Source organism: Argiope bruennichi, chromosome 5 (genome assembly GCF_947563725.1).
Source record: "Argiope bruennichi chromosome 5, qqArgBrue1.1, whole genome shotgun sequence".
Classification (NCBI taxonomy): domain Eukaryota; kingdom Metazoa; phylum Arthropoda; class Arachnida; order Araneae; family Araneidae; genus Argiope; species Argiope bruennichi.
The window spans coordinates 101,607,069-101,751,247 of NC_079155.1; the positions used below are offsets into that span (position 1 = coordinate 101,607,069).

The 144,179-nt window shown below is 27.9% G+C and overlaps 5 protein-coding genes across 9 annotated transcripts; 3 read left to right on the top strand and 2 right to left on the bottom strand.

Annotated features, from left to right (window-relative positions):
• Positions 1-447: 447 nt before the first annotated feature.
• On the top strand, positions 448-2,715 carry LOC129969511 (2,3-bisphosphoglycerate-independent phosphoglycerate mutase-like). The gene has a single exon (XM_056084116.1). The coding sequence runs from the start codon at positions 591-593 to the stop codon at positions 2,112-2,114; it is 1,524 nt and encodes a 507-aa protein (XP_055940091.1). The 5' UTR covers positions 448-590; the 3' UTR covers positions 2,115-2,715.
• Positions 2,716-15,757: 13,042 nt separating this feature from the next.
• Positions 15,758-32,129, bottom strand: LOC129968513 (serine palmitoyltransferase 1-like). The gene is made up of 14 exons (XM_056082482.1): positions 31,944-32,129; positions 30,256-30,360; positions 29,735-29,829; positions 28,091-28,184; positions 26,557-26,629; positions 25,804-25,936; positions 22,603-22,732; positions 22,429-22,518; positions 21,014-21,121; positions 20,822-20,917; positions 20,557-20,653; positions 19,485-19,539; positions 19,279-19,393; positions 15,758-16,606 (listed from the first exon to the last, which is right to left on the bottom strand). The coding sequence occupies exons 1-14, from the start codon at positions 32,019-32,021 to the stop codon at positions 16,436-16,438; spliced, it is 1,440 nt and encodes a 479-aa protein (XP_055938457.1). The 5' UTR covers positions 32,022-32,129; the 3' UTR covers positions 15,758-16,435.
• A 12,602-nt stretch (positions 32,130-44,731) lies between these two features.
• On the top strand, positions 44,732-46,812 carry LOC129968514 (uncharacterized). The gene is made up of 2 exons (XM_056082483.1): positions 44,732-46,263; positions 46,358-46,812. Exon 1 carries the CDS (start codon positions 44,892-44,894, stop codon positions 46,239-46,241), a length of 1,350 nt encoding a protein of 449 aa, XP_055938458.1. The 5' UTR covers positions 44,732-44,891; the 3' UTR covers positions 46,242-46,263; positions 46,358-46,812.
• A 5,089-nt stretch (positions 46,813-51,901) lies between these two features.
• On the bottom strand, positions 51,902-108,058 carry LOC129968828 (leucine-rich repeat-containing protein 49-like). Of its 5 annotated transcripts, none has more exons than XM_056083103.1 (19): positions 107,883-108,058; positions 76,527-76,636; positions 75,691-75,765; positions 72,584-72,656; positions 69,435-69,701; positions 68,423-68,525; positions 67,705-67,908; positions 66,322-66,388; positions 64,952-65,095; positions 64,800-64,861; positions 64,454-64,601; positions 63,057-63,140; positions 62,564-62,754; positions 61,576-61,701; positions 58,935-59,178; positions 58,257-58,439; positions 56,533-56,642; positions 55,688-55,808; positions 51,903-52,313 (listed from the first exon to the last, which is right to left on the bottom strand). In XM_056083103.1, the coding sequence occupies exons 2-19, from the start codon at positions 76,572-76,574 to the stop codon at positions 52,083-52,085; spliced, it is 2,481 nt and encodes an 826-aa protein (XP_055939078.1). In that variant the 5' UTR covers positions 76,575-76,636; positions 107,883-108,058; the 3' UTR covers positions 51,903-52,082. The 5 variants fall into 5 exon arrangements, with proteins under 5 accessions (XP_055939080.1, XP_055939079.1, XP_055939078.1 ...); XM_056083102.1 differs by lacking the exon at positions 107,883-108,058 and adding an exon at positions 79,254-79,326; XM_056083101.1 differs by lacking the exon at positions 107,883-108,058 and adding an exon at positions 79,141-79,296 and having other exon boundaries at positions 51,904-52,313.
• Positions 79,886-96,994, top strand: LOC129968830 (protein disulfide-isomerase A3-like). Its single transcript, XM_056083106.1, has 13 exons — positions 79,886-80,151; positions 80,596-80,683; positions 84,390-84,513; positions 84,601-84,705; positions 85,041-85,167; positions 86,088-86,201; positions 89,480-89,580; positions 91,644-91,836; positions 92,769-92,871; positions 92,999-93,127; positions 94,175-94,251; positions 94,531-94,588; positions 96,698-96,994. The coding sequence occupies exons 1-13, from the start codon at positions 80,009-80,011 to the stop codon at positions 96,803-96,805; spliced, it is 1,470 nt and encodes a 489-aa protein (XP_055939081.1). The 5' UTR covers positions 79,886-80,008; the 3' UTR covers positions 96,806-96,994.
• Positions 108,059-144,179: the final 36,121 nt, after the last annotated feature.

Here is a 144,179-nt window from a genome sequence, read left to right on the forward strand (position 1 = left end):
GAACCATAATGCAAAAATTTGCTTTTCATTTAAATGTTACAAATGTTCCAGCCACACTATCAGTCACTGATAATAATTACTAGAGATGGATCTCATCATTTTTTTAAAAATTGAAATTTAAAATTCCAGTATTTGATGCATACAGAAATGTTTATTTTGGTGAGATTGTGAGATGTAAATATAATAGAAATTTTCCATCCACTCACCAGGAAAAGAGTAGTGTCGTGCTACATCTAGACAAAAAAAAAATGATAGTAGCTCACTTCATGCTCTTTGATAAACATTACAAAATAGTTATTCTATAATGCTTAAAATTTTATCTACATGTTTTAAATTTCATCTTTTTAACATTATTCACCGTTATACTTTATTATTTTCTCACATTATTTTTTTATTCTATTATTCTTTATTTCAAAATAGTATGGCAACGTCTACTTTAGTTTCTCTTTCTCTCCTTCAGTTCAATTTTCGGATTTGATGTGTGACCGGTGAGACGTTCTGTTCCGTGCAGCAAGGTTATTCAAGGACTTTTAAATTACTGTTCTGCATCTAAGTACTTCTTAGAACTTGTCATTTTTTAAAATTCCAAGATGAATGTCTGCTTAGTTGTTATCGATGGTTGGGGTATTTCTGATATTAAGGAAGGAAATGCCATTGCAAATGCAAATACTCCGGTGATGGACGAACTTGCAAAATCTCCGGGCCAATATGTCACTTTGGATGCATCCGGTTTGTCTGTCGGTTTACCCGAAGGATTAATGGGAAACAGTGAAGTAGGCCACATGAATATTGGTTGTGGCCGAGTAATGTATCAAGATATTGTGAGAATAAACATGGATGTTAAAAACAAGAAGCTCGTCGAAAATCCAAATTTTGTGGAATGCTGTAATAATGCTAAGTCCGGCACGGGGCGATTGCATTTGCTTGGATTGGTAAGTGACGGAGGAGTTCATGCTCATATTGAACATCTTTTCTCACTTCTAGAGTCTGCAAAACAACTTGGAGTACCTAACACATTTATTCATTTCTTTGGAGATGGACGTGACACAAGTCCTACTAGTGGCGTTAAATATGTCCAACAAGTTTTGGATAAAGTAAAGAGCTTAGGATATGGCACCTTATCCACCATCTGTGGTCGATATTATGCTATGGATCGAGATAATAGGCATGAGAGAATTAAGCTTGCTTTTGAAGGACTAGTTCAAGGGATTGGCGAGGCGACTACACCAGATCAAGTCGTTTCTCTTATCCAGAAGCGTTATGAAGACCCAACTGATGCACAAACTGATGAATTTTTAAAACCAATAATTGTTGATAAAAACGGTCTGATTCAGGATAACGATACCTTGGTTTTTATCAATTACCGAGCTGACAGAGTTCGACAGATTTCTGAAGCTTTTGGCATTCAAAGGCAGTTTGAAACTGCCAAAGTCCCTAAAAACCTGAAGATATGTACCATGACCCAGTATAAGAAAGAATTTCCATTCAGTATTTTATATCCTCCAGTGGTACCTGTGAATGTCTTATCAGAGTGGATTTCCAAGAAAGGTTTACCTCAGTTCCACTGCGCTGAGACTGAGAAGTATGCCCATGTTACCTTCTTCTTCAATGGAGGACAGGAAAAAGCTTTTGATAAAGAAGACAGATTGATGGTTCCATCTCCTAAAGTTCCAACATATGATTTGAAACCTGAAATGAGTGCTATTGGTGTTGCAGAAGAAATGGTAAAGGTTATTAATGAAAAGAAATACCCATTTGCAATGTGTAACTTTGCCCCACCTGACATGGTTGGCCATACTGGTAAATATGAGCCTGCAATAAAAGGAGTTGAAACAACTGACAAGGCTATAGGAATGTTAGTTGAAGCTTGCAAGAAGAATGACTATGTCCTGTTAGTTACTGCTGATCACGGTAATGCAGAAAAAATGATTGGAGAAGGTGGTGGTCCTCACACAGCTCACACTACAAATCGTGTACCATTCTGCATGACGGGTCCAAAGAAATTCAAGGAAATCAAGCATAATGCTGCTCTCTGTGATGTTGCTCCTACAGTTTTAGGTTTAATGGGCCTTGATCAACCTTCAGAAATGTCGGGCCAGAATCTTCTAGCTTAATTTGTCCAATTATATTTAATGTTTGCTGTACTTTATATATTTATTTGAGTTTTATATAAATATATATATCCTTTAATCTAGTTTGGAAGGATGTTGCTTAAATATTGAAACTATGCACAAAACTCCTTCATGAAGAATTCTCATTTAAAAATTTTTCCATCTAAACCATTAAATATCCAGAATATTTGTTATGTTGTGTTTATAAAAATATTTATGAAAAAAAAATATTGGAAATTGTTTACCATTTTTGAGTTTTTGTAGGATTGTTGTTAGTATTATAGTATGTTAGTTATTAGCAGTTCATGTAAAAAATGTTGAATATTAGAAATGATTATGTTCAAACTTGATGAAAAGAAGTTATATATTTCAATGGAGAAATCATTTTTGTGTAATATTCCAGTTCACATCTAAATGTACATCTGTAAATATTACATATCTATTATAAAAAGAAATATTATTGTTTAGATAAAATTCTATTTGTAGCAATATAGTTTAGTTGTTATATTATTTTGTGGAATTATTACTATTATCAAAAAGAAGTTTTGTATTTTATGAAATTACAGTTTTGGTATATGAAAGCTTTTTGTAAAATTCTAATTGAAGCAGTAGAATATATCCTGTTAAAATTAATATTTGATGTTAACTAATAAAATGGTTTTTGAATGGCTGTTTAGTGAGTTTTTATTTTTGCACATATTTTTAAATATATTAGATTATTTCTGTGATAAAATTTTCAACATAAATTCTAGTCAAAAATATGAATATGTAGTTTCTTTCATCGAAGAAAAAACAATACCTTTAGTTATCTATTTCTTGCATTTATATATTTATTTATATTATTTGCATAGATTTTTAATTTACATAATCTTCTCAATTGGGAATTTCAATTTTGTTAAATAATGAGAGATAATTTTATAGTATGTGGTTTCTATTTCCAAACCATTATTGAAAGTAATTAGTGTTCACAAGGTGTATTTAATAAATTATTTACTGTTTAAATTTGTTGCGTGTTAATATAATGATTATTAAATTTAAATTACTTATTGATAGTAAAAAAAGTATAATACTAATTATATTAGTACTTCATATTTTATTTTTTTCTAAATTGAAAATTTTCTAAAAACAATTACTATTTTTTCTGATAAAATTTTACTGCAATATGTAAAAGAATAATTGAATTAGTATTCAATTTAAAATAACAAGTAGTTTAATTCAAAGTTGTTTTAACAATACATATTTTAATTAAATCAAATCTTGTTAAACATTAAAATGAACTTAAATGCATTAACATTTTGTTTAATTTAGATCCTAAGAATTAAAGGAAAAAATACATTATTTTAATAGTTTGTATTTCAGTTTTTGCTTTTTTGGAATTTGAGAAAGGTATCTTCTGAAATGTTTGTTAATTTAGACTATTTGCTATAATAGTTAAAATGTTAGATTATAATATTTCTATCTAAAAGGAACTGTGAAATAAAATATAATAGCATACAGTTTATTTTTGGAATATAATAGAAAAGTACTGAAATACATGACAGCAAAACAAAATTAAAAATATTTTTTATATATAATTTTGAAAACGATACATTCTTAATAATAGTATGAAATTTTTAAATTTTCAGAACTCAGATATCTGTAAATTGATTAATTAAATTTTCATACTGCATTAGTTGTAGTGCCTCCTGGTTTTGAAATCTGAGCAGCATTCGATTTCAAAATTTCTTTGTGATTAAATTAAGGAAGTATTAAATCCAAAACTAAAAAGTGCAAAGCAATTTGAATGAAAAATTAAATAAAAGTATGAAATATTTTCAAGTATAACAATAAGACAAATGGAAATCTTTTTGTCAAAATTTTATTGGGGCATTCTCTTACATAAAATTATTTTAGTTGGATTTTATTATCAATGACATTTGAAGGTCACAGTCTTGTTTTAGTAATTTACCTTAATTATTTTCTGATAAATAAATTTTTTAAGTTAATTGTTGAATACTTTCTGTACTTTTAAAAGGTAGTGTATATTGATGCTCTAAAAGACAGATCATTAGTCCTAGAGCTATCAAATTCGAAAATATTCTTTATAAAGGGAGAATATGTATGATTTTTTGAAATTTTAATCAATTCAAAATTAAGTGAGATTCTGACATTTTTCTACTTTTGAAAATATCGTATAAATTTTATTTTTACAATTTAAAAAGTCCTTCTCAACAATTTAATTGCTATGTAATTTTTTATTGAATTTTGACAATTTTTAAAAAAATATTTGCATAATTCTCAACAATAGATTTCATTATTGAAATGAAATTAAACGATTTTCATTATTTCATAAAATATTTAATCGTGTGGTTTTCTACCATTATTGAAGGCTAAGGAAGATGGATTCTGCTAATAATTTGTGCAATTTGCTCACCAATTCGGAAAATAAATTACATTATCGTAAAAGACAACATGCAATGTAAAATAAAATTACTCAAATACTTTAATATTTAATGACACTATAATATTAAAGAATTTCGTTAAGCATTTTTTTCTTTCATTGACGGAATTTTGATTGTCAACTTGTACATAGAAGATTTTCTTTAAATTAAACATAACCAATATTCCCGGCGAACTAGCTGGTCAACAAAGATAGCTAGTTTTTCTTGTAATAGCTGTAACAACGGGAAAGGGGGATAGTAAAAAGTGTATTCCTATCTCCCTCCACTTTTTTCCCCCCAAAAAATGAACGAAAAGAATATGTATTGCAAATAGAATAAATGAATTAGAATTGCTCATTAGTGATAATTTTCTTTCTTATAATGTTTATTGTTTTTGTTAGGTGAGCTTATTTCTTAAAAATTATGAATATTTTGGAAATGGTCTTCCCAAAATAAAAGTGAAACTGTGTGTTTATAGAAAGAGAATCAACTCTACAAATAATAAATATGTATGCATCTGCCTGAAGGTCAGACCATTTGACCTATAGCTAACAGTTTGGCATATATATATACCTTGGAAGACAAGAATGTGTACCTCTAAGCGATTTTTTTAAATTTTAATTAATTAAAAACACTGAATTTTGGCATTTTTTCGCAATAACCTTCGAAAACATTACCACAAAAATGAATAAAAATTAATTTCATTCATTCATTCACCTGTTCAAAGCTGAAAAAAAAAAAAAAGTTTTTTAATGATACCTATTTTGAAATTGTTCAAATATTTTCTGAATTTTGACAGTTATTTAAAAAAATATTTTTACCCAATTTCCAACATTAGATTAAATTGTAGTTCTGAAAATCAAACCGTTTTCATTGTTTCACCAGATACATAATAGATTATCTTTTATTGTTGAAAGCTAAAGAAAAAGGATGCTGTTTAAATCTTGATGTAGTTTACTTGAAAACAAGTCGAATTACCAATACTGCGCATTTAAAAGACAAATGAACCGCACATTTACGTTTTTAATAGCGCCACAATATCATATGATCGCTCGCTATTAGAAAAGTCCATGTACACAATGAACAGAACTTAAGTACGACTATTAAAATGGTACGATTATAACAACTAGGGCAATTTTTTGTTTTAAAATTATTTGTTGTGTTGATAGAATGTTAACATGTTATATCTAAGAGATTTAAATGAAATTGAATACAACCAATACTCCCGGCAAAACAGTTGGTCGACGGAGGCAGTTAGTATATCTATTTAATTGAGTTATTTGTTTATTTGAAGCTTATACAATTGCACATCTCTTGACGCATTCGAATGAAATTTAATGCACATGCTTTTTAATACATGAAAAAAAAACCTGCGCTATTCAAAAATTTCTAAATTCCTCTAAAGGGGGGGGGGCGATAAAAAACATTTCCATCTTGCCACCATATCTTCGGAACATATCGGCACACAAACATTTATTTACCTCATTTTAAAATGGAAAGAATAAGCAATTTAATGACATCAATTCCATTTTCATACAGTTTTTATTTAATTTTTTTAGTTAAATTAATCAAAATTGTTTCAATTTCATTATTATTTTTTGTATACATAGAGTTAATATTGTAATCATCGAAAAAAATATGAACACGAGATTTTAACAAATCGTTACGTTTCTTACCTCTTTGTTATGAAACGAAAAAATATATTTTTAGAGTCTGTCTGTGAGCATGATAACTCAAAATAACGTTGAGCTAGATGAATGAAATGTGGCGTTTCGTTTAAATTAAATTTTTAATTCCTTTTAAAATCTGGATGGCATCCGTTTTAAGGGAAGTCTACCTGTCTGTCCGAGCACAAGTGAACATAATAACGTAATGAGCGACATAGATGAAATTCGGTATATAGATTTACTATTAAAATTGTGTATGTGCATCAAATTTAGAGCCGAATCATGCAATGAGTTGATCTGTCAGTCTGCATGTTTGTAAGCGTGCAGTGACTTAGATAAATAAAATTTCTTTCATTATAATTTTCAAAAATAATATACATATTACGAAAGACTATTAAAAGAACAGAATCAGGAAATAATAATGCATTTATTTTTATTATACTTTAAAAAGTGGTCTAGCAGTACATTAAGTGCTTAAGAACTTGTTCAGAATGAACACCTTCAACATCTATACAAAGCTAATTTCTTTTAATAATACTAGCGTATATGTGATCGGCAAAGACCTACAGAGTGTGTATTGCCAAAATCAATTCATCCCTTAATTCAGAAATAATGCCAGTCAAAACTAACAGGCAATATATCGGTCACTATTCAACAAACCGTTGTATAAAATGAAACCACAATTGAAGAGTTTCTAATAAATGCCACCTCACACGTTTATAGAAAATTGTCACTGATGATGGATCTGTTGTATCACGACAGGGATTCCAGGAATGCAAGTTATTATGTTGAAATATTCTTTATATTGTCGATTTTGCAATGTTGAGTTGTTATTATGAGAGTAATTTGAAAAATAAGCCGGAAAACATCAATTTCTGCATTGCATGTATAAGCCCTCTGAACGGCATTATGATTACAAACAGCCTAAATCATCAGCATATTTAAATGTTTTTATACTAAAATAAGTAATTCTTTTTTAAAAAGAACCCAAATGCTGTCTTTTTTTTTTGTTTGTTTCAAATCTCCTAGATATCTTACACGTTCAGTTTCTCAAGATTTTTTTTTTTTTAAATGAAAAAAGAAACTTGAAATTTTATGAAGTTGATGTTGCAATTCTCACCCAATCGAATTATGCTTTATTAAAAAATTAAAAATTTCCTTCAACTCGTGGTAATTGGATGATGTACAAGTAGATAGACAAATATTTACAGATAGAGTTCTTCCATAATGAATAAATTTGCATTTCTAAAATAAATGTTTTCATCTAGAGTTGTGAATAGCCCCCCTAAACAAATGCAGATTTTGTGAATGGAAATGCAAAATTTTGTGTGCAAAGATGAATGTAAGAAAAATATTTTATTAATTGATACTTTTTCACTATGGGGAAGTTATAAAGATTTATTTTTAACTTTTTAATAACAACTTCCATAGAAACCAAAGTGTTTCCATACAACTGCTTACCAATTTGATAAAACATTGTAACTGGAAGTTATGTCTAGGTGCAATATTTAATGAAATAAAAGCTTGTTCCATTTCTGTGAGGCATCCTGTATAAGCTAATTAAAATGCACTTCGGCATTTCAGAGAATGATTGTTGCATTTTGCTTTGTAACTATTATGCATTTGTACAGTATCTCATATTACACAACACATTCAGCGTTACAACTGTTTAATGATTTTAAATGAAACTGAATTCTGTATACAATATAAAGTAATTGTTTATTGTTTGGGATGAATGCATAGTTTCCAGATAAAAGGCTTTTGATACTTGGATCAAATTATGCGTCATTTTCGAAATGAAAGAAATATGAAAAAAAAAAGATGTTGTCCAATTATCATGTGAATTTCGTAGAATCCTACCAATAATTTCAAAGACAACATTAGCAAATGAATTTAAAAGCATGCCAGAAAACCTCAAAGCTTTGGTAATATTCCAAATTAAAACGTTTAAGAGTAATTTGCGAATATTATGCATTCAGCGAAATCTTTCTTGAAAACTTAACAAAGCAAATGCTTACACAAAGTGATGGAAATTGTCTAGAAAAAAAACCCCTCACAAAATTAAATTTTTATTTCATCTGAATTTTGTTTGTCAGTATTTCTGTGAAAGATTTAAAGCAAAATGTTTCTCCAGCAATTTTAAATGAATTTCAAATGAAAATATTTAGCAATAGAGATTAATACAACTGAAAGACAATCTCAAATCAACCTACAAATTTCATTTTCTTTCAAGGTCATTTATAAGTAGCATAATCTAAAGTGAGAACTTTTAGTACTCATTACATACATCTGCTAAATGGAGAAACTAAAAATCACTTCTTTCTGAAGCATTAATCAACTAATTAATCAGGTATTAGAGTAGACAACTATAAAACTTTTGAAGGGACTGAAAATAAGAACTATATGCATTGTTGATCATGAAAAAGTGTTTTGCTTTTCTTATCATACATATAGAACTGATAAATGTGGTCGAAGAAGTGGGTACAACATCTAGTTTTCTAATAATCTTAATAATAATAGAAATATTTGATATTTACAAATTTAAAGGATCTGAAATGAATTTGATATTTGGGTCATTTTCAAAATTCGGTGCCATTTGTTGTCCATGTGAAACACATTTTTTTTACAAGATGTTATAAAGTTTAAATGATTTTTCTTTTTACCATGCTTTTTAGCAGGCAATTTCCAGTGGAGAAACAATAAAATTAAAATAATTCATCTGATTTTTTATTTTTTTTTCTAATAAAGAAGTTGAGAGGAAACAAAAATTCAGCTGTCCAAATCATAAAACTCAAAATGTTTTTTGCTGCATTACTTTCCAAAAATTAAAATTTTTATTCTGACATATTTTTTTATTGTGAAATATACTTTTAATTATGTTATAAAGAAGGTTTTAATAACCTTTTAAGAAGAATAGATGATTTTTACCAATTAAATACAACTGTCCAGACATTAAGTCATGTCTGTTACCATACAATATTTTCAACATTTTAAGCAACAAGATTGAAATTTTGAAATGACAACACTTGTATACCAGTGAAACATGTTCTAATAAAGAAATGCAAGCAGCCATCTTGAATGTTTGATTGAAGAAGCTGAAGCCTTTTTGTGTTAAGTATTTTTATTGCATGTCATGTCTGTTACCTTAATATTTTGTATAAAATATATTTATTTATTAATTTATTCAACTGATTAATTTAGATTTTTAATTTTAATTAAAATTTATTTTCATGTTTTTATGGAATTATTTAGTTTCCTTAATTTTTGCACTTTGAAATGTCATGTCTGTTACTGGTCATGTCTGTTACTCTATATAGTAACAGACATGACAATCTTGGTAACAGACTTGACATGTTTCAAGATTTGAAATATGGTTCAATTTTTGGGTTTGTTTTGTTTAAATTTTAGTTAATATTTTAGGAAGAATTTTTTAAGGGTGGGGGGGGGGGGAATAAATGTCAGTTCTTACTTTTTAAAAGCGCATGTTTGTTTTTCATTTTTTCTCTTATCTTCTTTGTTTTTTATTATCACATTGTATTTACTGAATTGATTAATGTTAGCAATGTTATCAAATCATTTGCTTTATTAAACTTTATTTCCGAAAATTACGTGTGCAAACATGCTACAGAAGTGCAGGCATTTCATTTCGGGGAATCGAGAAAGCAGGCAACTCTGCATACTGGCGTTTTATATCTAAGAAACCAGCATGAACCAATTTCGTTCTGCACAGTTTCCGAATGTTACGACCATGGTCCTGCAGCAATTTGGGCTCACCTTCAGCCAATATTCAACGAGCTTAAGAGAATTTCCCCCGAAGTTGAAATTATCCACTTTTTTTCTGATGGCCCTACCACGCAATATCGGCAGAAGAAAAATTTCTTCCTTTTGAATGAGCATATAGCAAATAATGGTTAAAGTATGGATCATGGTCTTTTTTTGAGGCTGGTCACGGCAAGGGTGCTGCTGATGGAATAGGGGTAGCCATTAAGAGAGCTGCTGACAAAATAGTTGCACAGGGGACAGATATACCCGATGCAAAAACTCTGTTTAATGTTTTAATAAATAAAACAAACATTCAGCTTCATTATATCTGTGAAACAGATGTAGAAATGTTTAGAAAAATAATTCCATCTGATATTCCGGTTTTAAAAGGAACGATGAGCGTACATCAAATTTTTTCTTTTGGGAATGACTCAATGTTTTTTAGGGATTTAAGCTGTTTCTGCAGACAGAAAAATGTCTGTGACTGTTTTACAGTTAATGTATTTACATTAAAAGAAAATGAACAAGAAAGCACAGCCATGACAATAAATAACGCAGAAAATAATTGTAAATCTTTTTCTTCTCCTTTATCCAACAATTTTCAACAAGATATTCAAGAAGGAAGATTTGTACTTGTAAAATTGGAGGGTAAACGGTCGATAAAATATTTCATGTCAGAAATAATCGACATCCAGGACAACAATTTTACAGTTAAGTATTTAAAAAAAGTCAGGAATCATGCAAAGTTCTTTTGAGAGGATGATAAAGAATATAATATTGAAGCAAAGGATATTGTAATGAAACTTCCAAATCTAACTGGATGCTCTTTTTGCCAATTATAATATTTGATGTGGATCTCTCCAAATATGATGTTGAATAAATAACATTGTAACTCAAGAAAATACTAAAAAATAAAATGTGTACACATGTTCCAATTCTGTATCTGTGAATTTCAAATAATATATACATATATTTTTTTTTATTTTATAGTAAAAAGTTATGTACTAAAAGAGAAACACATTTTAGCTTAATTCTATCTTTCAAGCTTTACATCAAAATTTGGCTCCTGAATTGATGTCATGTCTGTTACTCAGTGTCACGTCTGTTACTTTGTGTCATGTCTGTTACCATTTCAAAATTTTCCTTAAAAAGTTTAAATTGACATAATATTGCTACAATTAGAGTTACATATTAATTGACTCGGCCTAGTATATATAAGAAAGACAAAAATTTTGCATTAATTGTTTTTTATAGTATTTTATATTAAAAAAATCCTTGTAAGAATTCTATATTAGTAACAGACATGACAAACAAAAGTATAAAAATACCATAAGAAATATTTTTTTATTCGAAAGTCTTTATTATATGGGTAAAATGACTCTATACTTATATTAAATATAGCTTTACATTATTGTACACTGAACTTAAATACTAAAATTACAAGAAAAATGTCCGGTAACAGACATGACAATTTTAATCATATCTGACCAAAAAAACATCAATTAAAAATATACAAAAGAAAAAAATGTATAAAAAATATTCAAGTAATATACAGAAATAATGTCTGTTTAATAATATTAAAAAAAATTTACTAATTAAAATTTTTTTTATTTTTGTCTTTTCAATTTCCAAATGGCACCGAATTTTGAAAATGACCCATTTACAAATTTAAAGGATCTGAAATGAATTTGATTTTTCTAAAATATAAATACCAACACGAAATTTTAGAGTGGTACCACAGCAACTTATTTACAAAGATCTCTATTATTATTGAGGCTTCTCATTTAATTGCTATGCTGAACATTTTCTGAGAGATAACTTAAATTCATAATTTAAAAATTTTGGAAGCAAACTTCTGTCTTCACACACACACAATCTTAAAGAGAACTAGACAGTTAAAACCATATAGTTTTATTATAAAATTTTGAATTAAATCAATTTATGGATAGACTGTCTACTAACTAGTTTTCTCATACATATGTGAACAAGTATTAGATGGATGAATTTTAATATTTGGTTTTTAAACCAAAATATTTTTTATTGGATTTTAATTGAATTTAGCAAAAATACATATTTACTACATGTTGTGCATAATGATTCTAATACATTTATTCACCTTTTTCACTATAATGGTATGTCATTCTTACTAAAATAGAATACTGCATATAATCAATGATATTATATGAATGTATATAACATTTTAAGGAATAAACAAGGTTGTGGTTGAATTCAAAATTACATTTATTAGCATACTAGAAGATACAAAAATAAATATATTCAAAAGTGAAAAAACATTTAAAATTTCATTTCAATTTATAAGCCCATTAATATACAGCACTAATAAATATGAAAATGATGGCAGCATCATTCCAAAATATTTGAACTTAAAATGCAGTTTTTAGTAAATATTCAACAAAATTTCTGTGGCAAAACACATAAACTGCTTTGAGGCTTTTAAATAAATAATATTGTTTACAGTATTTTTCTAAAAAGCGAGTTAAAAGTTGTTAAATAATTTCAATGAAAACAAAATTATTAAGTCTTGAAATATTAACATATAATATATAATTAAAACACATCAAATTTAATCTTTTGTTTTTTTAAAAAAAAACTTTAATCCCAGCAAAAAGAGTTAAAATGGCATACAAAAAGGATATAAAACAATGCCATGGAAACATGGAAAACATAACATCTTTAGTTCAAAAAACTGATGTTTGAATCCAATTGCCAATTTTTTTGTATGGTGCTTTTAAACATTGAGAAATGAACTTTTAAATTGGAAAAGCAGTATTTTTTAATTGAATTACTGCAATCTAAAGAATATGTTATTTACTTTTAACTTAATATTAATAAGCAAAAATACTAGTTCAAATACATGGAGATATGCATTAATCCTTTCACACATGAGTTTATAAAAATGGTAAATCATGAAAATAAGATTTTTCCTTTCATAGCTAATTTCCTCTTAAAGATGACCACCAATTTTTAGTTCATTACAATCTATACTATGCAAGAAGAGATAAAACAAAATATTAATTACCAAAAGTGCTATGTAAATTTCTTTCTTAAAATGTAACTAAATGAAAAAAGAAAATAAAAAGCTATAAATATTCCACTCATTTTCATTATATATTTTTGCAAGATTGTGCCACATTTACAACCCTTCCCTGGATGAAACATAAGAGTAAATTTTAAATGAATGTGTCCTAAAATAACATTAATGATCAGAAAATGTTTAGAAACAATTCCAACACTTTTTAAAAATACATTTGGTGATTTACCCTCTAGATTCAACAATTGGTGATTTACCCTCTAGATTCAACAACTTGATTATTTAAAGCATTCCAATTCATCGCAAAAAGTTTTATAAACCAATCAGTCTGGTTATCATTATATTAATAAAGAGTATATTTAAACGATGCTTATTTCGATTTTTTTAAACAACTATTCATATAGACAGATCCATTACACAAATACCAATCAATTCATATATTTTGATCTTTAATGCAATTGAAGGTGTTATTCATTCATTTCTAATAGGAATCACTGCAAAATGCAGTTTCTTATTAGTTTGATTGGGAAAAATATTTTCAATGCATATAAAGTTGAATAATTTTTATGCAACTGACAAATAAAAATATTGGCAAATAAAAAAAAAATGTTATCCAACAAAAATTACTAACACTAAATTAGACACCTCAGCGTTACAATATTAGTTAACAATTATAATACATGGTATTTCAAAGAAGAATATAAACTAGCAATGAACACAACTCAAGGATAATAATTCAGAAATTGAATCTTAAACTAATGAGAGAAAAGATCATTTGGAAATCAATTTATTAAAATGTTCCTATTATTAAACAATATAAAAAAGAAATAATTCTTGCCTTTTAAATAAGAATAAAAGCATATTTTGCATAAATATTACTGTGAGAAATAACAAGTACCTTAATTTTTAGATATAATATCTACAAATTTAGATAAAATAATGATGACTAGATGAATTATAAAAATAAAAATTAAATAATCCATTTATAAAAATTAATTTCCACAGTAATGAATAGATTCTGTACACATTTAGCACACAGGTAACATGACACATTCAAAATACAGGAAACTAATCATAGGAAAAAGATTTCCAAACAATATTTGGCATCCTAGATATCAGGACTAGCAACTTATAACAATGGCTATGTTTCAGTATAAACAATCCAATTTTATAATACAGACTGCAGGTACTTAATACAACAGAAAAAAAAATATGAATTGAAATAAAAAAAATAGTGCATTAAGTTGGGAAATCGTTATTAATAAAGCCAATAACAATTTAAGTTGAAAATATGGATTAAGAAAATTCCATGTGATGTAATAAACAATACTAGTAAACAGTCCTAAATATGATTCTAAAATATTTAAAAGTGAAATAAAATTTAGGAACATCATCATGGTATATTCATACAAATGTAAACCATGTAACTGATATTTGAAACAGAAAATTGCTAAAATCATTGGAGGGGAAAAGAGGAACATTTGCTAAATTTTACATTCATAGCCATAAGAAATAAAACTGATATCATTCACATATCAGACTTGTAGCTTTCAATGTTAAGTCAATATGAGCTGCCATTGGCAGTAGTATTATACATAATCCATCATTTTATTTCATCATTATATATATAAAAAAAATTCTTACATTACAGCCAGCAACCAAAGCTGTACTAATGTACCCACAGGTGGATTTTTCAAATCCCATAACAAATATAACGTAATATTCCAGGTTTCCCTAAAATTTCCTAATTTAAAGTAATTTTTCATACATTTTACTTCTGGGGAATCTTAAACATATATATATTATATAATATGAAATTTAAATAGATATATCATTGATTATAAATATAATTATTATGTTTAGATATTTAGCATATTCCTACTATTAATTAAGCAAAAAAAAAAATTTTTTCATTAAATATTTTTAAATTGTGAATTATAGGATAAATTTTATAAAAAAAATGGGGGAGGGGGAGATTAAAAGGTGCAAATAACAATGAGAAGTGCAATAGGGAAATTCTTTTTTCATAATATGTGATTTTTAAGGTATCTGAATTTCATTAAGCAAAATAGTTTCAATAATCATTTCTTCACTGAACTTTGAAAAACGTCCCACAAACGTGAATAATAGTTTATCATAATCTCAAACTGTGTTATAATTCTATATAAGTTCTGAATTAAGTTCAAAAAGACTAACTCTAGAAATATATCTCAACAAATTTGAATTAAATGTGTTTTCAATGAATAACTTTGTTTTTGAATCTTTTATAGGTAAATATAATATTTTCAAATTCAAAGTTAAAATAACAGTATTGCTATTTATATCTATTTTACTGAAAAGATTAAAAAAGGAAACCGAAACAAGCGAGAATGAAACAATTTTTAATACTTGCAATAAAGAAGAGTGGAGGTAAAATTTAAGTTATAGAAGAAAAGGGAATTTTAAACATATAGTATCCATTATTTCATTTATAATATCAAAAATTTTTTTTCAGCAGTCTAATTCAAATCAAACTTTCATTTCTTTTTGGCAACAGCAAACTCAGCATATTAACTCTTTTTGGATTATTGATCATTGGTAATTTTTCATACACATTTTAAGCACCAACTTCATGAAATAATCAAAGAATAATACTAATGACTAATGTTTTGATGAAATATATATATATAAACTAAGTAGATTTCAGAAAATAAAAATAGTAATTCAACATGAATGCAATTACTTTGAATAGAATAATTTAAAAAAAAAAAGTGCAAAAGGAAGATGGTAATAAAAAAGCACCTGTTTCACATATACTTATACCTTTATAGCTACCTATTTTAATAAATTAACTCAGGTAATGAATCAATGGCTGATATTTGTGGCAAATGGCATCTACACACCAGAATGTAAAAACAAAATGATAATGTTTCATTTGTTCAATAAAAATAAAATATGAAACATCAAAATGTCATGAAGTAATGCTCATTTTTTAAATAAATACTTAATTTATAAGCGTTTTATCAGCACCAAAGCAATTTAACAGTTTACAAATATCTTTTACTTTAATTTCATAGACATTTTCATGATTTCATGATTTAAAAATATTCTATTCATTAGCTACAGCTACAAGGAGATCATATTTAAACAAAAATATCAAGTCATTAATTACTGAGCATTTAAAAATAAAAAAAAAAAAAAACTATTATGGAACCATAAAATTTTGTGCAACAAAAAAATAAATCGTTAAAACATAACGATTTTGATAAACCAAGAGTATGGCCAGCAAATTAATACTACTAATAATAAATGCAATACAGTGCAATCATATATGCTTAATTTGGAATGTATTTCCTAACTCAACATTTGTATTGATTGAAATATTTTATGTAAAAATGCTTAAAATATGGACCCAATGTATAAATACATTAGCTTTAGAAATCCCTAGGAGTCTGTCACATTCTTGGAAGCTTCCTTGAGCACTGTGAAAATACGATCCATGTCTTCAGTAGTCATTGCAGCAGTTACCACAAGACGTATACTTGGAGGTGGAAGTTTGTGCTCTTCATTATTTAAGTACTGAGCAATTGCAATTGCTACACCTTCTTTCATGGCCTAAAAAGTTTAAAATAATATAAAATATCTTATCTTAAATGCACTTAATGTGATGATTTTGGGACTAAAGAATTTTGATAACATTAACCGAATAGCAACAATTACCATTGTGGATGAAATCAACTATATTTTATTATCATATCAAAAGAAAAGGGAAAAAAAAAAAACCCCACTTATATCCAGGGTATCAACATAATTTTCAAAAATAACAATTAAAAATTTTCTATAATTACTGCTTATTGAAAATTATACCATTAATTATTAATGGTTCAATTATATATTGTTGTAACTAAAACTTAAAAAAAAAATTATTGAAATATGTTGTATGCCAGGTTTTAAAATATAAAGTGACTGCTACATTTTGATGTTTGTTGGAGGGTTTTCAATAACTAATATTTATATTTTAATCTTGCTTACAAAAAGATAATGATTTTTCAAAATTTTACAAAGAACAGTTCATGATTTTCAGCTGTGCTGCATTAAAAAAAAAAAAAAAAAAATCCATTTTGCTACTGTCTGCTTAACATATTGCAAGCCAGCGGTAGTACAATACACCATTTAACCAATTTAAAAATCTTTAACCAAATAAAAGAATGCTAATCATATTGTATGTGAAAAAAAACCCTTCCAGATGTTTCTTTACTAAAGTAGCAAGAAATTCCACAAACATCAATTATTAATGTAAGTTGAAAATGATGAATTGGTTAATTAACTTCAAAAGTAATAACATTAAGCAATGTAATAATCAAATTCAATGAAATAATTGATGATAATTGATAATTCAATGAAAAGTTTTTGCTTGCACTTTAATATGTTAATTAGGAACAGAGGATTTTGATTACATAAACAAATCATAATATTAACCTCAATCGCATTAAGCAGTACTTTTAAAATCTACAGCACTCTTCATAGTTCCAAGATCTCTAATAATAAAATTTAAAAGTGGTTAAAACTTGACGATATATTTTAAATGTCCAGCAATTTGATCTATTATGTATTTTTATACAAGCAAAAAGCAGAGACAAGTATCTATACAGAATAAAATGTCATCATTACAAATTTGATTTACTCAAATCATGCATTTACACTTAGGTCTTGGCAGCAACTTATAAGTTTGCAGAAAATGCTGCTATTTGTATGTTCTAACATCATAAATTTTCTGCAGTCAAAAAGTAATTTCCTTAACAAAGATAAGTGTTAAGTTATAGTGAAATATATAGATAAGAACAGTACGAAAATCTATTCATTTTTATTCAATGGATGGGTTTCAAAGATTGGGAATATAAAAATTGAAGAAATAAATTATTATTGCTAAATGGCTAAAAATTTGATTCACCATGCTTAAATTTACATTCATCAAGAACTTTTTAATCTTATAATCAAATTTGAATAATATAAATCTAACTTTTTATATTATTCAGGAAAATGATGTACAAGAACTTTTTGTTATATAATGTAGAATACCTTTCATTCTGAAATTTCTTCGATAAACATTAACCTTGAAATACAGTATGCGCCAAAATACACAGTACTGAGACTCGTGCATCTCGAACACATGGTCGCATTTTTCGACGAAGCATAGATCTAGCCACATGTATTCACAGTAGTGAAAAGGAAGTTATGTTGCGTAGTTGTTGTTGGAAATGGGTCTCTCGATGGTGGAAAAAGAATTTGTAGTGTATTATTTTCACTCATGAGGAAGTGGCTGTGAAGGTGGACTGAGTTTAAAAAAGGTGGCAGAACAATTCCAAGAGAAGTATAATAAGACGGTTTAATAAGTGATCAAGCCATTTCTTCAGGATTTGAGAAGGTTCTGTCATGCAAGGAACATTCAGATGAATAGACAGTGATATCAACAGGACAGGGCAACCAGCCATACCACTTGAGCATCTCTAGAAATGTTGCAGGAAAACTTTCCAGGATGAATCATTTCATGTGGTACTAACTTCCCATCCCCATCCCATTCCTCCAATATTAACCATCTGATGCCTGCTTATGGGGAATGTTAATAGAGAGTGTGTTCAACTGTGAAAATCCACCAAGAATTGTGCCTGCATTACATGAAAAAATAATCTATATTGCAGGAGTCTGCAGCAACCTTTGTTTCAGGATATGTTTGAGAATCTGAGTGAATGATATGAACATTTACACTATGCATACATACCGTGGTAAATCAACACACTAATAATGTGTATGTATGTATGTTAATTTCTTTTGAGGAAAAATAAACTCACAGATGACAAAGTAATTTTGTTCATCTTTTCATAAGAGTACTGTATATTTTTGCACATACTGTATTACTGAAGTTCCTATTTTAAATTTAAATGTTTAATCAGAGCCAGATCAATTCAACCCTCATTTCATTTTCAAGACACATGAAGGTTATTCAGGGATGGGTCTCACATTTTTTATCTAAGATCAGATAACAACATTTGAGCCATCACTACCAACTCCAATTATTGTATTACACAAAAACACTAAGAAAGCAACTAATTTTTATGAACAATATGCTTCATATTTAGGGAACATCATATTTAGTAACTTAGAATTAAATGGTAAAAGCAATAACAAGCCCTAAATAATTAAAATTTAATATCTTTTATAAAGATTATAGCATAATTTAAAAAAAGAAATATTAAAAATATAAGAAAAACGATTACAAAGATACTTACATAGGCAACTATTCCATTTAATCTATTTAAAGCTTGTGCTCTTGACATCGGTTCAGCAACATACAGATGTTTAATAGGAGACAAATTATCTGAAAGTGTTATGAGATCAGACATCCTGAAAATAAAGAAATAAGAAAATTTAAATCTCATCTCAAAAAATATTTTCTCCTAAACATTTTTAAATGAAAAGTATTAATAAAAATTACTTGACTAGGAGTTCATGCATGTAGACACAATTTTCTTTTAATGTTGTGACAAGGCCTGAAAAAAAAATTTGTTAAAAAATAATATACTTATGTTATAACAATGCATATGATTATATAATAAGAGAAAGAGTGGTTTATTATTAGTTTGAAAAGAAGGCACTAATGTTTTTAAAGTGAGGTAATATATTTAAAATGCCAGTATTCTTTAAAAAATCATAGCACAAAACTTATATATGCATTGTAATAAATGCACATTTCAATAGCAGAATAGATAAAGAAAATTTTTCAGATAAGTTTGGACATTCACTTTTTTTCTTCTTTTTTTCCCAAATTTAAGAATCAATATTTTATTTTAAGTTTAAATAAAATGGCAATAGACAGAAATTGAAAATTTTACCTTTAAAAGTTGGAATCAATATTGATGAAATTACTTTTAAATGTGCCCATTTTTAAAAACTGTTGCTCTTTTCTATGATATAAATCATGTATAAATATATAGACATAAAATTAGAGAAATACATATTACAATGAAGTGAAGAGCTTAAAGATTATATAATATTATCAGTTATATGTCTGTCAAATTTTGAAGTTCAAAAATTTTGCTAGGGAAGTCTTTAAAATCAAGTTACACGAAATTTTTAACAATCATTAAACTTGGTAAACAAAGGGTCATCTAAGGCACCTAGTATATATTATATGTTAATTAAAAAAAATTGCAACATTAATAATTAATTTAAGTATTTATCTTTAGGATTTCAAAAAAACCACATAAGTAATTTTTGAAGATTATTTTTCTTCTTTTTAATACTGAAACACAATTTGTCTTTAAAGACAAATCCTGTACAAATTGTAGGATGAATACATGAAAAGTACTCTCTTATAATTTATCTTCTATAATTTTTTCCTATAATCTGGAATATTTTTATTTATTCAACAACATCAATTCTTGTTTATGACAGATAATTGAATTGCAGTTCATTTAAGTGCATGCAAGATTCATTGTCTTTTCTTCTTCCACATTGTAAATTATAATTATCAAAAATAATAGATATTATAACAACAGTTTTCTTACTTGGATTGGATTCCAAAATTTCTAAAGCAGCTATGGCAACTCCAGCTTGAAATGGTGGAAGGGAAGCAGAGAAACAATAACCAAGCCCAGACAATCGCTTAAAATGAAAATGAATAAATAAATAAGCATTTAATTTTGACAGAGCAATAACTTTAGTCACTTGTAATATGGAAAAAATAATAAAAGGAGTGAAATGCTAATTTTTCAAAATAATATTATTGACAAAATATCTGGCAAAATATAAGACATGCTTTTAGATACTCACTTGGTGATCAACAATAAAAGATGTACCAACACAAAAACCTCCATATCCTGGAATAGCAGCTTCCAGTGTAGAAGTGATAAGATCAACTTCTTCCATCTATAAATTAAAATAAAAAAAAAAGAAACAGTGGATAAAAATAAAGAATATTATAGAAATATTTAATATTAAAAACGAACATTTGCAGATCCTTACAGGAATATTAAAATGCTCAGTGATTCCACGACCCGTTTCTCCTAGAACACCAAATGAACAGGCTTCATCAATAAACAAACGTACTTTATACTTGTTTTTCAGCTCAACCTATAAAAATAGTTCCAAAAGTACAATGGTTATATATATAAATTAAAATCACATTAAAAACAAAATTTTAAATTATAATAACATAAAAAAGGTTAGCAAAAACTAATATTTCATTAAAATTTTCAATTAAGCAATTAAAGATATTTTTCAAAAAAAGCTAAAATGTCTATTTTACAATTTACTAAGAAATTTGTTTTCATAGATTATTACCATTTTTTAGTCTGAAATACTAATATGCTTTGTCCAGACAAAAATAAGAAAGAATTAAAGGCTAAATCAATAATATCAAAACTTATAAGGGTTGTAAGCAACTGATTAAAAAAACAAACAAAGGCATATATACTTTTTTAAAATTTAGCATTTTTCTTTTTATGTTTATCAATATTTCATTGTACAAGCAAATAATAATAATTTCCACTTAGCAATCCAAATGGAATATCAATAATTTAGGATTTTGCTTTAAACTATAAAAATATTGCAATATCTTCACTATCAGTCAACAAACATTAAAAAAATTTTGGTATTATAGCTTCAGTGAAATTTCAAAAAATTATTTTCTCAAATATGTACTTGATTATTTTCATTTGCATGCCATTTAGTAATAACTTTAATTCATAAAGACAACAGAGAAAATTTCTTTTTCTGACTGAAAATCTGTAAGCCTTGCTTCAAAGTTAGATCTAAAACAATTTTTTTTCCAATATATTTTCCAATGCAATATTATTTCAATTCAGGGTGATTTATTTTTGCTGCATGCAATTAAAAATGGATTGAATAATTTTTAGGTTAATATTCGTAAAGACTGTGACAACTGAATGTTTTAATTTGGTAACACAAGCTCATGACTATCTCATTATAAGTTAGTACTGGGTAATTTTTTTAAAATTTAAAACTATGAAGCATAATAACATGTTTTCTTGATGATATAAGATAGAAAATACTCTCTTTTAAAAACTTTTTTGAATTAAATCTTAAAGGAAAATAAATCAGATACCATGATTTCTATATTTAATAATGTGGATTAAAAAACAACCTTTCGTTGCATTGTTAAAGTTGCAAATTTGAGATATATAATTCATGCAATCAGTTATCCTTAAATTCATATTAACTTTTTACAGAAGACAATTTATTTTCTAAAACTTCTAATAAATAGTGCATATAAATTTTAGATTTCTTTTAAAATCCAAAGAAATAATAAAAATTATTAAAATTTAGCACACATAAGATTACTGAATGCAACAATTTGAAACAAATGGAAAGCATATGGGAAAAAAAAGTAAACATAATAAAATTAAAAACAAACTGACCATTCTAGGCAGAGGGCATATATCACCAAAATTCATATAAATACCCTCCACAACAAGAAATCTTCTGGTCACTTTGGCTTTCTTAGGGTTCTGCAAACATATAAATAATCATCTGTTAATTTCTCGCAAAAAACTGTGCATGATTGAAAACTTAATATAAAAATCATTACATACTAGTTTATCACGTTCCTCTTGTTGTTTTAGAAGTCTTTCCAAATCATCTACATTATTATGTTTGAAAAAGAAAATTTGACTACGAGAAGCCACTAATCCTTTTTGAATGGCAAAATTCACTCCTTCATCACTAAAATGGAAAAATTATTATTATTATTTATTTAAAATTTTTCAAAAGAAAATAAAGTGTTTATAATCTACAACTTTTTCATAATTTACTACAATACACAGATTTACCAGTTTATTAAATTTAATTATTTAAAAGATCAGTTTCTTCTAAAACTTAGGATATAATTTAATATACTGGACTATGAAATATATTAAATTGAAGAGGAGGTTAATCAAGAAGGAGGGCAAAATGTTCCTAAGTTTAGATGTTTTACATTTCATCTTTTCAGCAAGAATGTCGAATATCTTTCATGCATCAATTCCTATCTAACAGATACAGATATTGCATGTGAGCTTTGTGATCCTCAAAACTTAAAATGCTCTATTTGTAATACAATGCATAGAACTTCAAGCAGCTGGATTGAATGGAAGACACATAGATGATATCTATGAAAAACTGCAAGGCATGAATGGTACAGGTAAAGACACACAGGGACTGGTACAAGATAGAGTGGGAAGATTTCTTTAGGAGTGATGAGAGTAAACACATGTTGTTTGGTACAGATGGTATATAGTAGATCTGTGGTTCCCAAGACATTCATTTTGACTTCAAATACCAGATTCCAGCAATGAAGCATGTGGTTAGAAATGTCAAAGTGAGGGAATGTACCCCTCTGAAGTGGATGCAGGGAATTATAAATAAGATTCAGTATGAAAACATCTTTCAGAAAAACATGCATATGTATGCATGCTATTCTCTTGGTCATGGGTTCATTTTCCAACAGGATAATGATCCGAAACACTAATCCAAACACATTCAGAACTGGTTCTCCTACTGTCATGTGATCGCCCTTGACTGTTAAACCAATATCCTCAAATCTTAACATATCAAGAGGATATGGTATAAGCTGAAGCATTATAGAAAAAAATACAATGAATGCTGATGAAAAGTTCACCCAACTTGGAGAAGAATAGAAGATGCCTATCTCCTTCATTCAAATTCTTCTTGACTCTATGCTTTGCAGGAGCAAAACGTTTATCAATGTCAAGGATTTGCCACCAAGTATTAATATGCAATTATTCATATTTTCTTCAAGCATGGTAATATTTTGTATACTTTTAACAAATGTCAATTTATTGTTAAAGTTTGCTCGTTTTGAATGAAATAATAAATTTGCTTTTAAAATTATCATTGGTTTATGTACCAAGCAAAAACTTAAATATATACATTGTATGTTAATTTCAGTAAAAAAGTTCCTCTATCAGATGAATGAGAGACAAAAAAATGAATTTGATGCTATTTTGACAGGTACTGCACATATATATGGCAAGACTTACAAAAAGAAGTTACAATTTGGAAAAATTGAGTTTGGGATGGGATTTAAAATACTGTTAGTATAGTTTTGGGAACTCCATTCATTAAAATTTTTAGGACACAATAGCTAAACTATTCCAAGAAAATGATCCTCAAACGTTCAGCATAGCCTATATGCTAGTAGTTTGTGAGCATCCTGACAACAATTTCAGTAAAGAATAAGCTTTGTATTCGCAAGACCAGGCTTCTATCTTGTACGCCCTCACCCCTCCAAAATTATATCAAATTGACATTTTATAGCTTTCTAAGCAAAAATAAATGCTCATTCTCCTAAATCTTGAATTATAATTTAATTTTTAAAAGAAAAATAATTATCAAGTTAGATGTGGCTTAAAAATTTTTTTTTTTTTAAATTAACAACTATATTTTAATTAATATGTTACTAATTTTTTTAATGTAAAATTATGTTCATTCGCATGGCACTTGAAAAATAAATAATTTAAATAACAATTATCATCCTAAAATATCAAAAATTTAAAATTTTTGGATTTTAATAAAATTGTGTGACATGTGATCCTCATTGACTGCCAAGCCAACATCCCCAGACAACACGTTGGGGGGGGGGGGGGTATGGATTGAGCTATGTATTTGTCAATGTATTAGTTTTAGAAATTGAAAAGTGCAGCTGATAATTTATTAAATATGTCAGTAAATCTTCCTGATATTAATAATATAATCATTGAAAAAAAAAAAAAAAACAGAAAGCAGGTTTTAAGTTGTTGAATGCACAGATAGATTATCCAAAATTTTTAATAGCATGATACAGTAAGTTGTTTGATAAGCTGCCCAACTTTATGAAGAAAGACAAATATTTTTTAAATATAAATGAAGCTTATTTTCCAACAGATCTATTAAATGCTGTTCAGTGAAAAATCATTATTTAACATTACTAAAAATTAAATTATAATTCAAGAATTATGAGAACTTATAGTGGGACATTTATGAGAAACATTTATTTTTAAATAAAAAAGGAAGACATATTAATTAAAACTATTTGCAAATTAATAAATTAATTTATAATAATTTTAAAAGAAAAAATAAGTATTAAAAATGCTGGCTCAGGACCAAACTCGTGTTTCGTAAATACTGAGCTAATGCCTCACCAATTGCACTGCTCAGACGTTAAGAGAACCAAACACATTTTTAGTATATAAGCTATAGTGAAAGTTTGAAGGTCATTTTCTTGAAATTGGCAGGTTATTGTACTTTAATATTTTAATGAATGATCATCCTAAAAACATACTACCATTATTCTAAATCTCATCTCGAATTCAATTTTCCAATACGTTGTAATTGTAGTAAAGAGAGACATTTAAAAGGATAGATGGTTAGATAATATGAACCACAGGCAAGGCATGTGGTCATCAGTTAATTTAAATTTATTTCAAATTTCTATGTGCAGTTTTTGTCTCAATATCCCAAGAAATCTGCCAGGTTTAGTTTGCATTGAAAACCCCTTCAAAAAATATTGAATCAGTAAAGTAGATGCCATATTCCTTCAGATAATGGACTTTCCCCACCAGAAAGCACATAAGTGTTTCAATTCTTCCTATTATGGTTATAAGTGTATATTGTAAGCAACTTGATGAACAAAAGAAAGTACAGGTACTTTGCAAATTATTTTTTTCAAAAACTAAGAAATGCCATTACACACAATAAAAATGAAACATTTCTATTTGAAAATATGTAAGTTATAATAAAATTGTTTTCAAAAATACCAGAAAATAACATCTCCATGCTTGGCATAAGCAGGAATAGCACTAGAGATGGTAGAGAAGCCATATGAGTATAACACAGCCTCTTGCTGTTTCATAAATTTTGCAAGTTTTGCCTCCAGTTCCAGGTGAATATCTAAACAAATTTTGTAAATCAGCAAAATTAATTTCAGTCTAACTTCTTTAATATTTAACAATTTCATTCAGCATCACATTAAGAGATAAAGAAAAAGAATAATTTACTATTTTATTATGAATCAAATTATTAGCACACTTTCCATTTCAAGTTACATCTTTTTAATTTACTAAAAACAGTTATTTTGTACAAATTAAGAGTAATATTTTCAAACAGAATTAAAATTTTGCATCTCCTATCAATAAAACACATATAGAACAGAAAAAAAGAAAAAGAAATGATTTTTAAGTGTTTTTTCCCATTTCTAAAAACTAATACGAAATTCCTCCCATATGATAATGTTTTAAAATGAAACAATTTAGTCAATTATAAATGCACATGCAGAACTTGTTACCAACATTTTTGGTTCCATTATAATCCTATTTATTATTTTATTTACAAATTAATTGATCCTGGAAGTTACCTTAATATTGAAAATTTTATACTGATATTATAAAGAAAAATAATTTAATTATTAATTATGTTTAAATTAAGTATTACTTTTCATCGAAAAAAAAAACAATTATAACAAGCTGTACTATTAATAAAAAATTTCAGGAGAAAAAAAAATAGAATATTACCAACAGTTCCATAAAAGCCTCTAGGCCCACAAGAGCCAACTCCATATTTTCTCAAGCATTGTAAAGCTGCTTCCTGAATAGTTAAACAAAAATGAATGATTTATTAGACTTAAAAAGATTAAAATGTAATAAAAAATATTAAGTATAAATAACAATTATAAAAACTAGTTTTTGCTAATAAAATTTATAATAATTATTCAATTTATAGATTAAAAAAATTAATATCACCAAGAAATACGAGAAACAAAATTTAATGGCCATAAAATAATAAATCCAAATGCAGTTTTAAAGAATAAAAAAATATTATTTATGTGCAATATTGAATATCACACTCATTTAATTAGAATTAAACACAACCAATATTCACAATGAACTAATTCACCAACAAAGGAACTAGTAATAAACATATGACATTACTTTTTAAAGTAAAATTAAATAAAATGTTAAATAATTTAATTTAAAATCTAAATTTTTCAAAAGATGAGCTAAAATTTTAGGACCAATGAGTTAAGAGTTTACTTGCCAAAGGAATAAAATTTTCTCAGCGCAGATATAGAGAAAAAGAATTGTTCAGGTATTTTTTAAGAAAGAAGTAACAATTGTATGCTGTAAATGGCTAATAGATAATTATCTATAATCAGCAATCATAATTTATGTTAATAAAAAATATTTATGGACTCAAGTAAGAAGAGCTTAAAAGTATCTTATTATATAACAGTTACATGCTTACATCCTTGAAGGTCGCAGCTGTCGACAAACATCTAACAATATGGATAGAAATAAAAGCTTATTCAATTTAGAAATTTCAGTTTTAAAACTGATAATAAATTCTGTAACTTAGTAACTGCACATGAAACAAATATTTATTCAAATATATATTCTTCATAATAAATATAAAAATATACATTCTTTATATTTGAGCCAAATTGAAGTTCATTATCTTGGAAAACCAACTGAAAACAAATATAATAAAACATGTATTTATGATACTAATATTGGTGATGTTTTTCTGGAAATTGTTTTCTAAAATTCGTTTGAACAATAGTGATGGAAAATATAATAATAATCTTAATAACAAAAAATTTAAAATAAATGACACTTTTAAATAAGAACATTTGAGAAATTTCATTCCTGCATATAAAACACATAATGTTACAAGTAAACTTTGAGCTATTTTTGAGATTAGCACAGGTAGATCATAAATATTTCTAGATGTTTAAATAGATCCCTGTCTTTTTTTCCCTTAAAGGATTAGAAAAGATATTAGATCATCTGTGAACTAAAAACTGTTTATTAATTAAAACTAATTGCCCTCTATAAATGTAACTACTAACTGAGGCTAATTAGTTTCTCAAGAAATTTGTTCTCTATATAATAAGTAATCCAAATTAAATTATTACTCTATTTAAACTAAAGTATTATTTATATATACCACACAAATCAAAATTAAAATGTCAGCAAAGGGAATACAAAAGGATATACAACATTCAAATACCACATAAAAGCATAAATTACTATTCAGTATAAAACTTACTTCTAACTTTTCATGTTCAACTAAGCCTAGGTAATTATGTGTGGCTGCATTCAAACATTGTTTCCCATCCACCATCACAATCTTACCAACTTTGCTATAACAGGAATGTGAAATGCATCAAATTTTATCAAACAAACAAATTTAAAAAAAAAAAAAATTCAAAATAGCAAAACATATTGGACATTAAAATAAATAGTCAAACTATTAATTATACTTGTTCTTTATACAAAATTCATTGTCTAAGCATTTAAATAATTCTTTATTATACAGTAAATAAGACAATGTTAGAAACTATAGTCTTTAAGAATTAGGTGGAAGTAAACAGAAAAACAATAACTGGTAGGAAAAGAAAAATTTCAATTTAGTTAAATTTGCAAATCAGAAAGCAAATAAATTTATAAAAAATGAAAAACATTAAAAACCTTCCTACTTGAAAATTATTTTAAAATATACATTTTAATTGAATTGACAAAACTGATTTACATAATACTGATAAAGAAGTAAATTCAGTAAAAACACAGGTAGTGGATTTATTATTAGGAAGAAGGTTTGCAAATTTAAAATACACTTAAAATTTTGCTATTCTTATTTATTTTATGTCAAATTCTTTTAATATTTATGATTTTAATTTGCAAAAGAATAAACTAATTTTTAAAATGTAATCTTAGCAGCATATAATAGATTCAGCAGTAAATACATACCAGAATTTATTACATTACATATTCTACTATCATTACATCATTCTTCCACACATAGAAGTTTTGAAAAGCAATGATAAGATTTTAAAATTTATATTTTAACTGTCAACTAACTTGAAAGTGTGTCAACATTTTAAAGAGCATGAATTCAATGGGACACATCATCAGGATATTAATTAATACATTGGAATCTCGCTTAACAAGCATAATTCGTTCCTGAATCTTATTCACAATGGAAAACAATTTTTTCCATAAAAATCCATGTAAAAAAACAATGTGTTCCATACATCTCAATCAAATTTACAATAATGAAATTTATTATTTATAATGCATGTTTTTTTACAAGAAAATTGTCTAAAGATATTCATTCATCTTTGACTAAGCTTCAAAATTTGGCGAAAATGAGACACAACATTATCTTTAAATGAATCAGTAGCAGGCCTAGCTACTGTTTTATCAGGGCTAAAGTTTTTTTTTAAAATCTTTTAATTATGATACAAAATGCAGTTTCATAAACTCTTTGGGAAAACATAATCAATATTTTGCATATCGATGTTGCTATATCTACCTTTAGCTTTATAATCTTGGCCAAATACAAAAACATTGATTAAGGACCCACAAGTACTAGCTCAAAGCCTTCGGAGTCATGTTTGACAACGCTATTTGGCTAAAACTCCTTAATAAGGGTTGTTTATATAAAGTCTATATAAAGTATTGTTTATAAATATAAGGGTTGTTTTTAAGCAACATTCAACATGGACAGATGCAAGCGAATCCTGTATGTGATGTCATGGTGTCTCTTTGCTCATTCTGCAAAACATTGTTCATTAAGCAAGTCACTTTACATTTTTTTTTTTTTTTTTGGGCTAGTTACGCAAGGTTTGACTGTATTATTAAGATAATAAAAAAAAAGTATATATTTTCTTCAATTGAACATTAAATATACCCAGTTATAGTTCTTGGCTTTAGACACGGGTTATTTTCATCTGATGGTGGCACTAATGGTTCTGGTGTCCACTCTGCAATTAATTGCTCCTTTTCCTGAAATGACATTTTAAAATTATTCAATAAATACTCAACCATAAAAAAAATGAACAAGTTTACAATGCTATATTTATTTTCCTATTTCATGCATAATAAAAAGTTAGTAACATTAAAATGATGAACAATTTAAAATAAACCATATTTTTTAATTTCATAAAAATATATAAGACATTTAAAATATTTTTAATTCAAAAATTAGCAATACAGGTAAAAATGAAAGTTATTTTTGAAACAAATGTTTACACTAATATTTAGAGTAATAAAATCATTTCATAAATATAATAATGATGCTGAGTAACATTGCTAAAAAATTTTTATACTGTTACATTTTAAAAAAATAATTTTCTAGATTCCTTTATATTATCTTTTAATTTTTCTCTCTTTGTTTTGTGGATGTAGAAAGTAAAATGAAATATGACTTACCTGTTCAGTTAATTCTTGCCGTTGGGGTTTATAGCTTTTATGCACAAGCAACCAAAATACCCATACTACTAAAACAGCTTCCAAAGCCAAATGATATGTAGGGGCCTAATGAAATAATAATAAAAAAAATAAGAAGCTTATTTGAAAGACTAAAATATTGTTGTGAAAAATATTTTTTATAAGCGTATTTAGATATACAGATATATATTTTATATATATATTTGATATATATATAAATATATATATAATAATATATAATGCTCAAATATATATTTTAGATATATATTTGAGCATTATTATTAGTAGAATAACATAGTGATATACTCATAGTGATGTTACAATTATCATGTTTAATCATTTTGAGCAAAATTACAATAAGTATTATTTGTTAAATGTTCTAAAATGCTTCTCAAATTTTGGTTATTTAGCTTATTCCTTTTTGGCTTAAAGGTTTTATTTTCTACCAATGTAATAGAGAAACACATGACCCAATCATAACAGTTGGGCTTTGTCAGATACTTTCCAATCTATAGTAACTATCACTTGTTTCTGAGAATTTCAATAATTAATATAATTTTAGTATATTCTCGTAAAACAATGTAATATTTCAGTTATTCATGAAATAGTGTTATACTTACTATATATTATATTTATTACCAACATTACAGTTTAGCTGTTTTTACATCTCATTTTGAGGCAAACCAAATATTAATACAATGAGGAAACCAAATATTAATGAATCTTTTCTTAAGACCAAACTTTGATAAACGACAATTTCATCTTGAACACCAGTAAGAAACATTTCAATGAAGGAATTTCATTTAAATTATCTACAGTTAAAATTAAAAATAAAGTATTTACATCCAAATAATATTAAAGAATAGTTAACACTGAAAAATTGCATTTAAAATAAATAAAATTAATAAACAAGATAAAGTAAACAGCAATGCTCTAAAATATTAGAAGATTTAACATTTCCTTACTATAGCAGATCATATGAATACTTACAATGATAACTATCTATGATTTGATTTTGGTGAGATTTTGTCACCATCTGGGCAGTTTTGCAAATCAATGTCAGGAACCTCTTTCATAAGAATGTAGTCAAGAATTTTAATTTAATATAAGAATAATAATTTTTAAATATAAAAACATATTCTCAGCAAAATACATTTTATGCACATACACCATATCAATTGCTTAAATAAATATTTAATTAAATAAATATATATCTCTCTCTATATATATTGAATACATTTATTATATTTTTTTACCTTTATGAAAGAATTTTATATCAGATTTTCAATAAAAGATTATCATAAGACAGAAAATTACTCCTTTTTATTTTCATGGGACCCCACCCATCAAATGTCATGTCTAGCAATAGTTGTTCACGTTTTCTACATTTATAAAAACAAAAACAAATCTATTTGAAACACAGTAAAGAGAATTCGACGAAATAAAGAAAATTCAAGCAAAATAGTCATATTTCACATATGAATGAGCAAACACCCGGCCTTTAAATGTTACGAATATGAAGTATTGGTTGAACACGGCAAGGAATTCTCATTCATTAAAGATGTCGATAAAAATGTTCAATTTGTTTTAAAAATATGCAAATTCACATCTAAACTGAGTTTGACTGTTAATTCAACAAAATATTCTTAATTTTAGAAATATTATTCTACCTGTAAAAAAGCTAAGAACATTTCATACAACTCAAAAGTTGTTTCAGGTCGAGGATTTTCAATTCCTGTAGTAGACATTATTTGATTTTAAGATTTTATAAAATTTTGATTAACAAAAATATAATTTGGTATATAATTTAAGTAGCTCACTGTTTGTTTAGAAATATTTTTTTGCACTCATGCAAGTTTAGCATTGCCATTTTGATCTATAATAAATGTCAGTTAATAAAACTTTTTTTTTTTTTTGATGACTTGTTGTGGTTGCTGCATCAAAAAACATTATTTTTTCTCCCCCATTTACAGATAAATTTTATAACTTTACAAATAACTTGAACAGAAAAAAATAACGTTTGGTAAATTAGCAGCCACTACAGGTTTATTGATCGATCATCAAAGACCTGAACTTACAGGCGAACAGGTGTCGGGAAACACTAAACAAATATATAAAACACGATATACTTTCAAAAATTTATTCTTTCTTTTAGAATTATAGAACTATGCATGATTTTGGTACTTTGCTCATAAACAAATATTTAAAAATACATTGTATTCAACAGATGAAGTGAAAAAATGAATTTAGAGATTAATAAAAGCTAATTTTGTGTTCTGAATTTATTAAATCAAAGCACTTGAAATTGAAAATGGAAAAATAGGAAAGAGAACTAAATTTAAAAAAAAAAAGTATTTTCTTTGTTTTCCAACTGGATCACCAAAATGACGTCAGAATAGGACGCTATTTGCGCCATTTTCAAACCCATCATTTTAATTGTCTGTTCTTTCCAAGTGAATAGAAGGCGAATAGACTTGTAAGTTCGAAAAACATACTTTTATGACGAATATCATTTCTAGAAAATTCTGAAGCATTATATATCCTTACAGATGTAGGAAAAATAAATTCAAAATTTTTATGTTCGATAGTAAGTTTACACTGAATTTGTTATGAAAAAATTTCATTTCATAGATGTTAATTATATAAAAAAGAAATGAGTTTATATATTTATTTTAAATTCATTAGTATATAAATTTTTACGAAAATTAACTTATGTATAATTATTTGATATATAGCTTTCACTTTTTTAGTTCCCACATTGGTTATTGTACCAATTTCATGCGCCTAAGGTTAAAAATTGTGTAGACAAGAAACAGTAGTATAATATTATTTATAGGTATAATGTAAGAGTTCTTTTCTTTTAGAGCCCAACATTATCAAATTATAACAATTTGCAGCAAAAGTATTGAAAGTTAAGGATTTAAAACCATTCATGTTTTTACCTTATGTGATTAATAAATTTTTTAATTTATTTAAGAGATATAAGCAATGTTTACTTTCTCGTTACCAAGTATAGAAGAGTTACAGTAATCGTCGAAATTCTAACTCGAGATTTGGGCAAATTTCCTGACCTATCTGAGTTTAATCTATATATTAAAATTTAAGAATATAAAAGAAAAAATCGTCGGGTAGAATTTTTTTCAACAGAATCTTTTTTTGAATCTGTTTTAAAATAATCATCACTTGTATTAAAAGATATAAAAAATTTTTGGGGGAAGGCTAGGCAAAAATCTTAAAAATCTATCAGGCACTCCGAAATACTTTTGTTACTCATTTATCCATTAATTCTTTATTATCATTTGGGTTAATTGTGATTAAAATAGTGGTCTAATATGTTCTGATCACTGTGGTTGATTGCAATTTAATGTATGTAAAAAAAATTCTCAAATTTAATACTGTCATTTATTTGTTGTAATAAGAAAAAGTTTCCAAGTTTATTGGATTATTTCTACCATTTGGATCTTTATATATTTTGGTAACTCATCTGTTGATCAGTTTAAAAATTCAAAGATCAGATACTTAAATTTATTCTTCATAGTGAATTTTCAAAATAGAAACTTTTTTTTTTTTTCCACAAATTGTAATTTAGTGATCATATTCAGAGGGTGATGCGTGAAGATACGTATGAAAGTGAAGATACAGTGTCTCACAAAAGGATGGGACACTTGTGCTTTACAAAAGGAAACTGTAATAAAATAAATAAATAAACATGTACAAAAAATTTTTGGGTGTGTTTCATATTTAAAGTTAGTAACAATTATTAAATAACATACATTTTGCCAAAATATTAATTTAATAAAAATACAATTGTTTAGAACGGAGCAAAAAATGGCTCACGTAAGTGATGGGACACTTACTTTTCCCATCAAATATTTATCCAAAAATTTTACTTTTTAGAAGGTTTTAATATTTTGTTGGATTTCCTTTTACTTTTAAAACATGATTTAATCTTCTTGGGATGGATTCGACTAATTTTTTTGTGATTTCTGGAGTGATTTTACCCCATTCTTCTTGAAGCACCGATTTTAATTGTTGTTTTGAAGAGATGGTGTGTTTGCGAATTCTTGATTCCAATTCTTGCCAAATATTCTCTATGGGATTTAAGTCTGGAGATTGTGGTGGTGTTTTTATTATTTCAGGACAGTTATACAGCAGCCAGAGTCTAACGTTCAAAGCAGTGTGCTTGGGGTCACTGTCCTGGTAGAATTTAAAATCGTTATGAAGGTTCAATTTTCGTGCTGAAGATTTCAAATTTTGCTTTAAAATGTCAATATACTTGTACTGATCCATTATACTGTCAATAAAAACAAGATTACCAACTCCAGCGGACGACATACACCCCCATACCATAACTCCTCCACCACCATGTTTTACTGTTGGCACCAAGTTCTGTTTGCGAAATTCTTCCCTGTGTTTTCTCCACACCAAGATTCTACCGTCAGAACCAAATACATTAAATTTATTCTCATCAGCAAATATAACTTTATTCCAGTAATCAGAATTCTTATTTATGTTGGATTTTGCGAAAGCTAGTCTGAGCATTTTATTTTTTTCATTTACGAAGAATTTTTACCGGGCTACTCTACCGTGATATCCAGCAAATCGAATTACCCTTCTAATAGTCTCAGGATTAACAATTATTCCATATAATGCTTGTAAATCAGCAGAAACTACAGGAGCACACTTTCTTGGATTTTTTTTTAATATTTCGAACGATAATTCGCTTTATTCCATTGGATAGCTTTGATGGTCAGCCAGGTCTTCTTTTATCCTGAATAATATGATTCTTTTTATATCGTTTAATGATATTGAAAACTGTTGAATGACTTGACTCAAGTTAACTGTTTCAACAGTTTTTCTAATAGATTTTCTACGTTCAATATGCAAATTAATAACTAATTTTCGAATTTCAGGCGAAGTTTCTTTTCGTTTAGCATTTATGGCTGCACAGAGCTAAAAAACACAAAAATTCCAAAAGAAACTGCAGAGAAATATGAGACGATTTTACAAATTATTACTTTTGAGTAAAAATAAAACCACCAAAAATATTTTTATTGCTTATTTGAAACGATTTTTGTTGCATATCTAATGGTGTCCCATCACTTATGTGAGCTATTTTTTGCTCCGTTCAAAACAATTGTATTTTTATTAAATTAATATTTTAATATTTTGACAAAATGTGTGTTATGGAATAATTGTTACTAAATTTAAGTATGAAACACACCCACAAAAAATGTGTACATGTTTTTTTAATTTATTTTATTACAGTTTCCTTTTGTAAAGCACAAGTGTCCCATCACTTTCGTGAGACACTGTATGTATTTTAACCACATGCTACTGATTAATCATGAAGAATATTGTCTTATATTTTTATCATAAAAAATAGTTAAATTTGAAGATAATTTTAAGTGGTACCTTAAAAGAACATAATCAAAAAAAAAAAAAAAAAAGAGAGAGAATTTTAAGAAGTGCTTAGTTTTTTCTAGAAAACATTACTTTTTTCTTTATTTCCTCAAACATTAAATACGATAAATCAAATACATATTGTAAGGCTTCCTTTACCTGCTGTATCAAGAAAGAAAACTTTAAAAAAATTTTTAAAAAATTAATTCAGGAAAGGATTCCAAAGTGAAATAAATATGAGTATCAATGCATGCTAAATTGGTGTTTAATGACCTACTTGTTCTTTTTTCCTCTCACTCTCTCTTCGTCAATGCAATCACCATAAGCTGAAATACTGGAAGGGTCATTTTGAAGGAGCCATATAATTTACTGACTGTGACAAACTTATTATGACTCAAAACCTGTTTGAATTTTAATTGTTAGTGTTTTAGATGAAGATACATTTATTTTGATTATAACTAGCGAGTGTATGCTTAAGTTATTATAGACAAATGTGATGTTAGGGGTATGATCTGCTTGAGGGAGGGAAAGGGTGTATTGATGATCCTCTTAAATTTTTGCCAAATCTAAATTTGTAATTTAATAGCCTGTTATGTAAACATAATATAAAAATGTTGTCAAAATTCTTAGAGAAATTTTTCGATGCACCTCTACAAATAAAAAACCTCTACAAACACCTCTACAAATAAAAAAAGTTAATCTCAAATCATGTTAGTTTGTTTCCTTATCTAAAAGTACCTTAAGTTAACTGAGACTCAAACAAAAGATAGAAATAGGATCTGACAGTCAAGTTATAAATTTTTGTATTCAATTATAATAACATGCATTATTTGTATATCTCCAACTTTCTTTAAATATCATTTTCTTATACATTCATTTCAAATGTTTTGTATGCAAGATTATTCAAAAATATGCAGTATATTTACAGGCACAGGTTTGTCTCATTTCTCAAATATCTGATACTGCATTTCACATTGTGAAAAAATGATTTTAAAAATACAATAAATATATTATAAAACAGATATAACTACAGATTGACAAATTATGCTTTTTTGAAAAAATGTGATCTACATTTATAGTGATAATAAATCCTGATGATATTAATGCTGCTGAATTTGGCTTTTTTTGGCAGTTGAATTTTGGCATTTTATCCATGTGATGCAAATGTAATTTTCTTGGCTTGCTGCTAAACTCTTCAAAGATGACAAGGCTTTGAAGACTATTGTGAACCATTGCAGTGCAAGTATAATTATTAATATTTCAAAATTTCTTTTTTTCCCATGCACATTTGTCATTAGAAGATTATGTGCAATCTTGTTTTCTATCGAATCATTTCAAAATATGCTTTGGCAATTTAAAATACAGTATTGCAATTGTAGTAATGTTCTTGGTTGGAGAGCATCTTGATTATTTGCAAAAACATGACATACATTCTCCAGATTCATCTTGGAAATTTGATTTTTTTGCAGTACTATTGAATGAAAAAAAAAATTCTTTCATCAAAAATGTTAGTGGCTGTGATATCAAGGCTTTTATATTTAACAGAATCCATGACTCAGCTATGCAAGTATAAACAGTAAAGTCTTTAAGGTTTCTGAGGAGTAAACAAAAGTTGCCAATAGGAAGATTATGAAAGATAAATCCAAACACAAAATATTTTTTGGTCTGACAGGATGGGTAGCAGAGCATGATATTAAAGATATAAGTGAAATCAGGTTCATTAGTCTTCAAAATTTAAAAATATGAACACAAAAATTATGTGATTTTATTTTTTGCTCTTTCTTTTCAAGTAGGGGTTTTTTGTGTGTGTGTGTCAAACATTATTTCAAATTACGAATTAAATTAATTTATTTGAATCCATTACTATCCATATATCATATTTATTGACATATAATTTTTTATTTTATTAACATTGATTTTTTTATATTGAATACATTATTTTATTTCATTAATATTGCAATTTTTTTAATGAAGGATAAAATATTGATTGATCTCTTTTAAATATAAATTCTATTTTTTTTTTTTTTTTCATTTTGCTATAATTATGATAAAAAATTTTTTGTTTCCAATTTTTAAAATTTTTTGTTATGCTGTGTTTCTACATCAGTGTCAACATTTTCAAAATAAAACATCCATAAAAATTACTGGCAATTTGTTAATTTTTAGAAACATTGAAAAATATCAAATGTTTTTGTTATAAAAAAATGACTTTTTGTTAATAATAATTTGCATTATCTTTATTTTTTTCAAGTAAAAAAACCCAGTTATTTTATAATAGAAAACATTTAGAAAAACAGAAATAACAATTAAAATTTAATAAATATAAGTGCAAAAAAATTATGCATTATTAAAAAGCAGAAAACATTCTATGTGTAAGAAATGCATGGGTCTGCACATGCATGCATGTGTAAAGGCTAGGTCTTTTTTGCTAAAATGATTAAAAGTACCCAATTTTTTTCCCAGCAATTTCTTATTATGCACCCTTTTTAAGTACGAGTTAAGGTAAAGAGGTGAGGGGAGGCTGAAAGGGAAAACATGTTTCACTTAAATAAGGGGGAATGTTTTTTTTAAACCTTATTTCTGTTCTCTTAAATCTAGTTTTTTTCATACTACCTTCATTATTCAAATGGAGTCACTACATTATTTTTCTAGTTTAATTCTATGTGATTTTTTTTAGATGCAATCATTCAAGGAAAGTTCAGTGGAGAAATATTATTATTAATATCTTAAGTCTTGGAATGAAAGAATTATGATGATAAACTTTTTCTGTAAGTTTTGGAGATCTGTGTGAAGAGTAAATTCAAAGCTTTTGTCATATTAATAATTATCAACTAAAAATCATAAAGTTATGTGATTAAATGATTAAATTTATATAATTTTTTAAATATTTCATTTAAAATGTCAAAATTTTGATATGCAATTGCTATAAGTTTATAAATAACTTATAGCAATTGCATAGATTCTTTTCATGAACATAGTCTTATTAGAAATTTGATCATTAATTAGAATAAATGATAAAAGAAACTAATGGCAAAAATATTTACTCAATTTTTGAAATTCCTTTAAAATGCCATTTCCCCAAATTTTTTAAGTGACTTTGACAAATTCTACATAAAACACCGCTTCTAAATTTGATGTAAGATTCTTCACCAAACAGAAATGGTCCATATATTTTAATTTTAAAAACTTTTGTAAAAAGAAATTAGAGGCAAGTCTGTTTAAATAATAAAACTGGCAAGTACTGAAATTGTAAGAATAATATGCTATGTAATAATAAGAATTCATTAATAAATAAATGCAATAATCAGAATATATGTAAGAACAATTTATTATTATTAATGTTAATTAAATACTCACAACTGCAATTTTATACACACTCAAAAAAAATCTTCTTCAAAATATTAGATAAGAAGTTAAAATCGCGAGAAAAATTTTAACTTACTAGATCTAATATTATTATTATCAAGGGGAGAAAAAAAGAAACCAGCTTTAAAAAATTAAATTTTGTAATGCATGTAATAAGCTACCATCTATTGTCTATTTTGAATTTTATCTTATGAACTAAATAGGATTTATTTTCTCAAAATATTCTAACATTATTTGTTCTTATATAGAAAATTATATAATATATCTGAATAGTAAATAAACAATAACAGAGCTATTGAACAATAAAATAATACAATAAATACAACAATTAAATTAATACAACAGAACCATTTGCCTTCCAATTTGCAAAAGTAGAAATTTCAATGAACTCCTTTTATAACCTAAGAAATGTATTTAACATCCCATTAACTTACTAAAAAAGACCTCATTACCTATTGCTTTTCAATGGAGAAAATATTTTTTACTAAATAAAATGAACTAGCTGCTTATTTCTACAGGCAGAAATATTTCTGCACTTCCTTGAAATGACTTTTATTTTAAATCTTATTGAATATATTTATGGGTTCATTATATTTACATTAAAAATTCCAATTTTATTAGCAAAACTATTTATTCAGAGCTCAAATTAATCATATTCAGAAAATATCAAGATAATTTAAAAAAAAAATTAATTACTGAAGGAGAAATTAATTTTATGACAGAAGAAATTAATTTAAATGTAATGTTAAGCAATATTTTAAAAACTTTTAATATTGCATGACATTTACGGAAATGCTTACAAATCAATTTATTAGAATTAATAAAACATTCAATAATACAAATTCTATTAAAAACATAAATATTTAAATATATTATTAATATCCTTGCTGCACTTTATATATTTTAAGTTAAAAGTAAATGATTACTTATAAGAGAGATGTGCACATTACTGTGCATATTACTGCAGAAGGGTTCACTCAAGCAAAAAAAGTTTAGTATGAACTTTAAAACCATCTTTTAGCCAGATTTTATTGGCTCCAAAAAATAGAATATTTTTCTATATAAATGTTTTATACAGCCTCTTTTAAAATTTTTATAATTCACTTTTAAAATTTTTCTTTCTAAACATAATAAATATTTCCCCTAATTCTTAACCTTATCCTTGAAGTTCATATTTAATTATTTTACCAGCATTCTTTTTGCAGTTATACAGATAGGTATCAAAATTTGTAGCTTGATATACTGTAAATATCCAGTCAACATATATCTGTCCAATCAGTAAACAGATATGTCTTTTTAGCTTTTGTATTACTTTGTTCCTCTCTTAGTGATGTACACTTTAAAAAAAAAAAAAAAAAATCAAGCATTCACTTGGATTTATGGTTATATTAAAGAATTTGAGGGGAAGACAGCCGTTTTTTCACATTATTGGCTAATACTAACTATTGAAGGTTACAATATTGCTTTTATTTAAATGGCATTGATTTCATCGCTTGATGAAAGGTTTCTTCACGTTTAATGTTATATATTTGCTAAAATATTGAAGATTTGGGAGAGCCACATAGAAAACTGCATCTACAGACTGTAATTTTAGTTTTTAAAAAATGCACAGCCTGTTAACTAAATTTAGAATAAAAAATTTTATTGTCTTTTAATTTAAGAAATTAATTTTAAAGCATAATGAATTTGTATTCTTTAATGTAGGATAAAGAACAGGGCATGAAAAATTTATTAATTATGTAAAATACTGTATTTCTAAAGCAACTATATAAAGAGAATGAGGTTCTTTTGCAAGTTATATAGAGTAGAAATAAAGTCTAGAAAGATTGTACCACTTCTCTGGAGTAGGGCAAGATAAAATTATGTGACTTGCAGTTAAAATCTGCATTTGCTATAACTTAATTCGTGGCCTAGTGGTAGTGCCTTGCTCTCCCAACGCACAGGTCCAAGGTTCAATCCTCAGGCTATGCAAGGTCGACTCAGCCTTTCATCCCTTCACTGGGTCAATAAACTGAGGACCAAACATGCTTGGGAACTAAATACTGGGGGTACCGCGTTAGGCTGACCACCTAACTGGACAACATCTCGAATGCGATGCATGTGTTTGGCTCTATTTTTTTATCGCTAACACAAGTATATGTATAAACATTTTTGACTGATTTATACTTAACTATTTTTATTGCAACATTTCCAATTTGTAGTTCCTTTTTTACCATAAATATTTTAATATTAACGTGTGAATGAAACAGTGAAATTGAAACATATGCTTTGTGCATGTTGTTATAAATGTCAATTAAAATATTTAAAAAAAACAAAAAAACTAATGAATATTGTAAAGACTTAAAAGAAAGCACTAAAGAAAAAAAAATCTATCTTTACAGGTAAAATTTTTGTCTGGGTATCAAATTTTATACTTATGGTGTGCATATCCCCAAAATCAATGTTTTTATAAAATAAATTTCAAATTTCTTTATAGTTTTGTTTTAAAGTCAATGCATTTGAGATCCCCCCCCCCCAAAAAAAAAGGTTAACTTTTGTTTCTATGGTAATTAGAAGCAAAGTATTGGCAATGTTATAAACCAGAAGTGAAATTTTTGAAAATGAAACCAACAAAGGGGAGGCATTTGTTGGAGAATTAAATTTGTGAAAATATTTAATATAATTTTAGTATACCTTTAGCATGTTCATTAAGATATTAAAGTGCAATAGCCAGCAAATATTGAGAAAATGACCCTCAAATCTTTAGTATAACTTATATGCAAATAATGTGTTACTGGCATTGACTTAGTATTCATGAAATCAAGGATTGGTCCTTGAGTTTTTTTTTTTTTAATTTTTTGTTTTCTTTCAAAATTATTTAAAATTAATAATTTATAAGTAGTTTTAATTTATATGTTTTTCATTTTTTTAAGCAAAAATAAACGTTTATTCTTCTAATTCTTGAATTATAATTTATTATTATTCTTTTTCGAAGAATAATAATTATAAATTTACATGCACATGCAAAAATATTCAAAATTACTTAACGATTTAAGGATGTTTTTATTAAAATATTATTGAATTTTTGTATGCAAAGATAAATGTTTTGTCCTTTAATACTTGAATTATAATTTAATTATAAAAGAAAAATAATTATAAATACTGATGCATTAAAAAAACATTTAAATCAACAACTTACAGATATTTGAAATTAATATGTTGCTAATTTTTTAATGTAAAAATAGATCATTTTATAATCTATTTTTATAAATGGTATTTGAAATAATGATAGAAAATTTTGAACATTGTAAAATTAAAAGGTTTTTTTTAGGTAAATGAAAGAATTAAAATATTTACTAATAGAAGAAAAAGAATCATTTTTAATTAATGTAAGAAAAACAAAGTAAAAAAGTAAACCTGATTTAAATCGGCAAACTGGACTATTGATGTTATGAAAAAAAAAAAAAAACTATTGTTTTTTAAACTAGTGTGCTTGATTCTTAAAAAATGATGATTTAGAAGGAAAATTTTTTTTCCAGGATATGCTATGCCAAACCAATGTTGAAAAGAAGTTGTGGAACAGTTATGTCAGAGTATGTCAAAATTCATGATATGTTGCCAAAAAGGGTCTTTTTTCTCCAAGATTTGCCACTTTCATCATTACTTTCATATGTAGTTTTTTTTTTTTAAGAACATATTATTTGCATTTATAAAATCTTCAAAAATAATTTTGGTACCAATCACTACCAATTATATGTATTGATTTTAGAAGACTGATTCTAAGATGTTAGGCATGAAATCTATTTTATATGTTGATATTGCTACTTGCAAGTAAAAAGAAAATCATTTTTTTAAACTCAAGACAATTTTGAGCAAATAATAATCTATTCAGTTTCAAAGTTATTTTTGATTGAATATTGTTATTTGAATTTAATGTTAAACTTGAAAAATACTCTAAATTATTACCATTATGATGTAAAATAAACATTCTCTATATTAATAAAAGAAATTCAAATAAAAATTTAAACATAGAATTGAATAGCAGTATTATACTTTTGATTAATGTAATTTAATATTATTTAAAAATTAAAAGTTAAATTTAGCTCAACGTTTCTACTTAATTCTTAAGTAAAATGCTTTATTTCATTTCACCAGCTTGTAAATGTTTTGAAATTTTTTTTCATATTCTTTGGATTACATTTTTTTCTTCTTTTGTGCATTCTGTAATTTTGTGAGTTTTGTCTATTGTTTATATACTTTTATCCATATTTTTAATATAAACTTTTATCCATAAACCATTAACTCTATCCTCACAATTTTTATTCATTCATATTTGAATTTTATCAAATCATTAAGTTCATTGGATGCTTCAACCAGTATTTTTTATTCTCGTGCTTATTTAAGTCATAGTTCCTATTGTAATAATTATAATAATAAATTTTTATTAATATATATTTATTTCCATCATTCCATATTTATAAATTGTGTATCCGAAGAGAAATGGATGTTTTAATCTTATGGAATTTGTTACAAATTGCTTTATCGTTCATTATTTTGTAGATGGAAACTGGCTACAGAATTTTGCAAATTCTTATGACAAAACAATTGATTTATCAATCATTTACTGGCAGAATGGGCTTTTTATCATTATATTTTGTTACAGTTCTGTCTTTCTATAGCACTGTATGTAACTGTACTGAGTGTGGTTCAGCATTATACATGTGAAAATATATATATTCTTTACATTTTGTTGTCAAGGCTATAACGGCTGAAACAAAAATGAAAATATGTATTGCCTTAAAAATCTTAATGGTTATAATTCAGATTGAGTATAACAAACTAGAAGTAAATATAGTACATCCATTTTTGGTCAGGAGTTATTATTTTAATAATTGGAGATATTTGAATAAATACTGTAAAAAAAGAAATTTTTATCAAAAGTTAATTTTAAACTTGATTTAGAGAGCACTCATTATTATCTTCCTATTTTGATAATTAAATATTAGATAAAACCATCTTAATGTGCATAATATAAATCAAAATTATATCTTATATTCAGTATGCATTAAACAGGGAGAGATAAAGAAATGTAATTCTAGCATTTTATATATAAAGTATTTTCGAATTTCGGAAGAAAAACAAGCTTCCCACTTTTGTTGTTTCATGTTATGTTAGATTATTATTCATTACAATTCCAATGGGAGGATTTTTGCAAATATTATACTTAATTTTATTCATTTTTTTAGGCATGAAAAGTCTTGACCAAAAATGGATATACTATATTTAATTCTAAAATGTTATACTCGAATTGAAAAGGAAATGTTTTTATTTTTTTATAAAATTAATATTGAATATGATCTAAAGTTTGTACTCATAATTAATACTGTTTGCCTTACCAAGAAGTTTCAAATTTGCTTTTTGTATTCCATTTTAATCCAAACTGAACTTTTGAAAAATGCGACCAAAGATGGCCATATGATGTTGTTTGGTTTTTCGAATCTTACACGTTGCATAAATGAGTTGCACACTGCACTCCTCTTTTGTGCACGTCACCCTCGTTTTTGCACATTGCACTCCTCTTTTGTGCACGTCACTCTCGTTTTTGCACACTGCACTCCTCTTTTGTGCACGTCACCCTCGTTTTTGCACACGGTTTCTGACCTAGTTTTTCACACTGTTTATAAGGCGTGCTCACAGAAGTTGCACTTATTGTACGGTACGTAATGTACCTGGCATTTATGAAGAGCTAGGCTACATTACATTAAATTTCCGCCGCTACAGGAGATAGCTTATGGCTGAAGCGGGATTTCCTTAACATCACTTCTAAGTTGCACATATTGTGGTCTTTTTGTCGAGTTGAGTTGATCAAAATGATCTACTCAAAAATCGTGTTTGGATTGAAGCATCATCAAAAGCTCTACGATTGCCAAGGCTTTATGGAGCTCGTCGACTCGCTACGCATTATTATTTCCGAACATGACGGCTCCATTGATGACTGTGAAAGACCTGGATTGCATTACCACGGTATTATTGAACATGAAATAAATACTAATGGGGACCATAGTGATGCTATATTAGTGTTGAAAACATACTGTGCATATTTTAAAATAGAGAAATGTAGTTTTCCCAAGCAGTATATAGCATATTTGGCAGAATCGCCCAAAAAAGTGATGATAGACGGAAGAAACTCTGTTAATTTAAGAACTTTCTACTCTGAAGCACCTGTTCAAAAAATTCGATTAGAAACTAACCATTATCAGAAGGAAGAATCCGAAAGAAAAAATTTTCAGTTAATTTTAAGTAAGTGTGAATGGAACAGAATTTTTGATCCTGCAGAAATGTGGAAGCAAATCGAAAAAGACTATTATTGGTTGTCACCCGACCAACTGAAAAGATTAGTGACTGATACAATACCTCTTGTGCAACAAAAGATATTGGATCAGTCAGTGTTAGAATTATGCTGCAAGATTTCAAAAGCTTCCGAATTTTATCATACAGTTGAAGAAAGCATTGATCTGATTCTGGAATGGTGTAGGCATCAAAACATAGATGTGAAAGCATTTACTACGGACTTAGTAAAATGCTTAGACAAACGGATTGCTCGCAAAAACTCTTTCTATGTACAAGGTTCGGCTGAATCTGGAATATTTTCCATAATTTATTCAATTACAGAAGCTTGCAGTTTTATTGGAAAAATTGAGGAGGAAACTACAGGATACACTTACGTCTGGGAAGATTGTTTGGATAAGCGTTGCATAATTATGCGAGATCCCATTTTTGACAAAAATATGTTTGAAGAGTTGGAGCGAATTTTAAAAGGCATTGGAACTTTTGTTCCTTGTAGACAGAATATTCTAAAATATCTCCGGCCTACACCTGTCATTATCATATGTTGCAGAGATAATAGGGAAAACGACTTGTATCTGCAACGCCTTCAGAATAGTTTCCTCCAAAGTTATGTGAATTTGAAGCCTTTTTTAAAATTACATAGTGATCCTCGGCGGCTGCATCCATTGTGGCTATATACAATGTATATGAATTTCAATGGTTATATATTTGATACTACTGTTAATTATTTTGAAGATATTGTAAGAAAACCTATGGACTATGATTCATCTTGTGAATCAAGCTATGAAGATGAATTAAATAATCTTGATGCTTCCGAATCCAGTTCGTCTTTGTTATGTTCCGTCAAATCGAAGAAGGAAGCTAATTTTTAGCTCCATTTGGCGAACTGCACAGGTAAGGAAAGTGTAATTGTTCTGTAATGTTTGTTATTAATGGTAACTTTTATTAATGATCTTTAATGAAAATTTGTTTTCTTGCATGCATTCAGCTGAAGATATAATCACTTGGACCAGAAATAAGAAAAGTCAAGTCACCTGTGAACTTCAAAGAAAATCGATGGTCTTGAACATTTATATTATGAAAGAAGTCAAGTCACCTGTGAACTTCAAAGAAAATCGATGGTCTTGAACATTTATATTATGAAAGAAGTCAAGTCACCTGTGAACTTCAAAGAAAATCGATGGTCTTGAACATTTATATTATGAAAGAAGTCAAGTCACCTGTGAACTTCAAAGAAAATCGATGGTCTTGAACATTTATATTATGAAAGAATGTGGATTTCTATGTGTATAACTAAATTGTATGTGAAGTATCGAAATGTCGGTGCTGTTGTAATAACATGTAAAAGGAATAAAAGAATTATTTGAAAATATGTGATTATTTTTCATGCTGGTACTGGTACAAATTTCTTTTAAATACTGAAATAAAAGATTTTGAAAAACACTCTTTGTTTGTTTGTTAGTTGATAAAATAAAACTTATTTTAAAAACAAGTTTTTGTTCATTGAAAAGCTTGTAAAAAAGGGGGGGGCTTTTTTTTTTTCCTTCTTCCCTCCTCTTACTTTCCCGGCGTCGCCGCAAGGCTTGTACAAAGTCGCATTTTTCAACCTAAGACTCCGGCTGTTACCATCTGTGTGACATACGGTACGTGAACTCTATTGTGGGTAATGATTTAGAAATGTATATAAAAAGGATACTTTGCATTTTCGGGATATGCAATTCTGTTCGATTTTTAACATGCGAATTATTAGTTAAAAAATTCAAACGCTTTTAAAACGGTAAACGGTTTTTACACCAGATTTGCAGATCTCTATCAAAGTTTGAGTAAAATCTGTTCAGAAGTCCATCTGCCCTATTATAATTTAACACGATAACTACAAAACGAAAGAACTAGATAGATGAAATGGTAAACAGGTTTAACATTTTCAGTATAGAGGCCTACCAAATTTTGAGCGAAATTCAAAAACGGGTTGACACATGTAAATGCAATAATTAAAAAACGCAGTGATTTAAATATATCAAATTTGGTACGCGCTTTTGTGACTTTAAATGTCGTTTTATATCACATTTTTGTTTTAGTTGGTGGGAAGGATGCGTTTGAAACCCAAATTCGAATTTTTTTAGGCACTTCTGACCGCATGCCAGGGATTAATCGCTACGGTTCACATGACAAGATTCATCACACCAAAGGTTAATATTTCGTAACGATTGTACGCAAATGCCATGCAAGGCGTTCACTGGGATAACATCCTTATTGAACTGGGCCGGGATAGCCTGGTTGGTAGAGCTTCGGATTCGCGTCCCTCAGGTTGCGAGTTCGAACCCCGCCGGCCGCAGATTCCCCACGTGCTTGGTGGCTGACGCGCGTTAAATCTGTCTTGGACACAAAGTACTCCATGTCGAGAGTAATACCACCTGGGGTACTGGATCAGGGGTGATCGTTCTCTGATTCAGGTCTAAATTACGATCTGTGGTTGAGTGTGTGACGTAAAAAGGGTTGTGACGTGTGTGTAGCTAAGTCGTTCTCTTGGCCCTAGATGGCGCTACTATAGAAACAAGAGGCGTTCCCCCTCAGGCTTAAATCTGCTGTCTTCGAACAACGGGCTTATCAATGGCAAGTGCCATTAGAAATAAACAACAACATCCTTATTGAAGAGTACGCGATAAAGTTTTTTTTTGGGGGGGAGGGGGATGAAACTTGGAATATAATGACTTGAATCAACACGAATACTTTGGACGAGAAAAGTAAGCACAGGATCCATTTTGCCGCTTAATGTGAAATTCAGGTGTTTAATATAATATACACTTTAAAAATAAATTTTGAGGGGCACAGGAGTTTAAAAATTTAGCTCTACATTATTGTGATATTGCATCTCAAAGATACTTGTAGTCGTAAGAAATGGTCTTAGATTACCATATTTATTCCACAATTCAAGGTCAAACATGTTATTAAAAATTGTTAAATTGAAGCTGTGGAATATTAATTTTGAAACGCAATGAGATGGATGGATGGACGCTTATCTTTACTTTTGTCTCAGTGACTAAGTAGCTTTAATAATAATTGAAACTACTCAAAATTAAATGCGGGAGTGTAATCGATACCTTCAATATTGTCAAATTCTTTATTAGATAGTCCTTTACTGTGTAGATCCTATTACATCTTCAGATATTTTTCATAATTTGTTCTCAAGCCAAAATATTGTCCAGTATAACGTTACCTCCGATAGAGAGCTTCCTAAAGTCAACCATGTTATCTGCTAATTAAAACCAATTTAGGCTATTGAAATTCTGCTTTGTTAGTATCTTTAGTCATTATCGGATTATACGCCTAGAATTTGGCGGTAGTAGTTTCTTATGCTAGTCGTTTGATGTTCGTCACTTCTTCCTTGGTGTTTACTGAGAATGGTCGTGATACAAAGCATGTCATTTTGTAAATTTCTTCGAAATTTATTAAATTTAAAAAATGGTGTTTGAGTACTCAGTTCCATTTTGCAAAGAAAATTGCAGTAAAGTTCTCAAAGTTTTGGCATACAGCCTTTCAAAAGACTGGGAAAAAAAATGTTAGATTGTAGCTCCATGAGGAGACATACCATCTGACAAAGAATTTCAGTTTTTCTTTTTGAAGAATCAAAATATTCATTTAATACTTATTTTATTTTCTAATTGATTTTAAGCGCCTTATAATATTTTACTTCTTAAAACTAGTATCTTAATAGTTTTCATTTTGAGACTGGTATTATTTGAAATATTCTATTTGTCTATTGTTATTTCTTTATGATAATTTATTTGTGTATTAAGATGTTAAGGTGTAAAGAGACTTATGTAACTGGAAAGTTAATTTTTTTATGTATACGAACCATCTTTAAATAACCTGATTTTGAGAGAAATTTTGAACTTACAATGTATATATGTTCCCTTCAGTTAATTTCTCACATTTCTATATATCCTTCCAAAATGTACACCTCAAAATTTACTTCTAAGCATGCCACTCACAGTACTATATCAGATGTTTCCTGAAAATTCTTAAAAAAAAAAAAAAGATTCAAAACGTAAATAGGAAATATAAATGCTTTAAATTTTGAAATATGAAATACTGGGAAGAATTACAGAAATTTAAAACATTAATATAATGATTTTAGAATTCAAATAGCAATAAAAGAATTCGAAATTTAGTACAGTGGTCACAGCAAAGAAAATTTGTTAGGATATTTGCCAAAAAAGAATTGTAGTAAAGCAATATTTTTATTATTCCTCTTAAAAAATGAGAGCCGCGAGAAACAATAATTTCACGATAAAATTTTGATACGAGTTAGAATTTTTTTTAAAGAATAACTTTTCATTTTGAGGTGATAAGACTAGGGAAGAGTCTTTTAATTCTGAGTTATGGATAGATGATGAGGGTGATACGAAAACCAGTACTACATTTACCATAATTCCACATCACCTTAAAAATATATGATCCTTGATAACAAATTTAATGTACAGCAGACTTGCAAGCTCACTTTTTCAAAAAACACATTTTTACTACTAGACTATTACGGCCCTAGAGAGATTCCAATGTTCAATTCAATATACATAAACACAAATAAGCTCAATTAATTACTGTACGAATATGCATTATGTATATGATCTTCAATAACAAAAATATCTGAGGTCATTCGAATTGCAACCAATGCAGTTTAGTTATATTAATGTCTCATTTTAAAGCAACACTAGGGCTATTTTGAGACGGATCTCGTAATTTTGAACCGTGGTCAGATGACGAGGACGATACCTGAGCTGGTATCCCCTCTCCAAACGTCCACAACACACCAGCAGGAGGACGTTTGTCCCTGACGGACTTAGCGTGCACCAGATACGCTTACACGATGGTTCTTCGGTGGAATCGGGTCTCGAGCATAAAACTCCCCAGTATCATAGCCGAGACCTTACCACGCGGCCCTGCAAACAATGCAATCTCAAAATTCTTTCTCTAAGTTCAGATGAAAGCCAAAAGAAACACGTTGTTGCTGTGTTACTTCAGAGGTTTTAAATTCATTTATGGGACTACTTCTATTCTCATGTATTTAGTGCATTCACTTTTAAAATAAAACTTATATATTCTGTGTACTCATAACTCGGATAAGAAAAGTTTCACATAGGTCGGAGTTTAAAAATTTCATATAATTTTTTTTTTCACTATTAAGAACATAATTTTGATGACATAAGCAATTTTTTTTAGATGAGAATATTGCAATAATGCACTAGGTCTAATTTAGAAATGAGCATGATTCCAGTTCCTCATATTACACACATATATATATATAGCTTCAAGGCAATCCTACCACTTAGTTGCAATAAATTAGTCTAATTTTTATTGGAAATTCACTACATTTTGAAGAAAATATTCACCTCAAAACCAGTTAAAAATAAAAGATGATGGATAAATTTGCTTTATGAAGATTTCTTTTATCCAGGCTTTATTTGCTTATTGGACAACCAATCAAGATAATTTGGCTGGAAGAAAATTTATTAGTTACTTCATGACATACTATTATTATACATCATATTGAAACTGATTCAATTTTCAGTTGATTTTAGAGAATGTTTCAAATACCTTCGCTCTATATTTACAAAAGTATCCAAAAGTTAACTAAAAGAGAGAATATTTATAGTATCTTACATAAGGATACTTTAAATTGTTGCATTATTTACAAGCCTTATGAATGAAATTGAAAGGAATCAAGGAAAAAAAGTTCAGAAAGTTTGGAAAATTCAAAGAATTTGCTTTACAAAAACATATAGTTGGATACTGACAGCTTTTAATGAACAAGAGGAGCTAGAAAGTTAATTTTCATGAAGTGTATTTTTCAGAACATAGGAGTCTTTAAACAGAAGCTAAGAGGAAGAATTTTAGTAGAAAATAAGACATTGTTAAACATAAAAAGAGATGAAAATATACTAGAAGCATAAAAGAGAGAAGAAAAACAGGCCAGAGGCAGTGAATACAGATCATCAACTGAAATGAAGATTTGAGATATAATGTTTAAGTTTTTGCATTTGTTAATTTTTCATCAAAATAAAACCACAATTTTTTTTTTTTTACTGTTACATTATTTACAAAATAACTGAATTTAAATTTGCTGGAAAAGTGTAAATGGTGGATGAGAAAAATGAGGCCATTTCTTTTTAAAGCATATCATGAAACTAAAATCATCTAAATAAAACCAGGAAGAATTTTTAAAAATTTCAAACCTCTGTTATTACTAGTAATTATAAGTTAAGAATTTAAGGCCCCATTTATTTTTCAACACACACTGAAAGTTTTTTCAATTCTTAAATGCTTAACATTAAAAAGAAATAAACATTATTGTTTTCTTATTTTATTCTGAACACTGCCATAAACTGGTCCTCCCTTACATTTTTTATAAATATTAAACCTGAAAAGACATTGATTCAGAGAACTGAGAATTTCAAAATGCTTTGTAATAAAACCAAACATCTGCAAGTCAATAAAACAAAACTGGGATAAATAGATAAGCTTTATTTAGAACAAAATTCATATTTAACAAGATTTAAAGTGATACCCGAAATAGTAGAAGTCAGTGTTTATCTAGATAGAACTTTGATTGTCTAAAAAAAATTCAAATTGAAAATTTTTCTTATATGAAAAGGTAAACAAATTGAATCGGATGATTCGCAAAACATTGTTTTAGCAAAAAGATTAATTAAAACTTAATCAAGATTTTCTTCTAGAGATTTGCACTTTTTAAGCAAGCTTTGCATGGACAGTTTCATATGGCGATTAAGATCAATATAATCTTCTAAAGCATCATTGACTATTCCTAAAAACATGGACGGCCAAAGCCGCTGAAAGACTAAACGTTTCTTCATGATTTCTTGAACACAATCGATGTTTTTCTCAATGATTTTTGTCGCCGTTGTTTTGCATCCAGGTAGAGAGAACTGAAATTAATAAAAATTCAATTGATATAAAAGGTATGCTCTAGTATATAAAAGGATCAATGAACAACATTTGAAATTAAAATATAATACAAACTGAAAAAAAAACTCATTAATTTATATTTGTTTTTGAAACTCATTTTAGAACAAAAAATATGATTATTAACTTGATTTCAAGAAATCTTATTTGAAATTTTAAGTAACTAATTATAGCTGGGAAAGACAGAAAGCAATTTTATCAAAGTAAGAAAAATTAAATTTTATGAATAACATACTATCTATATCCAAATCCTATATAGCAGTAGAAAAGAAAAGAAAAAAAAAAAAAAAAAAAAAATCTTATATAGATGTTATATTGTATTTAAGTTTTCAGCAAGTAGCCCTGGCATAACTTTAGGTAAGAACAAATGATATATTATAAAGCTTACAGAAAGTAATCTCATTATTCCTTTATAAGTGATCTTCTGAGATCTTAATATGAAATATTTTATTTTTATGGAAAAACATCAATAAGTCATTTTGCAGTGAACTAATGGTAAAAATGAAATGATTTCTTGCATCTAAAATTACACACAAGTTTTTAAAATTTGTAAAAATAAATAAAAAAAAAAAACCCTTTATTGCTATAGAAAATTTGTAATCAGCAATGCTTGAGGAATGATACAATAAAAATTTAAGGTGATTGACTGTCTACGTCAAAAATCATTTTTCTATCATGTAGGGTAAACATTTTTTTTTCTTTGCAAAAATATTTTTATTCAAACATTTTTCTGTCCAAAATGGTTTTTCTTTTCATATTATGTCATCTAAAAGGTGAAATATGATGATTAAAAATTGCTGCTTACTGCTAAATTAACTGGATGTCTCAGTCTACAGCTGAAAATCGCAGTAAAATGCAGTTTTTAATTTATTTATTACCATTTTTTAAAATTTTAATCCACAAATAATATTTTTTAATGTTTTTAATATGCTTTTTGAATATGTTTTTTTTTTTCTTCCCATTTCTGAATATTAATTGACAATATCTTCATTCTTTAGAGCATATGTTCACTTTGTATTTTTCATTTCATGTAAATTTCTTTCAAAAATTAAAATAAAAGAAACTGGGAAGAAAAGACAAGTTAAAAAAATTTCAACAACAAATCACAAAACTACGATGAGGTTATAATTCATAGTAATGCTGATAACCTTAAAAGTATACAGTCAGGAGTCTTTTCAACTTTTTATCACTGCTTTTCAAGCACTAAACATTTTATGCATGGGCAATGTTTATCAACAGCCAACAGATGGTGCAAATATCAAAAGACAAGGCATAAAAGAAAGCATTTATTGGAAAAAAAAAACAAAAAACACTGGACTTGTACAAAATATTATAAAACCAGTATACATGAAAGTGTGATCAAAAGTTGCTAAAGCGTCTCTTATATAGAATGATGTAAAATGCCAAGTGTTTAATCATATTAGTGTCCTATTATAGAACAGAAAGGATATTGGGATGAACTGCACAATTTTGAACTTTGGTCAGATGATAAGGACGGCATATGAACTGATGTCTAATTTTTTAAACTGTCCCACTACACCAATAGGAGGGGATTTCCCTAGACAGTTTTAGTTTGGATTGGACCTGTTTACAGTAAAATCAGGTTTAGAACTTGTAACTCTCCTGTCCTGCAGCCAAAAATCTAACCCCCAGTCCACTACAAGTAGATGAAAGTTTTAATTGCATTTACTTTGAAATATAGTTCAGGAACAACATTTCTTTTAGCTATTTTTCAGTTTAAATGAGTGTTCTAAATAAGTTGCAAGTGAATATTAGCAGTTATATGCAAATAAGTCTAGAGCGTAAGCATCTTGATTATGAATGCATCAGCAATTCAAAAAGACACTTAGATTATTTTCTAAAGAAGAAATACTTTTTAACAGTAACTATAAACTTTAAATGCATTTTTCTCAAAATAATTTTTTTGAAATTAATTATCAACCATTAATATGATATCTCCAACACTAATTAAAATTTGTTAATGAAATTTTCAAAAGAATTTTCATATATCATTTTAAATGAATAGAATTAAAATTTTTGATGTACAGTGCAAACTTTATTTATAGCCTTTTTTATAAGAATATAAGAGGAAAATTTGAAAAAAAATGTCTATATTATAACATATAAACCTTTATAACATTTTTGCATTTTAGTCCATCTCTTAGATTGTAGTTCATTTTTTAAAAAAAATGTGCTATGTACTTAGTGTGTAAAGAAGTTTATGATTATCCTATTAGAATTTTATATAAAATGTTAGCCATTTCAGCCAAATTTTGTTCAAATTTGCCAATAAAAAAAAAAAAAAAAAAGATTTTGTACAGAATTAAAAAAAAAAAAAAAAAAAAAGATTTTCATTATTTTTATGTACTATTTAATTAAAAAGACCTAACAAAACAAAGAAAAAAAATGCCTTAGTATATAAGCAATCACCTTAAAGCAGACTTTGCCAACTTTTGAATTAGAAGATAAAAGAGAAATAAAGGAAATATACAGAAGATGCCAAACTTTTGTAACCCAATTATGTGTATATTTTACAAAAATGCAATAATCATCTTACAACAATTTTGCAGGTATACTTCTTAGCAATTAAACTAATGCAGTCATATTGCTGTGTATAGAACTTCTATATATTAAAAATTTCTACACAAAGAATTCTTTTTAGAAATCTTGGATTTGTAACAGAAAAACAGTTTCTTATTATCGATAAACATTTTTTTTTTATATATAACTATTGTAGACAAATTTCATGATTGATTTCAGTTACGAGAAGGAAATGTAAATTTCAATTTAAAACATTGTTTCATTGATTCAGGTTGCAATAAACAGCAACATGAATTATCCTGCAGACCTGGAAGACATCTATTTGCATTGAGTTGTAAATTAACTTCTATTCTACAAATCTCTTTCCTACAAGGTTCTTACTTTAAATTCAATCTGACTTTAGATTATTTAAAAGTGAGATTGGCTCAGAATCTTGGAAAGAAAATCTTCAAGTATAACAAATAACAGAAAAGGGATTAAAAAAAATGGCAAAAAAAAGTATGAAATTTACCAATACTAATATCAGCAATTTTGAAAAATCACTGTTATTCACACACTAATAAAAATATGATGCTAATTAAAGCCAAATTAATTATGCAATTTTTTTAAAGGAAAAAAAAAACAATGAACATTTTTTTAATAAATAATTACTGAAATTTTTATATAACATAAGTATTTTCAAGGAATCTTCAAGTTTGATATATTGAGGACTAATTGTATATAAAGGCCTCAGAATTTTGTTAAATATAAGAAATAAAAATAAATTAAAGCTTAATACAATGGAATGAATATATACCTCAAAATCTGGGTTATAAGTAAATGTTGCTTTCATCACTTCAATTGCCACTTGAGAGTCTGGTTGCCTCTGTAAACTGTTCGGCGAATAACCTTTTTCTTTCAAAAACATTTGTTTTACTCTATTCAAGTAAAAACAATAAACAATTTTAAAATTTTTTTAGACAGAATTAGAACTTTAGACACTCAACCATAAAGAATATCCTTTTATATTATAATTTTAATAGAAAAATTCTCTAGCTATGAACATTTTTGTATAGAATTTCAATTCTGTTCATATAAAATTAATTTTCAAGTACACATTCATGTGAATTTTAATCATGGAAAAATGATCTGAAATATATGAAACTCAAGAGTAGGCCATTCTCTTATATTAAATAGATGACAAGATATTATTGATATCTTTTCTCACATAATTTGCTTTATTATATAGAAAAAGTATGCATTTAAATTAAAAAAAAATATTAAATTACTTTAATATAATATAAATAAAAGTGTATTCTAATTTTGTAGAATTTTAAGCTTATATTTTATATATTAGCATATTATTTTCATTTCTCAGAGGAAAAAATTTTTTTGTTTCAATAAAACGCTTTTGTTACACTTTTTTTTTTTAAAAAAAAAGATAATGTTAGAAAATCCAAGTTTTATATCTTCTATACATTAAACAAGAAATATAGATGTACTAGTAAAGTAAATAACAGTTGAACATTCAAAATTTGTTTATATGATTGAATAGCAAAAGAAAATCCATAGAAATTTCTATAAATGTTACAGGATTAACTTTGAAAATAATACCAAATCTCATAACCCTATACCCTGAACAGAACTACATAAAGAACTTACCTTGGACTATTTAATAAAGAAGATAATCTATACTTGGGCAGTAATAAAGATGCAGCAAAGCCAAGACCACCAAATACATCTTCTGCCTTATTTCGCTCCAATTCAGTCACCTAAAAAGTAAAAATTTTATATTAATCTGTAATTAAAGAAATTATGATATGATAAAGGAAAATATTTCATTTTCTATGCATATACAATAATTAAATCTTGAGTACAATATATAAATATATCGAAAACAAATTATTTTCAAAATCTGAACTTTTTAAATTTAAATAATTTTTATGGTACTTTTTTTCTATTAGTAAATCACTAAGTTTTTACTAAATTTATTACTATTTGTGTAAATAAAACGATCAACTATATTTTTTAAAATTAATTATGATAAATATTTTGCATTAAGTTTGCAATGTAAGGAATACTGCCCCTCTTAACAAAAAGTTATTTTTTATCTTTGACCAAAACAGCATTTTTTTTTTTTTTCATAATAAATAAATCTGCTTCTCTAGTTTAAGCGTTCAACAGATTTAACAGAATAATAATAATGAAAAAAGTAACTGTCAATAATTGATGATGGAAAATAATTATAAGAAGTTTAGGTGAAATCGCATCATAAAATAGGAACACATTCTTGAATTGCACTGTTATTAGAAGTGCAGACGAAATCAGAATAAAAGAAGAATCAGAAATAAACATTCTAAAATTCACCTTATTAAGTTAAAGATTGTTAACAAGTAAAATTATACCATAAAGAATTTAGGGTGAAAAAGCATTTAATTGGCTTCTTGAGATTAACAAGATATTAAAGTTTATGAACTCTTACATATATACAAATATATATATGACATATATACAAATCTGCTCATTAAAATTAAATTTAAAATATATTCACAATTAAGATCAAAATCTGTTCACTAAATATTAAAATCAGTTCAATGAAGCTCAGTGTAAAGACTGAATGGTATTTTTGGCTAGTCAAGGAATCTATAATTTCATTTTTAAAATTAGAGCCTAAACTTAATTCAGGTTCCTTTATACTTTATTTTGCAGGAGAATATAGGAAATAATTAATCATGAGAAATACAGAAGAATCAACATATGTAAAAATATTAAAAATGTTTAGTAATTTATTTAATATTTAGATTCTCTCTCTCCCAATACTCATACAATTTTGTAAAATATTTGAAATTCAAAACTGAATTCTAAATTAAGAATAAATTTTATTCTTTCAATTTGTTCCAAATTAAACATATATTAGAAATTTAGATATCTACAATTGTTACTAATATCACCAGTATTGAAAGTTACAATTGTTTTCAAAACTGTGAATCTTTATTTACAAGACTGTATGATCTCATAGAAATAACTCGATAATTTAGAATTGCTAATTTACAAAATACTGGGGAAAAAACAAAAACATTAAATATACAAAAAGCAAACCATACCTCCATATTTTACATTTTTCTTAACAAGCAATGAAACAAATGGAAACATAAGACCTTTAATATACATTCAATGTTCATTACATTCATTAAATCTTTATAAAGCAATAGCCTATACACGAATAAGTATTTCAGATTCTCTTATTTATTCAATAAAGGATAGGATTAAGATAGCATTTCAAATTAGCAACTGAGTTTAGAAATTATAAACATGAAATTTTATATATAATAGTGACAAGTTGGTTAAAGTAATGGATAAATAAATAAGCAGCGAGTATTACTTGCCATTGATCCATTTATTTGTTCAATGGTAGGGCTAAGCCTATAGACTGCATACATTCGCCAAAGTGATAATTGCAATATAGGATTACCTTCAGTCTCGATTGTTAAGTTTTTGAGACCTGGGATTTGTCCTAAGGCATTCAGCTGTGCTAGAGATTCCAAACAAGCACATTCAAATGATGCTGCCTATATAAATATATAAATGATAAAAACATCAGCATTTTATTCATATATTAGCATCACACATATTTTGAATGAATTAAACTTAAAAAATATTTATTTTATTATTGTTATATCACAATAATTACATTGATTTGCAAAATTATTGTAAAAAAAATGCATTTTTGTTTAAAATACAACTAAGCACTTATTTTCATGCAACAATTTTAGAATTAACTGTAAAATTAACTTGCAGTATTTCATTAAATAATTACATCTTTTAAAATAATCATATTTAATTTTCAGTTAAAATGTTTTAAACTATGGAATATTTGGGCATTTTTGACTTTGCTTTCTATAATACTTGTAATATTAGAGCTAATAAGCTAATAATCAATGGCAACATAAATAATAAATACAACTTGTGAGTTGTTTCTGAAACAGAGTTATTAAGAGATAATATCAAAAAATTAGTAATTTATAAAAATAAAATTTTAGAATTAATAAAATAATAATACATACTTCAATATTTGGGAATTGAGTCTTTAATTTTCCTAGCAGATAAACAATATCATCAAAAACAACAAAATGGAAGGACACTGTGTGTATAAGAGAAACAGTTTGGGGGGCCCAAGCATGACTTATAGTAGCTGCAACAGCCCCAGGACCATACAGTTGCAAATTCCCAAATTCAACTTCTGCCAAGTATGTCAATTTGGAATCTGCAATTTCCAGATCCAAGGATAAAGAAGGTCGTATTTTTTTACTGAAAATAAATAAACTGCAGCTTAACACAATTACAGATTATGCTAAATTTTAATACATTAAAAAAATATCAATGATACAAGGAATAAATTGGACTAGAGTAATATTATTATTGGTAATACATTGGCTGCCAAATGTTAAGATACAACCTGTCTTGTGTTTAATTTAAGAATGTATGAAACAAAAACAAGAAATCTGGAGGAAATGTGTACTAACCATTCTTTAAAGAAAGAAACATAGAAATTTTCTTAAATTTCAATACAAACAAGATAACAACAACAACAACAACAAAAAGAAGCACAATTGATAGAAAACTCCATTCTTGAAGCAGACATCATAGTTTTATGCGGAAAAATGACATGGAAACATTGCAAAAATGGATTCTAATATGGAATGGGTCCACCTCTAGCTGCAATGCATTGATGGTATCGAGTTTCTATGCTAAGAATTTAGTTGTTAGACAGTAAAATGGGAAGTGAAGAACAGACATGGAATAGTCCATATACCAACTTATCTAATAATTTTAGAGGAAGACTTAAAGCAGTAATTTGCTTCCCAAGGTAGTACAAAAGATGCTCTATTGGACTCAAGTCTGAGGATCAAACTGGCTATTCCATTTCCACTCTGAAGATAGTCCTCAATAAGCCTACCAATAACAGTGGCATATTGAGTAGACTTATGAATCAAGGATTTCATCTTAACATCTAACACTGTTCAAAGTTCCTCCATGGAACACATGCAGATCAGTCTGATGACCAAGAGAGATCCCTACCAAATCATACATCACACATCTCTGTAACTGAGGCTTTCAACATTGTTGAATTGGTTGTATCTGGAGCACTGTTTCCTTCAGATCACCTGACAACACTGAATTACTCTACTATGTGAACTTGGACTAATCTGTGAAGAGTACAGAAGCCCATTTCTGACTGGTCCAGAAGACATGTTCTCTTGCTCAATGTAAACGGGGAAATCTAAGTCCTGACTTTAAGGGACAACTGAACATTTTGTAAACAGACCTGTATTGTGAAGGTGCCTTTGCACTGTAGTAGTGGAGATACTTGTTCCTGGTGATACAAAATGATCTGCCATGAGCTGAGGCACAGTAGCATTCCTCTTCCTTTGGGTCGAAAGAGCTAAATAACAGTTTCCCATACATGTTGCAACATGGCTTGCCTGAAGCATGTCTTCTAGACAAAAAATCCTCAGAATGAAACTGATCCCATAATCACTTGACCATAATATGAAATACAAAGACATCTTGCAACATCAGCATGTGACAACCTCATTTCCATCCATCCAATTGACTACCACCTCAATAAATTGGGCAAGCAACTTCTCTTATACATTAGTAAATTCTCCTGAATATTGCAAAAAAAAAAAAAAAAAAAAAACTTTTAATAATGATTGATAATTAATAAACATGCAAACTTACACATGAAATTACAAGTTAGGTTTTTACATATTTTCTCAAACTTCTATATATATGTATTCAATTCTTTAAAATAAAAACGGTAGCTGTTGTTTTTGCATAAATTTTACAAAAGTTCGTTATTATCATGCATATAAACCGTAAAATTTAATGTTACTGTTTTTTTTGGAGGGGGGGGGGCAGTATATTATAAAATACAGGATTAATAGGACATTAAAATATTTATGTAGGAATGTACAATATCAAGTCCGATAAATGAAGTCTTGCATTAGAAATTCTTTAAAATAAGACTAAAAACATCAAAAATTTCAATAAACAAATTTAATAAAAAAAAATAATTTTATTGTTATCTTGGCAACTCCTTCATAGTTATATAGTCAAACAATCATAAAATGAATGTATAGCAACCAATTCTGGAAGAAGAAACATAAAACGTTTAGTGAAAAACTTTTTTTCCTAACAATTCAAACCAAAAGAAAAAATTTTTATATGCTTTTCACACTACAGAGTATCAAACAAATATATATAAATTCTGTTATTTAATATTAATTATGAAGTTAATTATAACATTAATTACATAATTTGCTTTACCATTAAAAGGTTCTTAATTAAAAACATTTATTTTATTTAAGTAATTACAATCATTAAGTTATTGATCAAATACAGAATAGTACTCATGAAAAATATTTCAATATATTTCTATTTCAATGTACCGATAATTAACCAATGAAGATAAGTCAAGACATATTATTCTTAAAAGAAATTATTAGAATTGAAAGAAAAGGCAAGCAAAAATGATAAAAATAGAACTACAATAAATTACAGAAATTTTTTAATATGTATTGTACATAACCAGCATATTCTAATTGATAAATATAATTATTTTATTTTGCATTTGGGTAATATTATAATAAAATATTTATTCCAGATGAATGAGTTGAATAGCAGAAAAAAAATCATACATACTTTTTCATATCTTGGCTTCGTTTCTGAGACCTTGATTTTGGTTTCTTTGATTTTTGCATAATTCCATTTGAAATAATTCTAGTTTTCCCACTATCACACTCACTGCAGTCAATACCTTGACCACCACTGATAAAATAAATAAATATTTTCTAAAAGCTGAAAGGAGGTGAGCAACAGGCTTTTATAGAATTGTTGGTATAAAAAGACTAATAAAATATAAAAAAATTCAAAAATGACTGCTCTGGTACATGCGAAAGATATTTTCAGAAATTATTTTATTAACATACATTAAAATAAAATAAAATTAAAAATTAAATAAATTAAGAATTAAGTTAATTAAAAATTGAATTTTTTAAAGAGACATTTTAAATTACACACTAATCAAATAAATGAAACCATTACACAAATGCCTCAAAAATTAACAGTGAAACTATTCAACAATTAAATATTTACTGTTATAATTGGATGAGTTCATAGATTGAATGGACTTCAAGATGGCAGAAGTAGAAATTTATTTACGAATATTTATAGCTGATAAAAGCAAAAACAATCTTGTCTTCGTGAGACTACTATAGCTCAAACTCATAGAGCAAAGGGAAAATGTAAAAGGCTATGCCACAAATTAAATAAATAACAAGATTCAGTAATTTTGTCTTTAACCAAACACTGATGATTTCAAGTCGCACAAACTCAAAAAAAACTAAATAGTTGCTGGCTGATTGGCAATCACAACAATGCTTTTATACACTCTCAGAAGATGTCAAATTTTCTAAAAGAGAGGTGAAATGTCATAGTAAAAAGTATATTGCTAACTCTGTCACCAAACATAAAGTCAAAAACCTTGTTAGAAGCTAAAATGCAACAGAAGCATGTTCAATGCAACATAGTATGTTGTAATAAATGCTTTTACACACATGTAATATTTCTTCTAACAAACAAAACAGAATACAACTTCATGTTCATTTCAATTCATAAAGACAATACTTACCAACATGAACAAAACATATCCTCTTCTTCCTCACTAAATGAACGGCTATATCTTGAGGCAAGTAAGTGCAAAGGAACTGCAGAAGCAATAGATGAAACTGTAGATGTTTCTTGGGGTGTCTGAGAAGATGGCTCTTTGCACGAAGTTTCCCACAACTGTCGAGCTGTGGCTATAGCTTTCACTTTGGCCTCCTAAAATACAATTTGTAGAAATAGGTTATAGTGGGAAGACTTTATGTGAAAATTGTTAAAACTTTGGGTTACCACTTGAGTTGATGCAAAATACATTATTAAATATAGTAAGAGAGATTTATTATTAATATTTTACAAAATTTCAGGACAAAAATGACACAAGATATCCTGGTAGATTGGAATCAACCCAGAGTTAGCTATTCTTAGTTTCTTTAAGTATTAGGCATAATATTTTAAAATTTATTTATTTTTTAAGAATCTTTAAATAAAGCAGAAAAAAGAATTTTAAAATCAAACCCTACTTTGACTTTTGCCAATCGAATGCCCTCTTGTCTCTTTTGCTCTTCCTTCCTCATTAAGGAATGTGCTGTGCGTCGTTCTTCATCCTTTAAATGATAAAAATTTTTAATTGAAAACTTTCTTACTTTAATAATCATACTGACCTTACAAAAGAAAAGCTTAAGTTAATAATTAAGTTAACTTTTATTAAAAGTTACATTTATTTTCAACCACAGCCTTCATAATGATAAATATGTATTTGTATACATGACCAAACAAATACATTCAGAAGTTTTATCAAGTAAAATGCATTTTTAGTAAAACTTACTAACATAAAACAAACAGCCTGTTGGTTTTATGTTAATAGGAAGTGCTTTAGAAAAATCTCATTTCTTTACAATATAATTAACTGGTTGGTTTAATCACAATACTAAGTTTTATATACCATAATATTAGAACTAAATAAAAAAAATGATAAATCATCAATAAATACAGGTAATAAAATTATGAGGCGATAGTCATGGTGCAGTATAAATGAACTTCAAGTTAAATGTGCAATCTAGTGCAAGTTAATACATTAATGGTAAATAAATTATTAATCAAAGCAGAAAAATCATTTATATAACATGCGATGCAGAATTATCATGCATTTAGGCTATCATTATTTAGAAAGGTTAATATTTTATTTATTAAAAAAATATTATAAAAGTTATATATATATATATAAAATATATATAAATATAAATATATATAAATATATAAAAAGTTATTTTATTTATTAATAAAATAACTTTTCAAGTTTTCTCAAATGCAAAAGAAATAACTGTCATGATTTTGGAAGTTTTAAATTTCATCAAAGTCCACTTCATCAAACAGTGTCAAAAAGATTAGCAAATATGGATAAAATATGAAGTTATTATATTAATAATAAATTTATATCATATTTAAAATTTTTACTTGTATCAACTATTATTTTTATTACAATAACCTATTAACTAGAAATTTCAATATCTATTGCTAATTACAAGAATGAAATCTTACAATTAGCAATGTAAAATGAAAATTATTATGAAGAAAAAGATTTTATCTATATAAAGGAAATAAAATGAAAAGGAAATTACAAAAAAATCCCCCAAACAGAAGCTTTTCATGATTTAACAGATTTTTTAATCTTCATTATTTCATATAAAAAATAATAAAAACTATATAGTTTATTAATTTGTGCCATCAAAAAAAAAATTATATAAAAAACTTTTTAGTTGGTGTGCAAAAATTCTTCAATATATATATCTGTTGATAGAAAAAAGCAAAATACCTGAATTTAGAATTTGACTTATCAACAGTTATTATAATCTTTTCATTCATGATAATTCTGCATGAGGTTAAAATAGCAAAATATTAGTAAGTGAGGGTGTTATACCAAAGCTCGTCTTGAATCCAGCACTTTCAATTGGGGTATATTATACAAGATGAGATGTCGATAATTTGGAAATGCAGTTAAAGGACAGCCTTCTAAAGTTAAATCACAAAGTAACGGAATGTTGCTCACACAATACATATCTTCGAACCTAAAAGCAGTTCACACACATGACATTTTATTTGTTTTTAGAAGGTAACAGTATAAACCTCCTTTATTATACAAAGCAAAAATTTTCGTCAAAGAAAACCACACAATTTTAATTTAAATAGAATATAAAATATTTATAATTAATATTTGACTTTTCCCCCATTAACATAAGATTTCCCCATTAACATAAGATACTTACCTTTCAATAGAATTTTGAGAAAGAAAGAGCCTTTGTAACCGAGGTAAAACATCAACCTCACTCTGTAAAATTTCATGAAATCACACTTTAATATTTTTTTATAAAAGAGAATAAATAGTAATAAATTATCATTTAAAAAATTTATCACTCACTACTTCTGTAATGAAATTCTTGGATATATTTAATTCTACTAATGATTTTAATCCTCGCATTCCAGTTATATGAGTTATTTGGTTTGATGACAAATTCAACATTCTCAGTTCGCAGAGATGATTAATATTACAAATTTCTTTAATCTAGAAAAAGAAGAATTAAATATGCTTAACAAAGATATTTTTTCTGCACAGAAATAACTAAAATAAAATATAACAAGACATTAAAAACATAGCAGGATTATATCTGCTTTTAAACTACAACATTTATATATATTAGAATAAAAATAAAATACTTATCAGAGTTATTTCATATAAGTTTTATGAATAGTGCTTTAGGACACAATATTATTTTCATTTAATTAATTTCTTAAGATTGCGAAAATGTTGCATACAATTTGCTTGTTACACTTGAAGCTTACGCTTTTATAATCCTAATAATGATGAAAGGAGAATTATTAGCACATTAGTATAGTTGTGGTTTGATATAAAATATGATACTATATGCAAAATTGTAATAACCAGAAACCATCAATTTGGTTCTGAGGTACAAATAATAATTAACTACAAAGTGAATTCCGAGAAACCAAACTATTCCTTTTTAAAGTAATTCAGCCTTGAATCAATATTAGAGACTTTATTTTTAAACTGTACATGTGTACCAAATTATTAAACAGATAAAAAAAATTCCAGCTAATTTATGTAAATATAAAATAGGACTCGTATCATAATAAAAATAAATACTTATTAAACTTGAAATTAGAATGTTCTTTATATGATGATTGACAAAATAATTAATTGTTATGAAAAGGCAGTACTTTTTCTTCATATGAAATCAAAAATAAGAAAATTCAAAAGCTTATGTGTCAGTACAATTCCCCCCCCCCACCTTGAACTCAAGTGTTTCAATAATGAAAAACTAACCATCATTAAGTTGGCATTTCTTCTCTACACAGATGAATTAGTTTAGTTCTATTAACATCCCTTTTAAAGCAACACTAAGTCCATTTTGAGATGAACCTCATACTACTATCTTGAACTATGACTAGATGACAAGGATTATATACGAGGTGGCAGGGCTCTCTTGAAACCTCTGCACCACATGCATACACATGAATTTAGAAGCTAATTTTAATAAAGTAATTTAATATGCTTGAATGAGATGATGAAAACAGTAGTTGAATCTGGATTATAAAAGCAATTTTGCATAATACTACAAATAAAAATGATAATACAGAATTTTGTTACAAATCATTTTTAGAGTATTTCAATTTCAGATTTTATTTACTTTATTAACAAGCTTAAAATGTAATCAGTAAATAAAAACAATAATAATAAAAGATAACAAAAAAGTATAAGTCTCAAAATACCTCATTTCCACTTAAATCAAGAACATCCAGATGTTGCAAATTCTGCAACCCATCAATACTACCTAGTCTTAAATAAAAAGATGAATTATTTCTAGTTGAAATACCACTTCTTTTTATTATATAAATATAATTCAATATATAAATATTAGCATCCAATTGTATTAAAATGATGCATTTTTATAAAAATATATGGCAATCTCAGTTACTTCATACAAATAAAAGGATGATTTTAATATAACAAGAAATATCTGAGCTTCATTGAAAAAAATCTGGTAATCCAAATGTAACCAAATTTATGCCTGCATATTCTAATAAAGTTACCATTTCTACAAAAAAAAAAAAAAAAAAAAAAGCATAATTAATTACACTGTACCAATGCATCAAAGACTTAGTCAATTAAGCGAAAATTTATAATTAAAATTTCTATTAGAAATCTTATTTTAGCATAATGTATGCATTTCAATAGGTAAATTCTTCAAATAATCTGAATTGCCTCTTTTATTTGTAGACTGATTCTATCATATAAAATTGCTGATCTGATAAGTCTGCGATAGAAAATGCAATTCAAATATTGTATATTTTAGAATAATTAAAATTAATTCAATGAATTATGAAATAAAATTTGGAGCAGAAAGTGGTATTTCATTAAATCTTTCAACTAATTGATTAAATCACAAGCACAAGCCATATTGCAACTGTTAGGAAAAACTTTTTTATACATAGATTAAAAATTCATGGATTGGAAAAGAATGTAATTCAATTTTTGCTTACGTTTAGAAGAACAGATCTTTTACAATCAAAATCCATATTCATTATAATATTTCATGTCAATTTTGTATTTTAAAACATTCACAAATCAAACCTATTTTTCCTGATTATGGTGACAGAATATAATTTATACTACTTAGATAAAATCAAGATGAATTAAAAATTAAAATTTTAATAAGCAAATTTTAGATACAGTAGTATACTATCTGTTAGGTAAAATGTCATTCTCCTAATATCATTTTAAAATAGAAAAATCAATGGTAATAGTTGGAAATTTTTTCACAATAAATAGCTTTAAGAAAATAATGCCATTAATGATATTATTAGTAATGTTGAGGAGGATTTCACAACTCAGAAAAAATAATGGAGAAAATCGCAATATTTTTCAGGGATTTATGAGTAATATTTTATAAAGATTCATATAATAATATTCATATGTTTTATATTAATAATAGCACTTTCACCTCAAATCTTAATCTGCATTGCAATTTGAAGGTCTCCACATGGTTAGTGGAGGTTTCATGATGGATAAACATCACTGCACTAACATTATTCCACATACAGACATTCTTATCTAAAGATTTAATGGTGTATCAAAGTGGATATGATACTCACCTATTCCTTGCAATTATAAGCATTCTGAGAGAAGATAAAGAGTCTAAACCACTGATATGCTCTATTAAGTTGTCTGATAAATCAAGGAACTTAAGATTTGAAAACACGTCCAAGTTTTCAATAACAGGTATTTGATTTTGCTGCAAATTAAGTAGATGGAGAAATTCTTCTCCTTCAATAATTGGACAATGTGTTAAATTACATCTGTAAAAATATGGGATAAAAAAACATTTATTGTAAGAAAATACCAAAAGAAAATCAAATTATAAACACATTTGAATTTTTTTAATCATAAAGAGAAAGAAAATATTGTTTCTACAAATAATTGAAATAATTATTTTATGTATCCTAATTTCATGGAGAGATAATATTCAATAATAATATTCTTTATGGAAAATAATAAACTTTTCAAAAATATTCTAGTAATTTTAAAGAAATCTAATAAAAAAAGATTAGAAAGTTATCACAATTTCAGAAATTGAATACACTTATTAACTAATAATATGCATATTTGAGTCATCCTTTTTCAGCTGCATATATCAAACAGGATAACACAAAGAACTCTGATTTTATGTTATTAAGAATATGTAAAGTATAATTTTTTAAAAAGAAAATGAGGCTTTATTATGAAAAGAATAATTATTATATTCATTTGTCCAGAAAAATTTATGAAAGCTAAGAAAGATAATTAGGTTTTAAAAAAACTAAATACTTTTACCTGTCCAATAAAAGGCGGTCAGGATCCAGGTTCCTCTCCTCTGAAGACCTTTTAATATAGATTTTGCCATCATCTGCAACTCTTACAGCTACCTTTGATTTACCTTAAGAAAAATAAATTTTTGCCAATTTATTAAAATACTTTCTATTAAAGCTATGAGAAACTCCAAGTCACAGAACATTAGGGAAAGTGTATTTAATTACACAGGAAAATAAAAAAAAGGCCTTATTTAAAATAAAACAGCAAAGATAGAATATAAATTTTTAAAGAAATCAATAAAGATATTCCCATTTATGAATAAAAGTAATAATTATATATTTTATTGTGACAAATCCTATAAAAATGGAGCTTGAATTTCACTTTTCAATTAAAAAAAGTTTCCTAGATATACTATGTTTGAAATAAGTTCTATATATACAGTTTAATGATTTCAGTGAATGAAAGATTTTATTTAATTAATTTTAATGACATTAAATAATAATATATTATTTTCAATTGAGCTAATTTTTTTTCTCAAATTGATAATTTTTTTATTTGTAACCTATATTGCAAAATTCTCTTATTACTATGGTTGTACAAATTTTTATAAATGTGTAAGGAATATAGAATAAATAAGACATCACATTTCTATTTTAAACTTTACGAAAATAAATGAATTTACCATCAATAAACTAATCAAAATTATGAAAAAAAAAAGACAAAATATGAAACAAATACAATATATGCCTAAATTTACAGTAAAAGATTAAGAATACTTATTACACTTTTTATTTCATCTAACAAGTCACCATTAATTACAATAGTAATTATGCCCAAATGATAAAAGTTAAGCAAGGCTTTTCTAACCATATATATATATATATTTCTTTCTCATTAATTGCTCATCATTATTGTTAGAAATTTTTTATATAATCAATTTCTTTTAAATGTATGCAACAGCAAGTAAATTAAAATAATCACAAATTACCTAGCTATAATTACCACTCCTGCAATAAATTTAAGCAATTTGTACCTTGTAATTCATTAAATCGGGATCTTCCTGATAACTTTCTGGATAGCACCCACTGGGCTCTGTATGAGGACGGCCCCGCATTGACAGGAGATGAAGATATAGATGTCGATGTAGCGGTGGTTGGATCTTCGACTTTAGATAGCGATGTGCAGGCATCTGAGATGTACGATGTTGAGGACACAGGACTGGATGATGCTCGACTGGAGCCTCTGGATGGAGATGGGGACTGGTTTCTGTGCAGTGTGCTTTGCACATTTTTTATATCATCTGCAGCAGTTGAGAAAATTAGATTAACATTATCTATTGAAATCTAACCTCTCTTTTCCACACAAATGTATATAATTGAAAACATAGTCATAGGAATATTAATAATCACACTATCTATTTTAAATTTTCACTAACAATATTGCAGATATAGGCATCTGAAATTTATGATTTAGAATTTGAATATACAAATTTCAGCATATAATTTTACTTCAATCTTGCATTTAAACACACTTATTACAAGGTACATGCATTTATTTTTTGATTCAAACTTTTCAAAGAAATGCGAATTTGAGCTCAAAAACTATTTATCCACAGTGTTTTCTTTTATATAATAAATATGTAATATTCAGCTGCTATATATAATAATGATAGGTACTGAATTTAGCTCTTTAGTAAAGAGATGTCGAATCTAAAATTTGACACCTTATATATATATATATATATATATAGTATATTATTATGTACTATATATACATATATACTTGTGAATTGATATTTTTCTCCATAAACATGATTCCAGATAAACTTATGCTAATTTTCTATTCCACAAATTAAAAATGACTTCTTTACTAAACAAGAATTAAATATTTATTCTGATATATAATACAAAACTAATGTTTTTTTAAATATAAAATATAGTCACGAAAAGAAAAAAATTAATTAAACTGAAAACTTTCTATAAGACTGGATGAAGCTTTTATTAAAAACATGTATACAGAAAATATTTGCATCACAAATCAACATAAGAATATCGTACGATTTCAATTTTAAAAATGAAATTCATGTAAATATCATTTAAATATAATCTATTCTGGAATACAATCTAAAATATTCTAAAAATTTTGCTAAAAAATAATACAATCCATCCTATACATCAAACATACAACCAGGCAACTACAAATTAGAAGCAACACGGATTTCTATTAACATGACATTAGTGTTAACATATAACAATCTAATCTCATTATTTGGATATTTATAGTATGTTGTCACCAACATTTAGCAACATTATTAACCAAAATAATAATATTGAAATAATTGGTACAATATTTTAGCTGGTAGAAAAGAGCTGCGAGTAGAAAACTGGTTCATAAAATACACAATTTAATGCACAGAATCTAAAATTAACAATAATTAAATTAATAGCAATAATTAGCAATTAATAAACATCCAAGGTAAAAAAATTTTGCACCCCCATTAAAGAAGATATGCAAAAATATTACTTTAAATAGATTTTGATGTCATCAATATTTTATAAATGCTTAGTTTAAAACAGAAATAATCTTCATACATTTTATTCAATTTTTATAATTGGGACAAAAATTGATACAGATATTTTTTAATGATCATATTTTTAAAAAAAATTTAAGTAGCATTAACTTTTAAAAAATCTAAAAGATATTCTATCTGTTCTAAAAGATTTTTTTTTTAAGTTTTTATTTAGCACAAGAAGTTATTCTCTGATCTTTAAATGAATTCTGAAAATTAACAAAAGTAACCAATCAAACAATCGCTACACTGAAATGAAAATCAATTTACATTAAAAAATAATACACACACTATATCTTTATTGAATATACATTGCATATTTATTTAAAATATATTTTACAGAAATTGAAATATGGGTAAAAGTGAAATTTAGTGTGCCCCTTGTTGCGCCAAGGATGCCAAGTCGCCAAAAAAGATGGCGGGCAAAGCAAAGAAACACTTCTGCGGAACAGTTACGGTTACAACGTTCCGTAATTTAATTATGATTTTTTTTTCTTTTTCTGATAAGTATTGTTTTTTTCAGACCGGCTGCGCCGGTCTGTTGGGTGCAGAGCAAAAGTAGATCTGTAGAAGGCACCGAGCATAATATTTTTAACTTAAAAAAAAAACAAAAAAACAAAACATCCTACGACTTCGCTAGCAGCGGGAGCGAGAACCTAATAGCTTCGTTAGCACACTGAACATAAAGACTGTGTGGATAACAGGAACAGTACATAACCAAAAGAAAAAAAAAAAAGAAAGAAAGAAAGAAAGAAAGAAAGAAAGGAGGAAGATGCAATCGAAACATCCTCCATACAAAATTTCAAACAAGCATCCTTTCCTAACTTCATCAACTCGTAAAATATATATATTTATATTCCACTCACCCTTCATCCATTCTACAGGTTCGAAATACTGTCTTTCATCACATTTACGCGACAACCATTCTTGCACAATATCCGACATAACTAATTATCAAGAAAACCAACCGTTAGAGCACCAAAAGGATTACAAGAACTGCGAAGAATTCCATTGCAGCTGACTTCTAAACTAAGAATGCAGACGATTTCGTAAAGTACGAATGCAGACGATTTCGTAAAGTACGAATGCAGACGATTTTTTAAAAGAATAAATATTTTCTGTTCGTATTTACATTAAAAATAAAATTGCAGTGTCCGTTAGAGCTCCAAAAGAATTATAAGAACTGCGAAGAATTCCATTGCAGCTGACTTTCAAAGTAAGAATGCAGACGATTTCGTAGAGTAAGAATTCAGGCGATTTTTTTAAAAGAATAAATATTTTCTGTTCGTATTATCATTAAAAATAAAATTGCAGCGTCTTATTAGTTGTAAAAAAAAAAACTTTTAATTAAAATAAAAAACAAAATTAAAATCTTTAATATCGATATTTTTTAAATTTTTAATTAAACATTTTTCATAAAATAGTCGTATTTCATGTACAACTCAACCATTGTAAAAAGAAGTAAACAAAACAGCATAAGGTTGCTAGAAGAGCATTCCGTTGGGTTGCCATATTTGTGACAAACTCGGAGGCACACTAATCTTCACTTCAACCATGAATTCAATTAAAATTTAAGCCATGTATACTTATATTTAGATAAATTTAATACTAACCAGTTCTTGTTTGAAATTTTCTCCTTGGAGAAGCTTTAGATGTTTGAGACTTTGATGCAATTTTTGTACTTGTCTAAAAGAATAAGCTTTATTATTACAGAATACAGTCAGTAATAAAAAAAAAACACAGTCATATTTATATTGAGGATTAGAGCATGTTAGATGAAGACAAGTAACTAAAGGCAAATTTATATTTATTAGCCCTCTAAAAGAATGTTTCTTCTAAAGAGGACAAACATTTTTTATAAAGTAAATGGTCACTTAATAATGTGGGGAGGAGGAGGAATCAAGATATTAATTTTCATAAACAATAGTCACCACTTGTAGCGATCACATATATAAAAATTAATTGTAGTGATCATGATAGCAAGGAATGTATTGCCTAAATCTAAATACATAGAAAATCTTCCAGTTCAAATGATCAACAGTTCCCTAGTAGTAATCAATTTTGATGTCTACACAGTTCAGAATCAAGGTTTTATCAGGACTCATCAAGAGGATGATTCTGATTCAGTAAAAATCTCAATGATCTTTCTGAAGAAGATTATGAGGCCAGGAACAATATTTACATAAATTAGGAGACAACTAATAAAAAAATACAGAAGGAGCTAATTGTCATGTGCTGATGAATTAAAGTGATGACAAGATACAGCATGAATGCAATAATAATGAAGAGAAGATAGAAGGGAAACCATCATCAACCCAAAAAACTCTACAAGCACTTCAAGTCTTATGTTCAATGTCTTCCTGAATGTTTTGCTGAATACTATTTATATGAAAATTTTATCCAATGAATACTTGATAAATAAAATCCTGATAATTAAATATATATGCACATTTTTCAATCCTGCATACCATGTCATTTTTTCCCTTTTTTTTAAATTCAAATATAATACAAATGATGTTTATCGGGTGTCCTTGCATACTTATAGAATTATATATTATTTTTAAAGCATTTTGCATTTTTTCATTATTCAGATCACTTTGGCTTGTGTGTGCACACAAAGTGTAGCTATAAGCATAGTCTACTGTATTTTTCTCTAAAGACAATAATAATATTTATCAAATTTTTGATTAATTATTTTACCTTGAAACTGAAAAGTAAAAATTAGTAATAATAATTAGGCAGAAAATTATGGAAATGATTTAATTTTTAATTGAAATTCTTTCATTATAATAATTAAATGCTTAATCTGCATTTTAATTAAAAGATATTTGAATTTATTAGAATTAATAGTTTAAATTTTATAATAGAACTTACGATACTTTAAGAGAAATATAACCATTAGTTTTAGAAACCAAACTTAGAAAAGTTTTTATTTATATCTTATAAGGTAGAAAGACAGTATCTTTAAACTTCAGTTGTAACATTAATATTTATGGCATTTTACACAAGACAAACTGTAACTCTGAATAACAAATACATTATTTCATTTTCAAAGAAATCAGTAAAAAGCAATTTTACTTAAGAATTTATTGAATTATTTTCATATGGAGACAGAGGTCACTACAAATTTTAAAATTCAATTTCATATTGTCAGTAATCGATCCAAATAAACTCTTGATGCAATAAAAATAAGGTGAGAGATAAACACAAAGCCCAAAATTTAGTTAAAATTTTTATCATTTATGATAATGAATATAAACAAGTCAAGTATAACCAATATACAGGTATTTTGATGAAGATGAAATAATCAATAGCAATCATAATCTATATTAAATTAAACTGTAAAAGCTTCCAATACAAATACAACTGTATGCAGGAATATAATTACAGTACACTTTTGAGTATTTGGTTCACAACTATCCAGCCTAGTTTTCTTTACTGTAATTAACTGAGGAAGGCAAGGCATTGGAAGCCACGATCTTCCTACATGTGGTGTGCAAAATACAAATTGCAACAGAAAAAGAGCAGCATTCTGCTCGTTGCTCATTGTTTTATCAGTGTGCAACAGACCTCAATTGTTGCCACTGTTCCTGATTATAACTGCACTGTTCACAGAGGATTCTTAAATTAATCTTGGGGTGTACTTAATGTTTTTTTAAGTATACCACAGTGAAACAAACAGAATTCATGTTAAAATGAGCAGTTATATCTTTTAACGTACATTCCTCTAATAAATTCTAGAAGTGCAGTATATAAACATATATAAACTACCAGTACAGAGTCTTCTATTTAAACTCTACAAGTTACCGACAACTGCTTCTATATTTCACCAGCTGTGGCTTGAGATGAATGAGAGGCTTAGTAATCAATAAGAAGTGTGAAAATACATATTGTAATGATAAGCTTTGATATAAAAACTTTGTCTTCTGATATTGGTGGGCAAAGAAATGAGTTCATAGAAGTCATTTCTTCGCATTCCAATTACTAAACTTGTATATCATCAGTTCTAAAAAGTCCTTCCTAAAAAAGTGTAGGTAAATATCTGTCCTTTTTACCTACATTTTTTTTTTTATCTCAGACCTCAAATTACTTTACCAAAAATGCTGCTTCACATGTATTTTACCTTCCCTTAAAGTTTGACCCATAGATTCAAGGGCATCCTGTATATTACATATATATATTAGAGCAGAAGACAATGCTACAGAGCGAACAAATATTAAATTTAAATGTTAAGATAATATGTAGTCTTAACAGAAAATGACAGGCATCTAAAGAAGTTTCATGTAAACTTCATATAGCGTTTAAAAACATATATACCTAAAGAAAGTATTTAAAAGTATACAATTTCTTTCTTTTAGATGAATCTTTTAAAAATGATATATGCTAGCATACATTTAGAATAAGTTCTTGGGGAAGAAAAAGTAAAATTTTTTTTTCAAATACAACTTTTTTATATAAGCATATATAAGAATCGAGAAGTAAAGGAAATTAAAGAAAGTCAAAAATTGTTATTAAACAAACTTTGTATTAAAAATGTAATAAGGAAATACTAAACATGGGAGCTAGAAGAAGTATTACATAAACATTTGAATACTTTATAAAATTTAAAAACAAGATTTTGCTTTACAAAAATAAATAAAGCATAAATTTATTAAAAAAAAAACTGAAATCCAGAAAAGTTGTTGCACACTGAATAATAACAAAAGAACTCTAAGTATACCTGCTTAGTCTTTTCAGTCACATTTACTTTTCCTTGAGCTATCACGACACTAAGTCCTGAGACTTGAATATCTGCCTACAAGTTTAAAATTAATTACTTTTATACTCATATATTTCTAATGATACAAAGGGACATCCACGTAACACGTATATCATAGTTCATAAATCCAATATCTGCAGATTGATTAAAATAGTATGATTTAAACTATCACATACAATACTGAATTAGATTCATGTAAAACTATTACCTATTCATCAACATATTAAAAATAATGCATTTCTACAACTTTCAGATTTTGAGTTTAAATATTGGAAACTTAAAATGTTATAATGACTTTTTTTTAAGTGGCTATTCAAGTATTAAAAATCTGAAACAGCAATTTTGTTACTGTATTATATTTGGAGGATTTAGAAATTTCTAAATATCCTGAATGCATTTTAATTTTCTTGGTTATATACTAATGTAATTTGATGAAGATTACATAAAAAATTTCAATTCAATAAATTTTAAAGCATATTGTTAAAATCATTAAAAAATAGATCAGTTACAAAGTATACTTTAAAACATTTCATTAACTTATTAGCTTTCATGTATTACTTTAAAATGATGTTAAATTTGAGCTATTTCACAGAAACAAAAATCACTCACACACAAAGTTATAAAAGACATGATGTAAATGAAATAGGAGACTGATAATTTATCATGACTATGTTTAAAATATATGCAAATAATTTTATGACTATAAATTGGATTTGAAAATTATTTCTATACATTAACTATATATATATATAAAAATAATAAAAAAAAAATGAAATTTTTAAATACAAATTACGAACCTCCTTGGGAGTTTTAGTTGCTTTTTCATGGTTTTTTCGTGATTGCATCGATCTCTTCCAGTTTTGTGGTCATTACAATATTTTATGCTTCAAGATCTTAAATTTTGATTCTGAAAATAAATAAAGGCTAAATCAATACTAATGAAATGATAAAAACTATTCAACTTGGTATTTCCTAGTAAAAATATAAATTTAATTTCCAAATATTTTTAGAAAAAAAAGATTAATTTTAAATATGATAATGATAAAAATAAGTATAAAAATTACTAATATACATATATAATAACTAAAGATACAAATATCTTTAAGATATCAAAGGAGAACCTTCAATAAAATATATCATTAATACCAAAATTTAACACAGAGCAATAGTGAATATTTTAGCACTTTATAAACTCTATGAAAGAAAATCTTACTTGAACCCGAAATCACTATTTTTTTTTTTTTTTGTAGTTCATGAAATTTTAATATTGACATTTTTTAAAGAATACCATTTTACTTCATTCAAATAAATACTACAACATTAAAAATGAATTATAATGAATAAAGAGTAATTAAATTTATCATTGGCAAAAGCTGGTTATAGATATATATAAACTCATTTACATAAAATATCAAATGTTAAGTAGGGAATTTGATAATCGATCCTATTTATTTTGCTGTAGAAACACAATTTCACTTCATTGGGCTTTTTTAATGATTTAAAACATGATCTAAGGATTTTATCATGCAATGAATTTCTAAAATGTACAGTTAAATATGCTTTTCAAAACTATAATACCATATGAGAAATGCAATCAGTGTTTATTTTTCTCTTAATGATTCACAATTTACTTATATATGCTCTCTTAGCATGTTAACACTTGTATAATTTTTTTTTTTCAATTCTGAGCATAAAGAAAATAAGATTAGACAGTAAGATTGAAATCGAGGATACTTACACCTACCTGGTATTTCATAGAGGCCTACTTAATAGATAGTAAGTTAAAATTATATTACATGCTTACCGAAATAATTATTTGTTACCATAATAAAAAAATGATTCTTACTAAGCTATTTAGAGCATTAATCAATCTAAAAAAATAGAATACTGTTTAGTTTTACTATCATGCCATAAAATACAAATAATTCTGATGCTATTAATTTTTCAAATATGTCAAGTTAAAGTTTTAAACACATTTGTAAGCATTTTTGTCCTCAATATTGAGAATTATTCCAATTTTCCCTTTTCATTCAAACTGTTAATTTTTTGTTTTTAATCTTTTTTTTCTTGCTGATTCATTCAAGCTATTCTTCCACTATCATTATACAACAATAATATATTATCATTCTTCTACTTAAATAAATTATTTGAATCCATAAGCAAATTATTGTTAACTTCCTTATACTTCAGAAATTATATTAATTTTATTACAACTTAAATAATAAACAATTACTTCATATACATTTCTATTTTCTGTTCACTACATGTAATGAATAAACCATATTATCATTACATTAAGTAAAAAATTTAATTCCTATAATTAAATCTTGTAGATTAAAATCATTAAATATGAAGCAATTTTTAAAAACTGCTCATGATTTACATGAAGTTTCATGTAAACATCACATGTATTTCACTTCATGTTATATTTAATAAAGGCTTGTACATGGCCTACATCAAATAAAATGGACTTCTTTTATAACTATAATTAAATATATATATTCAATACAATTTTTAAGTAATTTTTTTTTAATTTCAAGAAGGTCCAATTAAAAGTATAAACAAATTTTCATATAAAATGTTTTTGTATTAATTTACAATTATGGATTTTCTTTAAGCAAAAATATAAAGAATTATGGAAATTTGTGAATTTAATGTTGTCTTAGGTCTTAAAACAATGAATTGTAATAAATCATTAAAAATAAATAGGATAGAGATTGCATCTAATGAACATATAAGTAACACATCCACTTACGCAAATGATACAATAAGTGTTCAAAATACCATATCTACTCACTAGCATTTTGTTGAAAACAGACTAATATTAGCAAACCAATGAAACCATTCCAATGAAATCATTCATCACTGCATAATGTATACATTTTCCCCACTATTCTAGAAATGATTATTTATGAAAGAAATAGGAATAGAGTCAAGATTGTTTATTTCATATAATTTAAAAAACTGCGATTAATAATAAGATAAAGCAAATGCTGCATCTACTGATAAAAATCTGTTTTCAACTTGGTGCAAGATTGAAAACTTTTATACTTATGCATATTGAAAGCTACCACAAAGTATATGAAAGACAAATTTCATTAAAAAAATTCAAATATCAGTAACCATATATAATAGATGTAATTTAAAAATATAATAAATTTCTTGAATCATTGAGAAACCGCGTGGTAATTGCACTTTAAATTCATCCAAACGATATTAAATTTTGGATAATGCGAAAAGAAAATTAACTCGTTTAACCCATATTTATGCAATATATAACTTCAAAAATAAGAAAAAGAAAAAGTTACAACAATATTTTTCGGTATCATTCATATTCGCTGAACACAATGTTTTTTCAGTATTATGCGCTACATCACATTTAACGCAATATTATAAATATATTTTATTCACCTATGATTAATGCTTATAATACCACATATTTACAAAGGCACCGGTGATTAAGAAATTGTAATTTAAATAGACTGACGCATGCCAATGTAATTAAAATTAAAACAAGAACTAACTATGATTATTCGGTTCAATGCTTTGTAAAATATAGAATTCCCATTTGCTCTATTGTGGCTATGACTAAAAATTTCATGATTAGCCACCAGGTGTTTTCCTTTTACGAGTTTCATAATTTTAGATTAAAACTGCAAATGAAGGTAAATTATTCCTTCCAACAATAAAAGAAAAAAAAGAAAATTTTAATGAATAAAAGATATTAAATTTATCACTTCTGTTAAAAATATTGCTTTGATAATATTTTAACGAAGGCCAAATACTTTATCAAATTTTTAACTTAAATCAGTAAATTACAAAATTGATCACGATATTAAATATTATACTTATTTTCAAAGGGAAAAGAGGGAAAAAAAATATATCAATAAGGTGACAGATCATAGTTTCGCTTAAAAACGAAAGTTCGTTTTGGAAATAAATTAATTGAATTCTCTCTTTATTTAAAATAGCTTAATTTAAAAGAAATCTTCAATAAAGGTTTAAAAAGTGAGGGAAATTAAATGATATATTGACCGGCATATTATATATATTTTTATTATTAGCAATTATTTTTATTATTATTGTGCCAATACCGCCCCGGATTGTCTAATCATTTTTTCCACCAATCGCAGACTGACAACACATGTAACCAGGTAGACTGTCGTTTCGAAGTAGCTTTTGACACGTTCTTTCCTTTAACTACGGATAAGCCGGTTTGACTAAAAAGTATAAGCATCAGTGAACCGCTCGACTATTGATTTTTACCAAAAGATTTATAATGAAGCTGTTATTTCTGTCATCAATACTTAGTTGTACATTATCTGTAATACTTTGTAGTGATGTCCTAGATTTTTCCGGTGCCGATTTCGAAGATCGAATAGTAGAACATGATGCAATTTTAGTTGAATTCTTCGCTCCTTGGTATGATTTTATTACTTTTTTTTAATTTCAAAATCAAATCTATTGAATCTTTAAATGCTTTTTAATTATAACTTCTCGCATCTAATCGAGTATAAATACATATTTAAAAAATGCAGAATTAGAATTCCGATTGTGTAATTTAAAAATGAGGCGGGTTTATTTTTTGTTTATAATTCACCTTATCACTTTTTTTTGATAAAAGACATGGAATGAAATAGCTCTGAAGTTTGCATATTTTTTAAAGTTTCTATGGAAATTAAACAATTTTTATTATGTAGGCTTGTAAGTATATGAATTTAGTTTTAAAAAAAAAATCAAGCGACTTTCGCTTTTTACTTTGCGAGTTATGCATATGCTTCTATCAAAATTTTGGAAGTGAAATGTTTTAACATAAAAATTTACTGTACAAATTTTTATTTAATAATCATTTTGAATTTTCAACAGGTGTGGACATTGTAAGAGATTAGCACCTGAATATGACAAAGCAGCTACGGTATTAAAAAAAGCTGACCCACCTATACCACTAGCAAAGGTATTTCCATTGTCACAGAGAATGGGCAATCATTTTATTTTCTTTAGTTTTGATATGTTAAATGAGCTTTTTCCTGTTAAGTTTTTATCATTATTTTATTTTAAATAATGACAGATTTTTTTTAAAGTTGGTTTCTTTTAACTAATTAACTTTATTATTTGTCTACAGTGTCTTGCAAACAGGGTTCCCATATTCTTTGAGTATTATTTTGCAGAACTTAGAGACTTAAATATCTATTCTATTTTCTATAAGAGTTGAAAAATAGACAAAATACAATATTTATTTTGGAGCGATAAAGAAAACCAGTTTGACTTGTTTTTATATCTGAATTTCATCAATAGAAATAAGTTGCTGATATGAGGATGATTTCAAACGGCTTTCTTTCTGTGTGGTTTGAAAGGATAGTAGAAGTAAGATTATTGCTGCAACAGTAAAATATTCTTGGAATGAATCTAATGCTGAGAGAATTCTATTTCGTTATACATATTGGGCTTTCATAATATTTGGATGCAGTATGTGGGGAATAATTCTATAATTCTGCAAAGAGATTTCATACCTTATGAGCAATGCTTGGTACATGAAGATATTAAAAATCTTGGGTTCAAAGGGTTTTTATGCATAGGGTTTGGCATTTGGTTAATTTTTATTTGTATAATCTATTATTACTTGCAGTCTTTAGATTTTTATAACTAAGTAAATGGATTCACATATTCAATTTCTGAATGAAGAAAGGGTAGGGTTGAGGGGTATGACTAACTTGAATAAGGTTATTTCACATCAAAGATATTTCAAGACTTTTTTAATTCTACTGAAAAATTAGTTTTAAGAATGCTCTTTCTCAATGGATAGTTGATCACTAAAATGGAAGCTTGACTTGTGAAATAGTAAAATTATAAAAATAAAAAAAAAATTCAACATTGTTAATAAATATAAGTATTTGTACTCTCAGGATGTTTAGTGTTGTTAGAAGCCCATAATAACTGCTCATTTTCTTTTCTGAGGGAAAAATAAAATTTTGCCACATTATGGAACCAAGAATACAGTCGTCAGATTTGATGACTGCATTTTCTTTGTTTGATCATTCATCTCTAAAAGGGTCTCAATGAATCTAGAAGTATAGAAAAGGTTTTCTCAGTTTAGGAAATACTGTAGAATATATTTTCATTTATTTACTTTACTTTTCTTTCATCAATTTTTACTTTTTTATATAGGGATAAAATAAAAAGATAACATTTTGAGGATAATTTTATTTTTACAAAGCTGCATAAATTAGTTAACAGTAACTTCAGTAAGTCATTGTGTGCTTTTCTACACTAGTTTTTTATATTCAGTATTTGTTAGTTGTATTTCAACGTCGCTTAGTAAAGTGCTAATAGTATTTAAATATTTTCTGCAAGAAAATATTTAAGACTTTTAATAATATTGAAAGAAAATGTATGCTTAATTCATAGTGGAGGACTCCCAGAGGGAAAGTAAACTAAAATATTCAATGTGTTCTTAAATTACTTATGGGCCATTACTTGTTACTCTTGTTCAAAGTATCAAATTAATGATTATAAAATCACTTTACTTTCATACTTATATTCAAAAAGAAGGAATTAAAACTATTTAAGGATTTTGGTCTGTCTCTATGATTTTAGACATCTGAAAAATAAAGTTTTAGGATCTGTATCTGTGAACATGGTAACTCAAATTCTGAGTTTGAAATCTAGTCTAGATTAACTAGATGAAATCTAGTAAGTTTAATGTGTTCACTCCCACTCAGATATAACTTCAAAATGTCAAGAATTATTTCAGTAAAATTTAATATGTAGTTTTTAACATTTAAAATATATCTTAATATTAACTTTCAAACCAAATTTATTTACTGATTGACCATTTATTAGTCTGTACATTCATGTGCGTGTAAATATAACTCGGACGTAACAAATTAGATAAATGAAATTTAGTAAATCTTATAATTGTAGCTCTGCCATTTGGCACGTTAGAAAGTTTTCAAAATGCATATTTTGCAAATCGAAACTGCAAATCGAAAATTTCTCGTGTATGAACTATGAAAATAAAATTTGAGTGCTAGTAGCTCTCGCAACCTTTATCCAATAACCTAATGTGAGAGGAAATAGTGATAGCACTTTTAATGGAATATGTAATAAATTTCTGTTTATAATGTTCTAATGGAGAAACCATCCACTTTTATCATTTTTGACATAGATATGAAAAATATTTTGTTCGTTTAAAAATTCAGTATCGTGAGAGAGAATAGTCCTGAAAACCTAATAAACTGTAAATATCATTTCTTATTTTTTAGAAACAGATTAGCATGATAATACAAAAGTTACAGTTTGAATCTTTAGGGGCTAAATTTTGATTTTTAAAGAAAAGCTTGCTTATTGGGGAAAGTTTTTTTTAAAAAGCTAAGATTTCATTGACTTTTATATACCTTCATTCATTGCTTTGGGGGGGGGGATCTCTCAACTATATATTTGTTTGAAGTGTAAATGTTTATTTTTATGGCTTCTGGGTTTTCTTGAGATTTTCAAATTATTTGGAGTGGTTTTATATTTAACACAACATTATATTTATATTTAACACTGATTTATTTTGGTTCTGTCGCAATAAAACTTGGGAATCATTTTGTGTAAGTGGTTTAAATTTGAAGAAAATTGCTAAAGAACCTATTTTTATTGTAAAGGATGATTATCATTTCTAAGCGACTATAAAAGAAGCATTCTATTTTACTAGAATTTTATCATTGTTTGAATAGTAGAAGGTGAGGAGTTTGATGTATCCAAGACTGAAATTTATAAATTTGTATCAAAATATTGAGATGAATAAATCTTATTAGAAATTGTACAAATTAAGATCCCAATTGATACTGTTCCTTAAATATATCGTAGTTGAAAAGAGATTTTCATTGAATAAAAAAAATATTCGGGTTAAAAACTGTAAAAAAGTTTTGGATGAATTGAAGAAAATTTAAAGTGGAATTTTTTAAATTGCTGAAGAACTTGTTCTTTTATATATATAAATTATACAATTTTTACTTATATATATTTGATATATTCACAAATCTCAATATGTTACGAAAAGGATGTAAATTTTATATTAATAGGCTATTTTTTAGCCAATTTCTTCTTCAAACATGGAATTCAAATATGAAATGAGAGTACCCATGGTAATAACCTGTTTTATATCCCGCATCCCTAGTTTGAAACAGAAATTAGCTAAAAAAGGACCTATTTGTATAATATATGAAAATACTAGCCATGAATAGCCAGTTCAGAAGTAAGGTAATTGTTCTTTTTTCAGGATTTTTTAAGATTGAATTGTTTTAGTTAAAGTGTAGATAAAAAGAAAGTGAGCATCCTGCATTATCTTGTGTGAATTAAATCTTTTTCAGATTGAGAATTACCTGTTTGTTCCATTTGACTTTTTTTTTTCCTGGAATAAGATGCATATGTTTTTTCAATATATATTAATAGTTTCTTTAATAATAATTAAAATATATTAACATGATTTAATTATAAGATGCAAGATTTAAATGCAATTAAGCTGTTGAAGCTTTATTCATCTGCCTATTGAAGGCAGAATATCAAATATATGTAACTTTAATTCTTTATATTTTAATCTTTATTAACAATGAATGTTTGTAAACTTGATTTTAAATTGTATTTAAAATCAAAAGTTTAAATTTTTATCTTAATAGGTTGACTGTACATCAGATAATGGTAAAGATACATGTTCAAAATATGGTGTAAGTGGCTATCCTACTTTAAAGATATTTAGAGGTGGAGAATTTTCTTCAGAATATAATGGTCCTCGTGATGCAGGTATCTTATTACTCTTACTTTACTGTTATTTTACATTTTAATGAAATGTATTTGATTATTAGATTAAACTAATTTTTCCTCTTTTAGATGGTATCGTTAAGTATATGAAGGCTCAAGTTGGTCCAAGTTCAAAAGAACTTCAATCTTTGGAAGATGCAGAGAAAATTTTAAAAGATGATATTGTTGTGATTGGTAATTTTTTAGTTTATTTTGCATTTGCAATACTATTTGATAAGATAGAAAAACTATTAAAGTTAATTATTTTTAAGATAGTCACTTTTCTTAAATTTTAGTTTTTTCTCAATTTATTTTCTTTAAGAAAGATGATTTTAAAGTATTGGATATTTAAAATTAGTCGTCTTTATAAAATACTTTATTTTATTTAAATTAATATGTAATTCTTAATAACCTTCAGAAGGCAAATTAATTTTAAGATTTAAAGGAGATGAATTTATTTTTTTAAATATCAATAACTTATTTAATGTTTTAAATTCTATTGCTGAATTTTTTTTCCAATTGTAAAATAGGTTACTTTGCTGATTCATCAAGTAAATTAAAGGAAGAATTCTTAAAAGCAGCTGATAAACTCAGAGAATCTGTATCTTTTGCACATACATCTAGTAAAGACATTTTAGACAAATATGGATTTTCTGAGTAAGTATTCCAGGATTAGAAATTTTTTTTTCTAAGTGTGTTGGAAAATACATTGTCTTTAGAATCAGTATAAAGTTCTATAATTCTTATTATTTTAATGTCATTTTTGATTATTCTTGCAAGAGATTTGATCTGGAATTTTTTCTTTTTGTTTGTACTTTATATCACTCATAAAATTGTCACTTTACAAGTTGTCAATTGATAAACTATTAAGAATCTCGTGGCCTGACAATTGTATTCAAGGTATCATTTGGCTTATTGGTATAGAACTATTGTACATTCCCTTAATCTTGTAGATTTCAGCTGGAATAATTAGGTAATTATAAGGCTTCATTTTTAGAAAAGTTAATTTGGACTTAATTTTATCATATATACACACATTATATTAAGCTATTACAATAATATAGATTGGAATATAGTTTGTTATTTCATCTTACAAGACCAATTAAAAAAAGATGTTTCAACAAGGATTGTAAAAATGCGATATTTATTCAAGTGTGATTATTTTTTTAGAATGTTGCACATGGCATCCATCTTTGTATTTCACTTGCAGAGTGTCATTTCTGGTACAATGGCCATTTTGAGAACACAGCACGATTATTTTATAATGACCAGAGTTTTTGAAACTGATTGGCTATTTAACTGTAACATTTAGTATTAACAAAAAAAAAAAAAAAAAAAAACTAATAAATTTGATTTATCCCATTGATCTTTTCATTCTTTTTCTAGGAATCTTGTAACTATTTTTTTGATGGCTTAGAATAGAATTTTTAAATCTTAGAATTATTATTTGCAGTGATACCTTTTTTAAAACATTTTACTTACTATAAGAAATATATTAAGTATATCTTGATTGGCTGTTTAATATTTTATTCTTCTATATTTTTTATTACTTTCTTTAAATAACTATTATTTTTCAGTGAAATTGTTTTATACCGTCCCAAGATCTTCTGGAGTAAATTTGAACCCCAAGAAATAAAATATACAGGTGATGCAGATAAAGGAGAGATTTCTCAATTTATTAAAGACAACTAGTAAGTTAAATTCTCAAGTTTTAATCTCTTGCTGCTTCAAGTAAACTTTTATCTGTAAAAGATAATACTGAGTACAAATTTTAAATTGAATACAATACACTCCCGAGTATCCGGTTTGTAATTATCTGGTTTCTATACTGTCGATCAACTTTTCTTCTGTTGCAATTAAATGAGGAAGGCGAGGCTTGCATTGTTAAGGCATTGGAAGCAGGCATCTGCTGCGATCCTCCTATGTATTATGTGCAAAATGCAAGTTGTGGCAGGAAAAGAGCGGTGTTCTGCTCATTGTTCATTTTTTCATCGGTGGGTAACTTATTTCAATTGTTGCCACTCTTCTGATTATAACTGCATAGTATATATATATATAATATAGTATTTGTAAATTGTTCTTCGGTGTATGTTAATATTTGTAAGGTGTATCGCAGTAAAGATTTCAAAATATATGAGAACCATTTGAAAAAAAAAAAAAAAGTGAATAGGTGAGAAAAAGTTGTAATGACTATGGATGGGGAAGTTACGTGCTGTACTATGACTAGACTTTGGCATAACAGCTAAAACTAGTAACTGTTTCTATAGTTCACTGGATGTATTCACATTCTGCTTGGCTTGAAATAAATGGAGGGTTTCATGTTCAATAAGAAGTAAGAAGAATGAAACAGTGAGTTTTGATATAAAAAAAAATTTGTTTTCTAGTATTGGAAGACAAAGAAATGAGCTCGTAGAACTCTCTGCCCCCCCCTTTTTTTTTTTTTTTTTTTTTTTTGTTCTTTTGCTTCCTTCCGCCACATTATGCTGGATACTCGGGAGTGTACTGTATATGTAATGTCTTTTCTATTGGATAAGAGAAGTCTAGAATTGTAAACAAATTATTCACGATTTTATTTTCATTACCTTAAAGTGCAAAGGTATGGAACTAGTAACTAGTATCTAAAGGCTTTCATTTTCAAAGTGTAAAATCCACCATTGTTATAAAATAAAGAATATAATTTAATCAACAATTGAAGCTTTAGATGGTAGATATATATGAAGGAAAAATATGGCAATAGTATTGAGGAAAGTTTTCCATTTAATAGAATGCATTAGTATTTCTGTTACTCTGAAATGTTTTATAGTGTCGAATGAATCCTACAAATATTTTAAGTCTTAATTTTGCAAGTAGTGCATTCTTTGAATACCTGTTTACTTGTATTTTAATGCATGATATCTGGAAGACTGAGCTTCACTTGGCAGTTTTTTGTAAAATCGTGTTTACTCGGAGAAAGTATTTAAATACAAATCGTATACTGATTACATATGAATATTTTTCAACCATACCTACATATGAACTATAATAAAGGTGAATACATGAAGGTAATACTATGAATAATAATAATAAAAAAAAGAATGCACTGAGTTTAACATATTTAAGACAATCTGCTATATTACAGTATTTATTTTACAGTTTATCTGTTATTAGTTATATTTTTGAACTTGGTTTATCGGTCTGATGTTATATATTGGTTGCAATCAGACCAGAGATGACAATATATTTTGATCCAATTATTAGAACCGTTTCTGAGTACATGAAATTTATATATACAAGAACTGTTTGTTTAACGATACAAGATTTAATTTTTTAATCAGAGGGCTAAAGAAATGAATTCATTCATCAAATACCGCAGCATGTTAAATGATAGTGTAAACATACTCATTATATCCTTAAATATTCAATCTTGTTAATGAAGTTTAAATTTTCATTTAATTCTATCTAAGACAAGTAATTTGATTTTTACCTTCCATATTAGAAAAATACAGGAATATTATAATGAAAATTTCCAGTTTATATTCCCCAGCTCTTTGATTATATAAGCGTATAAAAAGATTTCAGAGGTGATTAAAATCCTTGATGTGCTTTGTAATTTGTATAGTGATTTTATATATTTATCTTTAAAACTAAATATTTAATCTTTGGGTGTTGCACCTTTTAGTAAAAGTTGTGTAGACATTTTACATCTTTGAAAATTTTAAATATTTTCCTGCAGTATTCCATTTTCAAGTTTAAGAAATATCTTGCTTCAATGGTTTAGTACTATTTAAAACTTGTATAGTTTCATAATGAAGATATATTTAATAAATGAACAGGTGATTAATCATTAAGTTTTTAAAAATTCTTTTGATTCTTCTTAAAATTCTCTTCCTTTAAATATAGGTATAATAATATTTTTGAATGAGTAAAAATAAGCAATAGTGTTTAGAGCATTATATGCATGAATGAAAAATTGTAAATCAATGATAGAATGTATGAATTTTCTAGTTGCCGAGTCATAAGGGGAAGGAACTTAACAATATATATATATATATATATATATATATATATATATATATATATATATATATATATATATTTGCTTCATTTTTTATAAAATGAAATGGGATGGACCAAAATGGTTTCATCTTTCAAATGGGATAGGAAGGAAGTGTAAAAGATGACACAGGTTTCTTAGATTAATATAATTTAATGTACAATAAAAAAAGTCGAATTCAAATGTTTGAAAATGTGTACTTATGTTAATCAATTGCAACAGCAAGCTATATAATAGATTGCCATTATGTTCATTGGGCTTTGTCACATTCAATAAACCATTTTTGATATTCAATTCTAGAATATTTATTGCCTTTTGTAACTCTTTGATATAGGATACATTTTCTTAAGTTCCTCATATCTCAAGGTTTTTCTTACATTTTCTAAGTAATTATTTAGTATTTCTGTCAATATAAATATCAACAAATCTAAATCGTACCTATTGCTTCGCCAAATGCTGTTTATTTTTGTTAATATTACATACAGGTTATCTAATTACATTTTAATTGTAGTAGTCATTTAATTTTTTAAAGGTAGAATCTTTACTTGTTAATTTCAAGAGTTCTAAAAAACATATATGAATTATTACTCATGGATTTCTTGCTTGTTCAAAACCATGCTTTTTTATTTTAAAAATGAAATTTCTATAACATTTACAGTTTTGTATTCATACCATGTGGGGGAAATTTGTTGGAATTCTTATCAAGAATATAACATTTATTGTGATATTATTAATAGTTTTTAACTTAATGTTTTGTTATAGAGATTAGTGTATTGTATACTTAAAAGATCTTTTTAAACTTTTCAGTTCTTCCATAGTTTGTTTTTGATTATAATAAATTAGTTATTTTGATTAGTAATTAAAGAAACTTCTAAACTGCATAATTTGTGCTTGTTTTAAATCTTCTTGTTTACTTAAATTAAATTTAATTTTTAGCCATGGTCTTGTCGGTCATAGAACACATGACAATCACGATGACTTTAAGGCTCCCCTTATTGTTGTATATTATGATGTAGACTATGTAAAGAATGTAAAAGGTAAATTTTTATTACTATTCACTCATCTTTGCCATTAATTTCCATGTTTCTGTCTTTGATTAAAACATGAAAAAAAATGCATGAAAATATTTTAATCTAATGTTTTTTAGTTGATAATCACTTATGATTGATCCTTAATTGTTTGAGTTTAATCATACAGGGTGTTTCAAAAATGACCGGTATATTTCAAAAATCAATAAAAACTAAACGGGCAGCGATAAAAAAAATAAATAAAAAAATACACCGTTTGTTGCAATATGCTTGGGAGAACAGTAAATTTTCAGGCAGACAAACTTTCAAAATTAGTTACAATTTTCAACAACAGATGGCGCTGCAGTCTGTAAAAAAATCTAAACTATATTTTCCAAATATTCACAATGCGCAGCAATAACATTTCGTAGTCTCGAACAGACATATTTCTTCAGTTGTTCAATTGTTTCTGGATTGTGGCGGCTCACCTAATCTTTCAAGTGTTCCCACAGAAACAAGTTGCTGGGGTTCATGTCTAGAGATTTCAAAATTTTTCAAACAGATCCTTTGTTGTATTGCTTTTCGGCTCTTTGGTTACATTAAACTTTCGTTGAAAACTTCATCTTGTTGCAACAACATTGTGTTCTACGTGGTGGAATTTCAACACCAGAAAAATCCTTTGTTCTAAGGAATAAACCAGTTTTTTCACAAAAAGCTTGCAATCTGTGATCGCCACACGCTTAAAGCAGAAAGACGACTTACAGAATGGCAAACTCAGACTGTGTTTTTTTTATATCTTTCAAATCGCCTGCAGTGCCATCTGTTGTTGTAAATTGTAACTAATTTCGCAAATTTGTCTGCCTGGAAATTTACTGCTGTCCCAAGCATATTGCAACAAACGGCATATTTCTATCGCTGCCCGTTTAGTTTTAATTGGTTTTTGAAATATACCAGTTATTTTTGAAACACCCGGTAAGTAGTTTTATAAGAACACAATTTTTTCATTGTGTGTGGCTTTTTGGAGGATTTCAAATAATCTTAAATACTTAAACTGAATTTCATATGTGTAAAACTAATATAGTAATAAAAAATGGAGAAAGAAATGAATATCATAAATTATAATTTTTTGAATACTTTAATGAAGCTTAAGTATTCTGACTGCATTCTCAAAATTATTTCTTGCCAGTTTAAATTCAAATTTAAAAATACTAACTTCTCGTTTGCACGAATTTCTCTCGTATATCAGTATTTAATAATGGTATCTTTAATTGTCTTAAACTGCTGCTCCAATAATTTTTAAAATTTTAGTTCCAGTGTTGCTTTCTAATATGAGAAATACCCTTTTTGAATTGTTAAAAGCTTCAAACTTGGTTTTCCCTTCCTCCCCCCCTCTTTTTTTAATATTCTTAAAGGCAAAATTGTACTACATATCTCTTCATTGGTCCATCAAACATATTGAAATATCGAAAATCACATTAAATTTTCTTCTTAATCACTTTATCATTAAATAAAGTTATGGCTATTTTTAAATGACTAAATTCTTTTTAAGATTCTACAATTCAAGAACCACTTACTAATTATTATAAATTATATAACACAAATAATGGAACAACGTTTTAGATTAAGCTTAACTTGTGCTTGGCATTTTATAGAGCTATTTTTATCATGTTTCAAACTGTCATATAAAAACTTTTAAACAATGAAAATTGAAAGTGATTTGTTGGATTTCTTTGACGTTATTTTTTTCAGATGACATTTCATGATTTTTTTTCCCATCTTTGAAACAACTAAATATTGATTTCCTACTGCTAAAACTTGCTTTAAAAAATAAATTTAATATCTTGTAAATATTAGTTCTTTTAGCTTTGAAATATTAAAAGTACGATTATTTAAAAATTCCGATGCTTTTTAGGGACAAAATAAAAATGCAAATAGATTGCATTTTTTATATGCTTGTATTTTCAAATGAGGGTTAAAATAATTAAGTAGATCAACATGCTATGGTTATTAATTTTTAAAAATGTAACTATTCATAGTTTTTGAGGAGCTGCTTTTGAATATTAATTTTAAATTACTTGTTAATGTTTATATAGGCACTAACTACTGGCGTAACAGAGTAATGAAGGTTGCACAGAACTACAAGGGACAAGTCAACTTTGCTATTAGTAACAAAGACAAATTTTCTGCTGAAGTTGAAGATTTTGGTTTAAAAACTACAGGAGATAAGCCTGTTGTTGCTGCCAGAAATGATAAAAACCAGAAATTTAATATGAAGGAAGAATTCAGGTTTGTTTCATAAAATTTTTTTCTCTAAGCTGAAGATTTTTGACTGATTTTTTTTTAATAAAAAAAAAGTGGTTGTTAAATCCTATTCAATTAGACTTTTTAAACTTTCTATTAGCAACTTTTTTCCTACTGTTGTTAAAACATATAATTAAATTTAGTATTAACCAGAGTAATTTTTGAAAAATCTGCTGCTTAATGATTTAATGAAATTTATTTTCATGAAACAGATTTTAATGAAATTTTTCAGTCTTTGTAGATGACAATTAAAATTTAGATTATACTTATAGGGTTGGTTTCTGGGAAAAGATGCAATGTAATCTTGTTTTAACTGTTATAAATGAGAACTTTATATATATTGTTTGTTGGAAGAGGTGTTTGAATGCGAGGAGGGTGTACTTAACGTTAGCATTAATTATCTTGAATGCATTTTAATTCTTAGTGTTTTTTTTTTTTAAGTTTGTTACTACAAATTATATTTAACATTTTAAAAATGAAATATTCCAAACCTAATAACAATTAAGATTCAGTTTTGCTTTTCCTTAAGTGATTTAGATTATGCTAAATTAGGAAATTAATATGTTGTAAATTTGATTCTCAAATAATTTTGGATACTGTTTTTTTGTATCGCAAGCTTCAGTTTTGAATGCAGTTTGTATAGATAGTAACCTCCTTTTTAAAATATACATTAAAAATAGTATTAGTGTGGGATTTGAGTTGTACACTTCTAGGGAAATACATCTAAATTGTGTAAAATTGTATATCTATTAATCCACTTAGTTTACTATTTCAGAAAGTGTTGTAATGTATAGGTGTTTTTTGTATAATGCTTTTGTGATAACAGGTATTATAACATTATATTCAGATCTGAATTTTGACAAATTTAGTTAGCTGTATATGAATCTTGTTGTAAAGTTGCCGTTTTGTTTTTTCAGTGTTGAAAATTTTGAAACTTTCGTGAAAAAATTTTTGGATGGCAGTTTAGAACCACATTTGAAATCTGAGCCTGTTCCTGAAAAGAATGACGGGCCTGTTAAAGTAAATTAATCTTTTAGTGAATATATTAGTTATTTTGAAAAGTTCTAATCCTTGTTATATTTGTTGTAAAAGATTCCATGAAAGAAATTGTGGAATTAGTACTAAATTTAAATATTAAATCTTGCAGGTAGCTGTTGCCCAAAACTTTGAAGAACTTGTAATGGAAAATGACAAAGATATCTTGATTGAATTTTATGCCCCATGGTGTGGACACTGTAAGAAATTGGCTCCTACTTATGAAGAACTTGGTCAAAAGGTCAGTTTAAATTAAGTTTTGAGTAACTAGCTGCCTTTTAGCGACCAGCGTTTTTTTTCCCATATTAACTTTTTTTGGTTAAATATTAATGAAATGTATATTTTAAAATTTACCTTGTTTGATTTAGACTGAAAAACATGAATTTAATTGAATAAGTCAAAATAAATTAAAAAGCATGTATGCAATAAAATAAAGAGATGAAAATCCAGTTTCATAATTAATACCCAAAGAAAGCATTTTTTTAAATCGCAATTTTAACATTAACAAAAGTTTGCAATGGAATTTTTTTAATGAGTTTGAATTTCATAACATTAAAATTTATTAAATATTATACAGAAATAAAATTAATGTTATCTAAAAGGTAATTTTTTTGAGTTAATATAAACTTTATTTTATGTGATAAATTCTGGAAGATATAGTTACCAATTCCCATGAGTAAATATAAGTGATTACTGATCTGGCCCATTTTCTTACTCCATTAAACTGAGATTCACAGCTGTTTCTTGATTCCTTTTTACACCCTCTTTATTTTGAGTGAATAGTTTTGGTGAACTCTAGATAGAATATTTCTACTATTTTGCAGCTATAAAAGTGCTCAACGAAGCAGTCTGAAATTTTACATTTGACTTGGCCATTGGACAATATGTAATAACAATGATTTATGTTTCATTTATATATACTGTAGAGTTCTTTATGATATTGATTTCATTTCATATTTTAATTTTTAAAAAAGGTTAATTTATCAGTTTATGAAATTTTGTTTTGTCAGTTTATTTTGAAAATTTGCATTACTTTGAGAAGTCTTAAACTTGGATTCTGTGCAACTTTCAAAATCAGATTTTGATATTTTAAATGAAAACTTAGTAATCATTAGTTCAAAATACAGAACGAACATTGAAACTTTTGAAATGGATTTCTGTAATGATGTAAATTTACGGAAATTTCTGTTATACCTAAAATTAAAGTTATAAAATGTAACTGAAAAATTTTAATATTTTTTAAATAAGCATGTTAATAGTTACAATCTATTCTATGTCTAATTTGCAGTTGGAAGGTGAAGATGTGGAGATTGTGAAAATGGATGCTACAGCTAATGATGTTCCACCTACATTTGAGGTTCATGGGTAAGTTCTTTTTAAATGTATTTCTCTCATTGATAAAACATGGCTTAGATTAATGCAAGAAAAATGTCTGTAAATTTTCTTTCCTTATTTAAATTAGTCAAGAAAAATTAAACGCACAGTTTTTATAAAGCATTTCTTTTAGTTCACAATATTTTTAATTAATACTAGATTATTGATGTGTGTGTGTGTAATATATACTGACACATACTTGTTAGATTCATAACTTTAGGATGCTGATAATTTCTGTTGTATATTTCATGTGATCTTTAAATTTTGCAGATTCCCAACATTATATTGGGTACCTAAAACACACAAGTCTAGTCCGAAGAAATACGAAGTAAGTGTACTTACTGTGTTGCAAATTTATTTCTCTGATATGTGTACCATGGCTGTATGTATATTATTGCATTGTGTATCATTTTCTTTTCAAAGAAGGTACAAATGATGTAGGTTTCTGGGATTAAAATAGTTTAATCTATACTTATAATAAAGCTCAATATGTGTGTGTGTGTGTGTGTGTGTGTGTGTGTGTGTGTGTGTTGGCGCTCTACAGGCCAGGTCATTTGACATACAGCTACCAAATTTGGTACATGTATACCTTAGAGGTCGGGAATGTGCACCTGGGGTCCATTTTTTTGAAATTTTAATTAGAATTTTAATTATTAATTAAAAACTAACTTTCCCGCCAAAAAAATCTTCCATTTTCCCCACCGCCAACTTTTTTGCCAAAATAATCTTCCATTTTCCCCAACGCCAAATGATTTAGGCTTTAGTTCTTTTTTTCTCCCAACAGTAATGAGGCTAGGGTTAAGATTTTTCGGCGGATTATTTCAAACGATTCTGTTTATTTTCTTAATGTTTTATGCATTTAAAATTAAACATTGTTAATTAATCCATGTTTCAGATTCATTCTGAAGTACTTTTGAATTAAAATAACATAGAATAAAGGAAATTAAAAATGTATAATCTGCATAGCGTTACCCCAACTGGAGTAGAAAAATTCACGCATTTGCGTTATTGTAAAAGGCGAAGAAAATTCACGCATGCGCACTGTGTTCTGATTGTTAGCATGGCAACCATTATCAATGGACGATTTAAATTACTTTTAGGTTAGTTGTATGCTTTTGTAAGTAAATTGTATTTATGTTAGTTATATATTTTTTGTATATGCTTATAGTTTTAAGTACATCGTTTAAGTAGTTTTTTTTTAACCTGTTTTCAATGATTTGAATTATTTTTAGGCTAATTGCATGCTTTTGTAATTAAATTGTATTTATGTTAGTTATATATTTTTTGATATATGCTTATAGTTTTAAGTACAACGTTTTTTAAGTAGTTTTTTTAAACCTGTTTTCGACCGATTATTTTAAACGATTCATTTTATTTTCTTAGTGTTTGATGCATTTAAAATGAAACATTGTTAATGAATCGATCCGTTCATGATGAATCTGAGAAAATTTTGTTGACAAATTCTTGAGATATTATATAAATAAAGATATTCTTTAGTGCCCATAAAGTTTAAACGCTCAGTGACTCTATTATCAGTAATCATATTATTAAAAAAAATGCTTTGTTTCAGTAAAAAATATTATTATATTAATTGCAGATTAATCCTTTACACTTTAATTTAAAGCATAAATTCTATGAGGGGTAACAGAAAATTAGAGAGATACATATCACGTTATGACTGAAGGCCTTTATAATATTATGAGTGAATTATATGACTATCAAAATTTGAAGTTTTAAAATATTTTGCTGAAGAATCTATTAAAGTTGGAATTGCATAAAATATTTAATTATTAAAATTTTAACGAACATTAAGATTGGCGAACCGGCTGGTCGCCAAAGGCGGCTAGTTTATAATAAAAAGTTAAATTCAAATGTGAATCAATATATTTAAAATTCAGTCACAATAGAGCTATTAATATATAACATAAATTGTAGATAATGCAGAGTTGACTTTTTTTATGTTCTGAAGCTTAACCAATTTTGTAGCTGAACCCTAGGGCAATTATTCACTCTATTGTCTGATGAGGGAAGATCTTGAACATTTTGGAGACTTCTCCATATTAAAACTGATCATTAAGACTGTTTTTCTTAGACAAGAAGTTGGCACCAAATTTGTTCAGCAAATCAAGACCACTGTAGTAATTTTTAAAGATAAATATATATTAGTGGTTCCTTTTTCATTAAAGACATGAAATGCTAGAAATATAGGGCTAGATTTGTGAAGACAAGCAAACTTAATATAAATACTTAACTGAAAATTGTCTAACTTTGCAATTTTTTAATCTTGTGTTTTTGAATTTCATTGAAAGATTTGCATTTCCTTTCCCATTAAAAATAATTCATTTTCAGAATGTTTAGGATAGTTATAAATGATCTCATTCTTCACATGGTTAATAAATGTTCAAAACTGAAAATTATATATATGCTTGTTTTCTAGGGTGGCCGAGAAATCAAGGACTTCATCAATTACATTGCCAAGCATGCTACAAATGAATTGAAACAATATGACCGATCTGGCAAAAAGAAGTCCAAGGAAGAGCTATAAGTTAACATCACTCTTTTAGGAACTATTTTTCAATGTGCATAGTTTGTGTTAAGCATCAATCATGTTAATCTTGTTACATATTAATTGAACAAATGTGGTTAGGCATGTACTGATCATCATCTGTTTATTCGTTCCAAATTGACTCTGTGGGACCTAAAGTGTCTTTTTGTAATAAAACGTTTTTTTATACTTCTGCTGTTTCTTTTTTTTCCTTATGAGTGGAATTTTTTTTTTGTGCTTATTTTTACTTTATTAATGGGTATAACATCTGAAATTATTTATTTAGTCTTTTTTCTTGTTATTATAAGATTGAATATCTACTAAAAATTTTCTTAAAAAAATCTATGCAACTTGTAATATGCCATCATGAATTTCATGGAAGCTCTTGTATATTCATTAGATCAATCAAAATATATTTGCAGTGCAGATATTTAAAGCTGAACAATTTCTTTGTAGAACAATACACATGTATTTAAAATGATCTGCAAAAGCCTTAACTTTGAATGTTACTTGTACATTTGTTGCAAAATAGCGTTTGTCGTATTTTATGTAATTTTTCTATTTAAATCTATTGAAATAAAGGTAGTTCTTTTAATTTGTTGTATAGTTCTTACAAATCAATTTTCATTTTCAGTCATAAAAACATTTGCTTATCTTAAATTATTTCAATTAGAATATTTGACTTTCTCTAATAATTATAAATGCAAAGAACCATACCACAGTGCCAACCAATAGTCCAATTCTGCTAAATTTTGTTTCATACAAAAGTTATTTCATTGGTTGTCTTTTCCCCACCATCCTATGTTTTTGAAAGAAATGTCTCCCCAGTTCTTCACTCTAGATTTTCTATGGGTGGTGGTGGTTACAAGTGTTCTAACCATTTTTGTTTTATATGGAAGCTGATGATCCTTAGATATGCCATCTCCATTGCCTATTCTCCATTATTATTGTTTTTTAGATATATTAAAAAATAAAATCTTGGCAGAGTTCTCAAATGCAGATTTATAAATGTTACTTGCTGACCAAGTAGAGTTCTGATTGGTTACCTATTGAAAGAATTTAAAATGGTATTTTTTTCGTTGTGATAAGATATAATTAAAGTTGTTCGATATGATTAAATGAATAACGATTTTAGAGTAGACACGTCATATAAATGAAGTAAAAATTAGATACATAGATTCAAATAACTTTAAGGTGAATTCTTGGGTGTAATATATGTAAGCTGTATGAGTAATCCCTATAATTGACAAATTCTTGCCACTTAATATATGAATGTGTTGACAACTTATTTGCTTTAATAAGGAATCTTTACACTTGAAATACATATTATTTATCTTTTATTTTGAAATTTAATGTCTATCAAATATCTATTTTTCAAAATTTGTACGTTATTGGGGTTGGAAAGCAGTGGAAAAAGGCAAGAAAGTTACAAATTATCTAAAAAAAACAAGCCAATTTGAAAAATTCTTTAAATACCGAGAAAGTACAAGGAATTTAAGTTTCTTGTTTCCTTTTTTATTTTCTCGTCTAGAAAATATCGATCTCTGAAAGTTGCAAGAATAAAAGATCCTGACCATAGATCTAAACGCTATCATATGCGACTGTGTAATCGCGAAAAACCGCTTCCCTTTTTTTCTGCATAGATCAGTGTAATTATGATTTGGGAACAGTAGTTCTCTTTCCTTAAGATCTCGGATTGCCATTAATAAACACGTGTGACATCTGTGAAAATAAATTTATCTTGGGGGGGGGGGGAATAGCAACATTCAAACTGCAGATGTATCGCGGTGATGTTTAGTCACTCACACTTGAGCTTATTGAATAGTTTCTGTATTATTTGAGACATTGTGAGTGTATTCAGAATAAATTGGATTTTTTTTTTTTAAACTAAGATCTGCTCAGAATCCGTATTGAATATGGATCGGATGGATAACGATATGAATTGACTGCTGAATGGGTTAGAGAAGTTCTTTAAATTCCGCTTGCTACATACTGTTTTGTAAGAAGATAAGTTTCAGTGATACGGGAAAACGAGCATTTTCTAGTCAAGCCAAAAGAAGACATGAAATTGCATGACAGTTAAAAAAAAAAAGGGGGGGGCAACACTGATATTGAACTATGTATCTGAAAAAATATAAGAGATGGCATGCCAAGTCCTGAAACATCTAATTTTATGTCCGAAAATTAGCCGATTTCGAACTTTTTAGTTCAAGAAATAATTTAAAGTTGCATTTTTAAGGACACAAAAACTTAAAAACCTTGAATGATTCTTAAATATTTTCATTGATATATCGGATTATTTTCACATATATTCACTGATAATCAAATAGCCAAATATATATATATATATATATATATATAATATTAGGTAGTAAAAAAATATTACTACATTATTTGTTACAGAATAGCTTCATTTTTGAAACAATCTTTTAAAAAATCTTTATACATTAAAAAAAATTATAATAGGCTTTGAACAGCAACTCAAAAAGTTTTTATAGTATCTTAATTTACGATATAAATTGCCTAGAAATTTTATAACATGGATTTTTAAAATTTTACTAGGAAATAAATCTTTTTACAAAGAATTAGATAGATTTTAGTTATCAGTATTACTTGAGTTATACTGGATTTTCTATTGCCATAAAGAATAATTTGTGGCTGGTTCCAGATCAAATCGATACAATTTTAAAACAAAATTTATCTTACCATCTCGATTTCCATAAAATTTGGTACATTTGTATGGTTTATACAGATTTGAAAGATACCAAATTTCATATCAACTCTTTTTTGAATTACAGCAGTTTAAAACTTCAAAATTATGGTTGGAAATTTTTTGAAATCTCTAGCAGTTCTAATTGTGTTATAGAGCTGGAAAAGACGTCATTTTACAGAATTTTTCATGTTCATTCTTGTGGTATATATGAATTTAAATTTGGCAAAATATAGATCTAGGATTAATATTTCATCGAGTGATTTGCAACATTAACTATTCCTAGAATAAATTATAAAATTTTTTATTTAAATTTGACAAAATTTTTACGGTTTTTCTTGTGATATACAACATATATTAGCCTATATGATGTATATCACTTGAACGAGCATAAAAAATACTAGAAAATGACATCTTCAAACTCTGTAGCACAATCAGGAATGCTGCTAAAACATTAAATAAAATTTCTTTCTATTGCTTTCGGTCTAATTGTTGAATCAAAAATAGGGGATAAAATTTTTGAAACTTTATATAGCTGTAAATCAAAAACGAGTTGATTTTACCTATATGAAGTATGCACATGTCCGAATTACAAAAAAATCTGAGAAGATGAGTTTTATAGAGTGTGTTAAGTTGGAATAATCCTTTTTTTCTATTTAATTTGTTAATAAGTTGGTTGATTTCTGTACAGTGGCAAAAAGACTGAATTATTTATTGAAGAAACGAATCTTTGATTCAAGAAAAGCTCAGAAAATATTTTTTTTTTAACATTTAAATAAATATTTTCATAGCTGTGGGGACTGTGGATAAAAATGAATTCTAGTTATGAAAAGATGGGTAATACCAGTTTTATTTAACAAATAATAAATTACAATTATAGTTTTTCTTTAAAGTAAGATTTCTAAAACTTTTGACTATCTTTTTGACTCTAATATGATTATTGTGAACCCAAAATTGGAAAATAACAAGAAGAAAATTCAGTTAAGACAGTTTTAATGAAACCTTTTAAGATGATGATATTTTTATTTTCTTATAATGTCCAAACGTTATAATTTCTGCAATCCTTGAATGGTTCTGTTTTATTCTACTTGATGATTTTGGTTTAGAGCTTGTATTCGAGGAAACGGATAGGTGCAGACAAAATTGAAAAAAAAATGCTATGTCGTATATGTTTCTTCATTCCTAATATAGATGGCGCCCTGATTTAAATCCACATAAAGGCACAAAAAATGCAGTGATGTCCACAATTGCGGGAACTTTTTGAAAAGTGCAATTTGTAGATACGATGGTTCATAAGAGCAATAGTATTTGTAATAATACCATGAATCTATATAATTTTAAAGATAATTTAATTGAAAATGTAATGCATTAAATTTTATTCAAATTCCATTATTTTTTTTAAAAAAAGGGATATCCAAATAATTTAAAAGAAGAAGCAAACCTTATGTAAGTTGATAAAACAGGTTTAAACAACCAAAATAATGGCATCTTGTTATCAGTAGAATTCAGCAATTGATGCCATGCTTTAAAGTTGAGAATTTATTAATTTTTTTTTATTGCTATCAAACTGGTTATTTTTTTTTTTCTTTTGTATTCTTTCATTTGTAAGTTGTCAAAACTTTTTTTTTAAAGGAGGAATTGCACAGAGATTTGAATAGTCACGCAAAAATCGATGTAAAATTTTACTATTACATTAACAAGACTTTAGTTGTAATGAAATTAGATAGAAATGTAATGGATAAACTAATTAAAGGCCGTACTTCTGAATTTTTGAAGAAGTTTAAGGACACTCGGTCACTAGAATACCAAATTGGTTAAGACATGGAAAGGCGCACACCAAGTGGTTTTAGAATAACTAGATGACTGTGTACATGATAGTAGAAAATACAAAGAATAAAGATAGAATATAGATACAAGAAAATACAAAGATAGAATATACTAAGTGAAGTTGTGCAATAGTATTTGAAGTTGAACCCTTCAATGCATATTGTAGAAATCTGCTCTAAATGCAAAAATGCCACAAAAAAATTCCATTTTTAAAGGCGGAACAAAGGTTGAAAAGAATAAACTGGATGAAACCCCCATGTTAATGGAGCAGTGTGATTTGGATTGACACCAAAATCTCACAATTTGGTAGCGATGTTATAAAATACATAAGAAGATTAACAAAAGTTATATTGCATTACACCAGTTTTTAAATATCCAATTAATGTTATTATTTGGGGTTGTAAAGCAGTAAGAGAGTAGATAGAATTTGTGTGATTATTGGGAATATAAATGCCTCAAAACATTTAAATGAAATACTCCTTCCTAAACTAATGTCTTTCATATGTGATCTTTTTCCAGATAATTAGGAATTTATATTTTATCAAGATTCAGCTCTATACTGTATGTTGCCCCAGTAAGAAAACAATGGTTTTAGAACACTCATATTTCATTACTGAAATGTCCTGGGAATCGCCCAAACCTTAATACTATTAAAACTCTACGGAAGTGGCTAAAGAAAACTTGTGATGCAAAAGCAGTATATTAATTAAACTCAGTTAATTGAAGCAATAATTCAATAAAAATATTACATTATAACAGTTGAAAAACAAAAGTACTGGTGAATTACATGGGACAGCGTTGCAAGACTAACTGATGTACTGAAAGTTAAACAACTATGTATTAACTATCATAAATGAGAGTTCTTATATATGTCATTATTTCTATATTTTCTTCTTCTTTACAACTATTACTCAAATATAAATATGCTTTATAAAAACAATTTTATTAAATTCTTGGTTTAATTATCTTGAAAATAATATATAATTTTATCGTATTTCTTTTAATAAAATTGCTGTAACGAGCTATCAAATCTCAAAAATGCATTTTTTTCAAAAATTTTCCACGATTTTGGTCACTATTGTAAGTGTTTTATATTTCCATTTGTAATAGTATCATGGTCCCAAGATTTCATTTTGACCTAAGCATAAGGGAACAGAAACTGAAAATAGTTTGTTGTGTTTAACATCTGAGCACTGAAATAGTTTCATTAAATTATTGTAACTAAGAGAAATCATACTACTCTAAAATTTAATTACATTACTTGCGTATTTTCATCTGGAAAATAAATAAGTATCATTAATATGTGGAACTGAAGATGTAATAAAAACAATAAGGAATTTAGTAATTTTTTTTAACTTAATGTGCAGTTTTAAATCTTTTTCCGGGAAGAATTATTCTTTAATGTTTTCATTCGATATATCTTAATGAAAAACATTATTAGTTTTCCAACTAATGACCGAATGTGCATCAGGTAGTTGTTTCCAAGTGACAAAGTAAATAACACCCAGACCATAGAATATATTCGCGAACTTTATCCGTTTTCGGCTCTTAAAAAAGTAGTGTGCGCACAAAGATATCATCTTTGATACCTTTCCCTTCCACATCTCAGAGATTATATCGACAGCAATTAAATACGAATCTGCTTACATTACCATTATACAGGCTATATATTCTAATTATGATTCAATTGTATGGAGGGGGGGTATGAGTTATCATGTTTCCATATAAACGTAAGAAGGGGGGAAAAAACTTCCCTAATGTGAACGATGAAGCTTTAGCGAATATACGTATCGTGTATGTAATATGGTCTTCTTATAATGAAAACTATGGGAAATTTACTTTTTCTAACGAAATTGCAAAAATCTTTTTTTAGAGTTTCAAGTTTGTAAATTTTAAATTCTTACATTTTTATGTTTCGAATATTTTTGCATGTCTTTCTTAATAATAAGGAGTTAATACTAATCTGTAAAGTGTTTTCATAATTAAAAATGTTTTTTTTTTCATATTTTTTGCGAACTTGATAAGCGGTCGAGACTAATAGTTTATGATGGCCTTTGAAGTATTTTTATACATTGCTAATGTTCAAAAAAGTCTGGGGAAAAAAGAAAGATAAATGTTGCAAAGTTCTTCCAGTTTACGGTAATCATAAATATTCTTTTCTTTGAACTTAAACATCTTATTTTAAACTTATGAAAAAAAACTGAATTCTATTCTGAATTCTGTAAAAAATATATTATATTCTTTATATGACTAATCTTGGTCTGTTTTTTTTTTATTTATTTTTTTCCTCTCCTCAGTACAAGTGAGCAAATCAATAAATTGCAAGAAAGAGCTTTACAAATCATGTACTTCGTAGCAACTACAATTGCCATAGTTATTTTTACATATTTGCAACGCAGGAGCATAAATACAATCTATTTCAGAGTGGAACCCAACTTATATAAACTAACGGCGTAGTATTGTAATATTAGTAAGAACCGATTTAGGTCTTTGGAGCAAACATCCGGACAAAGTGCTGTTAGCTTTTCAACAGCAAGTATCCAGAATTAACCACCGATCCACTCAGGTTTACTGTCGCTTATCAGATGGAGGAGGGATGATTAGGATACCACTAAGAATAGAACGTTATCGTTTGCAAATAAAGACCACAAGTTCAGCTTAGAAATTTTATTTTACTTATCTTTAAATTGATATTAGTTGGTATTAACCTTTCACGAAAAAGACAAAAATTATCGTGAAAGATTATCATTGTTTCTCACAAAAAATAATAAAAGTCTTTTCAATTCTGTTTATTTGCTCTACCGATTGTAATATTTGCTTAAAACTAATATTACCTCAAGTGTAACATTTAAAACTCAATCATAAGTTTAGCTAATAGGCATTTAGAAATAAGAAAATATTTTATCTAACAGGGGCGTAGAATATTTTAATACATTCAATATATAATAAAATATATTTTTCCTTTATAATATTTATAAATATTAAATGAAATTGTATTAAACCAATTTTCAAATTTTCATTTTCATTACAAAGTATTTTGTGTCAAAAATTTAACTTTATTTTAACAGTCATAGTTGCGTACTGAAACTTTTTTTTACCCATTGCATATATTCAGAAGGTTGGAGATATGCAAGTCAAAACGACTTTTTTTAAAAAAAATTATGAATTAAAAATTAAAATTTTTTTGCACTAATTTCTGAAAATATTATTGGACAAAAGTGATTTTGCATCGTCTTAAATCTTAAAAAATTCTTTTTAATAATATCAATTTAAATGCCGTACATTTTTTTTTTTTTTTTTGCCGAGTTTAAGAATAAAAAAAAAATTCTTTCATAGTTTGTAGCGTAATTTGTGAACAACAATTTGTTATACTGAAATTCAAATTATTTCTCTTACTTCATCAAATATTCAATTGCATAATTTTCTTCTATTTTTTAAAAGCAAAAGAAAGATTTTCTTTATTATCTGCTCCATTTGCATGACAATAAGAAAATGAAACTATAATATTGCGAAAAGTAAAATGCAATAAGATAGATTTCCCAAACAGTTATATTTTTTATTGCTCTAAGATTTCCTAAGATTTAACTCCTTATAATGGTTTGGGTGCATAATAAACAGATCAAATGTAAGACTATTCAAATAACTTGACTTCAATGCATACCGTAATTTTATGTCTAAAAATACTCTGTTGATGGAATCATAACCAATTTGTCGCCAAAGGCGGCTAGCATATAAATAAATTGATTTATATAACAGCGTGATAAGTGATAATGATTCTTAACTTTTTTACACTTGGAATGCAATTTACCATAAAAGTTTTAATAGATACTCTTTCAATGATTTTAATACAATTTTGGAATCGCAGTTTTCTAATATAAAAGCTGTTGTTATGCTATCCATATGGTTATACACTTCATACTAACACATTCTCTAAGAATTGTTGGTTATAATTCACTTTTACATCTTCTGTTACTATATCTCGCAAATTAATTATTTCACATTTTTATATATTCTTTTCTAGTGTTTTCGCATCTCCCTCGTCAAAGAGAACATGCTGCATCTTGATAAACACTGGTATATATTATTGTCTCCAGCAACTTTAATTAAATTAAAAACATTATAGGAACTGCACTTATGAAGCATTACGAGTATTAGCATTGTAAGTTGATTTTCTGTTTTAGTTTGAGGAAGTGTGAAACCTAGACAAAACACATTTGATAGTCAATGATATTAAGTAATTTCTTCTGTTAAGGTAGAAATGATATTGTTGTTGTTACTTATTGCACTTGACTTAGACAAGCCCGCTGACAAAGTCAGCGATTTAAGCCGAGTTCGTGCACTAGCTTTTGAGGGTAAGGGCCATGAGCACTCCAGGGTAGAAGTCTGACTTCTAGCTCATATGAAGATGGCACTACACAACCCCTTTTTAAAGGGGTTGTGTAGTGCTTATCTTTTTCTATCTGTGAGGGGGGGCTCTTTTATACACCTCACAGATAGAAAACAAGGTAAAGAACAACGTGTTAGAACCCGATACGCCCAGCGGCAGAGGAAGACGCGCTACCTCTATGCCAGGACGCCGGTAGAAATGATATTAATTGCATTCGATTTATATACACGTCAATCCAAATGCTCATTTTGGAATGGCTGGAATGTAATTTTCTATCTAATAAAAATGAAATCTTATTCGCTTTACTATGATTTTTTTCTCGAAATTTATTATGCAACCATTTTTATTGTATTCGACGTTATACAAGTCATCCCTTGATTTTGATCACGCACCGTGTAAAGGATTTTTTAAAAAAATACTTCCCGCAGTTAACTGGTTAAAGTAATGAAGTAGTCGCTCGGATGGTAAATATCAGACTAGAGAACTGCCAGATTAATAAAAGCACCAGAAGGGTGAAAATCCATTAAAAAATTTTAATAGCAAAATCTATGTTTATTGCACAAAATATGTAAAATTATGCAGAAGATCATATTATTTCTGAGATACATTATTAAGTATAATCCAAAATATGTGCTGCTTGTTTTGCAACTGACATTTTTTTCTTTTTACACTTTTTACCCACTCGATTTTCAGAAAGCATCAGACTACTGAATGAGCTAGATTAACGAAGTGTAGAATTATCAAGTTGTTCATTCTACTTAACATCGGTTTCAAAATCGAGTAAATACAGTAATACGCCTTACATTTTATTAGCTGGCCAGATTTGAAATCTGCATGTCTAAATATTTCTGTTTTTAGAAAATTTTTAAAATAATTTTGAGCCATTTTTTTATTGTTTTTCTAAGCATTGAGCTTTTTTTAAAGGTAAAATCATCACTTTTATCACGTGTTGTTTGCTTCCTTTGATAAGAAGAGTCGGTTACACCGTATAAATCTCAAGAGAGACAATGCTGTCTTTCTGAGGTTCATCACATTTGGAGCCTCGGTAATAAATAACGAATTTTCTGTCTTATTTATGGAGCAGAAAACAATCTCTTTTTACAGGTTAACATTGCAGCTTATCTTATATGACTTTAGCAGTTTCAGTGAAGTGGGGCATGTAATTTATGGCGTTCTACATACAGTATTTTGGACCTTTTCAGTTATCTCTGGTCTTTTTTAAAGCTTCGACGAAATGAAACATTAAAAAATATCTATGCTAAAAAGAAATGAGCTGTAAATTCGCTTATCACAAAAATAGCCGAAAAAAGTATTAACATTCAATTAACCATTTTCCTGTCTAGATATGAAATAAATACCTCCTTGGCTCTTACTGCGATTTTATTCAAGATGTCCACCCTGTTCATGGCACAGTAGACAATTTTTAAACCGTCAGAGATATACTTCCATTTGAAAAAAAAAATGTTCTAAATAATACTGACCATTCAAATAACATAATTTATATCGTACGTTGTTTAACCCTGGTCAACAATGCTCTATATACAGCGTTTTTAATCTTTTCAATTATATTTTGTCTTTTTAAAATTTGACAGTCAAGAAATTGTAAAAAAATATTTGTTTTAAAAAGAAATGAACTGTAAATTTTTATTGAATTAAGTATTGACAGTTTCCCTACGTAGATATAAAAATAATGCTTTCCTTGCTCTTATGACTTCATTATTCACTTTAATCATAATACCGTAAGCAATTTCTAAACCGATAAATATAAGAATATATTTCATATTGAAAAATATTCAATAAGTGTTGTTGTTGATGATGATGATGATATCATGTCCGCGTTACCACGGAAAGGGGGTGCAGTAGCTTCTGAGGGTAAAGACCCTGAGCCCCCGAGGGCAGAAGTCTGACTTCTAGCTCATATGAAGATAAGTGTTGTTAAGATAGATTTATATTCTATGTTGTTTGTGTCAATGAATATATTTCTGAAAAAATTATTAAGTCTGCATTTCCAAGAAGTCCCCCAGTTCTATAAGTCATATTTTGCAAAATATTCTTGAGACAGTAACATTTCAACCCTTTGATATATTTGATAGAAGCGATTTCGAGAGCTTTTATAATTTCGATTTACGACAAGAAGGTTTTGACTTACTTACCGAAGGTAGCTTGTTTCAGGTGCCTAATTGTTTTGGGAACGCCAATCTTCAAAAATGGCTTCTGTCAAAAGGACTGTAAGCATTTTATTATACATGGCAGTGGTTTCTTCTTTCCATAACCATTTTTTGCGCTTTAAGATGATAAGAGACAGGGAGAAAATAGGGCCGCCACGAACAAAATCGAGACCTAGTGCAAACTTGATTTGCCAGGCTAGAAACAAATTTCGTATTAATTCAATAATTGATGAAAAAATTACTTAAAGAATAAATGAAAATATCGAGAATTGAATTATTTTTAATAATTTAATATTTCAATCACAAAAATGATAGTTAAATAAGGAAAAATGACTTCATAAACTTTTAACGTACAAAACCGAGATATAATTATTAGAATATGGGACTTTTTGTTTTGTTTTTCTTATGTGCTTTATACAATTCTAATAAAAATATGATTACAATTTAGGTAATTATTTTGTCTAATTTGGATCAGAACGTTTGAGAAAACAAAAATCGTTCTTGACTATTTTTGTATTTTAAGTAATTTTTTAAAATTATTATTTTCAATCGTGTACTGCGATTCAAACCTCTCAACTTATCATGGTGGATGTGAAATGCCGAAATATCTTGTGATAATACTCGAATGTATGTATATTCGGATTAAAATAAAATAAACACAAAAACAACAAAGACTGTGGCATTTTTCTTTTTATTGCTAAATCTACCAGCTGTAAGGGCCTTCAGGAATGATGGTTTTTGTGTGCTTGACCTTTTGCGAGCTTCTCAGACTAGCCCTGTCTTAAAAGATTAATAGTGCATTTTAAAAATTTACGTGGACTTAACTATCCGCTCACGAGCATAATTAGCACAAAATGTGAAATTTTATTGCTTAATAACTTAATTTTAATAAATATAATCTAATTTTTCTTAATAATTTAATTTTTTAATTAATTTTAATAATTTAATTTTATATCTTAATTTTTTAATGAAAGAATTGCCATTGTAGTGCTGGCTTATCGATAAATGACCAGTATAGATACCGATCCTTTCTTTTTTTGGTAAAACATCAAAAATAATCTCTTATATAAAGATTATTGTAATAATATAAATGAATAATTACTGCATTATCACTATGGTCTAGTCATTTGGCAGTTTTCACACGAATGCATAGCAAATTCCATTATTGCTGAAGGAACTGAGCTGTGGGAATTTTTTATTCTAAATAGAAAACATGTAATAAATATTTATTCAAACTTTTATTTCAATAATTCAGAGCAAAATAAGCGTGCTTAAATTTTTTGGAATCTCATTAAGACAAATTCTTTACAAAATTGATATTGTCTTAGTTAAATTATTGAAAATTTCAAATAATATTTTATGATCAGAAAATCACACTAAAAATGTCAATGAGATAAATAGTTTAGACTAGAAAAATGATAGTGAAAATAAAGTGAAATAAAATTCTTGAGGTTAAAAGCCAAAAAAATCGTGTTTTTTTTTTTTTTTTTTTTTTTTTAATGTATGTCGATGAATAATATTTTCCGGATATTCACTTATTAAACAAAATTTCGTTATTAAACGAATCTTTAAAAACAAGTTATCTCGTCCATTACTGAATTGTTTTGACAAAATTTTTTAAAAATAATAATATAACGTGTTATCGACTTTTGACAATTATTACCTACGTATTATCCACGTGATATTTCTCAGAATTTCATTTATTTAACTGATTTTGTTATTCCAGGGTTAAATGAAGCTTTAAAAATATGTTGTTTATTACTGAATTGTTTTGACAGAAAAGAATTTAAAAAGTAATATATGGTATGTTATCTACGTTTGGCAAGCGATTTTTTAACTGTTATTTGAAAAACTAGAAATAAAAATAAAAATAAAGAAGCTTTTGAAATGCATATTATATTTATTCCAGCTATTATTTCACTCATTCGAAACAAAACAGTCATACCTTAATTGTTAAAACAGGTAAAATTAAAAAAAATTATCTTGTCTTAGTTTTATTACATAAAACTACAAATAATATTTTACAATTAGAAACTTATCCTAAAAATCAACGGACAAAATGGTCGATACTAAAACTCTAAAAACGACGATAAACTGTAGTAATATTCTCCTTCAGTATTCACCTAATTAAAGGGTAATTTTTGAAATGTATTTCCAAGAGTTATTTATTTATTTATTTTACGTTTTTTCATATTTAGATATTTAATGAAGCTTTGAAAATAAGTTATGCTATCTATGACTGAACTTTTTTGACAGAATTTAATATTTGTTTAAAAGTAATATATGGGGAATTATTTTCTTTTGATGAAAGGTAAATTTATATTGATATTTCGAAAAGCTTGGTAAAAATAAGATGAAAGGTAAGAATTTTTTTTTTAAAGTCGATATTTTCAATTTTTATTGTAATGATTTAGAGCAGATCGCTCATACGTAAATTTGAGGATTGGATTATCTCCTTTAATTGGAATATCTTCTTTGAGACAGCTTTTGAAAAAGTCTAAATAATTCTAAAACAGTAATGTTCAAAGCTTTATAATTCGACCAATTTTGGTCGCATAAGAACAGAATTTTCTTTTTTGTTTAAAATAGTGTCAAATATAAGCGTTAAAAATATTCTATTAAACATAACTAATAAGACCATGGGAAGTATTTAAAAATTTAGAATTCATAATTTTTTCAACAGTACATTTTTGACTCAAACAATATAAAATATAAGCCTTTGAATAATTTTAAGCATTTTTCCAACTAAAATTATATATCTTTCTCGAATGGATTAGAGATTAGCAATCGGATCACGATTAGAAAAGACACACAGTGCATTTCTTTTGTGAATGCATCATTTTATTAAAAAAATTATCAAATAAGTATACGTCTTGTAGCTTGTTTGATACAGTCATACAGTGCCCGAAAAAATTATAAGGACACGCGAAAAATTGCCAAATCTGGAAGCCTTGTTTACAGAATCGTATGCAAATTTTTGCAGCAAAAATAGAAGTAAAACTAAAATATTTTATGCGTAAAGTAATTAAAATTTTCAATTTTAAATCTGCTAAAATTTAAATTTTGATTTTTAAACCTAAATGAAAACGGAAAAAAGTATAAAGACATTGCTTTTTCTCCAGTAATTATTTAAAAATTTGCATATTTGAAAGCATAAAATGACAATTCCGAGTTAAAAGATTCATTTGCGAAAAGAATTTCCCACTCGGCGACTTTCAGTGTGAATTTTTAAACGATGCCCAAAGGAACTCAACTTTCTGACTCTGAAAAAGGAAAAATTGTTGCTTTTCGAGAATGTGGATTAAATGGATAGGAAATTTCAAAAAAAAAAAAAAAAAAAAAAAAAAATCAAGAGATCTAAAACGGTGGTTTATAATTTTCTAAAAAAACCTGGGATGTATGGTATGAAAAAGCGAACTGGGAGACCAGAAATTCTCACTCGTCGACAAAAAAGTATGATTGTAAGGAGAGCTTGCGAGAAAAGAGAAACCGCAAATGAAGTTAGACAAAATTTGAGTTTACCATGCTCAACAAGGACTGTTCAAAATGTTTTGAATAAATATCTTCAAGTTTCTTATGGAAAATTAGTGTCACGCCCCCCTCTTACAAATCATCATAAGAAAAGAAGAGTTTCTTTGCCAAAAAAATACATTTCTCTTGGTCAAAAGTGGGGTGATGTAATTTTTTCGGGCAAAAAAAAGTTCATTCTTGATGGAACTGATGGTTTTCGTTATTTTTTGTTATGATCTGCGAAAGACCAAGGAAGTGTTTTCCAGGCGTCAATAGGGTGGTGCCTCGGTTATGGTATAGGGCTCTTTTGCGGCAAATGGAACCACTCGAATTGTATTTATCAACCATAAAATGAATTCGGACAGGTATGTTGATATGTTAGGAGAAAGTTTGTTACCTGAAGCGCCACTAATTACTTCAGGGGACTATATTTTTCAGCAGGATAATGCTTCGATATACGTTTCTACGAGTGCAAAACTCTGGTTTGAAGCTAATTCTGTAAATTTACTTGATTGGCCGGCGAGAAGTCTCGATCTTAATCCAATCGAAAACTTATGGGGACTTCTAGCCCGAGAAGTTTATAAAAACGGCACACAGTATCAATGTACACAAGATCTTGTCGTCGCTATCAAAGACGCTTGGGAAAAAATATCTGTGGACATTTTAAAAGATCTTTCAGGATCTATGACCTCTCGGCTTATTCAAGTGATTGAAAAAAAAGGTAGTTTTCTTCATTATTGAAACATTTTTTAAGTATTTTATAACATGTCCTTATAATTTTTTCCGTATTTCCTTTAAAGTTAAATTTTTTTAAATCAATATTTTGAAGCTAAATTATGTTTTTTATGTTATATAAGTGTTATCACAAAATTATGCTGCAGAAGTAAGAAATATAAAAAGTTCATTTAGGTGAAATGGAAATAAAGCATATTTTCAAGCAAATACACGTTGTCCTTATACTTTTTTCGCGCACTGTATAAGTGGTATTTCAAACGGACGGAATTAGAAATGAAATTAGACGGATTTAGAAAGCCTCATATGATTTTTTTATGAACATATGATTTTTTTAAAGAAATTTTTCGTTCCTTCAATTTTCTGCTTTTTCGGATTTGAAGAATCAACTGATGGTAGCATTCTGTTTATCTTTTTCCTTTGATGAAATGATTAAAGAACAATAAAGACTCTTTTAGATAGAGCAATGTAATAGATAAAAAGAATGGTTGGGAAAACATTGGGCACTTACAATTAAAATGGTTTTAACTCTAAAAAATGTATAAAACTGACTCTTGATAGAGTCAATGCGCACTAGATCTAGCAACAACTTTTCGGAGGAATTGAATATCGAACTTATATCCCTCCGATTCCTAAACCTGCATTTCATCTCCAAATCAATGTGATCTTAAGAAGGTGAATGAAATGCAGTTCCAAAGAAAGAAAAAAACATTGTGTATTCTAATTGAAATATAATATTGCAAAATAATTGAGACTGTCTTGGATGAACAACATTTCGAAAGTGCTAGAATTCAGAGTGATTTTATCAACTATTTCAAAAGGCTCATGTTATTCCAGATGTGGATTGTCGCGCCAGAAGTGAAGCGAGCTGTAGACGTCATGTTCTGTCTTTCTTCTTTCTTTTGATCAAATAATTCTTAATTTCTTTTTCGTCTGAAAAAACAATGTATTGTATAAATAAAATGTAAATAGTCTGAATTAAATTATTTTTATAATGTGCAAGTCTATATCCTTTTGTGTGGTGCTACAATATCTAGTGAACTTAACGCTGTAAGCATTGTATCAAATATCTTGATGCTTGTAGCTTAGCTAGAAAGAAATGGATATTATAGTTCTTGCCTTGAGAAAGCATGTCATCAAGAGAACTTTTGTTAGGAAATGCATGATTTTCTTTTGTCTCTTTCTTAAGTTTTTCTAGGGTATCGATTTTTTGCGATCTGATAAAATTGAAACATATCTTTTAAATTCCTTGGTTTTTATTTTAATTTTTTACAATTAAATTATTTCTTATTTAAATTCAAATAGAGTAAAAAAAAAAAAAAAAAAGCACATTCAAAAGTAATGTTCAGAGATTCTGAAATTAAAACTAATCGAGTTTTGAAGTTTTGAATTTCATTATTTTAGGCCAATCAACGAACATCTCAAGGGTGCACTGCTTTAAGTCAGTTGATGATCACCAGAATCTTATAATGAATGAAATAGAGATATAGTGTAGTAAATTAGTATTTTCAGTAACACATTTATAGATCCAAATATAATTAGCGTCTTCGGCAATTAGCTGCTAGCCCTTCATCTATATATCAAAAATAATTGGAAAATCAAAGAACCATTCCCCCAAAACAGTGCATCGATTTCGCCAAATTTTGTTTTTTATGAAATTAATGCCACCAGTTTTATATTAAAATCACATGCTATCAAGTAAGCGGCGCACTTTTATAACCACAGTCCATTTCCGAGAGATGCTTCAAAAGCATTATTCACTGTACATTCGTTGATGAAAAACTGATGAAAATCGCCAGTAACAACCACTAAATAAAACTTCTAATATGCCGATTGTGTCAATTTTTATTTCATTTGAAAGCTCACGACTCTTTAATATGTTGTCAGTTTGCTTCCTTTATCCCCAAAATTCCAGAAAATATTATAGAACAGAATTATCTATAACATTATAGAATATTAAGATTGCAAAACACAAATTAGAGAGAGAGCTCCTAGATTCAACAATTGGACCAAGTTATCCTTTACTAACTTCGCCACTTTGCAGGCATAGATAGCCAATCAGAATGGAATGATTTCTCATTATTAAGTAATCATAATTTAAAATAATATTTTATTTTGTTTTGATAAGATATTTTTCATAAAAATTCGTTGGCACGTCTATATTAATATCAGAAGTATATAAGCCAAAGACGGCTAGTATTATTAAGAATGACTTATTCATGTTAATCAACTTTGAAGAACTATATCTTATCACAACAAATGTATAATAAATGTATCGTTACAATAGTATAGCTAAATTTTGCGCAATAATCAGAATGGACCAATCTGATTGCATGCTGGAAAACTGTCGATTGCGAAAATTGGCGGAATCATTCTAGTTTTTGAAATGGAGGGCTGTGTCAAAATTTTATTTTGCAATATCTCTAGAAATGAAGAGGAAGGAAATAAGCAATCATTGATGGCGTATTGAGGAGTCATGAGCATTCATGGAAAAGATCCCTTTATCCCTTAATGGCACATCTAAGAGTTATGAGCTTATGTATGAAATAAATCTTTTTGAGATCGGCTCAGTGGTAAGGTTTGGCGAAATTTGTCACAAAATTTCTCCATATAGAGTGTGCAGTGACGCTTTTTTTTGTTCGATTTCTCCCGACATTAAAGGTGGTAGAAGGTAATCTACCCTTGATGGCATATTTAGGAGTCATAAGGTTGCATATGAAATAAAATTTTTAGTTATTTATTCAGTGATTGGGATTAAGGATTCCCTTTCGTGGGATCGCTCCATAGAGAATAATAGTAAAATTTTATTTTTTTAAATTTCCTCCGAAAATGGAGGACGATGGGAAGAAAGCGACCCTTGATGATATATCTAAAGGCTATGAGCTTTCATATGAAACAAATTTGGCGAAATCGAACCAGTGGTTGAAGCTGGACAACTGGTTCATTGGTTTTTATTTTAGTATATATTCAAATATACATACACTTTAAATAATTTAGAGCAACTTTTCAAATGTAAGTATATGTCTATCTCTATGGCTTAGAAATTAAAGAATTGGAGCATGATTAAAGGGAAAATTCTGCGTATGTAAATAAATGTTTCGTAAATTTAGTTTTCAACGGTAGTTAATACTGTTAAATATTAAGTATTAAGTTTTCAACAGTAGTTAATACTGTTAATATTGTCAACTTAACAACGAAGTTAAGTTGACAATATTTCATTACAGTATAACCTTTTTTTTTTTTTTTTTTTTTGCAAAGTGATCTGAAAGTCATCACAAAAATATGCTTTATCTGTTTGAGACGCATTCTTACTGTTTGGTTTGAGAACAACAATCTGTCGTCGTTTCTTCGTAAAATCAACAAACTTTCTCTTCCCGCCATCGGAAAATGATGCAACGCGTCGTGAGAATTGCGAATGAATGGAACACCTGTTAACGCAAGCGTCCCGTGACAGCACCTGATTAAGGGCAATCTACCCAAACAAAGCGTCAGTGTGCTTTCGAATTAATCCTGACGAGGTGACGTGGAAGTAACCACGCTTCTTCAGGAGATGCATGCATATTAAATATTTACCTCTTGACTCATGTCCTCGAGTGTAGAATGCGTGGCATTTTTTTTGAAGCATTGCACTAAATGTGATGAGGCAATGAGATTTTCATTTCTAAAAAACAAAATCAAACCCATTTAATTGTTTTAATGTTTGTTTCACATTAATTGTTTAAGATTATGATAAGTTTTACGATTTTAAAAGAAATATAATAAAGAAAATGTGGTAATTTTAGTACATTGATGGTGGTATACTCAGATAAGAAGGCTAATTTAATTTATTCATAACCATTATTTCTGATAGCTTATATAGATCTGATAACGTATGTTATAAATACAAATATAAGGTGGGGAACGAAGTACTTGCCAGAACTTTATTGTTTGGGAAAAAAAAATACAGAAAAAAAGAAAGGAATAAAAATTTTTATCAAAAATAATCCCCATTGTTATTTATAACTTTCAACAATTTTAATTTAATTAATTTAATTTTTAAATATCCCAGTTAAAAAAAATCGTGAATTTTCGAGTTGGAAAAATTGCCAATATCACTTTTACCCTATTCAGAAATGTTCAATTTACTCCTATTCAAGTAATTTTGTAGAGATAAGAATCAGTGAAAATAAAATTGGAGGAATATGGAGAGAAATACAGAAGTTTCCAACCCGATTTCTTCCCGATCTTGGAGATTAAGAATACTTCTTGAAGTTCATAAACTACGTCCTTTTCTGATTTCATGAACCTCGTTTAAATAGCCACAATGTTCCTCAGGTTCATTGCCCATCCCCTGGAAAATTCGATAAAATAAGAAAAACGTTCTTTTTGTGGATAATGGAATTCTCTTCTTTGGTGAGTAGTGCGAGTTAAGAGAGATGTGTTCATTCCTAAATAAAGGCGTGGGTTAGATGATAAAATGCCGGCGTCCTATCTTAGGGGTAGCGCATCATCGTCGTGATCTGGGCTTCTCAGGTTCGAGTTCTGGTTCGGTAATGGTTGTTCTTCACCCTGCACTCTATTTGTGAGGTGTGTGAAAGAGCCCTTCTGTAAGAAGAGTGCCATCTTCATATGAACTAGAAGTCAAGTATCTGACCTCGGGTGCTCGGAGGATTTCACCCTCAGAAGCTACTGCAAACCCCTTTCCATTGTAACGTGGACATGACATCATCATATGATAAAATATTTTAGTGCACGATCAATCATATTATTTGGTGGTTTTCCAATTAACAAATTGAAGAGAGCACGGAATCTGCAGAACGTTTTGTTAGAAGAAATACATAATAAGGAATGTTGAGTTTGATAAGACATTGATTATGTTTGTAAGACCCGCTCCTCCGCTCCCAACGGGGAAGGATGCAAAACCAGTCAGGAGGGGAAAGGTCACGTGGTACCCGAGGGGTTGAAAACCAGGAGAGAGGAACAGGTGTACGAGAGACAGATAAGGACGAGGGACGACGAGCGAAGGTGGTGTGTTTCGCCATGAACGAGATACTTGATTGACTTTTATGTTTTATATTTTAATCCGCACTGTAAATAATATAATAATCTAGAATATGATGGGTTCCTGTATTTATTTCTACAAAATCAACACGACTCAACCGGGCGATTGTTAAGATTGAACTGGATATAAAACGAAGACTCAGGCCTAGACGTAGGAATAGGCGCCAGCCGTTGTTGGAATAGCACGAGGAATACACGTTTGGATGTGTAAGGAAACTTTACTATGTTGAACAAAAATTCCTTTCAAATGTAGAAAAAATTCCTCTTAACAAAACTCCTCTCAAATGAAGAGAATAAAACTCCCTCGTTTCAGTATTAATTCAGAAATTTGATGATGAAAATATCACTATAGATCAAGCAAAAAATAATGTCTATTCAATGATTGCCATCAAAACTGTGAAAGCTGTGTCTCAGTCTGATTGATTGACATATTTGAAAACATAGACCTCCAAATTTTTCCCAACTCTAGAATTTGGTAATAAATACATTATTTTCGATGAAGTCTGAAAAAGGGAAAACAGAAATCCTTTCTTATTCCTCAGCAAACTTCAAAACGTCAAAAAGAGCGAAAGATCATATATTATTTCTAGGCACTTTCAGTGGATGGTACCCATCATCTCCTTTTTTCAAACAGAAGAAAATAATATTCTCTAGTTTTCTAGGTTAAGATGCAGCAATACAAAAGGCCGCTAAAATGTTAAAAAACCATGCAACATACTGAAAGCAAAATTTATGGGACACAAGTACAGTACACAGAGATGGTGAATCTAGAATAAATAGTTTATTCATATTTTTTTCATAGAAATTTTTTCAAAGTCCCTTTATGGGATTTACTTTATCTAGAGATCAAATTAAAAACCACTTTGGAGAACAACAAATTTCATTATTTCACTTTAATATTTCTGAAGCTGAATCTCCTCCAGTTTCGGAAAGCTAGAGCCTACAATATTTTCGAGGCTCTACTCATTTTTTGAACAAATGTACATAGGAGTGACGTTTTATATCTACGCACTGAACCTAATTAAAACAACTTGCCCTACACATTATAATATCAAAACAGGCCGTTTAGAAGCTGCTATGAAACACAATAAACAATTCGAAAGCCTACGGGCATAACAGATTAAATTTCATGGATTTTGTCATTGCTTTTTATCTTCTAACAACAAATGACAAGCAGCACAGTCACGGACAACCGGCTATTTTTCTCAGGACAAAAAAAAGAAGCCCATTTCCAAAGGAATGCAGGACGCGGTGGAATGGTAGTAAGGTTTCGGCTTCGGAATCGGAGGGTTTCAAGTTCGAGACGCGATTTCTTCAAAGAGTCGTCGTGAAAGGGGTTCTTGTGCACGGTAAATCCGTCGGGGCGATATCCACGTGAAAGTTTGGAGTGGGGATACCAGATCAGGTTAGTTCTTGCCATCCAACCGCAGTTCAAAATTACGAGTTTCGTCCCAAAATAGTGCTGTTTTAAAACGGGACTTAAATGTAACTAAACTAAGAACAAAATCAAAGAAATGCAGTTCGGATTCTGCATAGAATGAAAACATATGCTACCTCTGTGTCTCTAAAAGATACCTGTACTCATGTCGTTACGTTACAACCATCAAGCTATTGCCCATGAAATAGGTGTCGCTAGTGAGATAATTGTTGCTGCTATACATATCAGAAACTCTCAACAATCTCTTCACTAAATGGACCCGTTTCCCAATATTTACCAAATCTCTAGAGCAAAATAATTTCACTCTGTCAGGAGTTCTTTCTATTGAATAAGTTGCGCAACTATATTCATGGAGGGCATTTCCTCAAATTATTTCATGGAATGGTCAGGTGCCCGGCCAGATTCAATCGTTTAGAATGCAACAAAATATGGCTATTCCCTATCACATCGCCAAACTCCCTAAAAACTGCTCGACAGTACTGTACATATGTTTCAAAGGACGTAATAATGCTTATAAATATAATAAGTAAGGTGCTCTGCGATTTTCTTAAATAGCAGAGGTACGCAGTGCACTAATGTACCAGAAAACATTGATAACAAGCCAAACTTGGATGTTGATGTGATCCTACTTGATGATTGATTAGAGACAATTTACAATGAGAATAGTTTTTACAACAAACCCCACCCAAATATAACAAATTGCAATAAGATATGCGTTTTCTTTCAATAAATATTAATTTCTTAAATTTAATTTTTTTCTTAGTTTGTGTCGCATTTTTCATAATTTTTAATAAATAATATAAATGTATTACAATGGGATTTTTTTTGTCACCCAAGTCCATTTATTCACTTAAATTGCCGTTTTACTAATTTTGAAAATTAGAAAATGTTTTGTTTGCAGGATGATAAACGAAAGTAGCAAATCGTTATAGCCGTGTTAAAAGATGTATCTGGTATAAAATTTGCTTTGGCACTATATATATGTAATCATGGAATTTTAGATGGAAAGTATTTAACATTATAAAACTGAAGTCAAAAATATAAAATTTGCAATTTTTGCCAAAAATGGTAAATTGACATTTTTGAAATTGCATGTTACAAATAATATTTAATTTAATTTAAATAATGAGGTATAATTGGAAGGAAAACTTTATAGCATTAATTTATGTATTGCAAAAGTTTTGGAAAAAATGTTGTTGTTTGTGAGTATTTGAAGAAAAAAACGCGCAGAGATCGAATTTCCTCTTCCCACGCAGTATAAGCATTAAAATTGGTATACACTTCAAATGATTCTTTTTATATATAAATAAAAAAATTAACACAGTTTTTATAGCTTTCCGGAAAGGATTTGAAAAAAAAAGTCATTTTTTTTAATTCACTTTTTGTTAGTTGATTGTCAAACTGATGGACTTTAAAATCCAGATGTTTTCAGCTAAATTTTTCAACCATATTTCCGTATATAATAAATCATACTTGATAAATAATAACATAATCATACTTGGTTGATTAATAAATTGAAATGTATTGTTTAATGACCTCCAAATCTAGTGTTTATTAACTGAAAATGCATAACAGATCTTTAAAGTTTTACATAATTTGCAAAATATAATGGAAAATATTTTTTCAAAATTAGCCAAGGCTCTGAGAAAAAAGTCTTGCTAGCCTGTCACAATTAGAGATAGAAATTTTACAACTGCATACATAAAATCTGAAGAAGTAGATAACATTTTTCTTTGTGTGAATTTAAATTTTCAAAAATAGCAACGATGAAGTAAGAAATATCTGAAATTTTCTCAAATAAAAGGAAAAAATCCTATCATTAATTTATAGGAGATAAAAGTATAGCTAATTTGTTAAAACACTTAAAATTATAGCTTTCTCTTTTCCTTATAAACCACTTAAATATACCGTTCTATACAATATAAATTTGGGATTATTAATAACTATAACAATGGAGCCATATTAAATAGTTAGTGCAGAAAGAATATAAAATAAATGTAAGGAACTTATTAAATTCAAAATTGCACTCTTAGAACATTAAAATCGTTTTGAGTGGTTAAAATAATAACAGTACTTAAATTAGCCCATATTAAAATTGAGAAGTTAATTATCCAATGCATAATACTTTCAAATTAATAGATGAAGGGAACCGCTTTTTTTTCTTTGGTATGGACAATGGTTTGGGAACAGAAGACTTTTAATTTGACATTTTTTTGAGGAACTTTTATACAGTTCACTTTACTTTTTATTTATAATAGAATTTATTATATCTAAAAAAATGTCAATATTTTTATACCTTCAAGAAGAAATTTAAAATGATGTTTTCTATATTTTAAAAGTAAAATTCGATTGTTACGGGCTAAAGATATAAAAAGGTAGAAAGAAATTCAATTCGTCAAAAGTATATAAAAATCACTTAAATATGTAACTCCTCCATATTCTGATATATTTACTTTGCTAAATGTTTAGTACACAGCTTTAGTATTTGGGCTCCACCCCAAAGTGTGTTTCCTCATAATATTCTCTATTTACTTTAGCGACAATAATTTTTTTACCATTATTTTCATTTCAAATAAAATGTCTACTAACATTAAGTTTCAAATATGAGCAAATATCAATCTATACAATAGAATTTTATTTCTCATAAAATCCGTTACGATCTCTGTTCACTGTAATAACTATAAGAAAATTAAAAAAGAGCACTCAAAGTAAATTCCTCTGTTGTTTGAAGAAAAAAGGAATGTGGAAGCTTCAGGAAATATTTCGGAATAAAAGCATTCTAACGATTGATTAATCAAACATTGCACTTGTTGGTCAAAGTACTTGTAGTGTCATTTTGCGATTTTAAGTGCACATGGGGCATATGTAAACAAAATTGTCTTGAAGCTCTTAAAAAAGTCATTGGTTTTATTGTTAGCATCTGTTTTTGGAATGAATGAACCCTGCGCAACTGCCGTTTTATCGAAGAATATAAAACCCGATAAAGCAATCCTGAAAGTAAATTGTCAGGACTTTGAGTAAGGTTTAGTAGTTTTCTGGAGATCAACATGCAATTTCTTTCATTTTTAAGTTTTCATGTGTATTTAAATCTCATTTAAAGTATTTTAGCACCTTCTTTTAAAATAAATAATTTTGGTTTAATAGAAAAACAAACATCAGCAGCGGAACTGGTTTCCTCAAAACTTTCTTGCCTATGAAGAACAGTAACTGAGAAAAAGAGTATTTGTGTGCGATCTTTGGATTTTTTTGGAAATTAAACGTTAGGATGCGGTTAATACACGTGCTCGTAAACCAAATGCACATTTTGCTGCACGCCTTTTCTTACCGATCGATTGAAATCAAAATTTGACATAGAACTACAATTGTAGTCTTATGCCAAATTTACAACGTTTCACCTATAGGCCAGATTTATATATATATATATATATATATATATATATATATATATATATATATATATATATATATATATATATATATATATATATATATATATATATATATATATATATATATATATATATATATATATATATATATATATATACATATATATATATATATATATATATACATATATATATATATATATATATATATATATATATATATATATATATATATATATATATATATATATATATATATATATGTGTGTGTGTGTGTGTGTGTGTGTGTGTGTGTGTGTGTCTTCGTTTCTGATAGTTTGAGTCACTGCTCTCTTCGAAAATCGTTCAAGTATCTTTCTTAAAAATTTAATATTTTATAATACGAACAGAAAAGAATCTATGATCCGATATTTAAGTAATTTTGTGCTCAGTATTTTTAAACTGTGTTACCGAAAACTATACAACAGTATATTTTTGGAAGATTGGTGTAATTTTAATTTTGGAAATAATATGGGAATAATAGAGTAGTACATTACGGAATTTTGATCGATACGGAATATCATTGTGTCACCACATCTAATTTTGAATAGCCTTTTCCATTACATTTATTAGCATTAATTTGAATTAAAAATGATTTAAAAAAATGTAAAGAACATTGCGCTTGTTGTTAAGATGAAGTATTGGAATATTTGAACAGAAATGCATTTATAAAAGCATGCTTTTGATATCAATGAAATTAAGAAATGGGTTATTTTTGCAATGTTATGCATCATTTTGAGGTAAAAGCATTTATTCGCTTGTTGTTTTTGTTGGTAAGTCGAATGTTCTTGTTTGGCAAAATATTGTCTGATTTGAATCACTAATACTCATATTCTATGCAAGAGCAATGGTTGAAGCTATAGGATGGAGTGTGTCTTTTGACAGCAGCACGCAGGTGTAGGCGCGTGCGCTTGTTATTGCAAATTAGTGTTGTGTAGAAAGTTGAGTTAATTCAGCACAGAAGAGCATTGAGATAGGACTTGAGCTAGTAAAGACCTCAAGGAACGGTACAAATATTTCAAGTGGGAAAATAAAAATAGTCTATAAAATATGTGTCAAAATCCATATTGTTTAACATTGCAAAATATTAAAAATATTGTTTCTTATAACTTATAAATCTATATAAATATATTTCTATATTTTATAATCATAAATATTCTATAATTCAGGAAACGTCAGCGAGAGGATAGATTGTATCTAAAGGAAAAAGTTCATTGTCGAGCGAATGCTAGAATTATAGCAATATCAAAAAGCAAATACAAGACCAATACGTAGCTGGTTCATGGGGCATACAGTGGCAGGTAACAGCCCAGTCAATTACGGATTATGTGCGAATGTCTTTGGAAGGAACAGAGATAATATGCAGATGGAAAACCACATGGTATAATCGCCATATAAGGATCTATAGAGAAATCTCACTTAGAATTTGGAAACTTTCGACTCTAACATCGAGACCTTAGTCCTAGATCACTGCAACCATCAGAATCATCAGCTAAACCATTAGGCATTGATGTTGAGACGATCTGCAAGGTTTTTCCTAACGAACTCATAGTCACATAATTTGGCATGATACTCAGAAATATTCTTGCCTTTACTAATTTGGCACCACCATCAATATAATTCTCACTTTTGTCCGTTTTAGAAGGCTGAAACTAAAAATGTTGGACGATTTTACTCTGCAGTGGAATAATGCACAGTCAGTAAGAATTGCGAGTTTTCAGATTTTTTTTATCAGCTGCATAAACATTTACTTCTCCGTCTTTCAACTCACACCTATTCTGAATGAAAATTAAGTCCCGTGGCTCAAGCGCAAAAGCGCGAAGGTTTCCGTATTTGAAAATGAATAGAAAATACTAGAATTCTATACAGTGTGAAGTGTACATATATTATTTCAGTTATCGCAGGTCCTTGGTGAATATCATAGATTCGTAATGTATCTACGCTGCAGGCAGATACTCCTTCTTGTATCCATTATATTAGAGAACGATAAATTTATATTAATACCAAATAATTTTTATTACGATTGGCGCAACATACCAAATATGGCTCTTGTGCCAATAATCCGAACTATGCTGTTCGTGTTATCAGGGTTTCATCACTATGTTTTCACGAAAAATATAAAGCGCGAACCTGAACTGCGTCTGAACCGTTTTTTTCCAGCATTCCAGGAAAATTCAGGTATTTGCACACGTATCCAGACAGCTGCGGTTGAAGAGTCATAAATTGCTTGTTTAATGGAGACATTAAAATCTATGATGTTAACCCATTTCCTGCTGACGGTCCATTCCCAATGTATGAATTTTTCATCTGTATTAATATGTAATCAGGTGATTTTAAATTAGTAAATTTTTAAAATGTAAAGCAATATTATAAATTATAGAAAAGTTTCAGTCAGATGTGTTGAGCTATTTTCTTTTTTTCAATTTTTTTAGAGAAATTGAAGAAAGGCTTAGAAACGAAAATAAATGTAAGAATAATTTGACATAAGAAATAGAGAATAGTATAACTTAAAGGGAACATTTAATGAAATAAATGATAAAAAAATTAGATGAAGAAACTGGGAATTCTAACTAAAAGAACACAATCAAGCAAGACTGCGCATTTAAATTTCCTAATGAAACGACTAAAATAAATAATGATGCTTTCAGTTGGCAATATCACTAGAATATTGCATAAAGGCTTACTATATAATAAAAGAATTTTTATTGAAATTTCTGCTTTTCTTTAAAAAAATTGCATTTAAGAAATGAGATAATTTCAAACGCCATTAACTACTAGGAATATAAAATGTTTATTTACAACTTTTTTATTTTGACAAAATTAATGCTTGTGGAAATTTCACCACCTTAAAAGGGATTTAATTTCTTAAGTTTTTAACAGTTGAAAAATTTGTTCCACTAAAATTTAAGTGTTTCTTGATTAAGAAATTTTATTTTAACAATTTTGTGAATTGAATGCATTGTAATAAGATGTGATGTAATTTAACGGGCAAAACTAAAGATATTTTACATTAATATCGTTCCATATTAACATTTTCAATTGCTGATATTTTTTTTCACTCCACATATATTTTTAGAGAATAAATAGGAATATTTTAGTTATTAATAGTTCTGTATACATTTGTAACTAGATAAGTAATGTAAAGAACCATGTATAATATGGATATTATCCTATTTTCTCGTTTGTCAATGTACAATAGAGAATTAAAGTTTTAATTCTTTTAATGTGGAATTTTTTTAACTCTGTGACTTCTATGCTTAATCTTAATTTAACAGTAATATCGTGTCAGAATCACAGATTCGATACCTAATTTTCTAAGAATTATCCTTGTTTACAGTCCCGGTTGATGATAAATCTGTCGAGAAACAAGTAACCCCTTCTTGATGTGGAATAGAAGTTAGGAAAAGGGGATGCCGATTTATTTGTGGTTCTCGTCATTTGTATATGTTTCAAAATTGCAGTACGAAATACTCCAAAACAATCGTTGGGGTACTACAAAATAGACCGCTAAATAACAAAATATCATTTAAGCAAGTATTTCATTACTTATCTTCTTAGATAGTCTTAAAATTAAGGATTGATATTCTTATTATACTTTATTACTTTTCATTGTTAATAGTTTTTTTTATAACTAAGCCGAAAATAGCACAAGTAAAGAAGTAAAAAAAATTTACTCTGAAAAAACTCATTTTTATTAGCATAATAAAAAAAAATCTAAAATATAATTTTTTGTTATCAAAAATCTAGAGATCAAAACAAGAATTTTAAGAATATAAAGCTTTTATATAAATATTCCACACAAATTAGAATTTCAGTTACATTCTTCATATCTTAATTTTGAATGAATGTTTAAGAGTTTTTATCTTTTAATTTTTCTTTCCTCTTTTTTTTTGTTTTGTTTTTGTACTCATTGTAGTTTAACTTCCTTATTCTGTTATTTCCAAAGCCTCGCGCTTTATTTTTTTAAAAAACAATTTAATTTATATTATATTTGTTTTATATTATTTTATATTTATAAAGAGGAAATTTTTCAATCGATTATACACTCATAATCTTCTTAATACGCTAGAGCTTTGAACACTCTATTTAAAATTTTTTAAATCTCTATTAGAAATTAATTATTAATTAGAAGTTAATTTCGAAAAAGATACAGCTTGGCTCTATTTAGCAACAAGTTTGAAAAAAAAATGATTTGAGACTGTTATTTTTAATAATAATGAAAAACAAATTAAAGATTATGAAGCAGAAAATAATTAGAATAAAAATGTATTTTTTGAAACATTTTAATAGATCTTTTGCTTCCATATTTTTGTTGAAAACATTATTTCAATTTCACTAATGGGCATAATAACACTAATTTGTCGCTTTTATTTATTTTTAAATTTTAGTCTTTAATATATTTCATATTTCTTTATTATAGTTATTATGGAATTTTGTGAGAAATTTTTCCTCAAATTCATCAATTACAGAATTTATACTCATGTACGCTATGCAGATGTTAAATAAATTTTTTTTTTCAGGCAAAGTTATCCCTGATTTATAATTAAGAGAAAATTCTTTAAAAAATAACGACAGATGAATTAAGCTTAAAGTATTTTCAGGCTATCATATTTCATATTTAAAGGTTCTTTCCCCTTTAAATTTTTATAGAAGAATTATATTAGTTGCATTTCAGATATGAAATGGGTAATTTCATAAGTCCGATCACATTTCTAAAATTCATGGAGAAATCGGAATTCTTACGCTAAAAGCAAAGCTGAATCAATTACATTTGGAGAAGAAAAAAGATGCCTGTCTGAGAAAGTCTGAGAAATACAAATCTACTATGACGCAATCACCTATTCTTGAAATCACTATGTAAATGTACAAATAAAACGTGGACCCAGCTCGGCGCCATCGTGATGTTGACACAGTTGTTTGGTTTAAGGGAGAGACGACGAAAAAAAACTGTTAGTAAGCCGATTGTTGCATTAGGAATTCTGTTTAATTTCCAAGATATTTATGACAATGGAAGCTGTGCTTTATATTGATGCTAATATTTGTTGCAGAAACATCTCAGTATGTAACTTTCAAATAGCAAAGATGCAGTATAGAACAATAAAGGCATTCGCTTGGGAAATCGTGTTTGAGAACACGATAAATATAGTTATAAACTTAAAATAATTAGAAAAATAAATAGCTATCACCACCCTCAAACACTGGTCTGATTTCATTGATTTTTATTTCATTTGAAAACTCATGACTCTTGGCAATGCCGTTAATGGTCGTCCTACCCTATTTCTGAAAGAAATCTCAAAATACAACTTTACCGTGCATTTTCTATCGGTACGTCAGAATTCCTCAGCCCAACCATTGTACCGACTTTTCCAATTTTTATATCAAATGAAAATTTATGATACGTCATCCATGCTCGCACATCTTCCATTTTTGAGAGATATCCCAAAATCAAATCTTACCGATTTTACCTATTTTTATTCATTAGACGATTTCGAGAATTTACGAAGCTATGAAACGGTAAATGTTCGTTTATTGTGTAAACATAATTTAATTTAGTGCTTTATTTGTTGTCATAAGTTGTATTCACCAAAGTTAATTGTATTTATTAAATTAATATTATTAATATGATGGATGAACAGCTACGGTGAAAGCAACTAATATGTTATTATTATGTGGGAACAATATTTAAAAAAACTTCATATCTATATTTCTACATCAAAATGACATGTAAAATTTATTAAAAAAACATTTTGTTGATAAAAGAACAGCAGAATAGGTTAGGTCGATTCACATTCAAATTGTTGCATGTTGTCACAAAAAGCTATAGGTTGCTTGTGGTGTCAGCTGTTATATAAAAATTTCGGCTAGTTTGTATGTTGACATACAATGTTTTGATAAAAAAAAGACAATATACGATATATTTTAATGAGAAAAAGACTAATTATTTGTTTGTGAATTAACTATGAAGAAAAACAAGAGTCATATTATTTTTCTTGGATGTAAAGAGAATTATTTTACATTTGACTGTATATTTACTCATTTTGTATAAACTTTCCATATTTATGTAGTAATTAAATTTTAATTAATAAGATAATAGAGTTAAGGCACAAAATTCAACCTCATGTGAAATAATAATCTGATCTTTATAAAGTAAAAAGAATCCTTGGATTAAAACAGGTTAATGAATTCATGAATTAGCGAGAATCAAATAAAAAAGCGTAAATTCCTTTTATGCCAATAAAATACATTTCATCTCTAGGCCTTTTTGAAATTCTTATTTGATGATGATGTCGTGTCCGCGTTACCACGGAAAGGGGGTACAGTAGCTTCTGAGGATAAAGGTCCCTGAGCACCCGAGGGCAGAAGTCTGACTTCTAACTCATATGAAGATGAAATCGCTTGCACGACTCCTTTTTACATGGGGGCACACTCACACACCTCACAGATAGAACAAAGTTGAAGAACAACCATGTTCGAACGGGAATTCGAACCCGGGATGCCCAGATCACGGGGAAGATGCGCTACCCCTATGCCAGGACGCCGACAATTCTTATTTGATAATAATATTAATAACAGTTCATTCAAGCAATATAATAAGTACTAATACTATTCACAACTTAACTTATTAATAATTCAGTTGCATCATTAATTTGGTGAAACTAATTTCAATTTTATTATAAAGCACTGGCAAGTTACTTTAACCCTTTGCACTCGAAAAAGTAATTCGAGGGACCATCCGATATATGTATTATGTAAGAGGCAAAGGTTTCGGCCTCAAGAAGTCGTTTTTGCTCTGTGAGAAAACTAAGAATTTCTCTAAATGATAAACACTTAAATATACTTAAGATTATGCCAAGCAATATATTTTAAAATTCCTTATAAAAACAAAAGACACAATGTATATTTTCTAATTTTTAACGGTCTACAAGCAGCGAAAACGAAAATGTTTCTTTTTTATGAGACATAACAATAGCTAAAAGAACCATTCTGATAAGTTGAATAACCAAACCATTTCCGATTTTGTTTATTTCTATTTAAAATGAGATATCTATTATTTTCAGTATCACAATGCTCTGAACTATACAGAAAGCTCATAAATCTGTCATTTAAAAGGAAGAAGTATATCAATTTTTATAGCTCCTGTAACCCTGAGCCTCAACCAAGCACGTTGCTAGCACGTGAAATTCCATTCGGATTTACGTTTCCTCCCCCCCCCCCCCCGCTCATCAACAGGAAATATATGCTGCTATTTGTATGTATTTGCGACAAACAGCGGATATTTTCAGTGTCGAAAGGGTGTGGAGCCAACGCCTTACCAGCTGGATCGCTTCCGGAGCCCGCGATCTGTTAAGACCGGAAAGTGATCCCAGTTTATCTCAAGATTTTGAAACAAAGAAATACGATGACCGTAAATGGTGGTTTTTATCAGTGATGCTTTTTATAGCAATTTCAGCCAATCATTAGAATCCAGCATTGGATTCATTTAGCGAATAGACAAACCACTAAATGTCCCCCCCCTTTTTTTTTTGACCGATTGGTTCCAAACTTTCATACAGCTCTACAATACTAATGATACAAATTTCATTAAATTTCAGCTACTTTGTTCTTTGTTATTGAATTATTGTGTTCACATGCAAGTGTACAATCAGAGACAGATTACTTTCGACGAAATTTCGTTTGAATTTGTATAAATTTGGTGTTAAGGTTATATACGAAATTTTATCAATCTAGCTCAATGAGATTTTCTGCTATCGTGTTGGAAAACAAGCAGACACAATTTCAAAAATATGTTTTTCGGGCTGAGGGAAGTCTGAAACAAGAAGGATGGTCAAAATCTCTCACACAGAGAAATAAAAAAAAATGTGTAATATTAAATTCGTAATAATTAATACGTTTCTGTTTTGCATGCAAATTTTTAACATTCAAAGTAAATGAAAATTTGTTCAATGTTTCTGTCTAAAATTTTATGCATGTCATATCCATTTGAGAAATGAAAAAAATACTGTCGAATTTTTTTTCTGCTTTGTGATAATTTTGGAGTTAATTTGCCGAGCAGTATGACGAAAGCTAGTTTTTTCTCTAAAAACTCCCACTGGTGGGGGTCTCCTCAAAAATGAAGATGAGAGGATTCCGGTATGGTGGTTGGTTCTCGCCGCCCTGATGGGTACAGAAAGAGGTGGGGGTTGGCTACCTCCAATCCATGATGAGATGTGCTTTCCAAAGGAAAGGATGCACCATGGCCGATGATGGCTCTTAGGATTCAATCCTAGTTCCTGCCATTGTTGCTGTCGCGGTGGTCCGGTCATTCAGTTTTATCTGTGTGCCTTCGTGCGGGGCGGTGTATCAGTTTGTGTTTTTCCGCTATAAAATCCGAAAAATTTGAATGAATGATCAGCTTTTCATTCATTTGAGATAGGACAAGTATAGGACTTTATTCCACCGTTCTCTGAATGCAACATTTCAGCGTTAACGCATATCAAATATGAGGGGGGAAAATCATGCCAGAATTCTGAAAATGCATTAAAAAACGTAGCTATAGCTGGACCAATTATTCATCCAAACTAGACATCTTTGATGATCAGTTTGCTTAGATTATTGACTTTTTAGATTGTTAAATGGTTAATATGGAACGCATTTTTTTAAAAAAACAAAAGCATTTCATCGTATTATTATATATAACTGAAAAATATGAATTTAATTTAATCAGTTTACTGCAAATTAAAAATAATGTTTGTATATTACGAAATGAAAGCAAAAGCGAACGGAATTATTAATTGGCAAAGGCATGCGATTTTATATTTTGATGAATGAGATTGAATTCCATCATGACATTTAAAAACATTGTGTACAGATAGTGTGTCGAAATGAATTAAAAAATGTTATTAAAATGAAGGGAAAATTAATACCGATAGATAGTGATATCATTTAAAAAAGGTAATTTTTTGGGCTTTAAGATAATACAAAGGACATTTTTGTAAGATAATTATTTTGGAAAATATGAACAACACTTTTCAGAAACATGTCATTGCTATAACTCAACTGAGGACAGTTAAAACAATTTTTGAACTCGATCAACTTTCTGCCTGAAGCCTGTTTCTTCATTTTTTCAATATCTCCTTTCCTCTGATTGAATAGACCTCTCTATCACACTTTTAGTATGTTTCAACTCCATTAATTAGCTAAGCGAAATAGATGCAGTTGTGAAATCATTCATTGATTCAGTCTGAAATTCGTACCATGATTTATTTACATCTAATTGTTGCATTCGATAATAGGTTACTAGAGTGATTTCTGTGCCACGCACATTAGCATTTTATATACATGGATTTCTTTAAAACTTCATACAGAAATAAATAATATGTAAATTCCTTTTTTTCAACATCCTAGCATAAAATATGGGCCAACTAAGTCATTTCCAACAATGCTGGATAAAACATTGAATGTCATTTTTTTTGTGATATCGAGGTTCTTTAACGTATGTACTGATTCAAGATGTTCCCTGCCCTTGGAAAATGTTAAAGTCTTAGTTAATCTTTGAGAATAGTAATCACTTTAAAAGTTTGCACACGATTTAGAGGACTATATAATGGTTATAATAACGATTTTTCATTATAGAAGGAATGTTTTATCAAAATTCAATTGCAACTAAAGATTAAAAAATACAATTATTGAGAAAACTGAAATCAAAATATCAACCTAATTTTAAATCTACTACGTAAAATTTTAAAATTTTAGGTTAACGCTTATGGTTAGAATACAAACTTTGAATGAATTATTTATACTGCTAGAAAATAAAAAAATCTCCCTTACCTGGAGATAGTATTGGAAATTTTGTTTTAAATATCATATAAGGTTAAATGGCAGTATTCTTATTTTCCTTTTATTATGAAAATAATTCATCTCTACATAATATACAGGTCTGTTCTTTCTCTTCATTTGATACCAGAAGATGCAATAATTTAAGTGAAAATTAATTCATTGACTCTAATATAGTGGTTCTGAAAAACTGCGTCATGGAAAAATATCAAATAAATATTATTTGATCTTTTTTCATCATAATTAATTTCTTTTAAAATTTCAAGACAATTTCAGGCTTTCCATAGGAAATCTAAAATCAAATGATAATTCACCCGATCACATGACAGACATTTTAATTAAAATAGGTCACTTTCAAAGTATTTTTTTAATATAGTTTTTATGTATCTAAAATCCGCTTTCGTTCGGATAGAACTGCTATTTAAGTGGTATGAGATAAAAAAGAAACCGCTTACTTAAGTATTTTTGCTTTTAAAACACCTGTTGTAACATCTTTTTAACATAAGGAACAAAAACAAGTGTTACATCACTAAATGAGGCAGACTTCAAAATTGAAAAAAAAAAATCTATATGTGTGAGTGTATGTGTGTGTGTGTGAAAGAGAGAAAAGATAGGGAAATGTATTGGATCGAGAAAGCAGTTTCAGTAATAGGTTCTTATCTATGTTTTCAAGGTCCTTCTCAATGACCGAGACCTGCTAGGAAAAAGTGGGTTTTGAAGTTTTGATAACACTTCGATTTCCTTAAATCGAAGCAAAATACTTTAAATTACTTGGCGTAAAAAAGTATAAAAAGTACTCTAAGTTATTACGTAAAACTAATGGAAAATGAAATAGAGGGCTGTTAATTACTGTACAGAATAAATTAAATTTTATCATTTTATTTTAAAATGTTTTTATATTTAGCTAGTAAAAACGTGAAGAGTTTTAGCTGATGTTCGGTATTATATAATAAAATATTGTTATTTTTTTGTTTAAAGATGCAACCCTATTTTGTTATAAATTGTAAGAAAGGGTGAAACTTTACAAGAAAAGTAAAACATAACATTTTTTATTAAAAGACGGAAATTAAAAAAAGTATATTTACGTGGTGTTTATAAAGAAACATGAAGAGTATGGAAAATTCATTAGTATTTAAAAATATTAAGACGTGGCATATTTATGATTTTTATAAAGTAAATCTTCAGTTCTTTCTGTCAAATTATCATACATATTATATAAAACTTCACAATCATCTAAGCATGATAAATTTATTTGGAATTTAACTATAATTTTCAAATAGCCATCGCATTTATGACAAAATGAAATGTTAAACAATGCTAAACATAAATCAGCTAAATGATTTTGCATTTCGTAATATAGACAGAGGTTATGAAAAAGAATGATTCAGATAGTTAGAATTGTTCTTTAGTTTTTCTGCAGTTTAAACCTATATTTTTCGGGAGAACGAATAATTTCTTTTCTTTTTTTTTTACATACCACTTCCAAATGTAGATACTAAGTTTATGGCATTGACATAAACACCAAAAATGCTGAAAACTATGCCAGGAGATTGCAAAACATAGCAACAAAAAGCATGGTCCTATTAAAAGGAAACGAAGCTATTATGCTTCTGAAACTCTTAAAGTAAACTCCTAAACACTTGCGCCAATAAAACCGCACAACAACAACAACAACCTAAACTCCAGTGCACGTTGAAAACTTCATCAGGAAGTCACAATACATAAAATATGTCCACATTAAAAAAGAAAACTATTATGCTTCTGAAATCTCTTCAGTAAAGCTGCAGAAACCTCTGCAGCAGGAAGTAGGATATTTACAAACTCAAATTTCGTAGATGTCATGGGGCAAATAAAAATACCAGCTGCTGGAGATTGTGGTGACAGTCATGTTCATAAATGATCTCTGCATTAGTTTCAAGACACAAAACCGGGCTTTATTCTTTTTAAATTTTTTTTCTCTTTTTTCAACCAAAGCATCTCTGAGCACGGAATCTACCTCTAGGGTTCCTTACCAATTGAATGGATATACGCGACAGGACCTTTTTTACAAATTGACCAATTTATTACAAGTTCTGATCACACCATCACTGATTGTCATTCTTTTCTGTTTTTTCGTACGCAAAGAGAAAATATTGAAATCGTCAAAAAATTTGAATTCAAGATTTTGATGAATCTTCATGTTTCAAATCTCCTTGAGTACACAAAACACATTGTCTGCAGCTCTGTATCAATAAACACGGTAACTCAATAACGCTTTGAGCTAGGCAATGAAATTTAGTATATGGTCTTCCCACCAAATTTTTAGAAAACTATCAAATTTCGAAAGAAATCCATGCATAGGCTGCCCGAGTACCTGTAAACACGACAGTTACAAAATCTAAAGTAGATAAATAAGATTAAGTTTACAGTTTTAGCACCTAAATTAGAAACCCGTATCAAATTGTGAGCCATATCTGTCTATTTGTTCACCGTCTGACGGCCTGTACATTCACATGCTTACAAATGCTATGCCGGCGTCCTGACATAGGGGTAGCGCGTCTTCCCCGTGATCTGTGCGTCCTGGGTTCGAGTCCCGGTTTGGGCATGGTTGTTCTTCCGTTGTGCTATCTGCGAGATGTGTGAATGTGCCCTCCTGTAAAAAGGTATTGTGCAAGCGAATGAGCGATGCGTGAGTAGCAAAGTCGTACTCTTGGCCCTAGTTGGCGCTACTAAAAAAACAAGAGACGCTCCCCCACCGGCTTAAATCGCTATCTTCCTAACAGCGGGCTTGTCCATGGCAAGTGCCATAAGAAACAACAACAAACGCTATAACTTAAATACGCAATATTTTAGATTGATGAAAATAGATGTGGGATTTTGCTACTGAAATTGTAAGTCTGCGTTAAATTTTTGTTTTAATCGTTGGGGGAAAAAAAGTCTTTCAAAATGCCTACTCGATTTTCTTCATTTTATTAAGAAGCATACAGCGCTCATGAGCGGGATTCTAAAAAAAAAAAAAAACTGAGTATTTCTTTGGTTAAGATCCAAAGTTTTTTTTGCCGTGAGTGGGGAGTCCATAATTAATTAAAATTCTATTTTTAAAAACACTAAACGAACACATTTAAATAAGCATTTAAAAAAGTGTTTAAAAATATAGTATTTCGTAGATTCACACAGAAAAACATCATATTAGCTTATAATTCTGAATAGGACTAACTTTTTCACAAGAAGTAGAGTGAAGAATACAACAGAGAGTGCAAAATATATGGTAAAATTCTATTGTTCATTATATATTTAAAGAACAAATTCGAAAAGATCTTTTACAAGTTCATTGCAAAATGGAAATAAAAGAAATTAAGTATATCAAGTACATCTCGTATGAACTTTTATTTTCTGTCATTAAAAATTTAGCATTTATATTTATATTATTACGAATCTGTAATGTTGCTTCCTATCACAATTAGATCCATCATTGCAAAAATTGTTTGAGGGTCAGCTATACTGGATGATAATCGGATACCAAATCAATGACCCCTGAGCTTGGCGACCATTTGGCAAAGAAATGGATAATAATGGAAACTTCAGAAATTTTGGCGACTGGATCAATAGGAGGCGAATTATGTCGTTCGTTCGCGAACATTCTATGCCCTGATCCAGAAGTCACAAAAGGCCTGCAATCAAAGCCGAAGTCGGTCGTATAGAGAGTGCGTGTTGAGTGGGCCGTGCACAGTGTCTTGGAGCCAGTATTCAAACAGCATCGAGTCGTGCTGAGTAACAGTTGTATAGTAGTGAGTCGGCAGTTGAGTGCAGCTAAAGCAAGGAATCAGTGGAGAATGGGAGGCGTTAAGAGAGATTTTAATGAATAATTACGCGAATTCTCTCTTTCTGTTGAGTTCTGTATGGCCGCTTTGTATAGTATTGTGGTTGTTTGCTACCAATTACTATTTGTGGGTTTCTATTCGTTGTAGGTGCTCCTGTGTATTGTTTGTGTACGTCTTGGCTGTGTTTTCTCGTCTGTATATTCGTGTCTTCGTGTTAATAAACGTCGTTACTTATTCTAGAGGCTGTTTATTGTATCACCATACACTCACTACACTGAACCAGTCGAATTAACAGGGTTATTTTCCGTAACAATATATTCTAGAAATAACTTCTCAGGATCATTTAATTTAAACTTAATTTGGTGTTTTGAGACTTAAAAAGTTAGAGATTAACTTAGACAAGATTTCGCAATTAATTCACGTTTTAAGAATATTTTTAGAAAGAATTGATTGAAATACTCTATACATTAGATATGAATATACATTTTACTTATAAAGGCATATCACAGAAATGCATGTATTTGCCGTAATGTTTAGAAAATAATTAAAAAAGAGCTAACGTTATTCTACGGAGATTTTTAGCTTGTTTTTTTTCTCTGGTTTAAGTGATAAGTAATCTAGCCTGATGGATCTGTAAAATAAGTCACAGTAACACTTTTTTTTTAAATGATTCTATTCAATTTTTAGAACGAATGATATTTTCAGGCATAAACAGTTAGCATATTATGTAGCTTCATTAAATGCGAAGCATTTAGTACAATTTTATTTTGTTCATGCATCAACATTTAGTTCACATTAAATTTATTATGGTTTTTTTTTGTATTTTTAAATTAATTTCGCCACGCTAACTTTTTCCCTTACCAAAAATTACATAAATTGCATATAATTATGTTATACACTGAGGTGACAAAAGTCACAGTATATTTTTCTAATAATGTATCGAAATTCCATTTTCCGGCGAAATGCAGCAACCTCTCGTGGTGTTGATTCAACAAATCATTGGAAGGCCCTTGGAGAAATAATGAGCCATGCTACCTCGATAGACTTTCCATAATAGCAAAAATGTTTCTGGTAAAGAACTTTGTGCACGAACTGACCTCCCGATTATCTCTCATAAATGTTCGAAGGATTCCTGTCAGGTAATCTAGGTGGCCAAATAATTCGCTAGAATTGTCCAGAATGTTCTTCAAACCCATCGCGAACAGTTGTGACATAGCACATTATTATCCATAAAAAGTCCATTGTTGTTTGGGTACATGAAGTTCAGGAAAGTCTGTAAGTGGTCTCCAAGTAGCCGAACATAATCATTTCCAATCAAAAATCAGTTCAGTTAAGCCAGAAGACCCATTCCATCCCATGTAAAAAACTGCTCACATCATTGTGGAGTCATCACCAGCTTGCATAGAGCCATTTTGATAACTTGGGTCCATAGCTTCGTGGGGCCTGCGTCTCACTCGAATCTTACCGATAGGGTCCAACAGAAGCACTGTAAGCATTGCCGTGCTTTTAGTAAAAGCACTCGAGTGGGTCTTCTGCTGCCACAATCCATTAAATACAAATTTAGCACTGTCCTAACGGACTCATCTGTCGCACATGCCACATTGATTCCTGCGATTATTTTACGCAGTGTTAACACTGCTAATTCTACGCACACGTCGCTAGTCTCGATCATTAAGCGATGGCAGTTGGCTACTGCGTTTTCCATGATGGGAGGTTATGCCTAAAATTAAGTATTCTCTGCGCATTCTTTTAACTATGGATCTCGGAATGTTCAATTCTTTAACGACTTCTGAAATGGAATGTCCTACGCGCTAGCTCCAACTACTATTCAGCGTTCAAAGTTCGTTAATTCCCGTCATAATCCCGTGGCCATAGTCACGCCAGAATCATTTCCACATGAATAACTTAAATACAAAGGAAAGACTTGCCAGTGCACAGCCCATTGATACATTTTGTACGTCATATTACTGCTATCTATATGTTTACATACTGATATCCCATGATTTTTCTCACCTCAGTGTATATGAAAATATTAAAGTTGGTTGCTATAACTAAATTATAACTATTAATATGTTTGAAAAATGTTAAAGAAATTACCAAAGCAGTAAAAAATTGTTGTTTCAAAACTTATTCAAGAATATCGTTAAAAATTATGAAAATTAGAGAAAGAATTTATGAGAAAAAAAAACGATTATCATTAAAAAACTAATTTTTTGAATTTTTGTACAATTATACATTAAGAAGTGATTGAGTTAAGAATTTAGATATTTCAATTAAAAAGTTAATGAATAGAGTGGAAAGCCATTTTTTATTGAGAACTTATTATCCAAGAAGTACTGATAATAACTTACTGATAGTTCTAGACACAACGATTTCTCTGTAGAGTATTTAATAAGTTTTTTCACTGTTGCGTTCTTTTTAAAATATAGTACTACAGTCGACTCCCGATTATCCGCGGTGCGGATTATACGCGCCTTCCGCACAAAGTCTTTTTTTTTTTACTGATTTTTTCAAAAAGGTGCAGTTTTAAAGTTATGCTTTGGTAATTACATAATACGTTACAGTATTAAAACAGTACATATGTATTAATTTTTCTGTGTATCCTTGACGCCTCTCGTAAGTACAAAGCACCTTTTCTTTTTCCATTAACAAAATGCATTTTAGGATAGTTTTGAGTGATATACTAAAATATTAAGCGTTAGTTAAGTATTTCCTGCTGTTTATTTTACGTTTTATTGTACATAAAACGATTTTTCAAAGTTGGAATGACTGTTTTCTCTTTTGCTATACCCGTTTTTAGCTTTTTTCGGATTATCCGCGATTTTTGTTATCCGCGGCGGTCGCGCCACCCAATTCCGCGGATAATCGGGAGTGTACTGTATGTTGTAATGATGGGTGAATTTTGAGAAGCTGAAATTTTTATGTAAAGGTAGTTATTATAGTCTTTGAATACAAAACGGTAATATATTTATATAAAAAATTATCCTTTTTTCTGTAATGGCATTAGAAAAGAATATTCGCGAAAGTCGATTGAAGTGCAAAACAACTTTCTTTCATTTGTCATTCGTTGACATAATACCATATATTCCATTAACGTTTTACATTTATCTCATTAAACTGCATCAAGAAAATGAATTACTTTGTTTAAATGTGTCTTTCTGACAGGCATCCATTTAGACAGCTTGAAATTCAGCTATTTCATTCAAATGCTCCGTATGACGTCATGGTAAAAGAGAAAAAAATTACATGTAACGTTCTAGAGGTTCTAGGCAAAAAAATTTCTTCGAAAATTTACGTGCGATGGGAAAGAGAATTCTCGAAAGTAAAAAAAAAATAAAAAAAACCGGATCAGACTGAATAATAAGGATATAAATTTGTTCAAATGAGAAAAACACTTTAATTATTTTAATTTTGGAAATAATACAGTGAAACGCATTTCACGACAGTTTGATCTTCATAAAAACAACTAAAAATTATGAGTAGATGGAAGATTCTTTTCTAAGAATTTCATTGCAAAAAATGTGTGAATCTTGTAAAGCGCACTTTTTAAAATCAAACATTCAAAAATGGAAAGACTGTCTAATATAACGTAATAAGTAAGATGCATAAAAATACACTTGGAAAATTTATTATTTTTTCTGATTATCCTGAAATTTTCCGCAAATATTTCATACGAGTTTTGAAATTTCACATTTCTCTACTCAGAATTAAAATGAATGCGTATGTACTCATATTCAACAGGACACACTTCTTGATTATAACTACCAAATTTGGCACAGATATATTTCGGAAAACGAAAATGTGCGCTCTGAGATTTTTTTTTTTGAAATTTTAACAGAAGTTTAGCTAATTAAGAATCAAGCAAAATTTTGAGATTTCTCCCATCCCATGATTTCCGTAAATATTATTGCACAAAGCTAATTTTTGTATAATTTTAAAATTTGGAAATTTTTTTGTAGTGATTTAAATTTAACTGTCACTCAGTTTTTTTCTCTCCTGAAATTAAGGTTTTTAAAATATTTTTTGTTTGATATTTAACAATAAATTTTATTGTTACACTGAAAATTTTTTCCCACTTTTTTCGAATCTTCGAAGTTTATATAAGATTTAAAAAATGAAATCTCTCTACGACCAAAAGAACGTCAATTTGAAATATATTACCCCAAGACATAACTCTTCAAAGGCATTATCATGTCATAATACTTGACGCCAGTAGTAAGGTTCATGTGCACAATAAACAGAACAAGTGTAAAGCTATTGAAATAATCTGCCCCTAATGTCTTTCATAATTTGACTCTTAAAAATACTTTATTGAAGGAATCGTGAATATTAATTTATGTGTATGAGATTTTATGGAAATTAAACATAACAAATATTTTTGGCTGGCTACAAAATTTCAGTTGAGCTTCAAAAGCGGCAAATGCAATAATAATAATTTAAAATAATGTGCTTTGTTGCTGCTGAGAATAGTAATTACAATTAAGGCTTTGTTATAAAGTAAATCTTCATCCATGATGACATTGGTATCTTTTCTATATTTTTCAGTTTATAATGTATTTATATTTAAGTAGTATAAAATTTTAAAATGTTCAAACACTTATATAAAATTAGATTTGCTATCTATCAAAATAGTTAAAAGCAATTAATAAGGTTAAATGCAATCCTGTAATTTTAATTAGTTTATTGTTAATATAGTTAATAATGTTATTCTGAAATTCTTTATTGCGCATTTTTTTACATGTCATCGTCATTTAACATAGATGTGCACATTAGAATTTTACAGTATGTATCGTGATAGATGAATATATTGGATCAAGAGCATTTATGTATTATTTTTACTCTTTTTCTTCTTTCAACGAGAAAGATTTAAGCTTTTAGACTTTAAGTTATTGTTAAGTTAAGCTTTAAGTTATTGACAGTTCAAAGATGGACTACGACAAGCTATTTGAGCCACCACAAATATGTCATTTAAAAATGCTATAAATTTTATTAGCAAATAAATAAGTATGTAAAATGCAATGAATTATAAAATATTGAGAATATGTGTGTTTATATTGAAATTAAAAAAACCAATATTAAATAAAGTAAAATTATTTTCCAATTTATAATGTATTGGAATATTGATTATTTATTTAAAAGGTTGTATAATATTCAAGTTAAAAAGTAATATAAAATAATTATTTTTAATGTTATTCTTTTATAAAATTCGTTATTTCCTTATTATCTATCATGATATTTAAAAGCTTTGATTTGTAAGTAAAGAAATAATTAACTAATATTAATGGCTAGTTATCAATTTTTTTTTATCATTCTTTCCATAAGATACATCTTAAATAAATAAATTAATTAAAACATATTGTATTTCCACAAAGATGTTAAAATAAAAAACTAAAATAAATCATTAACATTTGATGACGTTAAAAAATGTTTTGAAATGTGAAACTAAACTGGCCATTTACTAAGACTCATTATATGCGGCGACTGGGGCCGCAAAATATCTAAATTAGCTATCCAATTTGAGAATATTTTTGAAATAATTGTAATCAAAATCATTTTTGATTCTTTACATGAGCTTTAAACATTTAACGCATTCGAATCCATCCGAACAATGCAAAGGTTTTCGAAATTCTCGATCAACTTTTAAAGATGTAATCTTTGTGAGCTTGAAACACAACATCAAATCATTTTAACTAGGGCTTAAAACGTGACAATGGAACAGATGGTTGTTATTTCAGATGTATTAATGTTGATAAGAATATGTTGGGAAACAAAAATATGTCGATTTTGTTTTCATTAACGTTTGTATTTGAAGCCCTTGAAGCACTTGACGTGTATCTAATGTGACATAATCTCAAAGAATTCTCATTGCAACTCATCAAAAGCAACAACACAGATTTCGATTATCTCTTGAACTTATCTGATGTTCATTCTTCACAGGAGATATTTTGATAAGTAAAGATTATAATTTAGATATTATTTTTGTACAAAAACATATACTACATCTCTATAATGTAATGAATGATTAGAAAACGTATGAATAATTGTGTTTGTATACTTTTTTATGTAATCTCATTTCTTTCATGTTTTTTAGTGTTTTTATTTAACATCGCATTTTCATATTTGCAAAGACGGGGTTTCTCTATTGATTTTTAAGTCATTTTCTAGTTTACTAACATGATGAAATGGTATGAACCTATGTATTGTTGGAGGGGGGGGGAGGGTAACTAATTTAATATCATTAGAATTTAATCATCGTTTAATGGATTAATTTGAATAAATTTTGATTTGGTGCATATGACCTCACTTTTCGTGATTTATTTTGGAAACAAATCAGTTTCATAATATTTTTAATAAGGATTTATAAATTAAAGACTTTAATGGAGAAAAATAATTAACATAAAAAATTATATTCTGTACCTAAAAAAACTTCTAAAAGACTATTTTTAATTAAACTTATTTTATACACAGCATCGGAAATTAAGTAAAAAGAAACAACTTCATTATATATTAATGAAGAAATACGACTTGAGTAGTCTGAATGTCAGCTAGTTCGTACAAGATTTGATGCATCTTTAGATCTAACTTAAAATAAACTATTCGCCTAGAGCGATCATGGGTGAATTTTATCAACTGTAAGACTCATTCTAACAATGAAAATTAGGCAGAAATTATATTATGATATCATTTTTTTAAATCCAGAAGGCATCTCAGATATGAGATTGTGACATTGGCATAGTTGTAAGTAGGTTTCACTTTCAAGGAAAACACTTTTTTCTAAATTACAACCAGTCATTCCATTACTACAGAATCGAACCGCATGAACAAGGCTTTTTGTGATTAACTGCTTTGGCCATGCACTATCTAGCTATGCCAGCTGTCAATTTCTCAGTCGAGAAAAACATTAATGGTGGTATTGTCTGGTTAATGAACTTACCGTTGATAACAAGTCGAATTCTGTCTAAAGAGTTCTCGCATCTCTCACAATAAGGTTTATTATTTATTTATAGACAATAGAGACTAAATTTGCTTTTCGAGGCTATCGAGTCACTCAGTTCACTTTGAATGCTACAGAAAGGTAAAGATATACTGTATGCGATAAAAAAAACCATTTTTAGAATGAAAGAGGGTTGACGGCGTTGAAGCGTACAACATATTAGAAAGAAAGAAAAACATATTCGAAATTTTTCTTAATAAATCATCTATACTACTAATAAAGGAAAATGTGTGTATGGCCAAGGGAAACAAATTTAGCGCAAGTTTATTTTAGAGGAGGGAATATATATTTGGGATATATTGTTTTTAACTTTAGTTATAATTTCATAATTTTAAATATAAAAAATAGTAAGATTTTGGATAAAAAATAGTAATAATTCCCAAAAATATTACACAAAATTGATATTTGCACATTTCAAAATTCTAAAAATTGTATTTTTGATAACACCAATTTAATTGATTTGCAGTTTTTTGTGTGCATAATTTACAACAATAGATTTCATTATTGCAATCAAATTTCTTTTATTACTTCATCAAATATTAAATTTCCTTCGTTGCTGAGAATTGAGAGACAATTTCTGTTCGCAGTTTATAATTATATCGATAGTAATATTGAATTACTGCAAAAGACAAAATGTAATTTCAAACAGATTGGACACGTAAGTTTTTAATGCAATTAAAATGTCATGGGTTTCGATTCTATTTGAAGTACATATATACAATAAAATAACGCGCCATACAAGCGTAAAACTATTGAAACAATGTCTACTATTATTCGATACCCAAAATTCCTTATTTTTGGAAATTATAAACTTCAAATTATGCATAACAGATTTAATTGAAATTAAAGACACCTAATATTCACGGAGAACCAGTTATTTGCCAAATACATCTAGCATTAAAAAAAACAATACAGATTCAAAATATATTAAATCATATTACTAGAGAAAGTTTTCTAAAAAATTATACAGGCGGATTAAATAAAGTAAACAATCTTTGATTCTTGTGACGTAGGTGATTGGCAAAGAATTAGCTAACATGTCCGAATTTTCTCTCTCTCTCTCTCTTTATTTGACGTGTCTACATGATTCAGACTTTAATTGCAAGTTATTTTCACGATAAGAAATTCTGCTTCCCGGAGTGATGAATAATCTCATTTTTCAATCAGCTGCCGAAGAAAGACGCTGAAGTCATGCTACCTAATCAGTGCGCCGTAGTTGTAGGCTGTTTGGAAAATAAAACTATGTGTTCGATGCGAAAAGGGCGTACGATCGATTGCGGGCTTTGATTGGGCAAATGAGTGATCTCGCCATCCACAACAGAGATCGGAAGGTCGATAAACCGATCACTGAAATCAGTTGTGCTGATATTGCCAATTCTAGGCGAGGAATGCCACTTTTCTGACGCAGATGATGATTGCATTCTGAGGAACCACAATGCATGTTTTCAAAACATTTGAAATTTTGTTTTCGAAGTTGCGCACGTGGATATAACACTGTCAAGAATTAAATTCGTAATTAAAAAATCA

Coding starts and splice junctions, on each gene's coding strand:
- LOC129968830 (XM_056083106.1), top strand. CDS start 80,009: ATGAAGCTGTTATTTCTGTCATCAATACTTAGTTGTACATTATCTGTA. Junction 91,837..92,768: donor AATATGAAGGAAGAATTCAG/GTTTGTTTCATA, acceptor TTGTTTTTTCAG/TGTTGAAAATTTTGAAACTT. Junction 92,872..92,998: donor AGAATGACGGGCCTGTTAAA/GTAAATTAATCT, acceptor TAAATCTTGCAG/GTAGCTGTTGCCCAAAACTT.
- LOC129969511 (XM_056084116.1), top strand. CDS start 591: ATGAATGTCTGCTTAGTTGTTATCGATGGTTGGGGTATTTCTGATATT.
- LOC129968514 (XM_056082483.1), top strand. CDS start 44,892: ATGATCTACTCAAAAATCGTGTTTGGATTGAAGCATCATCAAAAGCTC.
- LOC129968828 (XM_056083103.1), bottom strand. CDS start 76,574: ATGCAATCACGAAAAAACCATGAAAAAGCAACTAAAACTCCCAAGGAG. Junction 69,702..72,583: donor AAAATTTCAAACAAGAACTG/GTTAGTATTAAA, acceptor CAACTGCTGCAG/ATGATATAAAAAATGTGCAA. Junction 67,909..68,422: donor GACCGCCTTTTATTGGACAG/GTAAAAGTATTT, acceptor ATATTTTTACAG/ATGTAATTTAACACATTGTC.
- LOC129968513 (XM_056082482.1), bottom strand. CDS start 32,021: ATGTCTACTACAGGAATTGAAAATCCTCGACCTGAAACAACTTTTGAG. Junction 22,733..25,803: donor CATGGAGATGTTATTTTCTG/GTATTTTTGAAA, acceptor TTTCCATTTTAG/TGATGAAGGAGTGAATTTTG. Junction 19,394..19,484: donor ATGCATGAACTCCTAGTCAA/GTAATTTTTATT, acceptor CTTTATTTTCAG/GATGTCTGATCTCATAACAC.